Source organism: Neofelis nebulosa, chromosome 1, assembly GCF_028018385.1.
Source record: "Neofelis nebulosa isolate mNeoNeb1 chromosome 1, mNeoNeb1.pri, whole genome shotgun sequence".
Classification (NCBI taxonomy): Eukaryota; Metazoa; Chordata; class Mammalia; order Carnivora; family Felidae; genus Neofelis; species Neofelis nebulosa.
This window is the reverse complement of record NC_080782.1, coordinates 218,781,360-218,925,538: the sequence shown is the minus strand read 5'-3', so window position 1 is coordinate 218,925,538 and position 144,179 is coordinate 218,781,360. Positions and strand designations below refer to the sequence as shown.

Genomic DNA, 144,179 nt, shown 5'->3' with positions numbered 1-144,179 from the left:
CTGATACATGCAGAAAGCTAACACCGGCAGGAACCGCACACTCTCATTCTAGGAGATGAGCAAGTTGTAGTCAAGAGAGGTGAGAGTGCTACATAGCTTTACTGGCTTGTCACTCCTCAGGGCTCAGTCCAAATGTCACCTCAAGGACCCCAACCATCCCCTTCCCCTAATCACTCTCTAGCCTTATTTTCTGCACATTACAGTCTAAAAGGATAGTAGTTCTTTGTGTCTCTGTTTATTCTCTGTCTCCTCCAAATGGATGTGAGGGCAGGTGCAGGGATCCCTTGCTTTTTGAAAGTTTGCATTACACGGTGCTTTAACAAAAATACCTATATTAGTTCCTGCTTTCCACTAATTTAAAGATATCCGAAGAGGATTTTCATTTTCAGGAGAAAAGGCACATAGTGAGAACAGGGTTCAGCACCTGTTTTGCAACAAGCCCTTATAGAGGTGGCACACATCCTGAGCACCAAGACGGTACCGCCAAGCTCCTTCCCCAGGAACCACACTCAACATCTCAGCCTCAAGCCACCACAGCTTTGAATGGTGTCTGTGAGTATGTGTGCTTTATCCCAACTTATTGTGTGAATCCATTGGCAAGATGTGTCCTAAAGGTATCAGGAAAGCCTAAGAGAGATTATTTTTTGGGTCTGGGGACACTCAACGTTTTTTCCCCATGTAAATTAATGATAATTGCTTCTTTACACCATTTTGGCTTACAAAAGGTTTCATAGGAACACTCTGCTTTTGGATAGTGGGGGAATCCAGATAAGATTTTCTGCCTTAATCATGGCATGCCCACAGTATCTACAACTGTGTGTGGCATGTTGTAGGCACCCACGTATTTTCATTGAATGAATGAAATATAAGTATCTTATTAAAATGTATTTACAACTCTGACATTCGCAAGAGATTCTGAGACTTGCACAATTCTCTCAAGTATACACTCTCCCATAAAATACAACCCGTTAAAAAAAAAAAAAAAAAAAAAAGACAAAACCACACTGAGATGCTAAGTGACAGACTCCAGCTCATCAGTTCTTACAATGAGTCTAAAGCTCAAATGTTAATTCCACAGATGCCAGGTCTCTACTCTTTCCACAGGTCTGAGATGAATGGGGAAGGGCTAATATTCCTTTAGGGAGTCAAGGTCTTCGATTGTGATCACACTGATCATTTTCTTTCCATTAAGATGTTAAATCATGTGGCTGTTCTAAGGATGAAAGTAACACTTTTCTAAGTAATGGTCTCTCCCGGTATAAAAACACGGTCGGTAATGGGACAAAAAGACAAAAAAACCAGAGGGGCTTGGCCTCATTCCAGCTAGCTGTGTGTGCGATCGGTGTTGCTGTCCCTGGTCCTGAAGTTTTCTTAAGAACCTTCCATAGAGCACAGCAGAACTTACAGGAATGCTAGATGTGGTTTTACTATTTTTAGTTCTACTGATTGAGAACTGAACAGAGCAAGGTGAGACCTTTTCTTGAACCTGAAGTAGAGCTAATTGGGGTGGTCAAGGAGGCAAGGCCATGAGCCATACAACACAGACTCCGGGGTTCAAGAGTGAAAATTTCTTTTTTTTTCTTTATTGTTTATTTAAAGAGAGAGAGAGAGAGAGAGAGAGAGAGAGAGAGAGAGAGAGAGAGAGACACACCAGGGGAGGGCTAGAGAAAGGGAGATAGAGAGTCCCAAGCAGGCTCTGCGCTGTCTGCACTGAATGTAGAGCCTGCTTAAGATGATTCTTTCTTTCTCTCCCCCCTTTGCCCCTCTCCCCTGTTCATATTCTCTGAAAAACATTTTTTTCCATGAAAGGTTCAACAGCAGACTAGATAAAGTGGAAGAAATGATCAGCAATGGAATTAAAAAACACAAATAATCCAATTAAAAATTGGGCAGAAGACATGAACAGACATTTCTCCAAAGAAGACATACAGATGGCCAACAGACACATGGCAAGATGCTGAACATCACTCAGAGAAATGCAAATCAAAACCTCAGTGAGGTATCACTTTATACCTGTTACAGTGGTTAAAATCAACACCACAAGAAACAACAAGTGTTGGTGAGGATGTGGGGTAACAGGAATCTTTGTGCATTGTTGGTGGGAATGCAAACTGGTACAGCCATTCTGGAAAATAGTTGGGGGCTTCCTTAAAAAGTTAAAAATAGCACTACCCTACAATGCAGTAATCGCCCTATTAGATACATACCTCTGTAATTCAAAAACACTATTTCAAAAGAATACATGCACCCTTATGTTTATAACAACATGATTTACAATAGCTAAGATATGGAAGCAGCCCAAATGTCCACCAATAGATGAATGTATAAAGAAGATGTGATACACACACACACACACACACACACACACACGTACGTACGTTAGATTCAGAAAAATGTATCAACGATTTAGAAGACAGTGAAGTGGAAAGCACACAATTGAACAGCAGAAAATAATAAAAATTAAAAATAAATTATAACAAAATAAGGATACATTGAGATCTCTTGGACAACTTCAAGTGAACAAACCTTCTTATTATAGGGGTCCCAGAAGAAGAGAGAAAGAATGGTGTAAAAAAAAAAAAAAAACTTATTTGAAGAAATAGTAACTGAAAATTTCCCCAACCTAGGGAAGGACTCTTTTGTTTGTTAGAATATGTTTGTACTGAGAGGGAGGTGGGAGATTAGGCAAAATGGGTGGATCGAAGAGGGAGGTACAGGCTTTCAGTTATAGAATTAATAAGTCACGAGAATAAAAGGCACAGCACAGAGAGCACAGTCAATGATACTGTAATAGTGACGTAACAGGACAGACGGGAGCTACACTTGTGGTGAGCATAGCATAATGTATAACCTTGTCAAATCAATAAGTTGTACACCTGAAACTAACGTAACATCATGTGTCAACAATACTGAAACCAACAAAAAACCGGTGTAGATGGTTTAAGAGACTTATGGGAGAATATCAAGAGAAATGTTTGTTTTATGGTGGTCCCAGAAGGAGAAGAGAGCTTATTTGAAGAAGTAATGACTAAAACCTTCCCTCACCCAGAGAGGAAAACAGACATCCAGATCCAGGAGGCCCAGAGTATTCCAAAGAAGATAAATCCAACAGACTCTTAAAGAAGACACATTATAATTAAATTGCCAAAAGTTAAAGATAAGGAGAGAATCTTAAAAACAGCAAGAGAAAAACTATTTGTTGGATATAAAGAAACTACTTTAAGACTAACAGATTTTTTCAGCAGAAACTCTGTAGGCCAGAAGGGAGTGGCTTTATGTATTCAAAGTTTGAAAGTTCAAAAAACAGTCTACCCAGAAAAACTATCCTTCAGAATTGGAGAAAAAAAAGTTTTCCAGAGAAGCAATAACTAAACGAGTTAACACTGGACCAGTCTTACACAAAATGTTAAGGGAACTTGTTTAATCTAAAATAAAAGAGTGCTGATTAGTAATAGGAACACATATAAATGTATAATTATCACTGGTTTTAGGTAAATATATACAGTACTTAAATTCAGAATAGTCTAATGTAATGGTGGTGGACAAATTAAAAATTTAGTATGAAGGTTAAGACAAAAATAGTAAAAATAGGGGTGCCTGGGTGGCTCAGTCGGTTGAGCGCCGACTTCGGCTCAGGTCATGATCCCGCGGTCCGTGAGTTCGAGCCCCGCATCGGGCTCTGTGCTGACAGCTCAGAGCCTGGAACCTGCTTCAGATTCTGTGTCTCCCTCTCTCTGACCCTCCCCCGTTCATGCTCTGTCTCTGTCTCAAAAATAAATAAACGTTAAAAAAAAATTTAAAAAAATAGTAAAAATAACTACCATAATTTGTTAATGGATACCCATGATAAAAAGGTATAAATTGTGACATCAAAGACAAAAATATAAGCGTGTGTTGGGGGTGGGGGAGAATAAAAATGCTGAACTCTAGAATGCATTTAAACTTAAGTTATTATCAACTTAAAATAGACTTTATACCTCTAAGATGTTTTATATAAGCCTCATGGTAACCAGAAAACAAAAACCTACAGTGCATACACAAAGGAGAAATCTAAGCATAGCACTAAAGACAATCATCATATCACAAAGGAAGATAGCCAGAGAAGAAAAGAAACAAAAGGAATTATAAAACAGACAGAAAACCATGAACAAAACGGCAATAGTAAGTCCTTACCTATCAATAATTACTTTAAATGTAAATAGACAAAATTCTCCAAAAGACATCAAGTAGCTGGGTGGATACAGAATAAGACCCAACTACATGCCATCTACAAGAGACTCATCTCAGCTTTAACCATATGCTGTCTACAAGAGACACATATAGACATGAAGTGAAGGAATGGAAAAAGATATTCCAAGCAAATGGAAGCCAAAAGAAAGCTGAGATAGCCATACTTCTATCTGATAAAATAGGCATTAAAACAAAGAAGGTAATTATGTAATGACCAAGTGGTTAATCCAACAAGGGGATAGAACATTTGTAAATATTTATGAAATCAACATAGAAGCACCTAAATAATAACAGACTCAAAGGAAGAAATAGATAGTAATATAATAATAGCAGAGGACTTTAATACCCCACTTTCATCAATGGATAGATCATCCAGATAGAAAAATCAATGAGCAAACACTAGACTTAAACGACATGTTAGAGCAGATGGACATCATGTACATTTATAGAACATTCCATCCAAAAGCAGCACATTCTTCCCAGACACATATGGAACATTCTCCAGGACAGATCATATATTAGGCCACAAAACAAGTCAATACATTTAAGAAGATTGGAAGAGCATCAAGCATCTTTTCCAACCACAATGGTATGAGACTACTGATTAATTACAAGAAAAAACTGGAATATTTGAAAAATATGGAGATTAAAAAACATGCTACTAAACTACTAATGGGTCAAAGACAAAAAGCAAAAAATATCTTGAGACAAATGAAAATAGAAATACGATATACCAACACCTAGGAAACGCAGCGAAAGCAGTTCTAAAAGGGAAGTTCACAGTGATAAAAGCCTACATTAATAAAGAAGAATGATCTCAAATAAAAAACCTAACTTTGTACCTCCGGAAACTAGAAAAACAAAATAAGCCCAAATTTAGAAGGAAGGAAATAGAGATTAGAGTGGAAATAAATGAAATAGAGACAAAAAGGCAATAGGAAAGATCCATAGCTCTCAGACAGAATAGCTTAGATCAAAAGCTCTTAGACTAAGCGCTGTTTTAGAAGATAAACAAAATAGACAAACCTTTAGCTCAACAAGAACAGACAAGAGAGGACTCAAAATTAGAAATGAAAGGGATGTTACAACCAATACCATAGAAATATAAAAAGATCATAAGAGACTACTATGAACAATTATCTCAACAAATGAGATAATCTAGAAGAAATGGATAAATTCCTAGAAACATACAGCCTACCAGGACTGAATCAAGAAGAATAGGCAATCTGAACATATTAGTTACTAGTAAGGAGATTGAAACAGTAATTAAAAACCTCCCAACAAACACAAGTTCAGGACCAGATGGCTTCACTGGTAAATTCTACCAAACATCTGAAGAAGAATTAATACAAACTCTTCTCAAATTCCTTCAAGAAATAGAGGATGGGACACTTCTGAACTCATTTGAGTCCAGCATTAACCTGTTATCAAAACCAGACAAGGACACTACCAAAAAAAAAAAAAAAAAAAAAAAAATTACAGGGCAATCTCCATGATGAACATAGACGCAAAAAAATTCTCAGCAAGGCATTAGCAAACTGAATTCAACAATACATTAAAAAAAATCATATACCATGACTAAGTGGGATTTATTCCAGGGTGTAAGGGTGGTTCAACATCTGTAAATCAGTGTGATACACTACATTAACAAAGCAAAGGATAAAAATCCTATCGTCTTGACAGATGCAGAAAAACCAGCATTTGACAAATTTAACATCCATTTATGATAAAAACTCACAAGAAACTGTGCATAGAGGTAAAGTATGTCAACATAATAAAGCCCCAATATGATAAGCCGGCAAACAACATCATACTCAGTTGTAAAAAAATTGAAAGCTTGTCCGGTACGAATAAGGAGTAAGATAAAGATGCCCATTCTTGCTATGTTTATTCAACATAGTATTGGAAGTCCTAGCCAGAGCAATTAGATAAGAAAAATTTTTAAAGGCATCCAAACTGAAACAGAAGTAAAATTCCCTATTTACAGATGACATATTATATATAGAAAACCTTAAAGGCTCCACCAAAAAACTGTTAGTACTAATAAACAAATGAAGCTGTAGGATACAAAAATCAATATACAAAAATCTGTTGTACTACTTTACACTAGTAATGAATTCTCAGAGATATTATGAAAACAATTCCATTTATAACTGCATCAGAAACAATGAAACACAAAATTTAAAGAGGTGAAAATCTGTGCACTGAAAACTAAGACACTAATGGAAAAAAAAATTGAAGACAATACACATAAAAAGATATTATGTACTCATGAGTTAGAATATTGTTATAATGTCCATATTATCCAAAACTATCTACAGATTCAACACAATCCTTATCAAAATTCCAATAGAATTTTTTTTTACATAGAGTAAAATCCTAGAATTTGTATGGAACCACAAATGACTTAGAATAGCCAAATTAATCTCTTTTTTTTTAACATTTATTTATTTTTGAGACAGAGAGAGCGCATGAACAGGGGAGGGTCAGAGAAAGAGGGAGACACAGAATCTGAAACAGGCTCCAGGTTCTGAGCCATCAGCACAGAGCCAGACATGGGGCTCGAATCCACGGACTGCAAGATCATGACCTGAGCCGAAGTCGGCCGCTTAACCAACTGAGCCACCCAGGTGCCCCAATAGCCAAATTAATCTTGAGAAAAAAGAACAAAGCTGGAGGCATCACACTTGCCGATTTCCAAGTGTATTACAAAGGTATGGTAGTCAAAACAGTATGTGAGTGGCATAAAAACAGACACATAGATCAATGGAACAGAACAGAGAACACAGAAATAAACCCATACATATATGGTCAATTAATTTATTACAAAGGAGCCAAGATTATGCAATGAAGAAAGGATAGTTTTTTCAATAAATGGTCCTGGGAAAACTACACAGCCACATACAAAAAATATATAATTGGACCACTATCCTATACCATGCACAAAAATTAGCTCAGAGTGGATTAAAGGCAAACAAATGTAAGACCTGAAATCATGAAACTCCTACAACAAAACATGGGGGTAGGCTCTTTGACATCAGTCTTGGCAGTAATTTTTCAGATTTCACACCAAAAGTAAAGGCAACAAAAGCAAAAACAAATGAGTAGGGCTATATCAGACTAAGCTTCTATATAGCAAAGGAAACTACCAACAAAATGAAGACAGCCTACGAATGGAAGAAAATATTTGCAAATTATATATCGGATATGGGGTTAATTTGAAAAAAATATATATAAGGAACTCCTATAACTCCATAGCAAAACAAATCAACAAACAACACTGTTTTTAAAATGTGGAGATGATGGGGTGCCTGGGTGGCTCAGTCAGTTAAGCGTCCAACTTCAGCTCAGGTCACGATCTCACAGTCCGTGAGTTCGAGCCCCGCGTTGGGCTCTGGGCTGATGGCTCAGAGCCTGGAGCCTGCTTCTGATTCTGTGTCTCCCTCTCTCTCTGCCCCTCCCCCGTTCATGCTCTGTCTCTCTCTGTCTCAAAAATAAATAAACGTTAAAAAAAATTTTTTTTTAAATAAAATGTGGAGATGAACTGAATAGACGTTTTTCCAAAGACATCCAAATGGCAAATAGGTACATGAAAAGATGTTCAACATCACTCTTATCAGGGAAATGCAAATCAAAAAGGCAATGAGATATCACCTCACACCTGTTAGAAAGGCAATTACCAAAAAGACCAGTATTGGTAAGAATGTGGAGAAAAGAGAACCTTTGTACACTATTGGTGGGAATATCAATTGTAAATTGGAAAACAGTATGGAATTTCCTCAAAAAAAAGTATTAAATAGTACTACCGTATAACTCAGCAATTCCACTTCTGGGTATTTGTCTGAAGGAAGTGAAATCACTATCTTGAAAAGATTTCTGGACTCTCATGTTCATATCAGCGTTATTTACAATAGCTAAGACCTGAAAACAAACTAAGTATCCACTGATGGTTGAATGGATAAAGAAAATGTGGTCTATTTATAGAATGAAATATTGACCCCAGAAAGGAAGGAAATCCTGCCATCTGTGACCACATAGATGGACCTTGAAGGCATTAGGTAAGTGAAATAAGTCAGACAAAGACAAAATAGTTTATGGTTTTACTTATATGTAGAGGTCTTAAAACAACCTGAACTCATAGATGCAGAAAACAGATTGGCAGTTGCCAGAAGCAGGGGTGGGGTTGAAATGAGTGAAGGAGGTCAAAAGGTACAAAGTTTCAGTTACAAGATGAGTAAGTCCAGGGAGTATAACGTACAATATTGTGACTCCTGACTATATTTTTTCTTTTCATTCGAATGGACTTACCACAGGAAGCCCAAAGCACTCCGTCCACCAATCCAAAAGGCTTGGAAAACAGTGTGGAGGTTCCTCAAAAAGTTAAAAATAGATCTACCCTATGACCCAGCAATAGCACTGCTAGGAATTTACCCAAGGGATACAGGAGTGCTGATGCATAGGGGCACACGTACCCCCAATGTTTATAGCAGCACTTTCAACAACAGCCAAATGATGGAAAGAGCCTAAATGTCCATTGACTGATGAATGGATAAAGAAGATGTGGTTTACATATACATTGGAATACTACTTGGCAAGGATAAAGAATGAAATCCGGCCATTTGCAGTAACATGGATGGAACTGGAGGGTATTATGCTAAGTGAAATAAGTCGGGCAGAGAAAGACTGATACCATTTGTTTTCACTCATATGTAGATCCTGAGAAACTTAACACAAGACCATGGGGGAGAGGAATGGGGGGGGAAAGTTACAGAGAGGGAGGGAGGCAAACCATAAGAGACTCTTAAACACAGAGAACAAACTGAGGGTTGATGGGGGTGGGGAAGAGGGGAAAGTGGGTGATGGGCATTGTGGAGGGCACCTGTTGGGATGAGCACTGGGTGTCTTATGGACACCAATTTGACAATAAATTATACTTAAAAAACAGCAAACAGACAAAAGTCTTGTGCCCAAGGTCCTGGGGCTCTCTCTGCCTGCACCCTGCCTTGACCTCCCCACCTGTCCCCTCAAGGCATGCTGTGCACCTCCTGCCAGGACCTGTAATAGACCTATTTCAATTTCCTCTGTGGTCTTTCCTTGAACTTCTGCTCACCATCCCACACCTCAGTGCTCTACTTAACAAATGTTAATTTGATAAGGACACAACACAGCAGCAGCAACCTCTGGGAGCTTGTAGGATCTCATACCCCACCCCAGACCTCTGGAATTAGAATCCCCAGTTTAACAAGATGCTCGGGTGATTGGAAAGGTCACAATGTTTGAGAAGCACTGTAGAAATCTCTAGGATCCAGTTGGTCATGTAGGATGGTCAAGAGATAGAATTTCTGGACAAAAAAACAATCCTAATAAGGTCTACCCTATACAGACATCAAGTCATTTTGTTTTACACTTTACACTTATATAGTGTTATGTCAATTATAGCTCAATAAAGCTAGAGGAAAAAAGGACTACCCTGATGCTATTTACTTCTACAATGTGAATCCCTTACCCCAATGGCCCACATAATCTCCTTACCCTGATCTATCTTTCCCCGTGACACTTATCACCTTCTAACATGTTATATTATACCTTTGTTGTAGATGTTGTTCACATGGTCTCCTGCTAGAATTGAAGTCCATAAAGGAAGGGATCTTGGTCTGCTTTGCTCACTAATATACTCCAAGCGTTACAGATTTGAGCTCTGCAACGGCAGGGATACTTCTGATGTTCCTCTAGCCCCCAGCTCAGCCAGAGGTTAAGTACAGAAAGAATCTTTCTTAACAATTGGAGGAAAAGGAGCGCCTGGGTGGCTCAGTTGGTTGAGCGTCCAACTCCCGATTTCAGCTCAGGTCATGATCCCAGGGTCGTGGGATGGAGATACCCATCAGGTTCCACACTTAGCGGGAGCCTGCTTGAGATGCTTTCTCGCTCTCTCTCACCCCCCCCTTTTGCTCCCCCTCATGTGCTCACTCTCTCCCTAAAATAAAATTAAAATAAATAAAAAATAATTGGAAGAAGAAATAAATGTCTGGTTGCTCCCAGGGCCCAAAGACCCTTCCCTCGTGTAAGACTTCCAGCCTTTTTGTTTCAACTCAGTGAAGAGAAACCTAGAGTCTCCATACCCTATGTGTAGAAGGACAAGGTCATTCAAACTGGAATGCCTTGGAGATTACAGGAGGGTGGCATTAATCTGCAGGTACAACAGGTGTATGTGAGGACTGTCTCAAGAAGCTAGGGTCTTACTTATGGGACCCACTTTGTTCTCTACAATCCAGCTCCAGGAAGATGGATTGGAAAGTTGTCTCCATGTGAGTTCTTCTCAAATACACTCAGATAGTAATAATTTGTGGCAAAATAGTGCCACATTTCCCACTGACATTCCCCTATGAAATAAAGTCGGTCATCTAGATTGTCAACTTGTATCTTTGTTTCTATGGAGTGCAATAATGCTACTTTTTGTTTCAAAGAGGGAAAATGTAAACATGTATTTTTCCCAAACTGGCTTTTCTGCAGAAAACGTTGTATATGCCAATGTGCAAGAAAACAGCCAGTGCAAAAATGCAAAGGGGTGTGTGGTGGGAGGCAGGCCCCGCAGATTTCCCTTTTGCTTCTTACCCAAACACAGCCTGGGCCTCGGTCTCAAAATAAAAATCAAAACAAACAATCTGCCCCCAACATTCCTTTCCTTCCTTCCCTCCCAAGTCCCAAATACATAAACATAATTTTTTTTTTGAAGGAAGCACATTTTTTTTCCATGTGTGTTTAACAAGCTGCCATGAAAGAGATACCTGTATTATGTTCCCTTCAGGAAAATGAAGGCTGACAAAGAATCCTGTCACTGGAACACACCACCTGCCTTAATAAAGATATCACATAATGCTTGGTGTTAACATACATGGTCCTGACCCTTAACTGAGTTCTAAGCTTGCTACAGAGGGGATCAGGTCATAGATTTTTGCCTCCATGTGGAATCATTTGATTGTAAAATAAAAAAACAAACAAACCGATTGAAATGAGGTCAAGTTAAAAAGTGTTTTCTTGAGAGGTTATAGGGACAGCTCACAGAACCAAGTGGAAGAATTCTAGCCAGGCCTGAGTGCCATGGGGAAGGTATGAGGCATGGAGGTACAAGGCTTGCCATCCCTCAGGGCCAGTGGTCCCCTTCATCACTGTTTCTATCTCCTGTCACTGTGCTGGCTTACTAACCATGCCTGTGCCCCCAACACCCTAAGAAATTCTTCCTTAGAGATCATGTCTTTCCAGTGAAAACATCATTGGCAACTTGGATGGGGCAATTCATTGAGCTATGGTCTTGTGCATAGCTGGAGATTCAGCATTCTCTGCCCTTGCCCAATGAATGCTAGTAAGGTCTCCTCACAAATTCATTGTCACAACCTAAAATACCTCCATGCATTTTCCAATGTCCCCAACTATGTGATAACAGAGGTGAGCTTGCAACACCGTGTCTTAACTCACATTCCCAGGAGAGAAATCGATTGATCAGTCTATAGCCATTAAATTGGACCCCAGTCCACTCAGCCGTGACTAGAAGTGTGAATTTCAGTCCATCACAATCACAGGATACACCCAAGTCTGCCAAGACCTGCTTCTTCCATGGGAGCTAAGGGCAGGAATAATCCCAGAGAGGGGACTATGACTAAGAAACTAATAGTCTAAATTGACTAACGCATGGGACCAATGGAAAGAGTTCTCCGAGATAATTACATTTGCTCAGGGGGCCCCACCATAGTGCTCAGAATCTTGCCATGCTTTTGGAATCAATGCCTACAGGTCATCTAATTTCCCTTTCCTTCTCCCTTGAATGCCACTTTACTCCCACTTTTTATTTTCTCTACATCTCCTACAACCATTTAGGTCCACAAACATGTGATCTTAGTGGTTCTGGCTTCTCTTGCATACCAGATAACACAACATTTATTTACTTAGACTTGAATGAACTATTTTGTAGGCCTAAGAACATAATGCCCTAATTTACCCCCCAAATTAACATACTTTTGCTTATGCGTTTGCCTTGCACAGCTGTTCACCATTTGAAGAGGCCACCACAGTGCTCAAAAGATAATCAAACAAGCTACTTAAGAATAACATGCTGCCTTTTTCAAAAACCAATGTCCATGCTGAACTCAGAATGGTAATCAGATCAGGCAAGAACCCAACTGAGACCTCCGTGGCCAACCCACCCAGCTGGGATATTTGCATTTTATACAAACCATTTTATGAGGCTATAAATCTCACATTTTTACAGTTACAGGTCTTAATCATCACGAATACCATTTCTGCACGCATCTTTGGTAGACAGAATTAAAATTTCCACATGATCTGAAGATGCTGAATTGTTAATAGCTTCGCTAGGGCTTTGTGGCTTTTTCTGACCTCTTTGATGATTGCATCATTGTTTATGCATATAAAAATCATGATTTAGGCTCATGAGCCTAATGTAAATCTCCAGGCATTTTTTCCAGTTTTTGCCACTTTTCAATATTCTTCAAGCTAGAGGACTGGTGCTTGAAAAGCAGGGAGTGTATTTGAGACTTACAAATGCCTTTCTCAAACCAAGTTAGGTTACAAGCAAATGGAGTACAAAATAATGGAGACACCAGTTTTTAACCCCAGCATATATTATAAACACAACTGTTATCTACTTTCACACTTTAAAGTATTTGTTCATGCCATGTGATCATATCATTTTTGGTTGTTTCATTCAGTATTTGGCTCTTAAGCCAATCTGCTTTTCCATTTATAATGTTTTTCCTAGAGGGTGCTTTAACTGCATTCATTTGGGGTTTTGAAACTGCTATATCTATATTTACCTACTTTTTAAAGTCACAAAGCTGTTTGAAGCAGACTCAAATTTCTTAGGTCTAAGTAAGCATTTGATTTAAAAATTATCTTTGAGCTGTTTAGTAACTATTTGTGAGCATTGTATGCTATTCTACAGGAACTCAGAAGAGTTTTTCCATTCACTTGTGTTTATCAGTTCTGTATGTGTGGGGATCATAGAGAATGTGTTCAAGACAATAAATTTAACATGCTTTTTTTTTTTTTTAGGTCTACTTATTAATTTTTGAGAGAGAGAACACAAGCAGGGGAGGGGCAAGAGAGAAAGGGAGACACAGAATCCGAAGCAGATTCCAGGCTCGGAGCTGTCAGCACAGAGCCTGACGCAGGGCTCGAACCGTGAAGTCATGACCTGAGCCAAAGTTGGACGCTCAACAGACTGAGCCACATAGGCACCCCAACAAGCTGTTTTTGATTTAACCGTGAAATGAAAGCTTGTGCTTCCTTGAAAACATCTTTTGCATGAAGTAAAGGTGTTGATTCTTTCTATTGTTATCACCTGCCAAACTTGACCAACAAATACTTGGTACATACTAAGCACACTGGCTCAAGATTCAGGTCTTCGTCCACCATGTGATCGTGAGGATGGGGCCTTAAAAAGCCATCATTGTATTATTAACTGAGGCTGACAAACCCCTCTTCACACTGAGTGAGTGTGGTTGACGGAACAACAGGCAATAGAAAGAGCACGAAGTTTCCAGGGGGAATAAATGCAAACTGAAGGATTTGGACACATTTGTAAAGGGTCTGATGAGTCCAGCCTGTGTGTCTGCCAGAGTCATCTCGCCTTCCAGTATCAGGCCTTCAGAGATGCCGGGTCTGTCTTTTAAATTAATCTAAGAATACCCTAGCTAATCCTGCCAGCTTCAACTTCATAACACCGCCCCTCATTTATCCTTCTCAAATGTAAATGTAATCCTATTCCATCCCCTTTGAAACTCTTCAAAGTTTTTCTATGGCTTGCAGGGAAAACATACAAATGAGCTGGCAAGACCTCTAAAGCTAGCATCATTTGGCCTCTGGCCACATCTCCATACACTTGCCATTTGTCCATTTCATTCCAGCCGCGCGGAACTGCATGGAGCCCCAGCCACGAGCCATTTGACCTTTAAGGCGTCCATTTCTGTCTCAAGGAATCTCCCATCCCATCCAGCTTTTACCTGGCCCGGAAACCCCGTAGCCAACTCCTATTCCACCCTTCAAGACCCTGTTCAAGCACTACCTTGCTCAGGCTTTCCCTGACCACCAACCCCCTTCCAACAATTCAGTTCAGAGTTCCCTCCTTGCAGACACAGCTCAGTGCTCAGGCCTCTATTCCAGCACTTAACCACATAGGGTTGTAACTATTTTTCCGGAACAGGCCAGCAATTCCCTCCTTGATTACACAAACGTCAACCGGGAAGAGGATACCTATTGTTATGTTGCATCCTTGAATCCTTAAAGATTCTAATTTAATGGGTGGGGAAAGGCCCAGGAATTTTTTTTTTTTTTTTTTAAGTGCTCCAGGCGATTCTGATGTGCCTGTCTGAGAATCCCCACACCGAACTGTGAGTTCTGGGCAGGCCAGGACTGGATCTTGTTTATCTCTGACCTACAGCAGAATGGCATTTAGACTTTCAGTCAACATGCAATGAGAAAAAGAAAAAAAAAAACAGAGTGGGGGGGGGGGCAGAGGGGCAAAGCACAGGTCTTCTAGGCTTCTTGGGAGAATGGTACCCTGTGGGGGAAAATACTGCAATAGGGGAGTTTTGTGAAAAGAAAGTTGTGATTTAGCTCTAAGGATCAGATCTGCTTCTCAAGAAGATAGGAGCCAGGAGGTCGATACGCTGAGAAAGACGCACTGGTACCTGGGAAGTGTGTGGGCACAGAAAAACCACGGAAGTTATTCCTGGTCTTATAAGCACCAATGTCAACCATCCATAGAAAACACATCAATCAGCCTCTTGAACTTTGCCTGCGGTACCTCAGGTCTCTGGTAGTCTGACATCCACCTTAAAGGATCTTCCACCTCTGTGATACACAGATTACTCCCAAGCCTTGCCGGGTGTTCCTCTGCTCAAGCCAAGTTTTTGGCAATCAGGCTGCCTCATGCTGTTCCGCAGAATGCTGGGATCAGCGTTCTAATCCACTGGCCAACAACCCCTGCCCCTCCACCCGCCCCGTCCCAGCCCCCAGCCCCAGCCTGGCGGACTCATTCTGATGTCAAGAGATCTGCACTTGGATGGCATTTTGTAGAAGAGGATTAGACAGGCAAGAGGACACCCTGGAGTGGAGTTGGAAAGAGATCTTCGCACTTCATGGGGAGTTTTCCAGCTGCAAAGAACACTGCCGCTAGTTTTCTCTATACTGAATACCAGGAAATGGGGTTAAGCACCATGCAAAAATCAGCCACCCACTCCCATCCCAAGGCTGCCAGACTGGGGCAAAAAGAAAAAACCAGATCCTTCTCAACCTCTGGAAGAACGCTTTTAACGTTCTGGTTTTCCTGATCACTGGAAAACAGGCCTCAGGATTTTAGCAGCCAAGAGGCCCGGTATGAGTAGTCTGGTCAGAACGGACTGGAATTGCTAACGGCCGCAGGTTTTTGTTTTTAAATACATGCTGTGGTCAGGGAAGGAAAGCCCATCGTGCAGGGTGCAGCATTTCAAGCACAAAACGTGATGAGGAAGGGTTATGATTGGAGCAAGCATAGCACGACTCCACTTTGGGGCTCTGCCAGAGCTCCCATAAAACCCTCCTTTTTCTTGAGTCTACACCATGCGCTCTGATGTGATCAATTTAAGAGGCTTTTATGAGATGCCAGAGCGCGTTACTTAAAGCACTCCCATTTATTTCTCTTTACTTTATGTTTTTATTACGTAGCATTTGAATTAAATCCATCTGGCAACGTTTTACCATGGAGGGAGGTGGGGCCCATCAGGAAGAGAAAAGAAATTTGTTGACGAGGGAAAAGCTCCTGTGGTCAGGGCTGCTTGGACCTCAGTGGGGTAAGCACCCTCCCCCCAGTTGAACCCCCAGGTTCCATGTGAGGACAGATCTTAGATGACGAATATACAATCTGCCTCCACAATTTGATTTAGGTTTCCACCACCCCCCCCCCCTTTTCTTGCTTCTTCCCCTCCGGCTAACCATGAGCTATTTCCTATTTATGCCTCCTACTAACCAGCCTTCAAGTCCTACTGGACGGTCAGGGCCCAGACATAATGTCATCTCTGCCTCACCATGTCACTTAATCCTTCTGGAAGGAAGTAGCTGGTTTCAGCTCTGAACGCCTATGGCATTTTATCTGGACTTCTGTAGGAAAGTTATCACTTTTTATCTTGACTCCTACAGAGGCGCGTTTTAGTTTTCAAAATCATGAGTCTAGAGCCTGAATGTTTTATCTTCGAATCATGCTCAGCACCCACTGCAATGACTTGAACATCCGAGGGACTCAATAAATATGTTTTGAGTAGTTATGTACATGCCGACTCCAAAAAGCAATTTTAGAACTAGGAAGCAGTTGTCACTTACCTATAAGTGAGCCACAAGGACTTGTTTTAGAGGCAGCTCTTAAAGTCACAGCTACTCAGAGGCCACGCCTGGCAACGGCCTCCAGTCCCACCGGCCAGCCCAGAGCCACGGCCAGGCTGACTCGTTCTGAGATCAGGGAGCTGCGCTCGGACAGCATCTTATGGGAGGGTACCGATGAGCCGGATTGGGATCATCTGTTTGCAATAAAGACCATCCTGCTCAGCCGGCACTATTAAAACAGGATTCATCTTGAGGATCCACGTGGAGCTGTAATCAGGTCAAACCTCTGAGGACGCACCTGGAGCCTGGACCTTCACCTTGGCCCTCCACTCTGGTCAGGGCTGGCCACACGCGCCTCCCATCTGCTCCTTTCTGCTGGGCCGCCAGCGGCCCCTCCATCCCGGCCGGTTGCCCCCACGGCCACCTCCTCTGTGTGACCCTTCAGTGGTAGCAGTTGCAAACAGTGGGTAAATGTGCTGTCTGTAGGTTTTGTTTTGGTTTGGTTTGGTTTGTTTTAGTGTAGATTTCTGAACAAAGGAATTTGATTGGTTCAGCCATCCCTGGAAGCCAGATGACTATAGTTCTTGGGTCAGGCGCCTCCCTCCGGGTCCCAGGGCCAGGGTACAGGGACACGTGTGCACCTGTGGGTGTGTGCTCTGGAAACCATCGGTCAGGGACCACTGCACACCTGCAGAGCATTGCTGCCTGCCCTCCGTGAGGACCCTGCAGCTAGGGACAGGGCTCAGGGGACGCCTCTGCTCCCTATCAGAGCAGCGAGAGAAACGCAGCAACCAGAAGCTGAGGGTGACTAATTCACCCAGGTGTCCAGACTCTGGCGCACTGCAGGAGAGTCGAGTGGGGAAAATGAAGTAATTGCAGGCGATCGCAGATTGGTTGGGAACAAACAGTAAAAACACTACACAAGGGAGAAAGGAGGGGGGAAAGCAAGTATTTTAAACCCCCTGATGAGCAGCTGAAGCCAGAGGACAGTCTTCTGAATGGAGTGATACACTCAACACCTCATTAGAACCTCCGAGTTCATTGGGTCCTCCAGTATTTTAGACTCCTGGTCTGTCCTGGGTCCTCATCTTTAAGGCATTTGAGGTTTGGCTTTGGATGTTTAAAAAAGAAAAAAAAAACATCATAAGCTATTGCCTGATTAATGCCTAAGACACAGCAGTTTCTGATGCTCATTGCAAGCTTTGCCTCTTAGAAGTGGCTAACGCTGGTTCAGTTCTTAACAAGCTCCCCGTTCTCACGTCTCTCACGACTTTATAATCACAGATGGAGAGCCCTGATTAGCTGCTCAATCTGGTGACCAGAAGCGCTAGTCCTTTCTTTTAGCAGATTCAGGCAATCGCCCTCCTGTATCTCTGAGAAAAGAGTCTAAGGTTTGATTACGGGGTGCTAACGATCACAGGGTGGGGCTGGGGGTTGGAGGGTGGCACGGCCCCTCCCCTGTGCTCCAGGAGCTTCTTTCTCTGTCTCCCTTCAGGAATGCTCCAGCTGGGAGGACGAATCCAATCATGATCATAAGAGCCAATGTCTACTGAATGCTTAATATGTCCCAGGCACCCTTGTGAGCCCATCCCATAATTACCTCACTGAATTCTCACGACAGCCTTTTGAGGAGGGCGCCATGCGTATCTTTAATTTACAGATAGGCTCTGTCTTGAGAGGGGGCTTCTGAAACAGAGCAGGCAACCTTTTTTGGGGGGTGGGGGTGGGAGGGACGGGAGGGTGGGTGAGGGGTATTGAGGAGGGCACCTGTTGGGATGAGCACTGGGTGTTGTATGGAAACCAATTTGACAGTAGATTTCATATTAAAAAAAATGATAAACAAATAAATAAAACTCTTAAAAAAAAAAATGAAACAGACTTTAGCCTGCCCAAAGTCACAGCCCAGGCAGGAGGATGCCACCCAGGCAGACCTCCACTTAACTTCTGTGCTCCTCCCAGGCTGGGAGACGTTAACTCACACCTCGAATAAACGAACATTTCCACGAATGGAGGTTTTAAGTATTGCCATCATGTTAGCACTCCCCGCCCCGGGGTTATCTGTGGCCCCTCCCGGAAGGGCCTTGCTTCCTGGGGCGACTACCGTAGCAGGAAGCCATCGAAATGGTTGATTTCCAAAGAGAGGTACAAGAGGGATGCTTTCTAAGGGTGGGATTTCTGGACCTACCACAAGGTGACAAAGCAGGTTGTGGCGCAGAACGCTCGTTTATTTAATTTGCACCACTCCTGAAATAATAGACGCTCTCCTCCTCCTGTAAAAGGTGGGGGAACAGACACAATGAGATTCATCAACTTGCCCAACATCAAAATTGGGTGAATGGAAGAGCCAACATTCCAACCTGGCCCCGCACCAGTAGCTTCCCCATCTCTCAGCAACGAAAGAGCCCTGCCGGACGGGAATGTACCCTACTGGGATCTGCATTTGCTCAAAGGGCCTCCGGTCTTTTGGGTTTGGTTTGGTTTTTCCCATCAGGCAAACCTGCTGCCTCCCGCTCCTGAAACTGCACATCCTGGCATGAAGCCCCGCCCACCTGCTCTGCAGGCGCACCTCCCGCCCGGTGGGCGCTCCATTCCCCCCCACTCCGGCCTCACCCCCACCCCACACACAACACAAAATGACAGGGGAAAGAAAAATATCCCTTGTGTGGCCTGGAAGACTTAGCCTGAGGCATTACTCCTGCTTTAGCACCAAGACAACAGAAATACGCGATGATTCCTGGGTACCTTTGTCAATGGATTTTTAATTTCACCTTATTTGTCATTTACTTTCTTAGGAAGAATTCTACAGTCTCCTTCTCTGTCCCGTGGGTGGATGTCTTGGGATCGCTCTCATGTCCCTCTTATTAATTTTACTTTTATGCTCTCTGAAAAGACATTTTTTTCACTTTGTCATTCCTTGGGGGTGGCGTGCAGCCCAGAGCCTCAGTTTGCAGCCTGGTGGCGTTAAAGGTGACACCTGAGTTCTGAGCCTCACCTGACCTCTGCCATGGCGTTTCTCCTCTCCTCACAGCCAAGCCTGGGAACACCTCCTCTTCCCTCTCTTTCCCCAAATCCGCCCACAAAATCTGCTACTTTTTGGGGAAGACACAAGTGGGGAGACTTAACCTCCGAAGCCCGGTCTCGATCTGAGCGCAGAGGGGCAGCTTGGCTGAGATGAGTTCAACGTTCGTTCATTGCCTTTTTGTCAGACAGCTGTGGTGCTTTTCAAACAAAAACTTCAGCAGTTATTTTCCTGTCCTGAAAAAGAATTCAACTTCGTCAAATTCACATCGTGTTTTGTTCTCTCAATAGATAGGTCTGGGGAGTTTTGCCCCGGGCATTTCAAACTGAAGCCAATGCCATTTCATACATAACTTCCTCAAAGATAGGAGACCCTCAGCCAATCGAATTGGGAGGCTTCACCGGCCTCCTGCCTGAAAGCACTTTCACCCAGGGGCTGGGACAATGGGCGTGCTTTGCACTTCTCCTGTCTTGAGGGAGGAAAAGCAGAGGCCTCCTACCCCAGAATCTTTGAGAAATTCATCGCTCAACATGGAGAGCACCTCCTCTGTGCCAGGCATGTACTAGGCGCAGGGATAGAAAACAGACACTACCGTGGGTCTACAAAAGAAAGATATTATCCTTCTGTTTCCAGTTTCTAAGTTCAAAACCAGTGGATAGACATACTCAAGAGTGAGACAGGTGGAGATGAAAATATCAGCCTTAGCACTGGCAAAAGCCAGACTGGAGGGCACAGCGTAGATACGAAGGTTCCTATTACTTTCCACACCTGTCCAGCCCACCGCTGCAGAGCCGGACCACGGCAGCCTCCCCCAAAGGGTGGAGCGTGCCCCCGGGGGCTCACTGCCAGGCTGAGAGCGGGTAGGCATCCCCAGCTCCCCCACGGAGGCCAGACGGAGAGAAAAAGGAAGGGGAGAGCCCAGAGGACTCTGGGCTGGTTTACCAAGCACCCTGGTTCCCCATGCCCGTTACCCCTCTGCAGAGAAGCAGTGAGTGAGGATGGGAACGGGGCCAGGAAGGGTGTGCTGACCGGAGCCCCTCCACCTGCCAGCACGCGACAGGGGACTAGAGACGCCCCCTAAGGGACACATTCCCTCCCCTCACGGAGAGGGCGGCCCTGCGGTAGGGAGACCAGAGAGGAATTGTAAAAGAATAAGTGCTTTCCAGAGCAGGTGGTCTCTGAGCTGAGGCCAGGACGAGCAGGGCCCTTGCCAGCTGGACGAGTTGCGGAAGGACCAGGATACGCCAGGGCCCGGAGCCTAACAGAAAGAGGGTGACTGCGAGGCCAGGCAGACTTGCAGGAAGCCACCAAGGTGCACTTTGTCCCTCTGGCCCTCAGGACCAGCTTCCTCCATCTCCATCTGGCTTGCAGTCAAGGACTAAGGAACTGAGCACAGGACCCTGAAGGCAGGTGCTCCGCGGGGCAAAGACTGGCGCCTGTCACAGGTGGCTGCTCAGCAAATATTTGTTCTTTGGACCCACATCACATCCCTCTGGCCGCCTGAAACAGGCCACTTTTCCTTCATGCCTCTTGCCGTAACTGCAGAGACCCCACTCCGAGTCACCTTCTCACTTCCCTGAGCCCCTGTGATGATCCTTCCAGAAGTGATGTTTGCACAAGCCCGAATGCTCTCTGAAGCACAGCTCTCTGTAAATACAGAGTTTTATTATTAGAAGATGATGAATTTTTAAAATGCCAATTCTGGCCTTTTCGCCGTGACAGAGTGTGACTCAAGTCTGCATACACTTGGCTTCTTCTTCGCCAGAAATCTCACGGGTCTCCGCTTCATGCCGAGGACGTGACTTTGTGCAGCGGTCGAGGCTATGATGCCCAGGGGGGATCAGGGACATCCTGTGAATGATGGAGCCCACGCAGCCACCCAACTCCTGGGAATGCCCAGGAATATTCGTCCAGCATGGCTTGTCAAGAAAAAGCAGAAAAATCTGTATTTTGTGTAAAAAGTCCTGAATGTTAAATATCGGCCTCCAGTTCAAAAGTTAAAAAGGAACACTGTGAGGCCCTAACATGACACATCAGAGAGGCAGGTTCACTCTCCTCCCACTCCCCCTGCCAGCTGGCTTCTGATCTATGGCAACTTTGCCCTAATGTCCAGTTCAGCACTTGGACTGGATTGCTGGAAGGAGAGCTATGGTCTCGAGGAAGTGAGCCTTGGCCACCCAGGGGAGGGCAAGGTCTGTGCTGTGCATATTTTATTTTATTTTTAATTTTTTTAATGTTTATTTATTTTTGAGAGAAAGAGAGAGAGACAGAGTGTGAATGGGAGAGAGGCAGAGAGAGAGAGAGGGAGACACAGAATCCGAAGCAGGCTCCAGGCTCTGAGCTGTCAGCACAGAGCCCGACGTGGGGCTCGAACCCACGAACCTTGAGATCACGACCTGAGCCGAAGTCGGGTGCTCAACCGACCGAGCCACCCAGGCACCTCTGTGCGTATTTTAAACTACTGCTTCTTAGCATTTTCAGCTTCACATAATTTTTCCTTTAATGTTTTCAGTCGTAGGGCTTGTCCCAATTCAGGCTTATGCTCTATGGCGCGACTCTTCGCCAGACAGGAAGACTGTGGTTGAGACCACACACGGAGGCTGTGCAGTGCCACAGGTCTGGGGTCAAATCCCGACCTGTCACTTCTTGGCCGTGTGATTTGGACAAATCACTGAACCTTTCTGGGCCTCGTGGGCAAATGAGGGATGGCTACCACCCCTATTTCAAAGGGCAACTATGAGAAATACTTGTAGGTAAAGCACCAAGCACCTGTCCGGCAGAGTGAAACCCCGGCTACAGGATCTCCATGTCCTCAGTGCCTCCTGCTCCTAACACACAACCCCAGGGCGTGCGGAAAGCCGGGTGGACGACCCTCGGAGAGCGAAAACTAAAAGACCAGAATCAGCCGGCATTTTGGGCACATCCACAATGCTCAGCGGATTGCTGATCGAACCTAGAAACAATTTGCCACATGCCTTTCTGGCCTCTTTTACCGACGGGATCAAATACGCTTACGAAGACCAAGTTTGGGGCATGGAGCCCCCATAACCATCGGGCCCTGTGTGGGCATCAAGTGATTCCTTCTCTTGGGTGGAGACTGTTTCCTTTCTGCCCGCTGGGCTTGCACCAGAGAGCTTGACGGGACCCTTTCCCATGGCGCATATTGTTCCGCCTCAGCTCACAGTTGTCTGCAGACATTAGAATATACGCTGGTTGGACAGCGGGCAGCCCATCATCTGGCTCATCCTTGGACCTCCTTCCTCCTCATCAGCCTGCCCTGTGGCTGCCAAGTGGTCATGTGAAAACAAACAACAACAACAACAACAAACACCCCTCCAGAAGCAAGAAGCTACTAATTGAAGCCTGGGCCAAGGTGCATTAACACCGTCATACCCACATTCTCTCCCAATCCCACTCTAGCCGTTGTCCACTGATAGTTTTCCTGTCCTTCTCCACTTGGAAGCTCTCAGTGATATCAATGATTGCCTCCAGTGTCAGATTATCATCTGTCTTCCTCATTACATTATAGATTCCTTGGGTGCCCATAAAACTTTCAACATGAAACTTTGGAAATCGGGGACTGTGAGGAATAGGAACTGGGTATTTATTTATTTGACAGAGAGAGAGAGAGAGAGAGAGCATCCACGAACCAGAGAGAGGGGCAGAGGAGAGAGAGAGAGACTCTCAACCAAGCTCCACAGTCAGGATGGAGGGCTCAATCCCACGCCCCCGGGATCATGATCGGAGCCAAAATCCAGAGCCAGATGCTCAACTGGCTGAGCCACCCAGGTGCCCCGAGAGACTGGGCTGCCTGTGTTGTAGATGTTTCTCAGCTCCTATAGAAATCCAGGGAAAAAAACCCAGAAGGTCTAAGACGGGAAAAGACCTTCCCGTTTGCTGCACGCCTGCACCAAGAGCCCAGAGAGCAGGGCCCGAACGTGCTGGGATGCCAGCGCCACTGAGTCAGGTCTGCTGGCGGTGACGGGCATTGGGCTGGCTCTTTCGGGGCGGGGGGAGGGGGCAACAAGCTGACCTGGGGTCAGGGACCAGAAGCTGTGAACAGAACACCTGCCGGCCCTGGAACAAGAGCACCGCCGGGGCCGTCACCGCGGGGAGAAAAGCTGGGCGAGCGCTGGCCTTTTCCGTGGTACCTGAACAAACTGTAACGATTTTCAAGGTGTTTGTGGGACTCTAAAGTATGTTCTGGCTGATGACATCTTTCGAAGTATAACGAATTGCACGGTTCTGTTGCTAGAGTATGACTTTCTGGGTGTGTGCTATGGAGAGCTTCCGAGAACCAGTGATCTCACGTTCATGCATTCATTCATCAACCATGTGGGGCACTGTGCTCCGTAGTACAGGAATACTAAGAGGAGCTTAAAGTCAATGGTTGGGGGGGGGGGAGTGGGGGGGGAGGGACGCAATTTGGTCTTAAAGATTGAATAGGACTTTACCAGATAGACATGAGTTGGGGAGAGGAAGGCACAGGACTGAAAGTCAAACTCTGAAGAGATGGAAAGATATGACAGAAGCACAAGGATCTTCAAAGTTCAGATAATGCAGTTATTAATTTTAAAACATTTCAGATGGAGCACCTCATTCAGGCAGTTAAGCTTCCGACTTCGGCTCAGGTCATGATCTCTCGCTTTATGGGTTCGAGCCCCACGTCGGGCTCTGTGCTGATGGCTCAGGGCCTGGAGCCTGCTTCGGATTCCATGTCTCCTTTGCTCTCGGCCCCTCCCCCATTCGCACTCTGTCTCTCAAAAATAAATACGTTAAAACATTTTTTTAAAACATTTGAGATGATCTATAATTGGGCAGTATTTGAACAGAGTGCTTCTGGAGTAAATATCTTTTTTTTTACTTCTAATTTATAATACAGTAGCTATCGGCCAATGCTCAAAAAGTAACTGGAGTGACTTACAATGCGAAGTCTTTATTCTCAGCGTCAGAGAAGGTGTCATTATCTGATGTAGCAGCAGAAGCTGTTGGCAGTCCAGCCACGGCCCTCCCCATTCCTGCACTTAGCCCTTTCCCACTGTCCCTTCTACGGCTCTGCTGGTGGGCTTTCAGCCAATGAAAGAAAACAGGGGATAAATCCCCTAACTTCCTCGGGTATGACAGCTCAGAGATGCATTTGACACTGTCTCCTGGAGTCCCCCAACAACATTGACCCCCAACTGCCCACAACAGCATCTTGCTCATTAATGCCCTTTGTATTGGCCTCCTTCCCTTCTCCTCCTCACTTGTCCACTTACCTCCTGCGATCCCCTCAAACGTAACCTATCTGCATTCAAATCTTTGTCTCGGGGTCTGTCTCGGGAGGGACTCCCATGTTGCGGATTGAACTGTGTCTCCCCAAATCGCATGCTGAAGTTCTGATCTCTGCTCCCCCATCTCTGCATGCGACCTTTTTTTGGAAATAGGATCTTTGCAAATGAAATCAAGTTACGCTGAGGTCACCCTGGATCAGGGTAGGGCCCTCAAGACTGGCTCCTTACAAGAAGAGAAGAGTCACAGACACACACAGGGAGACGGCCATGTGAAGACAGAGACAGAGACCGGAGTGATGCATGCGTGTGCCCAGGAACACTAAGGATTGTCAGTAGTCATCAGAAACTACAATAAATGCACACACAGGATTCTCTGAGGATTTCCCCCAAGGAACCAGTTCTGCCAACACCCCAAGTTTGGACTTCTGGTCTTGTGAACTATGAGAGAATAAATTCCTGTTCATTTAATACATCCGGTTTGTGGTCTTCTGTTAGAGCTCCCTAGGAAACTAATACACTGACCCATGATAAAAGTGAATGTTTCCTTCTTCTGGATTTTCTACGAGTCTGGGGCTCTTTGGCTATGTGCTTCAGAGTCTCTTACTGCAGGAATCCACGCTGTTCCTGGTCAGGGGGTCAGACTGTGATGTCAGGAGAGATCGGGCAGATAGGAATGGAAGAAAGGGATGAATGGACTCTTCTGAGTCCTCCTGGGTGATTACAGCCACTGAAAATAATAATGTGACCATATTTTACAACCAGAAAGATCTGGAAATGGCTGGTGCTCCTGCAACATTCGTGGATCTCCTCTACCCACTCACATAATCAAGCTTGCACAGCTTTTAAGTGCTAAGGTATGTTGTTCCCCATCTTTAGGCGGATCACAGCACTAAGTAAATACTGGCATAGGAGTCTGTATAACTTTGAACTTGCTTGTCACAAATTATACATTCCAAATCTTCTGGCTGTGTGCATTTCTATTCCATTTCTAGAAAGAAAAAGAAAGAGAGAGAGAGAGAGAGAGAGAGAAGAAAGAAGGAAGGAAGGAAAGAGAAGAACGAAAGAAAGAAAAAGAAAGAAGGAAGGAAAGAAAGAAGAAGGAAGGAAGGAAATAAAGAGAAAGAAAAAAGGAAAGAAAGAAAAAAAGAAAGAAGGAAGGAAGGAAAGAAAGAAGAAAGAAGGAAGGAAGGAAGGAGAAGAAAGAAAGAAAGAAAAAGAGAAAGAAGGAAGGAAAGAAAGAAGAAAGAAGGAAGGAAGGAAATAAAGAGAAAGAAAAAAGGAAAGAAAGAAAAAAAGAACGAAGGAAGGAAGGAAAGAAAGAAGGAAGGAAGGAGAAGAAAGAAAGAAAGAAAAAGAAAGAAAAAAGAAGGAAGAAAGAAGGAAGGAAGGAAAGAAAGAAAAAGAAAAAAGGAAAGAAAGAAAAAGAAAGAAGGAAGGAAGGAAAGAGAAGAAAAAAGGAAAGAAAGAAAGAAAAAAGGAAGGAAAGGAAGAAGGAAGGAAGGAAAAAGAAGGAAGGAAGAAAGAAAGAAGGAAGGAAAGAAAGAGAAGAAAGAAAAAAGAAAAGAAAAGAAAAGAAAAGAAAGAAAGAAAGAAAGAAAGAAAGAAAGAAAGAAAGAAAGAAAGAAAGAAAGAAAGAAAGAAAGAAAAAGAAAGGAAGGGAGGGAAGGAGGAAGGAAGAAAGAAAGAGCAAGTCACTGAGTCTCTTGAAAATTATCTCAATCTTTTATCAAAACCCAATCCCAGTTTTCAAACCTTCAGAGGTTTCTATCTTCTTTTATCCCACTTTATTGAGCCAGCTGCCTCCTCCCTAACTTGCATGTCAGTCTTTTTCTGTAAGAAATAAATCTACCTCTAAGGGTTTGACCTTGAGCCTGGAAGATGGAGGAAGCACAGAGGGAAATAAGTACAGCCTGACAGAGACGATGCAAACCCACTCCTGAGGCTCCGGGAGAAGGAGGGGGGAGCGCCTCGTGTGTTTTGGTACCACTGAGTTTTTCTCCCGGACTTTCACCCCCTAGGCTGGAGTCATCAGCTGGGTACCCAAAGCAAAACCCTGTGTGGGCCTGTGGCTGAAAGTGGCCACACCAATTTGGAAGTCTCTTTTTAGAGATCTGATCCTGCCATGCTGCAGACAAGGGTTGCCATGGTAACTCTCCAGGGGGCATTTTCAACCAGACAGAGACATTCCAACATGCAGAGACAGGTGGTTAAGAAAATCTATCGTGACATCGAGTTGGCGTTTTAATTTGAGGCAGAGTCAGAAACTCTGCCTGCAGCTCGGAGTGACCCTCTGAGCGGGAGAAGGCAAGTGATCAAAGTAATCTGTCATGTCTGTAATCAGACCCCCAAAGCGGGGAGGGCGCTGTCTGGAAGGCCTCTGGGGGAGGTCTCTCCACAAGAGTGAAGCCCAGCCAGCTATAGCCTCTGCAAGTACTGTTAAGAGCCCAAGTCGATGATGTTCTTCCCGGCCAGGGAGGCCAGCATGGGCTTTCTTTTCCTGACTCGCTTACCCTCCCCGTCTCCCTCCCAGAAATCTTCCTGCCTTTCCAGGTTCTTTCTCTCTTGGCTGATCTGCCATATCGGATTTCAGATGCATTTGGCCATGGACTTCAGTCCTAGCCGCGGGACCTTGTTCGCTCACCCCTCTGGGCCACAACTTCTGCGCCCGTGGTGGTGGACACTATTGTAAACAGCGAATAGGGAGACATCTGTAAACGGCTTAACACAAAAGGAGCACAGAGCTACCCAACAAACGGCTGCTTCTCCTCTTACAACTTTTCCTTAGTCTTTGTGTGAAGAAGAGTGACTCTAAATTAGAGAAGAATATGTCCCTCTAGTTCTGTGGGTACTTGGCTAAGATAGACGAGTTCGATGGTAGTACTTTTCAGTTGGAGGAGGGACTCTCTTAGGATAAAGGCACAACATCCCAAGAAAGCTGGAAAGGGACAGGCAGAAATAACACTCAACAGGGGCACCGGGGTGGCCCTGTTGCTTGAGTGTCCGACACTTGATTTTGGCTCAGGTCATGATCTCGTGGTTTGTGAGATTGAGCCCCTCGCCCCCCCCCCCCCCCCACACACACACCTCAGGCTTGCGCTGACCGCATGGAACCTGCTTGGGATTCTCTCTCTCCCTCTCTCTTTGCCCGTCACCTCCTCTCGCATGCAGACACGTGCGTGTGCTTGCTCTCAGAAAGAAATGAACTTAAAAATATATATATATCACTGAACAAAATCTTGCTATGACCCTTTCTAGTGAGTCTGGGGCGCTGGGGGTGGGGGTAGGAGGAAGTGCAAGTGTCCCTGGTAACACAACAACGTGAATGCACCAGAGGCCACTGGACTGTATGCTTAAAAATGATGAAGCTGGCAAATTTCATGTTATGTGTATTTTTAACCATAATTTTAAAAAGATGTGTCACAAGTGATTTCCTGAGCGTTTTATTCCAGACTTGGTTTTTTTTTTTTTAAGTAATGCAATTAACGCATTAAGCTAAGGGGAAAAAAAATCCATTTAGGTTGTTTTGTGTGTGTGTGTGTGTGGTTAATGACAGCAGTGGCATCCTTAATGCAGGTGGATTCACAAAGAAAAAGGCACTGTAAACTTTGAAAAGCCAGTGAAAGAATGAAAAGTTATTAAATCCCCCAAATCAAAACCTCTTTTCTGATCCCTTTGAACTTGGATCTTAGGCTACCTTGAAAACATGGGGTTTGGTTTCCTTTCTGTGTCCATATTTCGCCCCCAAAGGTAAATTTAATCTGCATGAAATTGCAGTCATTACCCAGCCGTGTGTCTGATGGGGTTGGCTTCTGTTGGGGCTGGAAAACATTCGAGGGCTTCTGGCTTCTCCTGCTACCCAGGCATCCACTCCAGGGAACGCAGCCACCTTCCCAAAGAAGGCGGAAAATTTCTGTCATAAAGGTGGCTCGAAGGGTGGCTGTATTAAATTACCCCTTAAAATGGCAGGTGCAGTAAATTATTTAATGAATCTTCCGCTGCAGCGTTTGGGCTTTTGTTTTCTTCAAATTAAAAATGAAGGGGGGGGGGCGGGGTGGAAAAAGCAATTTCAGTGAGACGCTGCTCAATGTTTTTCAAGCCTGTGGAATTTCACTGACACCTCCACCCCCAGAAACAAGCATGTCAGTCACAGACTCAGGAGCTGAGAGGGGAAGAGCTTTCCAGAGCGGCTCTGACCCAAGGTGTGCAGACAGGCGCTGGCAGTCACCAAAGGGGTGTCTGCTGTTCTGGGAGCCAAAGAGGCCAGATGTTTGAGGCCACTCATGGGCGCAGAAAGGGACAGTGAACACTGACCCTGTGAGCAAGGGTGAGGCTATTCCTGCCCCCTGGCTCAGCGGCTCCCTGGAAGGGGGGAGGAAAGAGCACTTCTCCCCGTCCTATGCGTGACGCGTCGTCCTTGTACCTTACCTGTGAGTTTTCACATCAGCCTCGGGCAGAAGGTACCCACAAGTAGAAAATGGCTCAGAGTGAGCGAGCAACTTACCGAAGTGGTGATTCCTCATGGTAGACTTTGGGACCGGGAAGACTCCAGAGCGCTCCCTCCTTCCATCAGACAAGAAGTTCCGTTCTGCAACCTGGGAGGAGGGGGTGTTCAGTTTAGGGAGGACGATACGGGGCAAAAAGCAGCAAGGAGATGCAGTGCTGCTAAAAAAAAAAAAAAAAAAGCAAGAACCCCATGAAGGCCAAGTTTGGGCGGGAGGAGAGGGGGCTTGAGTTTAGGGTGAGGCTTCCTGCTTGTGTTGAGTAATTAATTAATGGGGAGCCACTGAGGATATATGAGAAAGGGAGTGCCCATGCCAGATCTTCAGGAGGTTCCTCCAGCCACAGTCTAGGGGGCAGACTCACATGGAAGGACTTCAGAAGGATGTCAGTGGTTTGGCGGTCAGTTGGCTTCAGGGTGTGGACTTTCTCTGTTTTCTTTTTTTTTTTAATTTTTTTTTAATGTTTATTTATTTTTGACAGGGAGAAAGGCAGAGCATGAGCGGGGGAGGGGCAGAGAGAGAGGGAGACACAGAATCTGAAGCAGGCTCCAGGCTCTGAGCTGTCAGCCCAGAGCCCGACACGGGGCTCGAACTCACGGACCATGAGGTCGTGACCTGAGCCCAAGTCGGACGCTCAACTGACTGAGCCACCCAGGCGCCCCAATGTTTTCTGAGTGGTTACACTTTCTCCCTTCTGCACACATTCCTCCGGAGAAGGAGGCAGCATAGCGAGCTGGTCACAAGCTCGGCCTCTTTTTTGCTGTGTGAGTTGGAGCAAAGTCCTTCCCTTCTCTGGGTTTACTTTCCTCTTCTAGAAAACGGGAAAAATAAGACGTGCTTCACAGGGCTACCGTGAAAGATACAGGAGAATAAAGTTATTTAACACTTGGCAGCATGATATACATTTAATAACTGCCATTATTATCGCTCTTATGCATAGATAGCAGCCCTTTGCACTTTGGCAAGCAGGCCTGATCAGAATGGAAACTGTAAAATAAGTGAAATTAACCTTTGGTCCTTTCCACCCCTTCCCCCCAGACCCCCAAGCTCCCAAAATTCATTTGGTGCCAAAATCGGACCTGAAGTCAAGCGAGCCTAGCGACAGACTTCATCTGAGTGTGAAACTCATCCAATGTTGCTGCTGAAGTTCCATGTGTGTGATGTGGGGGCCTAGGTGCCCAGGTGTTTGGTCAATCATTAGTCTCGAAGTTGCTGTGAGGCCTCTCTCCTTGGCTCGCAGATGGCCTCCCTCTTCCTGAGTCCTCACATGGCCTTTTCTCTGTGCATCCCTCCCTGGTGTTCCTTCCTTTTCCAATAAGGATGCCAGTCCGGTTGGATGAGGGCCCCAACCCTGTGACCTCATCTAATCTGAATTACATCTTGAGAGATCCTATTTCCAAATACAGTTAGACCCTAAACAGAAGCATTCTGGGAGGACACAATTCAGTGCACGTCATTCTCCCCCAGTCAGTTGAAGGCCTTAAGAGGAAATATCAAGGATTCTCGAAGAAGATGGAATTTTGCCTCCAGACTACAACATAGCAATCTTGCCTCAGTTTCCAGCCTTCCATCCTGTGCTGCAAATTTTGGACTTACCAGCCCCTACAATCCCATAAACCGATTCGTTAAATCCAATCTCTTTATGTCTGTCTGTCTCGATCTATCTACCTACCTACCTACCTATCTCACACGTATGTGGTATATAACTCAGGGTAGAATGGACTGGGGCTGAATGTGGGCCAATGTTGACTCTCCAGAGTAGCTCACTGAATAGAAGTCCTTAATCAGTAGGGCCTGTCTTTTGAAAGTGAGCCCCATTTGAGCCAGTGGAAACCCTTCTGTGTAATTTGCCTAGAAAACACATTTTCTCAGTCTTTGGTGATCAGTCCTTCCTGCCACTTTCTCTTGTCCGTGGGACTTCCAAATGATCTCAATTGTAACTCCGAGCTACTAATTAAGTCCGTTAAACACAGTGAGTTTTCTGCCTCCAGCAGTGCTATAGAAATCGAGGGTTTTGCTGGTAAGTGACTAATCTGCCTGAATATATTAATTGTTGCGTGAACTGCTAGAGCTTTGAGAACAGTCTAAAAACATCCTAAGAATACCTTGATAATGAAACATCTCCTCCGTGATTGCCCTTTTCATGGTCAGAAGAACGTGTCATACCCAAAAGAAAGCCTCCACCTGTATCAACACAAGCGTATCAAAAACAGAAAGCATGGGTGTGCTTTCGTATTTGTCTCTGTGAGGACTGGCTGGGGTGTCTTACAGCAGTGACCTCCCCCCAACCCCCAAAAGTGCCCGGTGAATGTCCAGTGAATGAACACACGAACGTCCTTCCTCTCCCCTCCCCTCCATCCTTGATTTTATTTTGAAAGAAGGGGAATAGCTCCTTGGCTACAGGTAGTGCCCTTAGGTCTTGTGAGAAAAGTTTGGGGGAGCCGTTTAAGATAGAGTCTGGAAGAACTCCTGCTGGGGCAGCCACTCAGACACCCCATCTTGCCAACTGAAAACCCCACCCCGTGCCGCCCTGGCAATCTGTGGCCAAGGTCAGAACAGGATTTCTTCCTTGCGAGCATTCAAGTGATGGAGGCTTCACCATTAGGAGCAGTTTGAGGGCGAGCTAAAACTCACCTCCCTGGGTGGGAGCAGACACATGAAAACTTTCAGACAGGAAAGGTCGATCCAGTCCTCCAGCAAGAGGGCACCATCTAGAGACAGAGAGAGACAGTGAGAGACCAAGGAGCCAGTGACTGGCAAGAGCCGTCTAAGCATCGGGCAGAATGGTGAACTGTTCAGGTCCTGGCATCTGGAGGGCAGGTGTGAGCTGGGCAGGGGGCAAAGGACACTCTGTGGAAGATTTGAAGTCCTGGGATGAACTGCGCCTCTCTCACAGTGATTTGGAGGCAATCCTGGGCCAAGGTCATGTGCCAGTGAGGCAGGGAAGTACAACCTGCAGAGGCAGGGGCCTTGGGAAGAGCACCTGAGGTGGGAAAAGTGGTCAGGTGGCTTTGGAGACCGATAGGCCTGGGGTTCAAATTCCAGTTCCAGCATATTTCTTGCCATATGGCTCTGGGTGCGTTCCTTACTTTCTTTGAACCTCTGTTCTACCGAGTGGGATTTAACCACGTCTCACAAGGCTGGTGTGAAGATTTAGGAGAAAATACGTGCAAACTGGTAAAGCGCTGTGCTCGGTGCATGGTGGGTAACAAGTGCTCACAACGTGAGTGTCCTTTCATCCTTTCTCCTGCTCTGATTTCCTCCAGGCTCACCTACACACACACACACACACACACACACACACACACACACACGGCAATAAAAAAATTCTTAGTTTTAAAGAAGTACCATTCTTACCTTAGGAGCCTTCAGACATGTCTTCCAACTTTTTTGGTTACAGACCACAGTCAGAAATACATCTGAACAAAACCACGTGTGGGCTGGTGGTGGAGAATGGGTGCAAACACCGAGCTGCACCCCGTCACGTAGAACATGCAGGAATCACAGATCCAACAGCCCTGTCCTGTGTGCCAGAGAAACCCCTCTGTAGGCATGCCAGGGAAATGAGGGAGAAGGTTCCGGAGCAGCACTGTTTGTAAACACCCAATCTGGAATGACTCTCGTGTCCACCAGCCCCAGGATGGTGCCGGTATCATGGTGCAATCCTACGAAGAAAGCTACACGCCAGTGAAATGCTTGAGCTACAGGTGAACGTGCCGACGAGAGAAAAATCTCAGGAACACAGCCTTGAGGGGAAGAAGCAAATCCCAGGAGAACCCTTAGGAAGAGCTCAAAGGCAGACCAAACTCAGTGTTCTTCCTGATGTAGATGTCGGGGGCAAAACTGTGACCAAAGCCAGGGGACGATTACTGTAAAAGTCAGGAGTGTGGCTGCTTCTGGGGGCCGGGAAGGGGAATGAGGTGAGGAGGGTCAGACAGATGGTTTCTTTTTAAATTTTTTATGTTTTATTTATTTTTGAGAGCAAGAGAGACAGAGCACGAGCGGGGGAGGGGCAGAGAGAGAGAGGGAGACACAATCTGAAACAGGCTCCAAGCTCTGAGCTGTCAGCAGAGTCCGACACGGGGCTTGAACTCACAGACCGCAAGATCACGACGTGAGCCAAGTTGGACGCTTAACCGACTGAGCCGCCCAGGTGCCCCCAGACAGATGGTTTCTAAGGTCTCAGCTCTGTCCTTGTTCTCAGTCATAGTGGGGGAAACTCAGGAGTTGGTCTAATGAGTCTTTAAAATAGAAATTGTATATATGCTGCTGGGGGTTTAATACTACATCACAGTTAAAATAAAGGTTAAAAAATAAACAGAAATACATTCGTGCCCCCACATCAGTACACACGTTTATGTATCTATGTGCGTGTGTTTATACCAAAATGAAAATTTCACAAAGAAACCAACCTTTTTATGGGCTGTGTACTCCTGTACGTCTACTCTATTCTCTTTGGTTCGATTCTATTTTCTAATGCAGTTGTAACCTACTAAACTGATTTCAGAAGCCCCTAATGGATCATGACCACAGTTTAAGAACATTGCCTCAGCCTGATGACACATACCAACATTCCCCCTTGCCCAGATGCGAAAGGCTGTTTGAAATATTTGGCAAAGCCCAAAGTGGCAAAGACAGACCTTGTTCTTGGAAGGGATTTACCGCTTTTGATCAGCCATTTGCATTTCAACGGCACAGCTTTTCCTCTGGGAAGCCTTGGGGGGCGGGGGGGGGGGGGGGGGGGGGGGGGGGGGGTTGCGGGGAAGTGACTGCTGGTTATGGTGCTGCTGAATCAGTCACCCTTGTCATGGGATTCAAACAGCTGAGGAAGGAGAAGGCTGAATGCAACAGTTTGGAGGCTGCGTCCCTGGGGTGCAATAGCAGTGTTTCCAAGAGACAAACCAAAGCACATCATCAGGAAATACACAATGGACGCTACGTACCTAAGCAGCGGGGAGTGAGAATTGCAGCAGCGCATCTAAAGGACAGGAATGCTGAGATAAAAATGGAGTGGAACAGGGCATCCCCTAGAAGAGCATTTTGTTCAGTCGCTGCCCTGTGGTGGCTGGCAAATCATGTGGAGGGAGCAGCTTGCGGGTGAGGGAGCTGCTCGCTGGCCACATAACAGAGCGGCAGTAGGAACAATCGACAGACAACCGGTGAGCACTCCTTTAGTGTCCGAATGACTCGGAATGTTCCTCTCCAGTGCTTCAGCGTCAGCGCTGCTTTTGAGGTTGAGCGTGACCCTGGACAGAACAGGCCAGCGCCCACAGCTCAGATCCACGTGAATCAAGCATTTGCTCTAAGAGACCGAACACCTGCTTCGAAGAGCTCACGCTTTTCGGGACCCCTGAAAGGGTTCCACCTTCTGGCTTTCCTGGAGACTCCGAAGCTCAGCAAATGGTGACGTCCTCGCAGGTTCTAGAACCCAGACTAGAGTGGGAGCTGGGAGCCAACGGGGTGCTGTCCCCGGGGGCCCCAGCCCATCTAGCAAAATCCCATATGGGCTATTTCAGATGGCCTCTGCCGTGGGCGAGTATCAGGCCCCTTCTCCAGAGATTGGCCAGAGTTGGTTAGGCTCTGGGGGCATGTAAGTTCTTTGGGACATTCTGTTTAAGCCTTGAGAAGGTAAGTGGATGGAACATACAGGTGTTACTATGGGAGAGGTCAGAGTTAACTGCTGCCCTGTCCCCACCCTGAACCTCGAGAAGCCAGAGCAGAGATTCTGATAAATACCTGGCTGAGAGATAGGATCAGAACTGCCAGGAGGCAAGGAAATCATGTGGGCTCCAAATGATCTCTGTAGTGCTGTCAGGGTGGTCCGAGTCCCCCCTAATCATAGGGGTGGGTTGCGGTAAGACGAGGGCAGGAATGAGAGAAAATGAGAAAGAAGAAATGACAGAGCTCTCACGTTCCTCTCTTTTCTTGACAATCACTGAAAATTGCTAGCCAGAACAATAAAATGTAGGTTCCCAGATCCTTTTCATCCCAGCACTTCTCCCCCTAAGGAGGAAGGAGAAATGTTCTGCAATATTATTGGTGCTCTATGCACACTGTATCATCTTACGTGCAGAGGACAAGACCATCCCCAGGTGAAGTCAGTCCACATGTACTCAGGGCCTTCCTTTTGCATCAGGGTATATGGCAATGCAGGAACTTCAGAACCTTCTGTCCTCTGCAAGAAACCATGAGGGAGGATCTGCTGAGATGCTTGGAAACGTATCGCCTCCATCCCTAGAAAATTGTTAATGCTTCTTTGTTTGTGTGGTGGATAGAAGGCTGCAATATTGCAGCTGTGTGTGTGTGTGTGTGTGTGTGTGTGTGTGTGTGCATCTGCTTGCATGCACGTGTGTTTGTCCACAAACTGGAGACAGAGAGAGTACGCTTCTGAGAAAGACCAGAAAGGAATGGAAGCATAGTCTGTTAAGCAAATGTTGACATAACCAAGAGCCAGAAATCACCTTGCAGCTTTTAGCTCACGGGGGGGCCCTCTCCCCAATAGCTCGGGCTCTTGGCTCTTCGCCCAGTCTCTTGATCAGTCAAGCCTGCTTCTAACCTACTTCATATAAAAGACACATATATACATTTTAGGTGGCCCCTACAAAGGAAAATTAAGGTTTGAGAAGCTTTATGAAACAAAGACAATGTTTCACAGTAAGTACACATTTCTTGATCATAACAGAAATTAAGCTGCTGTGGGTTTTCCTTATCCTACTTGTAAATGCATCCAGAGGGTAATAAGCCATGAGCACATCCAATAACTCTAATAATTGCATAATAAATAAGCATCGAGTCAGCACAGACTGTGTGAGGGAGCGAGGCCAACAGGCTGGAGCAGCACTTCCTCGTGTGGCACACAGGCAGGTTGATACAGATCAAGGAGGAAGTGTTAGGACAGCCCTCTATAGATTTCCTGACCTTGGCATTTGTCCAGGACGCGCAGCTGCAAACAAACTCCTAAATGCACACGTAGCACACGCCGCCGACCTCCTTGCAGCTCTAAATGAGCCTGCTGAAAATGTGCTTGTTTTCGCGTGGGCTTAAGACAGCCACTGGCAGCTGCAGGGCAATTGCCTGGAGTACTTAGACCATCACAAAATTGGATGGCTTCTGACTTCAGCATCAATCAGCTTCTTCCCTGGATTTAAAAAAAAAAAAAAGTGTGTGTATGGCAGGGGGAAGGGGCGGTGGTGGAATTAAGTTATTGGGTTAGAAGAATTAGCATAATGGAAGGAAATGAGCTACACAAAGTGTATGAATTCACCGCCATATATAACTCACTCCCAGAAATTTTTTTTTTCCTTTATGATTCCTGGCAGATTTGGCCCGATGATTTGGGGCATGTCTGAGGCTCCATTTAAATCTGAGGTAAGGGAGAGTGGAGTTCCTTCACTAAAGAAAGATCTACAGGGAGTCTGTGAGTTGGGAAGGCATAGCTCGTATGTGTGATGGAATGCGTAGCTCACGCTTGTTGGGGGAACCCAAGGAGGGGGTCCTACCTAATCACGGGGCCAGCCTCCCTCTCCCAGGAGCTGCCAGCAGGGAGACCATGGCCCCTTTAATAAAAACACCTAGAACTTACCTGTGCCTGTGCTCCTTGGGAGCCTACAAGAGGGAAAGAGGCATGGGGCCAGCAAATTATTGTACATTCTATTAATGTTGCTAGCATGTCCTTCAAAGGAGGGACAGAGCACCAGGATATCATTAGAAATGGAAGGCGTAGTTTCTGTTTGAGTCCACAATGTAAAACTATACTATGAAAACAGTTCTATGGCTATGCATATATTGATCTAACAGTTCCCTGTATTCACTTTAAAAATTTTTTAATGTTTGTTTATTTTTGAAGGAGAGAGAGAGAGACAGAGAGCGAATGGGGGAGGGGCAGAAAGAGAGGGAGACACGGAATCTGAAGCAGGCTCCAGGCTCTGAGCTGGCAGCACGGAACCTGACACGGGGATTGAACTCACGAAGCTGCAACATCATGACCTGAGCTGAAATCAAGAGTCAGAGGCTTAACCAACTGAGCCACTCACATGCCCCTAGCCTGACTACTTTTGAGATCACAAGATTCTTGATATAATCCACTCCTCTTATTCTCTCTTGTGTTTTTTTTTTCTTTTCTTTTTTTAATCTTTATTTATTTATTTTTGAGAAAGAGACAGAATGTGTACTGGGAAGGGGCAGAGAGAGAGGGAGACACAGAATCCGAAGCAGGCTCCAGGCTCTGAGCTGTCAGCACACAGCCCGACGTGGGGCTTGAACTCATGAGTTGTGAGATCATGACCTGGGCCGAAGTCGGACGCTTAACCGGCTGAGTCACCCAGGCGCCCCTTCCTTGTATTCATTTTACACACTCAGCATAGTACTATGTACACAGGGCCTTTGGCTGATGATTGGAGGAAGAGGAGAAGGAGAAAGGGGAGGAAGAGATGTTGATGATGATGATGCCTTGGAACGGCTTGGTGCAATCTTCTGTAAAAGGGAGGGATTAAATGATCTATGCTAGAGGGGCGCCTGGGTGGCGCAGTCGGTTAAGCGTCCAACTTCAGCCAGGTCACGATCTCGCGGTCCGTGAGTTCGAGCCCCGCGTCAGGCTCTGGGCTGATGGCTCGGAGCCTGGAGCCTGTTTCCGATTCTGTGTCTCCCTCTCTCTCTGCCCCTCCCCCGTTCATGCTCTGTCTCTCTCTGTCCTAAAAATAAATAAAAAATGTTGAAAAAAAAAATTTTTTAAAAAATGATCTATGCTAGATATTGTAATCTATGAAAAAACACTTTACTGTTCAGTCCAAAAACTCTAGGAGTATTGTGCCTTGCAGTGTTGGGAGTGTAATAGTTGAATAACAAATACCTATGGGTTGATCTTATGAATCCATTTAATAGGCTGTAAGTGGAAAGATTAAGTCTACTCCACTGTCAGCTTATTACCAGTGAGGGTCAGAGAGAAACTGACTAGGCAGAGTCCCAGAATAATGGCAGGTCCTTGAATGAGTCCATTGGATTCCTAGCTAAATTCACCTTTTCTACCATGAGGGGAAGAGTAAAGCATCAAAGCAGTAACGTCAAGGATACCAGAGCCAACTCCTTCCTTGAGAAGGGAGAATCACACACATCCATTAAACCATTGGGAGATTGAAAATCAACTTTCTTTTTTGAGAGCTCCAACTTCTTGTTCTCTCTGTCAGTGGAAATGAGTAAATGTGGAATGCCTACTGTTCATTCATCCATTCATGCATGTGTTCATTCAATGATTTTTTTTTTTAATATATACTGAACATCTGCTGGGTACTGTCCATGATCAATGCCAACCCAAATGAGAAACTGTCAGTGCCCTCGGGGAACTCGCAAGCTAGTAAGAGTTTAAGAAGTATTCATATATAACTACAACACGAGGCAAGATAAGGGGACCATCTTGAGAGAGACAATAAAGGCTAGTCGATGCTCTGGGAGGGTAGAGATACGGCAAGAGAACAATCTATGACCTCCATTGTTGTATGAGAGTGGGGACAGGGAAGAGGCCCTTCAGGAAGCTGGAGCCAACCTGACACTGCAGATAAATGGATGGCATGTCATCCTTCCTCCCCACAGCCTCCTTGTCTACCCATCCTGACTCACTAGTTGTTGCGTTTTTGCGAAACAGAGTGGCGTTTGTGATCCTGCTTTGTGTTTCGGGATCTAGAAGCCGGAGGCTACCTCAAGGGGTCTTAACATTTGTGCAGTCAGGAGACAAAAGTCTCTCATTACAGCTCAACAGCCCAAAAGAAGGGCAGGGTAACATGATTACATGCTGATTTTCTGCCACAGTATCCAACCTGCTAAGTGTTTTCTGGGTTACCTACACAGGCACTCAGGGTGAAGTGTCCCCGCGTTATCGAGAAGTAACATCATTTCAAGCCCTGCTATGGCATACACTAAAAATATCAGATCTCATGATCCGCCCAAAGGAAGAAAACTATCAGCCCTCCTTATGGAAGTACATACCCACCTGTCAAGGTTTTTTCAGTGTTACCTTGGGTTCTATTTCTGACTTCAGGTTTTAGCATTAACCCCAGAACCTTCTTGATGAGTTCATGTTAGCAAACATCCAAGAATTACAGTCCTTATGATAATACAGGTGCCAGGGTGCCTTTGGGGGTATCAGTAAATGGCTGCTCTACCTTGCAATGGCTCACAATCTAGATTCTTCAGAAAGAGCTGTCCAGGGTTGGCGTCTGCTAATAGTTTCTTTTTTACAGAAGAGAGAAAATCAATCTGAGGGGATACACTCAGCACTGATGTCAAAATGCCAATGGAAGGTGAAAAATAACAGAAGTAATGTTGAGGACAATTTTCCTCCCCAGATGTCATGATGATCCTCTAGAATTCACAGCACTCCCCCTTCTAATCAAGAACGGGCAAACTGCAGAGCGGTAAATATTATCTAAGGAAGGCATTTCCCCCCTTATTTTTTCAGGTATACAAGTAATCATATGTTCAGTGTAGAAAAATAGAAAACACAGATAAGTAAGAAGAAATAAAACAACCAGCCAAAATTCTACTACCCAGAGAAAATCACTGTAAATATTTTGGTGTATATCCACTGCTATCAATCGAACATTTATGTCCCCCCCACCCCCACTCCAGGTCCAAATTCATATGTTGAAACCCTAACCTCCAGTGTGATTAGGAGGTAGGGCCTTTGGGAAATGATAAGGCCATGAGGGTGGAACCCTCATGAATGAGATTAGCGCCCTTATAGAACAGACCCCAGAGCTCCTTCCTCTCTTCCCCCATGTGAGGACACCGGAAAGACTACCATCTATGAATCAGGAAGTGGGTCCTTGCTAGACAATGAACTTGCTCATGCCTTGATCTTGGACTTCCCAGCCTTTGGAACCATGAGAAAAACATTTCTGTGGTTGATTAAGTCACCTTGTCTATGGTATTCTACCATAGAAGCCCGAATGTACTAAGACATCTCATCAAAACTTTTCCATATGTTTGTGTGTTTATTTTTTAATGGAATTAATGCTATATTTAATACTTACTGATTCACTGGGGCACCTGCGTGGCTCTGTCGGGTTAAGCTTCCAACTTTGGCTCAGGTCATGATCTCATGGTTCACGAGTTTAGAGCCCCATGTTGTGTTCCACGCCGACAGCTCAGAGCCTGGAGCCTGCTTCAGATTCTGTGTCTCCCTCTCTCTCTGCCCCTTTCCTGCTCACACTCTGTCTCTCTCTGTGTGTCTCAAAAATAAATAAAAACATTAAAAAATACTAGTGATCTACTTGTCCTAATATATTATGAATATCTTTATATATTTTTATATGCACACACGTACATCATTTTATTATCTTTAATGGTTAAATAATTCTATTTTCTTTCTTTTTAAAAAAATTTTGTATGTTTATTTTTGAGGGAGAGAGAGAGACAGAGCACAAGCAGAGGGAGGGGCAGAGAGAGAGGGAGACTCAGAATCTGAAGCAGTCTCCAGGCTCTAAGCTGTCAGCATAGAGCCTGACCTGGGGCTCAAACCCATGAGTTGTGAGATCATGACCTGAGCCGAAGTTGGACACTTAGCTGACTAAGCCACCCAGGTGCCCCTAAATAATTCTATTTTCTTTTTCTTTTTCTTTTTTTTTAAATTTTTTAATGTTTCTTTATTTTTGAGGTAGGGGAGGAACACACACACACACACACACACACACACACACACACACAGAATCTGAAGCAGGCTCCAAGCTCCAAGCTGTCAGCACAGAGCCCGACGCGGGGTTTGAACCCAGGAGCTGTGAGATATGACCTGAGCCAAAGTTGGCCCCTTAACCAACTGAGCCACCCGGTGCCCCAAATAATTCTATTTTTAAGATGAACTGTAATTCATTTATTCAATCCTGTATACCTTTGGACATTTAGGTTACTTACAGCCATTCATTGTTAAAAGAGTATCCTTTGTATGTTTCACATAATTATCTGTTACTTTCTTAGGATAAACTTCTTAGACCAGAAATACACACTTTTGAGGCAGTTGCTCTGTATTTCCCAACTGTACTCCAGGACATCATACTGATTTACACTTTTAGCAACAGCGTCTAAGAAATCCTCTTTCCCTAGACCCATGAAAGGCACCTTTTAAAGTCCTGTAGGTCATCTTTGCCCTTGGACTCCCAACACTCCCTGACAGCAGCTTACAGAAAGCTCTGCACCACTCGTGTGCACCAAACAAAGGAAGATGGGCAGGAAGCCATAAACTGGAGGACTAACTGAGAAGCGCTGTCAAAATATAGTGAAATTTTGCTTAAGAGAAAGAAGAAAGAGAAGAACTAGGTGTCAGACTGAGATATGTGGCTTGGTTCCCTCTTGCCTTCCCTTCTGTTTTAAAAGCAGCAATGCTTTCTGTTTATACAGTTCTTCTGAGAAAGTTAGATTACCCCCGGCAAGGTTTCAGCTTTCAACCCTTTTCCAGATTTGAGTAGAGTTGATATCTGTGTGCTTTTACATAGATTATTATAGCAAATCCTCCCTACGGCTACATTTTTTGGTGCAGGTATGAACATCCACTTTGCTAGGGTTTAGAACCTCTGGTCCCCAGTCTAGTGCTCCCTTTATTTTTTATTTTACTTTTCTAAGGTTTTATTATTTATTTTGAGAGACAGAGAGAGAGGGAGAGAGAGAGAGAGAGAGAGAGAGAGAGAGAGAGAGAGAAAGGACCCAAAGCAGGCTCTGCACCACCAGGGCGAGCCCAATACGGGGCTCGAACTCATGAACCGTGAGATCAAGACTTGAGCCTAAGTCAGACATTTAACTGACTGAGCCACCCAGGCGCCCCCAGTGTTCCCTTTAAATATTCCACTCTTTCACTTAAGATTTAAGACATTGGAATAAATACATATTATTAGCCCCAGGATCTATGGCAAAAATTGCCATTTTTACATATTTCCTGCTATCAACTTTGGTCACGCTTTGACTTTTTCCTGAGGAAGGGTACAGCACAGATCATGAAAACAGTGAAATCTGGTCCCAGCTATTCTACAGATGCCATGACATTAACTGCATTAATGGGACCCTCTTCACTGTGTGAGTGACTCTCTAGGGTCACGGTTACTGATTCGTGAGGAGATACCAAAGTTCGGACAGGGCTCGAAGGGGCCCTGCGATGGTTAATTTTTCTGTCAACTTGGCTAGGCCACGGTACTCAGATATTTGGTCAAATGTTATTCTAGATATTTCTGTGAAAGTGATTTTTTCCCCAGTGAGTTAACATTTATATCGGCAGACTCTGAGTGAAGCAAATTACTCTTCACAAGGTGGGCAGGCATCATCTACCCAACCAAAGGGCTTAATAGGAAAAAACCGACCTCCCCGGAGAATGAGGAAATTCTGCCTCCGGACTGCATTTGGACTTGAACTGCATCAAATCTTCCCTGCACCTGCAGGCTGCTGGTCTGCCCTGCAGATTTTGAACTTGCAGCCTCTACAACTATGTGAGCCAATTGCTTAAAATAAGTTCTATTTTCTCAGATAGAGAGATAGATAGATAGATAGATAGATAGATAGATAGATAGGCAGAGAGACGATATAGATACAGTTATAAATATATATATAGATCCTTGCTTCTGTTTCTTTGGAGAACCCTATTTATAGGTCCATTGTCAACTCGTGACAGAGCTTTCTGGTCAGGGTTTCTACCTTATCTAGTGTCACTCCCAAAGTCAAGAAGCAAGCATAGATAAACTAACTCCATTCCATCCTACTTTTCAAAGACAAGTTCAAATGACAATGATGAAACAGTAACGTCCCAGGTGCTGTGCCAAATTCACAACCCAACACTAGGGGGTTGGCCTTGGGCCACATTGACAGAAGAGGAAGCTGAGGCCTGGGGAGGCTGAGTTCCCCGCGGTTAACCTTGTCAGCGTGACTCCAACTAAATAGTATGAGCAGCTCCAGGTGGCGGGCCTGGGGTTCAGATCCAGGTTCGGCTGGCCTGCCTGACTCCCAAGTTCAGGCTTTCGACCTCTATGCCACCCTGCATTGTTGTAAAAGTGGTTTGGCATTTGAAAAAATATTCAGTACCAACTGGGCAGGAGCAGGGCTCTAAATTCTCTTTACTTGAGCGCACGTGAAAACCAACCAAACATTGTCCCAGGTTCTGAGCACACGAAATGACGTTCTGGAGGGAAGAGAGTCTTTCCCTGAGCCGGTGCGTTCAGAGCGTCTCCACCTGGAGAATGACTGAGATGCTCCACATGTCCCACTGATTGTTTCCAAACCTCTGTCTTCATGTCCAACTCTGACCCCTCCCTCATTACCTGCAGAGCTGGGCTCCTGACTCAGCTCCTCCCAGGCTCCCGGTGACCCCAGGGGGCCGCCTTCTGGCCAGGTAGCCTGCTGGCTGCACTACCCGTTGGCTGAAAATATCTCTAGCACATTCCCCGGACCTGCTGTTCTCGCTCTCTTCTCACTGCCACACTCTCCCTCCTTGATCTTCTTCCTCTGCAGCTAAAAAGAACGGAAGCATGGGGCACCTGGGTGGCTCAGTCAGTTGAGCGTCCGACTTCAGCTCAGGTCACGATCTCGCGGTCCGCGAGTTCGAGCCCCACGTCGGGCTCTGGGCTGATGGCTCAGAGCCTGGAGCCTGCTTCCGATTCTGTGTCTCCCTCTCTCTCTGCCCCTGCCCCGTTCATGCTGTGTCTCTCTCTGTCTCAAAAATAAAATAAAACGTTAAAAAAAATTAAAAAATAAATAAATAAATAAATAAAAAGAACGGAAGCAGGAGTGAGGGGGAGGAGAAGAGGAGGGGAAAGACCGAAGTATCCCTTTCCTCTCTTCTTCCCGCTCAAGTCCAGACACAGTGAAAACCTAATAAGCATCTTTCAGCCTTGTGAATAGATGCCGCCGTAACTGTCACAAGAAAACGTCAATGTGTTTTAACACTCAAGGGGACGGAGCTCTAAGAAGGCCCCGTCTACCGCTGTTTGGAGCCATGGAAGGGAAAATGACAGGATGACAACAGGCACCAGACTCCTATTGGGGTCCAGGCAGATTAGAATATGAAACACACCATTTGCCCTTCCTTTTACTGATGACGCTTCATGTGTTATGGTAGTACGTTCACCCAGAGAATATTCAATATTTTATAGCATCCGTCCCTATTTCCCTAGGAAAGATTTACGGAATCATTCTGCTTCTTCATTTCCACTGCTTTTCCCCTCCCCCACCCGCCGCCACAGAAGCAGCTGCTGTTGCCTTGGCAACGTTACAGAATAAACTTGTTGCTTTTGGACCATCTGTACCCAACCTGAGCTACGTTGAGGCTGTTTGTTTCCTCTTCCTGTTCGTCATCCACCAAAAGTCAGACTTCGTCATTCAGACGCTGAATTACAGACCTGTCTCAAAGCTAGAAGGGCCAATTCATTCCTCTGGTTTCGGGTTTTCCCATAGGACCCTTAGTCAAACATATGCGGCTGCTAGGGAGTCAGGACCCCCCCCAGCACATTACAACCCAACGGGGTTAGTCCATGTTATGGCAGAAAACAGAATCTCCATGGATGGAATCACAGGGCTACCGTGTGAAAAAACAAGTACTTTAGATTTATAAGCGTTTTTGCTGACTCTAGACATATGTTGACTAATTTATCTATTTGTCCTATTCCAAAAAGGAGATAATGTACCGATTATAAAAATAATATTTGTATCTTAAAGCAGATTGGGAAAATATAGAACGATATTTAAATACCACCAGCAACCCTGCTGTCCCCAGACACCGTTACGATTTTTTAAATTTTTTTCTTTTGTGCCATATGTTACTTTTAAAACATAAGATGGATTTATTTTATAAATGCAATTTTATATCCTGATTTGCCTAATTCAATATACACCAGGCACCTCTGCATGTTATAAAAACTATTTGAAACATGCACTTCCTCTCTCTCTCTCTCTCTCTCTCTCTCTCTCTGTCTGTCTCCCATCCTTCTCTCTCTCTGTCTCTGCAATGTCTGTGTTATTGGTTAAAGAACCCGGTCATTTATCCAACCTGGAATTTGCTACTCAGGTCCCCATGTTGCCATTTAGCACGTTCCTCTGTCCCCTACATTTCCTAAAAATTGGTAGCTAAACCTGGAAGTGTGATCAATGTGCATTTGTCACTTTGGCAAGAATGCTTTGCAAACAGTGCTGTAGACCTCCCCGATGGCACGCAGTGCCTGCCTGGATATCTTCCTGTGATATCCAGATCCATTAGAATTTCAAAAAAGTAGATTCTCATTTCACCATTATTTCTTCATCTGTGAACTGGAGTCCTTCTACAGACAGAAACAACTTCTCATTGCCTATTTAATTATACTCAGGTACAGTTCATAGAAGAAAGGTAGGATAAAAGCCTAATTTATTCCTTGTATTCACTAGCTATCACGATAATGAACTGAGTGCCAAGTACGATCCAAAGGGAACTAATTAGTTTTTCTAGTATCATTCTGAATTCATTTAAACATATTTGATATGTTTTAATCCATTACAGTTATTATTCTTAATCATGCTTCAATTGTCCCATCTTTGGCCAGTCGGGGCCTCTTTGCATTGCTTTCTGAATCCTTAAGAAGACTCTAGCATTTTTTCTAGTTTTTTGTTTTTTGGGGTTTTTTTTTAATCGCCTCGTTACTTTTTGGTGTGATGAGATGCTCCAGGCTCATCTGAAACATTTTCTGCTCCAGATCTGGAACTAGCCATTTCTTCATAAATATCTAGTTTGGTTTTCCAGGGGGAAAATTTATATAGAAGCTGCAATCTGGGTTTTAAGGTACTCATTTTTCAAGGTCTTTTCTGTGGATAGAATTAACAAACTTTGCTTTTGCTCTCCCTTTCCTCCTCTTCTTCCTCCTTCTCCTCTGGCTGCTCCTTAACATAAAATATCCCATTGCAATTACTGCCATTTGACTTTAAGCCTACAGTATTTTTTAAACCTTATCAATCTTAAGCCTGTGGGTCCTTTCTCTTACCCCAATGACACCAACACAATTATCCATTTGTTTCATCAACAATGCACACACATCAATCTACTCCAAAACTTAATGGCGTGAAGCCACAATAAACACTAGCGATGTCACAGTGTCAAGGAAGCAGCAAATCAGAAGCAGCTTGGCTGCCCAGTTCTGGGTCAGAGTCTCTCATGATATTGCAGAAGAACGTTAGCCAGGGCTGTGGTCATGTGAAGGCACGACTGGGGCTGAGAGAACGGTTTCCAAGGGGACCTACTTACATGGCCACCAAGCTGATGCTGCATGTTGACAGAAGACTTCAGTTGTTCTCAGAGGGCTGGTGGAGGGTCCTCACAGCATGATTTCTGGCTTCCCCTAAAGTGAGTACTCAAGACAGCAAGGTGTAAATGGCAATGACTTTCACAGTCTCGGCTCAAAAATCATACATTGTCATGTCTATCACATTCTACTGTTATAAGTGAATCACCATGTCTGCTCATATTCAAAGGGAGGAAAATGAATCTCCATCCATTGAAAGAGCAATGTCAAAGTATGTGTAGGCATGTTTCTCTCTAGTCTCTGGCTTACTGATTTACACTGCAAATGTTAAAATACACTTGGCTTTCCAAAGACTCCCCAAAACTCATTCTTTTATGGCATCAGCTTGAAGTCTAGGATCTTGTTACCTAAATCAGGTCCAGGTGTGGAGAAAACACCTCAGGATTCCTAGAGCATAGCTCCTCGAGTACAGTTTCTCAAAACATGAAGACCTACGACCCAGAAAGAAAAGTTACATCCTACAATCTAGCAACTGCACCACAAGGCATTCAGCCAAAGGACACAAAAATGCTGATTCAAAGGGACACACGCACCCCAATGTTTATGGCAGCATTAGCAACAACAGCAGATTATGGAAAGAGCCCCAAATGTCCATCCACTGGATGGATAAAGGAGATGGATAAAGAAGATGTGGAATATTACTCAACAATCAAGAAGAACAAAATCGTGCCATTTGCAACAACGTGAATGGAACTAGAGTGTATTATGCTAAGTGAAATAAGTCAGTCAGAGAAAGATAAAAACCATACGATTTCACTCATATGTGGAATTTAAGAAACCAAGTAGATGAACATAGGGAAAGGGAAGGAAAAGTAAGATAAAAACAGAGAGGGAGGCAACCATAAGAGACTCTTAAATACAGAGAACAAACTGAGGGTTTCTGGGGGGGGGGGAGTTGGTTGGGGGCTGGGGCTAAATGGGCAATGGGTACTAAGGAGGACACTTGTTGGCATGAGGACTGGGTGTTATATGTAAGTCATTGTTCACTACATTCTACTCCTGAAACCATTACTGCACTGTATGTTAACCAGCTTCGATTTAAATAAAATTAAAAATAAATAAAGAAGTAAACAAACAAATAAATAAATAGAAGAGAAAATATTTGCCACCTCTTTGCACATACACACACTTAACATACAACAGTGGGACAGGCATAGGGTAACTACTATGGACCCCCCCCATCCCCCCAACACACACACACACACACACACACACACACACACACACACCCCATAGAGGAAAACAGGAGACACGAAGAAGCCTCTGATCCATAGCAAAACCCACAGGGGCAAATGGTGGAAGTTCCTTGACTAGGACTCAATGCCTGAAAGTGAGTCTCCCTAGCTCTCAGCTCCAGCCTCTCTTCTCTTTACTCCACCCTCTAGGTCACCCTCGTCTCATTGAGAAAGGCAGCCCAGGTCTTTTGCAGAAGAGTTTTAGCTTGTTTCCTGCCTGCAGAAGCTTCAGGGTCCTAAGGCCTCTTATCATTTTATACTGTTTCTGCCACCTTTCAATCCAAGCTTGTGGGACTTCTGCAAATTTACTTCTCTTAAAAACCTCTTGGATCTCCTGTGATTCTGGTTGTGGCCCACTCGGACAAGACCACACTCACAAACTCTTCCAAAAATCAGCCCTCCTTGATCATGGGCTTCTACAAACAGTCCTTTCAAGAACCTCTAAGCCTTTTTGGGGGAGCCTGGGTGGCGCAGTCGGTTAAGCGTCCAACTTCAGCCAGGTCACGATCTCGCGGTCCGTGAGTTCGAGCCCCGCGTCAGGCTCTGGGCTGATGGCTCGGAGCCTGGAGCCTGTTTCCGATTCTGTGTCTCCCTCTCTCTCTGCCCCTCCCCCGTTCATGCTCTGTCTCTCTCTGTCCCAAAAATAAATAAAAAACGTTGGAAAAAAAAAAAAAAAAAGAACCTCTAAGCCTTTTTAATACGTTCCACCTCCGTCCACGGCCTAATTCCGAAGCCACTCCTAAACTTGAGGGTTTTGTAACGGCAGCACCCTACTCCTGGAACAAATTCTGTAGTCATCTATTGCTGCATGATCAATTATCCTAAAACTTGGTGGCTTAAGGCAACACTACACAGGGATTATGCCACAGTCTCTGTAGAGTAAGAATTTGAGAGCCACTCTGCTGGCTAGTTCTGGTGGGGATTTTCCCATAAAGCTGCAGGAAGGAATGTGTCCTGGGCTGAGGTTACCTGAAGGTGTGGCCCAGGCTGAGGGATCTGCTTCCAAGGTATCTCGTTTTCACGGTTGGCAAAGTAGTACTGGCTGCTGGCAGGAGACATAAGTGCCTCTCTGTATGGGTCTCTCTGGAAGGCTAATGGAATGTCCTCATGGCATGAAGGCTGGCCCCAGAGCAGGAGATCCACCAGAACCATGGAGAAAACGCCATTCCTTTGATGATCTAGCTTCAGAAGTCACACATCAACATTCCCACACTTTTCACTAGAAGCAAGTCACTAATGAGCGTCTCACGTTCGTGCGGAGGGAGATCAGGGTCTTTCTGTAGGTGGTATTATATTTTTAAACCACTACAAACACTATCGTCAACAATATGATTTCTAAGTGTAGCTGAACGTTTAACTTATTTTTGTCCTTAGGGTGTATTTCACTAAAGAATTACAGTCACATGATCATGTTCCAAAGTCACCTAAAATTGTCCTTTCTGGGTGCCTATCCCATCAACTTGAAAAACTGTTGATTTATCTCATCTCGCTTCTAACTTTTGGGGATTTCTTTTTAGTTTTTGTTTCACAAGTTTACAAAATAACCTCAAGGTTTCAAAGTCAAACCATAGAATAAGTGAATTCAGAGAAGTGTGGCTTCATTTCTGCCTTCTCTCTCTTCCCTTCTCTCCCCTATCACTATCCTTGTTTTTAGTTTATTATTTATTCTTCCACTTTTAAAACATAAATAACAAATACAAATCCCCCATTCGAAGATAAACATCTGCATTTTATGCATAAGACTCTTCACATTAATACCACCTGAATTCATTCCATAACAGTATTTAGAGATAACTGTCATTTCTTTTTAAGGCTAATAGCCACTATTATATAGATGCATATAGTTTATTTCAACCAGTCCCCTATAGAGGGATAATGTGGAGGTTTCGCATTTATACGTTTGTCGTTATTAGTCTTACCGCCACCAACAGATGAGAATGTCAGTCTCATGGAAGATCCATCAGCGCTGGATAGTATTGTTTAAAAATAAAAAAGTGCTAATTTGACGAGTAAAAGATGCTACCTTGTCTTAATTGGCATCTCTTGGAGTTCTAGTTCTATTAAACATTTTCCACTTATTAATGTTTTTTTTTTCTTTTGTGTAATCTGTTTATATTTTGCATCTATTTTTTCTATATGATTTTAGTTCTTTAGAATGTATATACAAGGCTTCTTTATCAGGAATACAAATCTTTTGCTGTTGGGGGATGCAAATATATCCCCCAGCGTGTTGGTTGCTCTGGTTTTTGTTTTCAATTTCAGTTGTTAGACATTATTTCACAGAGTTTAACATTTTACATAATCAAGTATTTCCCTTATTACTTCAACAGGCTTTTTAAATCTTAATGGAGTTCTTTACTATTTCAAAATGCAATTATGTGCTCATCCACATGTTACTTTAGTATTAGTTGGAGCATTTATCTTACATGCAAGAAAGGTGCCTTGATGGTAAGTTCAGGGCCTGAAGAATTTCCACGAAATAGTCGTAATCGTTGTTAGCTAGGATCGTTAGCTAGAAGTTTGACAACGCGGGTGGCTTAAACAACCGAAATCAACTGTGTCACAGTTCTGGAGAAGAGAGATCTGAGATCAAAATGTCAGCAGGATTGGTTCCTTCTGGAGGCTGTGAGGGAGAATCTGTTCCATGCCCTCCCCCAAGCTTCTGGGGGTTTGCTGGTCAGCCTATGTGCTCCTTGTCTTGGAGATACATCGCCCCAGTCTCTGCCGTTGACCTCCTCACGGTATTCTCCCTGTGTGCATGCCTCTGTATCCAAATTCTCCCTTTTTATAAGAACTCTGGTGATAGTGGATTATGGCTCGCACTAATGACCTCATGTTAACTCGATTACCCCTGTAATGACCCTATTTCCACCTAAGGTCACATTCTGAGGTACTGGCCGTCAGGACTTCGGCAAATCTAGGGAAACAATTCAACCCACAACAGTCACAAAACTAGAGCACGGATCAAGAGACAGAGCACACCTAGCTTTCTAAAACCTACCTTGCGTTCTCTTCAGCCACAAGCCCTTGCCAAGGTTACCGCAGCCCTGTCTCCGACGCCGTAGATTACCTTTTCTGTGTTCTTCAACGACACATGAACGGAATCACGCGACATGTACTCTTCTGTATCACATCTGTGCCTCAAAATCGTATCTGTGAGATCCACGTTCCTGCATGGCTGCAGGTAGCAAAGAATTCACGTCTTCGTGTCTAGGTAGTTATTTGCAAAAGGAGGACAAAATGGGGTAATTTACCCAGTTTCTTGTTGATATTTAGGCTGTGCCCAGTGTTCAACCGCTGTGGATATAGCTGCAATGTTGCAGTGAAAATCCTGGCGCAAGTCTTCTGCTCAGCACATGTTCACACGGCTGTTGGGCACGTGGAGCGGGCTTTCTGGGTCGCAGACAGGGTATCGATACGCTTAGCTTTAGTAGATGATCCCCAACAGTTTTCCAAAGTGGTTTCCAGCCATGCACAAAATTTTTTCGTTGTTCCACATCTTCACTAACACTTTGGGGTGACTTGGACAAAAATATTTTTGATGAGAAGAGCAGGAGGAGGAGGAGAATAGCTTCTCGTTGAAGTTATTATGAAAACCAGGCACTGGCCTGGTCATTTTACCTCTATTATCTCATTTAATCTGTACGCTACTTTTTAGGGGGAAATTATTAGCTTCATTTCACAAGACAACAAAACCAAGCATCAGTGAAATAAAGCAATTTGCCCAAAGTAACAGGAAGTAGCAATATAGGGTTTGAATTAAAATTTGTCAGGACTTTCTAGTCCAGATAAAATATAAATCTGGTTGCTGTGGAGGTGAAGGGAAGCCCTGAACATCATGGTGTAACATGAGGCAGGGCGGGGCGGGGGCGGGGGGGGGGGGGGTGGTTGGCGTGGCTATGGCAGAGGACCGGACTTAGTGGTAAACCGTGACATAGCTCTAAATCTCTATTTGAAGGTTGGTTTATGCCACCCTATTTCGGAGACATTAAGCATGAACATCTGCTGTTAGGGTTAACTCCAAACGTTTTCCAACGGATGAGTTTTGTGAGAACTGATTTTGAGGACAGATGATGTGCTTAATACCCTAAACTAGAGTAACGGAAACCAGTTTTCGGGTAGAGAGAGCAAGGGCTCACGTCCGGAACTAAAGAAAAACATCCAGCAGAGCAGGTCTGGGGTGCTGCCCCCATTGCTCATGTCAACATGCATTCCTCAGCCCCTGGGTCCTGACTCCTAGGCCTGGTCTCCAGCCCTCAATGGTGGCCTCCAGCTCATATCGGGAATACCTATCCTTAAGAACACAGCAGGAGCAAAGTCCACTGTTTCCGTGCCCTCTGCTTGTGTGGCCCTCAGTGGTAGGGTGAATCTCCACAGGGAAAAGTATTTCAGGGAGCAGGAAGAAAATACATACCTGCAAATAATCACCCTTCTGCCAGAGCTATGCAGTAGACTCAAGACTTGGGAGGCTGCTTTGAATCGGGCACTGTGCAGGGTACTTACAGATACATCAACTTAGTCTTTACAACGACCCGGAGAAGCAAATAAATTTCTGTTATCCCCACGTTACAAGTGTGGGAACCAAGCCTCAGTGAGATTAAGAAACCTGTCTGAGGTTATACAATCTCTGTTTGTTTGTTTAAGTGAGGCAGTGCAAGAACACTGAATGCTTTCCTGCTGAACTCCCGAAAGCTGCTTCTGGAGAATGAAAACTTCAGAAAGCAAATTCCAGGCTCGTGGTCTAGCAACCCTGATTTATGAACCATATAATGAGAGGGTCTAGGAACTCATGTCCTATAGCACGCATCACGGCGTGTGAGTTTCTAACCGGTTCAAATGTTGTCACCTTCTAGTTTTGTGTGAGTGCAGTCATTTTTAGAAAGTACAAAGTTTCCACTAATGAACATGGAAGCAACAATTCAGTGTTTGGCGTGTTTCTTAAAGCATCGGTGTGGTTTTAAATTCGGGTCAAAACGAATCCCTGCCTTTGTCCTGGTTTCAGTAAACCTGTACCTTCTCCCCCCTATAGTTTAATCTGTTGTTGGCTGAACTGGTCTGACCAGGTCACAGACGTGGGTGTCCCAGGCGTGTGTAGGCTTTTCCTACGTTACAACACAAGCACTGTCGCCCCAGCAGAGTGAGGGCCAATCAGGAAGGAACTTGGGCTCACACTCCGGGTGCAATTCGCATACAAGGCTGATCCAACTCACCCCCAGGTGCTGAAACAACAAAAGACACCTAACTCTGCTGTGTTAGTCACAAAGACTTGACTAAGCCATCGGAACTAGTCCCCAGATACCCTAGGACACTTGGGTGTGCAGTTCATGAGCCTCTTTTCCGGAACCAGGGAGTGGGCTCAGTGCCCCCACCAGCCCACTCTGGAGAGGGAGTGCCGTCAGGAGCCTAGAATGCCCTCTGCCTGCTCCTGCAGAAATGTGCCACTGGCATTCCCGGAGACCAGCAAACAATGTGGTATGTGCACTTCCTAATCCCTATTTTAATGTCTCCAACAATCTAGTGGTTAATTAGCAATTTGCTGCCCACCAATATGCAAATGAATGACAAGCAAAGACCCTCCACATCTGTAATTATTTTGCTGATTTACAAGCCACTTTCCTCTCTGTGTAGGTTTTTCTGTGTGTGTGTGTGTGTGTGTGTGTGTGTGTGTGTGTGTGTGCATTCACGCATCAGGGATTTCATTATTTTTAGAAGCAGATCCCGTGCATCTTTATGCTTTAATATTTTCAGGCTTCAGTAATTACAGTATATATATGTATCCCCCCACCTCCCAACTGCAAATGCTTTTATTTGTTAGGGATTCTTTTCTTTGATAAAGATTGGAAAGTAAGATTTATCAGGGGGCTGAAATCCAAATCGCAGAGCGCACAAGATTGAAAGATGCACGTTTCCATGCTGCCAAATCCTTATCTGGAATCGGAGTCTTGTAATATTTGATTTTCTCCCAAGCAGCTCTGGTGCGTCGAGCCACGATCTGTGTTATCCATCTGCCTACTTTGGAGCAGGGCGCTTTACTATTTGGCGGTTTAAATGCTTTACGTTTTTGCCAGCGCGTTGAGAAAGGCTCTCGTGTTAAATTAAGTCAATTAATAAATGGAGACACATTAAGCAATCAATTTTGTCAGCCTATCTCCCCAGCATTATGTATGGTTGGCTGTAATCACAAGATAAATGCAATGTGCTGATCTATGGTAATGTTCAATAATACATTCTCCGCCAGGCTCAATTCATCAGGGAGTTTCGGTAGGGGAGGCATTTGTTATTGGCTGTCTCTGCACCTCAAGGATAACATTTCTGTCCTTTTGATTGGCCGCCTCACTGCTGCAAGATTCTAACCGTCTTATTTTGATGATGAATATGAAGGCACGCTAAGCCGGGCTGGAGCGGAGTGTCTCAGAGGCTGTGCTCCTTCCAGAGCCCAAGGACTTACCAGCTTCTTCCTGCTGCCTTCCTGTGCCAACAACCCCCCCAAAAGTTGTGATGCTTTTCTTTACCCAGTGCTTTGGGGCTGTGTTAGATCTCATTCACCTCCGCTTTCAGCACTACAAGGCTAAACGGGTTTTCTCCGCCGCTGGGCAACTTGTCTGCGTTGTAAACCCCACGCACAACCTAAAGGTGAGTTGCTGTCATTTTCTATTCCCGCGGCTCGGGTTCCAGTCCTTTCTCCTGGCTGGTCGGTGACCCTCCGCGTGCTCCTGGAGCTCCTGGCAAAGGCTCTCTGGCTAGCGCTAGGACGTGCTTGGTACCCGGAGGGGTTGCCTCGGCTCCTTCTCGCTTTCTAGGTGTCTCTCGTGCTCTCGGTGACAGCATGTTGTTTCCCCGACTGGCAGAACAACTGGAGTGAGAGTCCAGTCTCTTTCCCCGGAGCTGTCAGTCTAAGAGCGGGGTCCGAAGGGAGGGTGGCGGAGGGGGAAGGGGGCGTCTTCCTCTAGCTCCCAAATATTTGTGGGCAAGCGTTCAGGAGACAGGATGTGAAAAGTTACCCAAATTGCACACTGTCCCATGTGTTTGGAAAGGCAGGCAGGCACATGGATTGCGGAAGCCCCCTTCTGCTGGCTGCTGCTGAAGTGGCCACGGGCGGGGGCGCGCAACCCCCAGACCCTGACCTGGGAGCGGATGAGGGGGGCTCTCTCTGCAAAGTGGTTTGCCTTTTGCTCAGACTCGGCGTGTGTGTGCATGTGCGTGCGTGTGCGTGCGTGTGTGTGCATGTGCGTGTGCGTGTGCGTGTGTGTGTGTGTGTGTGTGTGTGTGTGTGTGGAAGAGAGAGATTGAAAGATCAGGAGGAGTTAGTCTTTGCTCCTTGTGAGCTGCTGCGCCCCTTGCGCTGGGGACCGGAGGGGGCGGGATTTGCTTCAGTTGTATAATAATGAAACCGGCTGGGAGCTGCGGGTGTGTGAATCACCACCGGCTGCCCGGGCTGCGTCTGGCGCCACCGCCTCTGCATTTGTGTCTTCGGGCCAAAGCCCTTTACAAGAACAGCCCAAATCTGGGGTCTGGGAAGACCGCTCCACATCACAGCCGCGACCCACAGGGAAATGAACGAAGAACCGTTGGCTAGGGGTGGTGGGGGCGGAGACAAGACAGGGCAGTAGAGAGTGGGAGGGTGGGGGGCTCGGCTGAAGTCCCCGATATGAAACTCCGAGCCACCTTGGCTCTGTTTTAAGATAAACGATGAACTCACTGGGAGTTGCTTTCCTGTCTACCTCACCATGCGCAGGGCTGAGTGACAGGGAGGAGGGCAGGTCTGCAGGGGAGTGCTGGAACAGCCTGGCAGGGTAGATCTCTCATTCTGACCACCGCTCTTGGGTAGGGAAAGTGTTGCTCGTCCCTCATCACTGTATAAACTCCTATAAAGAGTCAGACTCTCCTCGGCCCTGCAGGTCAGGACTGATGGGTGCCTCTCCCCTCCCGCCGCCCCGATTCCTGGAAGTCCCTAGGAGGGACAGCTGCCTGGAGTGCCTGTGGCAGTAGAGGCGGCCAGTCCTGGGCAGAGGGGTGCTGGACTGCTCCAGGATTGCTACGGTGCACAGACCTAGGAACTAGGTCTCGGAAGTACCCAGTCTGTGACTAGCACCAGCTCCATGACCTGCATTTGCTCTCTCCGTCCTATGCTCTCTCTTTCTGGCTCTAGCTCTCCTGCCCCTCGTTCCACTGGCTCCTTTTGCATTCGTGGCTTAGTTTTACAAATGACAGTCCACTGCCAGTCATCCTTGGCAAAGCAAGTGCATGGCGGACATACTAAAACATGATTCTGAATTCCACGTTACCGCCACTTTGGAGACCGCATTCAAACTCCCATTATTTTGTCACTTTACATTAGTTACTTCCCCGTGGCAAGACGTTTTGTTTACTTCTGTTTTGCATTTTAATGCCTTTAAAAATTGTGTCTGAGACCAAAGTTTGCATTTATATGGTTCGCTGGCTGCAGCTGATGACGGGAGGAGACGCTCAGATCTGGGGTGGGGTGGGGTGAGCTGGGGTGAGACGCATCTGTGTGTATTTTTTAGCGAGGTCTGCCTGGACATTGGTTAGTAAGTAGTCCTGCTGCCCGAAACCCAGGAGTTCAGAGTCAGGGTTGGAGGCTCTGGGTCAGCTCTGACCAGCTGTGCGCCCTCAAAAGATTCAACCTCTCTGAGCCTTCCCTTCTCCACCTTCGAAATGGACATATGAATGAGTATATCCATGGCTCTGTGAGGCTAAAAAGAGTTACAAGGGGTGGCCGTGCCTCGTGGCACTCTCCCCCAAAAAGAATTGTTATGGCACATAATGTGGGGGGTTCCGGTAGGAACTTTAAAAGTTGTCACTCAAAGCCTTTAGCCCACTTAGAAACCATATAAGCAGTAACATAAAAATCTCTGACATATGCTTCGGGAGACTATTTTCCATGGCTCGCTTTTTCGTTCTCACTTGGCTTTTTTAATTTCCCATAAAAAAACCACTTAGGGATTTTGCCCAGACAAGCATCCCCGGAGGTAAACAAAGCAAGTTGAGGGCTGTGAATGCCACCAGGGGGGTCCGGCAGAGAAGACAGGAGTCACAGGGGCTGTGCCAGGCAGAAAGACCTCTACAGCCCAGACCACCTTTATGGAGGTCCAGGTGGCCCATCGGGTAAGTTTTACCTGCTTTGCAAACCTGGGGGCTAACAGCCATTTGCAGAGCTTTTGAAGGAACAGTTCGATCCGAGCACTGCCGGCCGCTTCACTTACATTAAAAAGTGAGTGAACAAAACCTCAAAGAAAAGGTGCTCCTACTAAGCATGAATTTCCATAGACCGCAGAGATATGTCTTGGATATAATCAGCTGTGATCTACACGGAGGAAAAAATTCTTTTTTTAAAGGAAAAAAAAGGGGGGGCTGTGGCAACGTTAACCCAGAATAGCTATTGATCTGTGGTGCTTCCGTGCACTTTGTATGACAGGCTGGAACGTGAAATGGTGACCAAGGACAGAGAGACTGCAAGCTCGCTTTCAATTTTCTTCGTTGTGTGTAGCTACAAAGAGGGCTGGGAAGGCTGTGTTTTTCTTTGTGGAAGCATTTTTTGCACTTCGTCCCTTCCCGGGCTTTCCAGAGAATGCTAACAGTATTTTAGGACCTGAGGCAAGTGCTGAGTTATAATCAAAATTCACTTACTGAGCAGAGAAAATCGTGTATTTACCATGCTTCCCTAGGTCACCTTCATCCTCAATCTTATTATGGCGATTACTCAGTAACCTGGGATTCCTTCAAGCAAGCGGATTCCTTTCCTTCTATGTGGGAGGCAGAAGCCTTCCTGGCAATGCAGACACCCTGGATAAAGCCACGACACCCCTTAAGCCCACCCTAATTAAAAGGGGGCATTTAGAGTAGCTGTACTGGAACACAGGAGATCAGAACCCGGGGGACCTCTGCTTTAGGCAAGGGGCAAGCAGAGGAAGAATCCGTTGCAGCGCCCTCTCCATGGGGCGCAAATGACACCCCGTGTGTCCCTGTGTCTGTCTCCTTGCACATATAAGGATTCCAGATGATGCCCCCACATTTCTCCTTCCCACTTTATAAAGGGTCACCAGCAAGAAGCCAGCATTCTTGGCTTGCTGCCCTCTCCGTCTTCATTCACAGAGGTTACAGAAATGTGGTCAGCAGGCTTCGGGCCGGCCCTGGTGAGGGCGCCAGGTCCTGGTCCTGACTCGGCACTCCTTTCGCCCTCGTGCTTTTTGCTTGTTTTCAAACCAAGAAAGCCTTTCTGCTCTGGCTCCTCTCCCATTGGCACTGGCCACTTCTATAATGCCCTGTCCTGGGTAGCCTTCCCCTCTCCCGCCCTGTCTCTGGAGATGCCAGGGCCCCTCTAGGGCCAGTCCTTAGAGCTTTCCAAGCAGACAGTACCTGAGCTGAGGCTGGCTGGACGACTTCCTCCTCTTAACCACAGCCCTTGATAAACTGGTTTCGGAAAGACCAGCAGAGAGCTTTCTGGCAAACTTCTGAAGGCCCTGGCCGGTACCAAAGTCCCTGCTGAATACCCCAGTGCCCTCACCAGCATCTAGAACAGAGGGTGTAACGTCCCCACTTGTCCTGGAAGGCCACTCATACCTCCATCTAGCTGGTCCTAAACCTCTTTATTTTAACCTGTTAACCTTGGGCTTACAGACTGAAATACACACACATACACACACACACACACACACACACGGCTTTAATTTCAGTGCCTGACTAACGCTACATCTAAAATCTGGGCATTTCAGCACCATTACTTGAAGCATCCACATGCCTTTTATTCTAAAACCAACCTGAGCCCGTGTGGATGAATGTGTGTTGAGTGACAGGTGATGAGGGGGTGGGGGGGACTGCAAGGCGGAGGAGGGGGATCACCAAAGGAGGGGACTGAGGAGATATGTGTGGCAAAGCCAGACATCACCTCTCCTGTTTGTGGGTAATCTTTGGAAATCCCGTTCTCACCCCGGGGCTTTCCCTAACTCTGCCTGACGTGGCTCGGCAGGCAGCCGAATGAGAGCTAAAGACCTGAACATTGTTTTTAGGGATTTAGAGGCGGCCTTTGGAGCGTTCATCCTGAATATCTGTTTTAAAGCACTTGAAGGCTTCCGCCAAGACTGGTTAACAGCCAGAGTGTGGGTTACCCGGCTCTGGTTGACATAACCCACCCCTGAGGAACCCCGGGCCCCATCCTCTGGAAGTGTCACCATCTTCCTTTTGCTGGCCTCTCTTGTGCCTCCGCACAGTTCATTAGCACCTTGGAGGGGCCCGGAGAGGATAAGAGAGGAGCTGAAACTGGTGGGGGTCGCTCTCTGGGCCTTATTCTAAAAGCTCCCCGTGCAGACTCTTCCAGCCCTTGGGTTCCCGTGGATATTGTAGGACACTCAACTCCACGGGCACCGAGCGGCTGTGCAGCTTTTCTGGTTAATGGTGATTGCAAACGAGGCTCCCGAGTCCCATAAGTAAAGTCCCGGGGCCCCGAGCAGTCATTTGGCGAGCTGGTGATGGAGTTGCAGGGAGGCCGAAGCTGGCACCGAGGCGAGGTGAGCCGATTACCTCTGTCCCCCACGTATCCAGAGGCGCCAGAGCAGATTTCATGTAACTCTCTTAACCACGGTCCCTCGAGCTGCAGACTCTGTGACAGAAATGAGAAAACCGGTACTGCAAGCTTTCCCTGAAGTCCACAGAGAGGTCAGAGCTATTTGGATGACTTCCCCAGGGTGAGGCAGAGTATTTTTCTAGCAATTAACAATGGGGGGGGGGGGGGAAATAACCGTCTGTGAAGGTATTTTACCCTGAAAGTCATCTTGAATCAAATAGCTCTGTTTCTCAAAGGCAAAAGTTGACCTGTTTAGATGCTAATTGTTACACAGAAGGGGTCAGTCTGGGGAATGGAGACCTGTCTTCCACAGGGGCCTGGGACTCAGGGAATGACAGGGAGTCATTAAATGAAATGGAAGGTCAAACCTTCTTTTTTTTAAAGTTCATTTATTTTGAGAGAGAGAGAGAGAACGAGAGTGCACACATGAGCTGGAGAGGGGCAGAGAGAGAGAGAGAGAGAGAGAGACAGAGAGAAGGAGAGAGAATCCCAAGCAGGCTCCCCACTGTCAGCACAGAGCCAGATGCGGGACTCGAACTCACCAACCATGAGATCGTGACCTGAGCTGAAATCAAGAGTTGGACACTTAACCAACTGAGCCACCCAGGTGCCCCTAAAGCTTCTTATTTTATAGTTGAGGAAACTGAGGCCAGAGAGGGGGAAGTGATGTACATCCATTTCCCAGCATTGCTGTAACACACTGCCACAAACTGGGGGCTTAAACAGAAACGCATTCCCTCGCGGTTCGGGAGGTGAGATGTCCAAAATCAAGGTTTCAGCAGCACCCTGCCCACTCTAAGGCTCGCCAGGGAAGACTCTGCTCCTTGCCTCATCCAGCTTCTGGTGGCTCCATGTGTTCCTTGGCTTGTGGCCACATCCCTCCAATGTCTGCCTCTGTGGTGTCCCACTGTCCCTTTCTCTCCTCCGCCTGTCCTCTCCTCTGTGTGGCTATCTTACAAGGATACGTGGGATTGCATTTAAGGCCTCCCTGGTTCATCCGGGATAAGCTTCTCCTCTCGAGACCCTTAATTCAATCCTACCTTTGGGTCATGTCATATTCACTCTCTTGCCACATAAAGTGATACTCATAGGTTCCAGGGGATGTGAACATGTCATCGTGTGGGCCGCCATTCAACCCACTACACAACTTTTGCAAATGTCAACCCATCCGACGACAGAAATGGAAGCGTTAAGTTACGTCTCCTAATCCCAGACCCATATCCCCTGCGCTGTCCCAGGCTGCCTTGAAGTTAGCCCCCAACGAAATGTCCCTCGTGCAGGTGCGTGCCGTCAGAGCAGAAAATTACAGGGACCCCCGTCCTGTACCCCATCAGCCCTGGGACAGCAGTATGACCCCGCGGGTTGCACCACGCACCTATCATCCCCCTTCACCAAACCTGCATTCTGCGTGCACATTGTGTTTTTTAAATCAAGTAGTAAAGAGACACATAGACAAAAGCATAGCCCTTTACACCCACCAGGTCAATACGGGGAGAAGTAGTGGGTGTCGGGGGGGAGGGGCGGGGAAACACGGGCTTTGGGGGAGCCAGGCCTGAAGTCAAATCCAGAGTGTGCCACGTGTAGACGTGTGACTTTAAACAAATGGTTGAGCCCCCCGGAGGCTCCATTTCCTCATCTTTAAAAGCGAGAAAACAGTGCCCACCTGCTAGGGTGGCCTTGAGGCTGAACTGAGCGCCTACGAGGAAAATGTCTGCCGCGGAGGAGAGTCGGTAAACGGCAGCAGTTACTGTCAACAATGGTCATTACGATGAAAGCAGCTCCTTGGAAGCCCGCGTCCACTCCCTGCAGCCCCACCAGGCTGTCTTTCTCTGCCCTCCCGCCCTCTCTGCAAGCCTCCTGCTTGCTGCTCTTTGGTATTCGTGAATCGCCCTTGGCCTTGAAGGGAATTTTGAGTAGCACAATTTCTCGCCTTATATTAAAGTAAGATTTGTCCTTAAGGCATCGCTTCCATACAACACTGGATGCTGCCTGGGTCCTGAGGCCGTTCATCCAATGGGACAGGGCCCGGGTCTCAGGACACAGGTGCCTGTCACGGGACGGGGGCTGATCAGCCGGGTGCCCTGTCATTCACAGAGCCAGGAGGCGTGCAGATACGTCCCCATCTCCACCCATCCTGAAACTTGCCCCTCATGACTTATGCATGACGTCTTTTCATTAGCAGCAGCTGAGTAAGCACATGGGTAAGTGGCTCTGTGAGGGGCATCGGATCTGGAGGGTGTGGATCCGAGCTGGGTGACACCACTGAGAGATTCAGCGGGGTGGGAAGACGTCCGTGCGCAAACGCTGCACGCTCCCTGGGAGACTGGACGTTTTCTCTCTGCCCTTGGGTTCACTCTGCCTTGAGAAGCAGCCTCCCTCTCAGCAGGGCAAGGATGAAGGGGGGGTGTTGCTGGGTCCAGGCTGCAGGGACCCTGCGGGTCCCTGCCCCGCAAGGGAGGGGGCGGCAAGAGAGATGCTCTGACCTTTCTGAGCCAGGAAAGAATTCCTGGATCCCACTGTTATCAGAGAACTTTCTAAAAGTACTAAGCGAGTCCACAGACCTGGGTTTCCCGCCCTCCAGCCTGAGTTTCTAAACACACACTCACAGGGGCACCTGGGTGGCTCAGTCGGTTAGGCATCCGACTTCAGCTCAGGTCATGATCTCACGGTCCGTGAGTTCGAGCCCCGCGTCGGGCTCTGTACTGACAGCTCAGAGCCTGGAGCCCGTTTCAGATTCTGTGTCTCCCTCTCTCTCTGCCCCTCCCCCGCTCATGCTCTGTCTCTCTCTGTCTCAAAAATATATAAACGTTAAAAAAAAATTTTAAACACACACTCAACTCACGCTCACTCGCACAATCAATGGTAATTCTGAGGATGCCGACCTCTGGGGACCCTGCGTGGTCTCTGAATAGCAGTGCAAGACCACAGGACGCAAAGCCCAGTGGAGGGGGAGAGCCGACCCCCAGGACTGCGGAAGAAAGAATAAGAGGGAGATGGACAAGACACGTCTCTCCTGTCCAATCTGTGACTGACCACTGCAGCCTCAGGAAGGAGGTCAAGGGAGAAAGAAAGTGTTGGGAAAGAAAGGAGCAACATTCTAGTTGAGGCCTTAAAGTACAGACAGATCTGGGTTTGTATCCAGTGCTGTTATTCTGTTGTTCCTTGACTAATTTCTCTGGCCTCCCCGAGCCTGAATTTCCTCACCTGTAAAATGATTGTTGCGAGGATGGAATAATGTCACGTACGTCAAGTGCTTAGCACAGCACCTAGCCCATAGTAAATACTCCATAAATGGGAGCTACCATTACTCTTTAAAAAAAATTTTTTAACATTTATTTATTTTTGAGAGACACAGACAGAGCATGAGCAGGGGAGGGGCAGAGAGAGAGGGAGACACAGAATCCGAAGCAGGCTCCGAGCTGTCAGCACAGAGCCCGACATGGGGCTTGAACCCACGGACCGTGGGATTGTGACCTGAGCCGAAGTGGGACGCTCAACCGAGTGAGCCACCCACGCGCCCCAAGGGAGCCATCATTACTCTTAAGCTGTGTCCCGTAGGGATATTACTCGGGGCACAAGAGGTGAGCAAGCTTCTCTTGCCCAACTTGTGTGGGTGACCGAACTCCTCTTGCTCCGAATGAACGGAGGGAGGGGGCAGCAGTAACATGACCTGTCTGTCCAGTGGCCAAGATTTTGAAGCACAGTCTGTTCAAGATAAGAGAGCCAGAGTGATGCTGTAGTTTCAGGTCCTGGTCTGAGAAACAAGGATGATAAAGGGATGAAGGGACTTGCCCAAGGTCAGAGCTGATGACGGGCACAGCCCACTGCTCTGTGACCCCACACTGCTGGAGGAGGAGAGCGCTGGTTAAGGACACTGCCTCTCTAATAATAGGACCCTGTGGCAATGCTGGATGTCTTCCCAGGGGGTCCTTGTCCTCAGGACAAGGTGCCAGGTGTAAACCAGCCAGGCAACAGCGGGGCATTAAAAAGGTCAATGTTCCTTGGGTCTCTGGTACTGGCTCAAATATACAGCAGACGGAAGATGAGCCTCCAAATGGCTTCACCAAAGCCACGAAGCAATAACCCCAGACTTTCAGACAGTAGACGGATCAAGGTCTGGTACAAAAAGCTACATTTGCATCTTACCCCCGGGGCCCCAGGTGAAAATGCCCTCAGAAAGCGGATCTGAAACCAGCCTAATGTTTTTAGCCATCGAACAGGGTCCTTGGGGCTAAGTGAGAATTGTGATCTAACCGGAAATGTCAGTTTGACTTGCAAGATGCCGTATCTCTTAATAATTTCTCGGTCCTTTAATGTATTTTTAATCACAAATTTGTGATGAGGAGGGAGCTGTGTGCTGCAGGGCTGTCTCCAGCCGAGGCCCCAGGAACTCCAGCTAGGAGAGAGTGGCCTGGGGAAGGAGCAAGGCTGGGCCTCCCAGCACAAGACTGGAGAATGTCTTCTATGGAGGAGCAAGGCCATTACAGACCACATTTGGAAAGGGAAGAGGGGGTTCGCTGGGCATTAGGAAGGCAGAACCGCATGCAGGTCAATAACAGATTTTGTGAGACTGGCCAGTCAGTCTCATCTTCTGCCCAGCTTTGCAGCCAGACACCAGGGCCCCCCAGATCTAACTCCTACGACCTCACCAAAGATGTGCCAGGAAGGCCAACGCAAGTAGCCACCCGGAACCTCGGGTTTCCTTTCTGTAAGTCCAGGGTGTATTATGACTTGCACGAAGCTAAGCCAGCTACACATCCTGCAACCATCAGATAATTGTTTTCCGCTGTCGGGTACGCACACAGTGATAACAATAATGACAATGACAGCCACACGGTGGCTGCCATTTGTGGAAGGCATGCTATGTCCAGGAACTGTGGGAAATGCTGTGCGTTTAGTTCTCGCCGGGAAATGGTACGCGATTCTCCTCCTCTGTGCTACAGAATAACAAAGCAGAAAACACTGGAAGAGCTTGTTCACTGGGGTGGAGCCTTCTTAAACTCAAATCCTGTGCTTTTAAGCACTTCTTGACATGTCGTCCATTAATGCTCTCTTTTCACAACAACCGAGCCAGAGGACGAGGACCGAGTGGACTAGATTTCATTTAAAAACGCCGAGGTGGGATCCTGTCTTATTCACCCTTATGTATACACGTCAAACACACACGTAGCTGCCCCAGCTCTTGGCGGGCAGTCCTGGGAGGCATTCTCCAGGCTTCTCTGTGCCGCCTGGTAGAATCAAGCCCCTGTGGCCTACAGCAGTGACTTTCCTCCTTCCTCCTGCTTCTTGGAACCACCTTCCAAATAAACTCCTGCATCCAAATCTTTCTCTCAGGCTCTATTTTTGGAGAACCCAAGTTAAGACTATGGATACACGCGTGCTTTTTAAAATTATTATTATTGGCTGATGTTTATTGAGCACTTACAAACTGCCAACTGCTGTGCCAAGTGATTTACCTGAATTGCCTGTTTGACCATCCTCAGAACAATGCCATTAGTGTATCCCCAATTCACACAAGAGGAAACTAAGGCACAGAGGGATTAAGTAACCTGTCCAAGGATGCGTTCAATGAGCAGTACAGGTTAGCTGGTGTTTTTAACCTCTATCTAAAGCTGTGTCTCCCTCTTGATAACACAATTGCTTGTCTGGAAACTTCTACAAAGAGCATAGCCCTCCAAATTCAGGCTCAATAAAAACTATGATTTGCATAAGATGCTTCAGGGGAAACTTTGCAACCACTTTACCTACACGCTCAACTCCAAATTACCCTGCATAAAAGGAAATCTGTGCTCCGTGACCACTTTTGTTTAAAAATGGGTACGTAGCAAAGGAAACTGGCAAAAAGAAAAAAAAAGACGAAGAAAAAAGGAAAAAGAAAAGAAAAGGCAACCTCCTGAAGGGGAGAAAATATTTGCAAATCATGCATCTGATGAGACGTTAACATCCAAACATATAAAGAACTTGACTCAGAAAAAATAACAACAAATCCGATTCAAAAATGGGGAGAGGATCTAAACAGACATTGTTCTAAAGAAGACAGGCTCACAAATAAATGTTCCACATCACTCATCGCACAAACCAAAACCACAACGAGATACGATCTCACACCTGTCGGAACAGCTATTATCAAAAAGACAAGGAATAACAAGCGTTGGCAAGGATATGGTGAAAAAGGAACATCTGTGCACTATTGGTGGGAATGTAAATTAGTACAGCCACTATGGAAGATAGTATGGAAGTGTCTCAAAAAATTAAAAGCAGGGGCACCCGGATGGCTCAGTCGGTTAAGCAACAGACTCTGATTTCGACTCAGGTCATGATCTCAGGGTTGTGAGATTGAGCCCCGCATCAGTCTCTGTGCTGAATGCACAGTCTGCTTAAGATTTTCTCCGTCTCTCCCTCTCTCTGCCCTTTGCTCGTGTGCTCTCTCTTTCTCAAATAAATCAATAAGAAAAAAAAATCTTAAAAAAATTAAAAGTACATCTACTACCTGACCCGGCTATTCCACTTCTGGGTATTTATCTGAAGAAAATGAAAACCCTAATTCAAACAGATATATGGGCTCCTCTGTTCACCGCAGCATTATTTACAATAGCCAAGATAAGGAAACAGCCTAAGTACCCATCAACGGAGGAGTAGATAAAGAAAATGTGATATATATCTACATATCTTTAGACAGATATAGAGATAGATATATATCACACAATGGAATATTACCCAGTCATAAAAAAAAGAGGGAAATCTTGTCATCTGTGAAAACATGGATGTGCTCTGAGGGCCTCATGCTAAATGAAATAAATCAGACAGAGAAAGACAGATGTCGTACGATGTTACTTATATGTGGAATCTAAAAAACAAAACAAAACAAAACAAAACTCCCGGATACAAAGAACAGACTGGTGGTTACCAGAAGGGAGGGGGCGGGCGAAAGGGTGATCGGGGTCAATTGTGTGGGGACAGACGTTACTGGGCTCATTGTGGCAATCACCCTGCAGTGTATACAAATACCGAATTACTATGTTGTGCACCTGAAGCCAATATAATGTTATCTGCCAGTTTTACTTCGGTATAAGTAAATAAATAATTGGTTACAGGTGTTGTCAGGCAAAGGGATGTCTGAGTCGGCAGCTACATTGATCGCTAATTTTTTTTTTTTTCTAAAATCAACAAGAAATGAAATATCAATGACCATTTTCTACCTAATCTAACTCAGCGTCCACCTGGATCTCTGGTAAACCTTCCCCCTAATTCCTTTCAAACGTTTTCTCTTTCCCAAACGGCTGTGGAAAGAACTGAGGGAGGGAGGGAGGCATCCAACTGCGAGGTGAGCTTGTCAGAGGAAAAGTGGAACGACGTGGACGAGCTTTGTGTCCAGTGTGCAAGCTGGAGAAATGCAGAGGAGTGTTTACACTGACTTTGGAGGGCGGGAGCAAAACGCTCAGCCGGGAGCTGCCGAGGGCAGATCACCAAAGTAAATCCCAGGCGCCTCCTCCAGCAGCCCTGACATCTGGGGACAGTCCCGGAGAGCCACACAGGGCTCACGGGGGACCCTGACGTGGAAAGGATGATGGCGCGTCTGTGAGGAAAGTGCCCCTGGCACCAGTGCCATGACCATCCAGCCCCCGTGACACCTGCTCGTCCCAGCGCCCCTCGGGGTGGGGGTGGGGGGTGGCTGGCGCCCCGGGCCCCCTGTGCCACCCCCGTGCCCGCCCGGCCTCCCCGTAAGCAGGAGGGCTGATGAGCACATCAAGAACCAACCTCACTGAAGCCAAAGTGATACATCTGTTTATGGTAATTAAATAAATGCCAGCTGGACCCTTCTCGGCGTGCTTACTGAAGCACGTGCCAGATTCACGAGGCTCTCCAAGAATCCGAGAGAAATCAGAGGCGGGAAAGCCAGCTCTCAGCCACTTACCACCCACTTCTTGAGAATCCTTGGCTGAGGAGGTTTTCTCAGAACCGAGAGCCTGGCTTCGGTCCCACCGGGTCTTGAGCAAGTCATTTCACCTTGGCTTCTCCATCTGTCAGGTGAGACGGTGACACTTGCTCTGTGCCTCCCTTCAAAGTGACCTTGGCTAGAGGTTGGCCCTTCCTCATTGTCCCCATCTACCTGCTGCCTCTTTTCAAAGGAGGTTTGAGGCAGTTTAGAACCACATGGTGCGGTGACAGGGGAAATAAACTGGAAGGAAGACGGTGAATGCACGCGGGTTCGTTGTATGATTTGTACCCATTGTACCCGTTCAGAGTGAGTGGCAGAAATTATAAGGATCGTGGCCTTTGGACTCAGATGTGGCTTCAGCTCCAATGTTCCTGGGTGACCCTTGGCAAGGGACTTAACCACTCTGAGCTTCGTTTTCCTTGTCTAAAATAAGGCAGGCAGTGTAAGGCCAATGGAGGATTAAATGTGGCAAATATACAGAAAAGCACTTTGACCAGTGCCAAGCACATAGTGGTGCCCTTATAAACACTGGTTTCTTTTCCTTGCCTGCCGTCTCTCCTTCCTTCCTCTACTCCTTCTTTCCTTCCTTCCTTTCTCCTTCCTTGCTTGTTTCTCTTCATTTGTCTTTCCACGTTAAATAAGAAAGTCTCCAGGAAATGCTTCTGTCATAATTGGACTAATGGGTGAGAAGAGACTCTGTGGGGATGGGAAAGAATTTGGAATTATGAAGGAAAGAAATCCCTGACGTGCAAGGAAGGGAAAATTTTAAAGATGGGGTATGATTCACTGAACTTATCCAAAGTCACCAGGTGACTTATTTTTGCATCTAATTTTTGTTATCTGGGTGACGAATTAGTAAGAGGGGTCCCCTCAGGTGCCCCAGATCTCTCCAAGGGATCTAGAGTAGGAGGTATGCTGGGAGGACATTCATTCCACATGGAGTCGGAAAGACCAGGGACGGATGGGGCTGCCATTATGGAGGGCACGACTCCAGACAGACATCAAGCCTCACAACAGCAGGATGGCCAGGTGGTCCAGGGGGCGCTAGAACCTACCATCCCCCTGCCTGGAGCAGGTGCTGGGACAGCAGATGTCTGCACATTTTCCTCCAACCAATTAGAAAATAGAGGTGACAAATGCAATTCTTTCTTACCCTCTGAGGTCACATGGGTATGTCCAGGCAGGCGGGATGAAGAGACAGCCTGCAAAGAGACAGGCAGCGAGAATTCTAGGCAACGGGCTGGCATCAGCGGGGTGTGGCAGCAGGAAGGAGCCCCTGCTACCTGTTCTGTGAAGCCTTTCCTGGTAACCGCTTTCCCCATCTATCTCACAGATGCTGCGCTGGTTTTAATCACAGCCCTCAGACTTGTACGCTCCATGCAGCTGTCTGCATGTCTGTGTCCCTATCAGATGGTGAGCCCCATGTCCTCAGCCTTAGCATAAATGAATGAATGGCACATAGTAGGTGCTTAGTAAATGTAGGTCTAATTAATAAGTAGAAGGCTCACGATGGTAAGAACAAGGCAAGGAAGCAGGAGAACTGAGAGTGTTACCAAGACAGAGATTCAAGATGGGCGCCTGGGTGGCTCAGTCGGTTGAGCGTCCAACTTCGGCTCAGGTCATGATCTCGTGGTTCGTGAGTTCGAGCCCCGTGTCGGGCTCTCTGCTGTCAGCGCGGAGCCTGCTGCGGATCCTCTGTCCCTTTCTCTCTCTGCGCCTCCCCCACTCACACTCTCTCTCAAAAATAAAATATTCTTGGGGCGCCTGGGTGGCTCAGTCGGTTAAGTGTCCGACTTCGGCTCAGGTCACGATCTCGCGGTCCGTGAGTTCAAGCCCCGCGTCGGGCTCTGGGCTGATGGCTCAGAGCCTGGAGCCTGCTTCTGATTCAGTGTCTCCCACTCTCTCTGACCCTCCCCCATTCATGCTCTGTCTCTCTCTGTCTCAAAAATAAATAAACTTAAAAAAAAAAATTTAAAAAAATAAATAAAATATTCTTAAAAAAAGATAGAGCCTGTATCCTGAAGCCTGCTCTATGCTATGAACTCAGTATGAAGAAGGCAGTCATAAGGCCAGAGCTAGACAAACAGTGAGACCTGGTCCAACCTCCCAGATCCTACCTGCCTAAGGATAGGATTGGGTTTCTGAGCCTGGGCTGGATCTAGGCTCATGGTTGAGGTCGATGATACAGGAAAATGTAGTATGATGCTAAGTGATGCACTCCGGAGCCACACTACCTGGGTTCAATGACTATCTCCACAGCTATCAGCCCTGTGACTTTGGACTTCTAACTTAGTTTATCTTATACCTCAGTTTTCCCACCTGTAAAATGGGAATAACAGTAGTACCTGCATTGTAGGGTTGCTGTAAGGACTAAATGAGTTAATATGATGAAGTGCTTGGCACAGAGTGAATGTTACACAGGTGCCAGCTACTATTATTGCCATTGGTGATGGTGTCGTCATTACCAGACGTTGAGGGGGTTGGGGCGGGGGGCGTGCACGGTCCATAGGTCCCGACGGTGATACAGTAAAAGGAGAGAGGATTCTCATGGGTTCTGGCTTCCATCTACTGTATTACAACTGCCCCAACTTTACCTGGTTAGGGGTTGATCATCTGAAGATTAGTTCTCTATGTGCTGCTGGGAAATGTTTCAGGTTCCGCTTTTTGAGACCTGGGACAGTCCCTACCACCGCGGTGCCACAGGTTGACTTTGAAAAGAACACGGGTGTGAGGTCTGTTTGCCGGTATACTCAAGTGAATCAGGGGTTTTTGTGGCTTGAGGGATGGGGGACCAAGCTTTCTCTTTCTGTCTTTATGCTGTCTTGTGGGCTCTCAGGCCTAAAGGGGACGAAAGAACACTAAAACCCGTTCAATTCTTAAGGGAAGTTCTTGCTTATTTGTTTTTAAACACCTACTTGTAAAGCACTTACTATGTGCCAGGCACACTATTCTAATTACAAATACTAACACAATCTCCAACATAACCCTGTAAAATAGAGCAATCTTTGTCACTACTTTACAGGTGAGGAAGGAGGCACAGAGAGGGTAAGCAATGTGCTCACAAGCTCACAGCAGGGACCAATGAGGCCAGGCTCATGAACACAGGCGCCCAGTCCCAGAGCTGGTCGTGTGTCTCCTATTATGCCACCTCGCCGGAAGGCCTAAGTTTGGGTAAATGCATGAGAAGGTAAGCTGGCCTTTCCCAGCCCAGGGTGAGTTCAACTGCCAGCTACCCCAGAGTCTCCCACTCAGAGCAGCCTTGCCTTCCCCGATGGAAGGAAAGAGAAATCCCATAGACTCCACCAGAGTCCCAGATTCCTGCTGACTCTGGGAGCCCAGCTTTGGAAGGAAGGTTTTGTGCCCCAAAGACTCCTCCCATATGGCCGAGGACACTGTCTAGCCTGAGACCCCTCCACCGCCTCTTCCCCTTGGTTTTCTATTACTTCTCAGACACCCCCCGGTCTGAGAACAGGTAGGGCCTGGGGCCTGGGGGACTTCTTCCCTCTTTTCCAAGCAAAGGGAAGAAGCCCCAGGGAGCCTGTGGATGTCAGTAAACAGGTCTGTGTGATCGCTGGGCCTTCACAATTGGACAGCCTTTTCTTTCCCCTGATAGAGATAAATGTTGATAACTCAATGATGATGAAAACATTGTAAAGTGCCACGCACAGCATGTTTAGTTACAAAAGCCAGGAATAATTGCTTCAGCTTTCCTGCTAAGAAAACCAGTTGTTGAGTCCAGGATAATTCTAGTAAGAAATTGGCATTCGGGGATTAATTGTTTAGAATGTAATGACTGCTACAACCCAAACTAATGAGAACAGAAGGCGGCTTCCAATTTGAATTTCAGGAATGAAATCGGCTTTGCCAGGCTGGCTGGTGCAGAAAAAGAGAATGGAAGGGCTTTTTTTTTTTTTTTTTTTTTTGACCTCAGTTCTGATTGGGCGAAAAAATAAGAAAGCATTTTGCAAGAACAGCTTCTGAGAAGACTAGCCAAAAGTCTGTGCAGACGCCTCAGGAAAATTCTTGATTGATTATTAAAAGCCTGGCTGAGCTTTTCCTTGGGGCCCTGAGCAGGTGCAGGGGCAGCAAGGCAGGGGTGAGTCACCGACTGCGCTGGGCGGGGGTGGGGGGAGCGGGCACTGGGCATGGAGTCCCACCCGTCCCTGCCACTTCCGCTCTGACCTTCAGCAGGTCACCTGTCCTTTCCGAATCTGTCCTCCTGCAAACAGCACTCACCCTGCCAACTTCAGTGGCTTATGGTGAGGCTCGGGTGAGAAAATAGCTAGCAAAGTGCACTGCGATCTTTATATCACAATGTGGGTGGAGAGTGTTATTTGGATAAGTTACCCCTTCCTCCTTCTTTTATTTGTTTGCTTAGCCCTAAAAGGGACTCAAGGCAACCTGCCTATTCTTCTCTAATTTCTAGCATCGCTGTGAGCAGCGTGTTGAATAACTATCAAGGCAGGCAGTGGTTCAGTGCCAAAAAAGACCAGAAAAGACCCAGGAAGGTTGGTAGGGTCCACTGGACAGGAGCCTGAGGGCCCCTGAGGGAGTAGAACCCTTGCTGGCTCTTCAAAAGGCACTACAGATAAGAGGTGAGGGAGAAAAGGAAATGGGAGCGGCCCACTCATTCAAGTGTCTATTTGTTGGGTTCTGGCTATGAAGATGTATTTATTTACTGAGGGACTGTTAGGGGAGTGGCATCATGATAAAGAGATTAAAAGGACCCTCACAAGACCTACTTGACTCATGGGAGAGGCGGCAAAGTCTCCACCAGTGTCCAACTCTTACCCAGTTTTCTTTCCCAGTTTCCTCCCATCTCCATCCCTGCCTTCTAGCTGACGTTGGTAACAGAGATGCTGAGCAGTATTCCCTGGAATTCTTTCAACTGGAAAGCACCCTCATCAAAGTCCTACCATAAGTGAGGACTCCTCAGACTGCCTGCCCAACGTGAGGTCAGAGAAGGTTCCCAGAGAGGATTTAGATGTGATGCTCTTAGGGTAAAGGCAAAGGCATTGGAAAGTCGCAAGTGTTGGCCAAGGATGTGGAGAAACCAGAAACCTTGCACACTGTTGGTGAGAGTGTGAAATGGTGCAGCTCCTGTAAAAAACAAAAAACAAAAAACAAAAAACAAAAAAACAGGAGTTTTTTGTATGGAGGTCCCTTACGACATTTAATACAGAATTACCGCGTGGCCCCACAATTCCATGTCAAAGAGTTGAAAATGGGCTCAAACAGGTATTTGTACCCCAATGTTCACAGCAGCATTACTTGCAATAGCCAAAAGGTGGAAACAACCCACGAATCCATCAACGGATGAATGGATAAGCAAAATACGGTCTGTACCTACAATGGAATATCACTCGGCTACAAAAATCAATAAAATTCTGACACATGCTACAACACGGATGAACCTTGAAAACACGGTGCTAAGTGCAATAAGCCAGGCACAAAAGGACAAAGATCGCATGATTCCACTCATACGAACTATCTCACATAGGCAAGTTGACAGAGACAAAAGGTAGGTTCAAGATTACCAGGGGCTGAGGGGAAGTGGAGAGTTATTGCTTAAGGGTCACGCTTTTCTGTCTGGAATGGCAAAAAAAGTTCTGGAAATAAGATAGTGGTGGTGGTCATACAACATTATGACTGTAATTAATGCCACTGGATTGTACACTCAAAATAGCAAAAATGGCAAATCTTGCGTTTTAAGATTTTTATCATAGTAAAAATATATAATTCGCTTAAAAATGAAGGCAAAGTTCCTGGACAAAGTTGGGCAGGGCAGAGCTCTTGCTTGCCTAGGGCGGGGTTCCCCCCCCCCCCAAGCCTGTCTTCCCTGCCTCTCTAGCCCCTTGGCACCAGTTCAGCCATAGCACTCACCTTGCCCCCCCCCCCCCCCCCCGGCAAGCCTTCAGGTTCCTTGGTTACACTCTCAGAGACCCATGCTCCTTCTTCAAAGTACAAGCTCCAATGATGGAATATTCGAATCTTGTCTGGCTCTCCCATGAGACATAAATGCCGTGGTAACAGGGACCGTGTCTGTTTACTCTCTCCGTGTTAGTGCTACTGCCCCTCGGAGGTCCTCGGTAAATGAATACATTCTAGGGGCGCCTGGGTGGCTCAGTAGGTTAAGTGTCGGACTTTGGCTCAGGTCACGATCTCATAGTTCATGAGTTCAAGCCCTGCACTGGGCTCCGTGCTGACGATGCGGAGCCTGCTTGGGATGCTCTCCTTCCCTCTCTCTCTGCCCCTCCCTAGCTTGCACGCATGTGCACGCTCTCTCTCTCTCTCAAATAAATAAGCTTTAATACATACATCCATACATCCACACATCCATTCTGGATGAACAAACACATGTACAAATGAGCTACTCCATCTTCCCCCCACCCCCGCCGTCTCCCCTCTATTATCTCTATCCCAATATTCATTAACCATAGCACTTGTATCTGTAGAAATAATTTGAAGTATTTATTTCTTTATGTATCCACAGTGTCCTTGCCTTCTCATTATACTGTAAACCCCTTGAGAACAGGGACTTTTTCTGCCTTGCCCCCTGTGGTACCCCCAGGATACAACAATGCCTGGCATATTATAGGGCTCAGTAGGTATCTATCGAATCAATGAATAAGCGGACCTCATTAACTCCTGCCCGGATTATCTTCTACTCAATTTCACTGTCTCCATAGGCGCGCCAGTCATGTCACTACACGGACAAATTGTCAATTTGTCCTTGTCCCGTTGCTGCTCTAAGCCTCCACCGCTCCCCCAGGGCCTGGAGGAATAGTCCATGTTCCTGGTAGAGCCTACGCTGGCCTCTCCTGACACTCCCCATGCCACCCCTCAAACCCTTCCACACTCACTAGATAGACCATTCTTAACTCATGCTGTTCTCCCTCCCCAGAATACCCTCCCCCACTTCCTTGTCTGGTTAGTACTTCCTCACCCTTCAAGACTGCTCAGATGTCATCCCCTTCCAGAAGCCCTTCCCTGAAAGTGTGTGTTCCTATTGTGATGCAAAACTGTTAACTGTCGGGCTCTCCCACTAGACTTGCCGCCCCAGAGAGCTGGGAGCAAGTTCCATCCATCTCGGTGCGTGGCTCATTGCCTGACATATGGCAAGCGCTCACTGAAGAGGGGTTTAACCAAACTGAGCTCTTCAGAGTGAATCTGAGAATAAAGAGGATGGTCTCTTGATGGAGACACAGGATCTCAGTTCTGTGGAGTCACCACCCTGACACCTGACAAGATGGCTCCCTAAACCCTGTGCTCTGCAAGTCTCTCCTGGCCCTCCTCAGGCCGAGTCCCACCTGTGGGCTGAGGAATCTGCAGCCACAAGTGAATGTTCCCGCCTGGAGCTTGCACCTTCCCTTCCAGGCCTCTCCCTGGGTATCCAGAGCTTATCTTCTACAGCTCTACCCTCCCAAGGGCACACCGTGCCACCAGTATGCATGCCCCTAGGCCCGGCTTCCTTTTTGTGGAGACCGTGGACAGAACCAAGATGTACAGGCCAGGGTGGCCACGGACGTACATCAGGTATGGGACAGGGATGGAGATGGGAAGAAAAGAGAGGCGGGCTGCCCGTGGCCAACTCTCTCTCTCCACCACCACGTTCTGGGACTCTGAGGAGTCTGGGCCCTCTAAATTTAAGGCTGGCCTTCTGATGTGTTGTGAAGGTGTTTATCTATTAAGATAGGAAGAAAACACGTATTTTATTTTATTTATTTATTTTTTTAATTTATTTTTTTAATTTTTTTTAACATGTATTTATTTTTGAGACAGAGAGAGAGCATGAATCGGGGAGGGTCAGAGAGAGAGGGAGACACAGAATCTGAAACAGGCTCCAGGCTCTGAGCTGTCAGCACAGAGCCCGACGCGGGGCTCGAACGCACAGACCGCGAGATCGTGACCTGAGCCGAAGTCGGATGCCTAACCGACTGAGCCACCCAGGTGCCCCGAAAACACGTATTTTATTTAACAGTCTCTGGCTTAGTATGTAACTCTGAAACATCTATCTAAACGGCTTGTGAGCCTCTATCTGACCCTTGCCCTGGGTCTTGCTAATGCTGAGGGTGGGCCTGGACCTCAGCCGGAAAGAAGGGCATCCCTATCACAAGGAGAGGGGATCGTGAGATATGGTTCTCATGTCCTGAACAAAAAAATACAAGGAAATTGCTACACTAAATAGGTCTTTTTCAATAAGCGAGTTTGTGCTCTCGTTTCCCTTCGGTTACATTGTAGTGTCTGATGGTGAAGGGAAAACCTTAAAGACGTGTGTGTGTGTGTGTGTGTGTGTGTGTGTGTGTGTGTGATTTATTCACAGACCTGAGAGAGAGGAGGAAGGGACAAGCAAGATTGTTTTGTCTCGAACTATCTGCCAGATGTCAGGAAAAGGGTTACCTGGAGGCGGGTACAGGCAGGGGGACTGACTGAGAAGGGGCTTGAAAGACGTTCCCAGGACGCAGGAAGCGTCCACTGTCTTGATCGGAGTGGTGGTTACTGGGTCACGCAGACTGAAAATTCACCAAGCTGCACACCTGAGATCAATGCACTTTACACACAAGTCAGCTTGGGCTTGCCAGCTCAATGCCCTTGAGCGAGTTACTTGTCCTCTTAAACCTCAATTTACTTAATACATAGTGGGTAAGATCAACACGTCTACCTCGCGGCGCTGCGGGAAAGGCAGAAGCAGTGAGAACTCAGTCAGCCATGGTTCTTTATTATATTAGCTGCATTAACTACTATTGCATTAGCTATGTAAGCTGTTGCTTCTTTAAAGGCTTGAAACTTTGAGACGTATGGGTTTTTTAAGGTAGTTTTTCTTAGAAAAACAACAACAAAAATGAGTTGGCTCTATCCAAAACTCTTCTCTCTTCTAACTAGTTTGTCGATACCACTCATTTTCACTGCCTGATTTCTTGTAAACCACACTCGGTCTAGGTGTCGACTTTACTGCATGGTAAGCAGGTTTCCCTTCATCATCAGGCATTACAATGCGACAGAATTCAATCCGAAGGGAAACGAGAGCAGGCTGCTGAGACTGGCTTATTGAAAAAGACCTTTACTGGGGCGCCTGGGTGGCTCAGTCGGTTAAGCGTCCGACTTCGGCTCAGGTCACCATCTCGCGGTATGTGAGTTCGAGCCCCGCATCGGGCTCTGTGCTGACTGCTCAGAGCCTGGAGCCCGTTTCAGATTCTGTGTCTCCCTCTCTCTCTGACCCTCCCCCGTTCATGCTCTGTCTCTCTCTATCTCAAAAATAAATAAATGTTAAAAAAAAAATTAAAAAAAAAAAAAAAAAAAGAAAGAAAAAGACCTTTACTGCTGTCACGGGGGACTTCACCTTGGCCCCGGGAGAGCCCTCATCCTGGCTCCAGCTGAGTCCCCCTGTGTAATGCCCTCGCTCTTGTCTCATTCCACACTGGAAGCTCAGCGTGGGTGGCGGGGAGATTTTGGTTGTTCTTAGATTAGGTAAGCTGGGATGGCCATTTTTGAGTCTCCAAAATGTTGAACACGCCCTCCTTATTATACCACTATTAAAGTATGCTGTTCCCTAAATTCACACTCACGAGGAGAAGTGGGCTTTGAGAGAGTTCTAGGAGCTTCAAGAGTAGTATTTGTACATTCACCAAACCTTTCCCAGTGCCCACCAAGGACAAGGGGCCATCCCAGGCACCTGGGAGAAATAAAGAGGGTCTTGGGCCCCAGAGAGCTTAACTGGCCCTCCTCTAGATGAGGCTCTGAGAACATGAACTTCAGCCATGCAGATGCTAATCTCATTATGAATCGGGCAGAAATACGTACTCAAGGGAAGGCGGCTGAACAGAGTGCGCACAGTGGGGCTGCTTTGCTCATGACCCCTCATGTAGCCCTCCCGACAACCCCGCCGAGCAATTTTCATTATTCTCATTTTACAGATGAGGACACTGAGGCTCAGAGAAGCCAAGACATGGCCTGAAGTCACAAAGTTCATAAATGGAGGCAGGACTGGCTACATCATTTGTGGGCAACAGTGCAAAGTGAAAATAAGGGGACTTGGTTGAAAAAATCAAGAATTTAATGGTGGTGTCAGTAATCCATTAAATCAAGCCTGGGACCCTTCTAAGCTCAGGGCCCTGTGCAGCTGCACAGGTTGGTTGCTACTCTGGTTTCCTATAGATGGACACAAGGCTACCCTAGTGACCTTTCTAACCAGAGCCAGATGCAGCCAGGAGCCCAGGTATCTCCTGAAACCTATGGGACCGAGGAGTCTGTCCCGGGCACAAGCCGCCTGTACCGAAGGTGGGAAGGAATCCAGTCCTTAGCTTCATTCTTTGCTGTCTGGAACTTTCTCAGTCCCTCTATGAACTCTGTGGCCTCTGGTCCAGCTCCAGGCCTGGGACTGGCCATGTCAGCATAATTCCCCATCAATTAAGAATAAGAGGGGCGCCTGGGTGGCTCAGTCAGTTAAGCGTCCGACTTCAGCTCACGTCATGATCTCACGGTCCGTGAGTTTGAGCCCCATGTCGGGCTCTGGGCTGATGGCTCAGAGCCTGGAGCCTGCTTCGGATTCTGTGTCTCCCTCTCTCTCTGCCCCTCCCCCATTCATGCTCTGTCTCAAAAAGAAATAAACGTTAAAAAAAATAATAATAAGATTGGTTGCAAAGAACAGAGTGATGAAGCATCAGTGGCTTGAACAAATAGAGGTTTCTTTGTCTCACAGAACAAAGACCAGGAATAGAGAGTTTCTAGCGTTAGTTCAGGTGCTCAAAATGTCAAGATTGGCCACTCTGTGACTTTCCTGCTCTTTCCTTCAGGGTATCAATGTTGTAGTTGCAAGATGCTCACTGTGGCTCTAGCCATCTTGACTGCGTTCAAGAGTAACAGAAGGCGAAGGGTGACCCTGGTCTCAAAAAGGAAAGCAAAAGCTTCCTCAGGGTCCCTACCTCCAAAGGATACCCCTGAAGTTTCACTGCCCCAAACTGGGTCACACGGCCCCCCAGAACTGCTAAGAAGGGCTGGGAAAACAAAGAACAGTGACTCAGTGGCTCAGACCAGGAAGTGGTCACTAAGCTGCCATGAACAAAACTGAAATACTGGTAACCATGGCGGGGGAGAAAAGAGCTGGTACTGAGTAAGAGCTTAAGACTGCTGGTTACTCTATGGACACCTCTTGTGCCCTGAGTTCGTCCCAGTCCACTCGTATGCCTCCCAGTAACAGTCCTGGGGGATACTGAGATCACACGGGTGCCTGGGGGTGCCTGGGGGTACCTGTCACCCCAGGAATGTGGGAAGCTGGCAGCCCATGTCGCTTCCTCTCTTCCCTTACAACTCACACAGAGAGTTAAGGTCTTTCCAAGCATGCCCTCCCTCTCCTGTGGGATCATAGGCTCCTGGGGGGCAAGCCCATGTTCAGTGTGAAGAAAGGTACTTAATGATGTCAACTGTGTGAGGCACCGCGATGTTGCTACAACCCATTAACATCCAATAAAGCCTACAACACAGACCTGAGGGAAGTAAGAGGAGAAGGCACAGAGTGTCTTTAATAGCATAGCTTGGAGAGTCAAGGAGGGCTTGCAGGGAAGGCTACTGATCCACCCATCTATTCATTCATTCAATCATTCAATCATTCAATCATTCGGGGCGCCTGGGTGGCTCAGTCGGTGAAGCAGCCGACTTTGGCTCAGGTCATGATCTCGCGGTCCGTGAGTTCGAGCCCCACGTCGGGCCCTGTGCTGACAGCTCAGAACCTGGAGCCTGTTTCAGAGTCTGTGTCTCCTTCTCTCTGACCCTCCCCCGTTCATGCTCTGTCTCTCTCTGTCTCAAAAATAAACGTTAAAAAAAAAATCATTCAAATATTTATTTAGCACGTACTCTATGCCAAACACTGTCCTAGGCACTGGGGATGCATTAGTGAATGAGGTAAACAGGTCCCTGGCCTCACGGGCTTGATCTCCATCTAGTCCAGACAGGAAGTAAAAAAAAAAAAAAACCCCAAGTAAATATGTCAGGTAATGTTAAATGCTCTACAGAGAATTAAAACAAGCTTCTATGGACTGGGTCATCTAGGAAAGCCTTCTCTTAAAAAAAAGTGACACGTGACCTAGAATCTGAAGGAAAAGAACATTCCTAGGCCGAGCCCTTCAAGGCTCAGGGGAAAACATCTGCTGGGCAGGGGCTAAGGAGAAAGCAAGAAACAAAGCTGCAGGGCTGGGGCACTGAGGGCCAGAGAGAGGAAGTCAGAGCCTCATGAATGCTGAGGGTCCTGGGCTTCCTCTGTGTGTGTTGCGGGCATAGGGGGGTGTCTAGAAGCAAGGTGGGGACTTCCAGGATGAATCCAGGGAGCGAGAAGAGAGCAGGAAGAAGGGCCATCCTGCAGCCAAAGCAGGATAATGACAAAGGTCCAGAGAGTGTGTGTCACTGGAGCAGGTGTGACATCGGAGAAGGAGAAGGGTCCCTGTGCTCGACCCTTGGGAACTCCTCGGTGGGGGATTAAGAGGGAGAGGTGTGTTCAGCGTGTTAGTAGCTATGATCGCCTTGGGGAAGGATGGATGGGAGGCCCATTAGAGGTGTCACGACATCCAGAAATGACCAGGATCCACGCTGCGGAGGGGGCTGGGCGGTGGGAAACACAGAGGTGATGGGGGAGACAGGCAGAATGGAGAAGCTTCTATCTAGAAGCTTCTAGCCTGGATAGAACCAGGCTTCTATCTCTGGTTGCTCCGCAGGGTCCACCTGGCGCCTTGCCACTGACGGGTGCCAGGTGAGTACCCATGTTTGCGGAACAAACGAACACACGAGACAGCTCGGAAGCCTGGGAAAGCAGCACGCGGGCAGACAGGTGCAGCCGCAGAAAGCACTGCCTCCCGTGTCACCTCTCGGTCACCAAGATGTGTCCTAAGAGACATGGGCTTTCTTACTTTCCCCAACTGGTACCTTCGGCAGAAAAGCGAGCTGGGAGAAGTGGGTCATCTGGAGCACTAATTTACAAAGAAGTGAAAAGGTCAGTTCAGATCTAAGCCCCTCCCTGGTGATGAGGCGATGCTGAGCACCTCCCTTCCCGGTCGGGAGCGGGGGGGCCCCCCCCCCCGGCTTTGGTTTGGGGCCATCAGTTGCCCTCCCGGTGATTTGTGGTGGGGAGTGTGGCAGGAGGGAGGCTCCGGGCGTGGAGGCCGCTGTGCCTTCCCTGCGTTTTCTCCTGCATCTTCACTCCCGTTTATTAGTGTGATGCTCCCGGCGTCGAGATAATGATTTAAAAGCTCTAATTTTGTTACATCCTGAAGCCTGCCTGCCATCAAGCCTGATTGTAATGAGATTTGGGAAGGAGCTGGGCTCTTAGCTGGGGTCAATTCATCTCTGGGAGAAAGTGCTACCATCAAAACGCCCAGGAATTATTAGCACTTAGAGGATGGCTGAAGAGGCTCTATTAATGTGAGATGCCCGGGGAGTCCTGAAGTGTGAGGTGCAATTATATTTCTTCTTTATTTCCCCCGGCTTCATATTTAAGGGTGAAGAAAAGATGGGTAAGTAAGAGCTTGTGAAAAATCAATAAATATTTATTAAGCGCCTAGAACACGGTCCTACCACCTTACCTGTCTGCACAACGTTCCAGCCTCACGAACGTGAGCACAGGAGCCCACACGGTAACTCTCTTACTCGCCTCTCAGCCCTCCCCTGAGACAGCACAGCATGGCCTGCTTTCCTATTTTTGTTTCCTAATAAATGAGGAATCCGAGGCACAGAGAGAATACATCCCTGTCTCTCAGGATCTAAGTCTGGATTGGCCAATTCCAGTCCACTGTGTCCACAAACCACGGAGCACCTCTTTGTGTGCCAGGCTCCGTGGCGTGGGTGGGGTGGGCAGGGGCTGCAGAGAAAGCCAGCACCTGCTCTGACAGTGGTTCTCAGCTCGGCCCACACATTGGGCCCATCTAAGAAGCTTTAAAAAAAAAAAAAAAAAAAAAAAAAAAGTAAAAAATGCCAAACCTGGGTCCCTCCCCCAGAGACTCTGCTCTAGTCACATGAGAGCAGGCTTAGACCTTTGGAGCTTCTCGAGTGTGGGAGAGTGCGGTGTGCCAATCTCAGCCTATCAATAACCAAGGTTGTGATCGGACTGGCCTTTGTGGTCCTACTAGGACTGCAAGATGCCCGTAGCTATAACCATCAGGAAACTGAAAAACCAAAGGTTTATCACCTATAGGACCTGGAAATTACATAGCACTCTGGGACTACACAGCGGGTCATGTAGAGGGAGAGAGGGAGGGGGAGGGAGACCTTAGCCCAAGGTCTGCTTGGGTCCTGCTTTTACTGAGGTTGTTCAAGTGGGGTCTAGGGTTTCAGGACTCACTCTTAATTACTGATTTTAAAACACAAAAGCAGGAACTTAAAGCATGGGAAGACAAAAAACAAGTGGTCCAAATGGTCAGTCATCAAAATCAACAACTTTTAATGATAGAGAACAAACTGAGGGTTTGACGGAGAAAGGTGGGTGGGGGATGGGCTAGATGGGGGATGGGTACTAAGGAGGGCACTTGTGATGAGCACTGGGTGTTGTGTGTATGTGACTAGAATCACTGAATTCTACTCGCGAAACCAGTATTGCCCTGTATGTTAACTAACTAAAATTTAAAAAAAAAAAAAAAAAAATCAAGATTTCTAAAACAAAGGGGCCTCCGAGGGGCAGGTGGCCTGGCCGGTTATCTGGTTGTTTGGCTGGCAATGTGTTTATCTGAAATAGTCATCTTTGAAGCGGATGCTTAGGCAATGAAAGCTACAGTCAGGTGCTCGCATTACAAAATACAAAACAAAAACCAACACTCAAGATTTACAGAGGGAAGGAAGAATATGGTAAGAGACAGGTGAGTGGCAGGAGGCCTGTCCTTACTCTATTTTTATTAATAGCAACACTTTATTGACAAAACGACAGGCAGGTCCCCTGCCTGCTGCCTGGCCTTATCACATTCAATCCTACTAACAACGCTGTAGGGCTGGGGACATTATTGACACTTTTAGGGAACTTAACATGGCGTAGTGAAACAAATAAAGGGTTTGGAACTAATAGGAATTGACTTCAAAACCAAGGTCTGTCGCTTGCTATTTGTGTGATTTTGAACGAGTCACTTAAATGTCCTTAAGTCAAATTTGCCTAGTTGGTGAAATGGGATGCAAAAATTTGCCCCGACTTAGGTTGTGTGACGACCGCAGGGATGAAAGTATATCTTTGAACTCTGTAGAGTTTACTCTGTGAGCCATACAACATCATCCCCGTGTTACGACGGAGGAGAAAACTGAAGCTCAACACCAGTAAGCAATTTGCCCAAGGTCACAGGTCGGGACCCAGGCCTCAGGTGAGACAGGCCCACTCCTTCTGTTACAATTCAGCCCCACTCACTATACTGTCCGTAGGATGTCTCTAGGATGAAGCCACCAGACGGTCACTTTCACAGTCCCTGCCTCCCCAGAACGCATTCACGTCTTTTGGCCTCTGCCTAAAAGGGACGGTAGGACAATTCTGGGTGGCCAGAAGCTGGAAAGGCTTCCCGTTGTCTTTGGATAGCGAAGATTTTGAGACCAAAATGTTTCCAGGGCTTTGGGAATCACAGAAGAGACCAAGCTCTCTAGAGTCAAGAGTTTACATCCAGATAATTGAAGAATTTTAAAGCTGGAAGGCATATCAATCATAGCTTCCGCGGAAAAGAAAAAAAAAAAAAAAGAAAGAAAGAAAATTGGAAAAACTCCAGAGGTAGAATGAGATTTAAGGTTTCTCCAGGAGTGCCTATAAAAAGACTTGCCAGGGAACCTAGAGCGGACTCGCCTTGCCGACAGCGGCCCCAAGAAGCAGCTGAAACGGTGGACAAGTGATTTAAAAACTCGGAAGCAGTGATTCTCAGCAGTGGCTGCGTATCAGAGTCGCTGGGGAGCTTTTGCACGATTCCAAAAGCGGCGCCCACCCCAGACCAATTAAGTCGGTACTCTGGGGTTAGGGCTGGGCTGGCAAAGCTCCTCAGAGCAATTCAATTGTGCAGTTTGAGTTGAGAAACCGCCACTCTGAAGCATCATGCAAATATGAGTTGTCATTCTATTATGCAAGTAGACCCAGGGCTACTATGGAATAAGGTACCCGCAGTCTACTGAGGTTCAAATAAGGACTGACCACTGTAATTTTTTTTTTAATGCTTATTTATTTTTGAGAGAGACAGAGACGGAGTGTGAGCAGGGGAGAGGCAGAGAGAGAGGGAGACACAGAATCCAAAGCAGGCTCCAGGCTCTGAGCTGTCAGCACAGAGCCCCATGTGGGGCTCGAACTCAGGAACCCTAAGATCATGACCTGAGCTGAAGTCAGAGGCTTAACCGGCTGAGCCACCCAGGCGCCCCAGGACTAACCACTTTAATCTATAGCAGAAGGGACCAGTTGAACCAAAGGAGCTGACTGTCCAGAGGGGGATTAAGAGAGTCCCCAGTGTTTGCCTCTCTCCAGGGTGACCCAAGTGTAGACTGCCATGGAGGACCCATGACCTCCAGTCTTCATCTGTACTTTAACAAAGGAAATAAATAGGGGCACCTGGGTGACTCAGTTGAGCGTCCGACTTTGACTCAGGTCATGATCTCACAGATCATGAGTTCAAGTCCTGCATCGGACTCTGTGCTGACAGCTCAGAGCCTGGAGCCTGCTTTAGATTCTGTGTCTTCCTCTCTCTCTGCCTCTCCACCACCTTTTCTCTCTCTTGCAAAAATAAATAAACATTAAAAAAAATTTTTAAAAACCATGTTAATTTTCAAAATTTGGAAAATAAAAATATAAAAAAATTTGTATCACCCATAATCTCATGGTCCAGGGGTAATCATTATTGATTGCCTTTTAAAATTTATCATTATTTTAATTTATTATTTACCATTTATTATTTTATTATTTATTTATTATTTTTGCCTTTTTTCCTAGTTATCATACGTATATTTGGCAATGAAAACTGAAGCTCGCTTTCTCAAGGCACTGATCACTGTTGAGTAGTAATTCAGAGCTGCAGCTTAGCTCAGAAAAGATTCAAATTCAAATGCAGCTTATTTAATGACAAGATAATTCCTTTTAGCACAGTGTGTTTTTACATGACCCAGTATGCTGCCTACTATACTTAAAAAAATAATGAATTACTGGAGAAATATATTCACCTCTCAGGTCTCAGGACTAGCTCTGGGAGTTTGGACCGGGAGCCCCTGGAGCCGGACTCCTCTGAGACGCCCTGGGTTCCGCTTGTCGCTTGCGGTGGGGAACACGTGCCCCCAGAGCAAAGGCGTGTAGTCTGAGCCAGGAACACACGGCTATGATGCATTCCCTGGAACCGCCGCCGAGGGCCCCATAAATCACTCCTGGCTCTTCCCCAGGCCCTCAGCCCCGCTTCGTGGCGGGTGGTGCTGCGAGATAAGCACCCGAAATCGATTCAGTGCGTGGAAAAGAACGTCCAGGTGTATCACAGTGAACGAGGGTCCGGGCTCTCTCTTCCCACCCAGCTTGCAGAATGGAATTCCTCCCCCCACCCCCGCCTCACTGCTTTTCTGCCTCACACTCGTTGATCAGCAAAGCAAAACTCAGGAACAGGTATTTCCCAGGGGCCGTAACTAGGTGATGAGACCATTAAGAGGGCCACAGAGTCATTGAAAGAACACTCGCTTCTAATTTGCATCTGTTGTGGTTAATCAGGATGACGGTTAAAGTTCTCTCCAGTACTTTTGCACTTTGAAGTCGAATTGTTCTTATGGCACCAATGTATTTTTGACTGCCTATTATATGCCAGGCACTGTGCTAGGTCCTGGGACACTGTGGTTTGGGCCCTTAGGAAGCTGACAGTTTAGACGGGGAGACAAGAAATCAAATCGATGTCACATGCTGTGTTTGGGCGACTAGTCCCTGCATTCGTTTCCTGGGGTCACCAGAACAAAGTACGACAAATCGGGTGGCTTTGGCAGCAGAAATGTGTGGTCTCACAGTTCTGGAGGCTGGGAGTCCCAGATCAAGAGGTCCCCAGGGCTGGTTTTTCCCGAGGGCTGTGAGGGAGAATCTGTCCTATGCCTCTCTCCTAGTTTCTGGTGGCCTCAGGAGTTCCTTGGCCTGTAAATGGTGCTTTCCCTGTGTCTTCACATCATCTTTCCTCTGTAGAGGTCTGTCTCTGTGTCCAAAAATTCCCCTTTTTATAAGGACCCCAAGTCATATTGGATTAGGACCCATCTTAATGACCACGTTTTAACTCGATCACCTTCCAAAACCCTATTTCCAATAAGGTCACACTCACAGGCACCTGGGGTTAGAACTTCAACATCTTTTTCAGGAACACAATTCAACCCATAATTGCACGCATATATATTTACGAAACAGAGAGGGGACCACAGGGGAGGGACCACAGATCGTGGTGGGAGAGTCCCAGGAGGAGAGAGAGAAGGCCCGGAGGGAGGGGTTAGTCTCCTAGAAAACTAGATCAACAGTCACACGACAGGAATAAGCCCCACAGCTGAGCTGTTCCCTCCTAAGTCTACTCCAAGGGCCCCAGCATCAGGGCAAGAAGCCCCAGGAAACCCAGAGACTCCCAGGCGGAGTCTGCTCTCTGCAGCAGGGTAATTTTGATATTGGCAGAGGGGATGGAGGAGGTAGTGGGGGCAGGGCACTGTTGCCGCTCAGAAGTACTCTGGAATCGTTCACGCTGTCATCCTGAGCAGGCCAGCCCCCGATATTTGTGAGGCCCGGGGCATAGGGAAGCCCTCATATCATATGTCTCCACACTTTGAAGTCGTAAATCAAACTATCACGCTGTTAGACAAAATATGTTCTATTTTCCCACCTTTCCACACATGACCTTGTGACAACCTGGAAGCCCAAGCTCAAGTTCACGATTCCTGGACTCCGAGGAGCTCCTCACCAGAATGTAGTTACGGGAGGGCGGGGAGCCAGCCCCTGGCCCAAAGCCCACACCCCTTCTCAACCTACCCCCGGCTTCATCCCATACCGCAGGGGCCACTCCTGCGTAGGTGTGGACGCCCAGCCCACACATGGAAGCTTCATCCACTCCTCCCCTCTGCCCCCACAAACAGAGCCTCCTGACCACCCCCTTTGGCTTAAGGTTTGTACTGGTGGCATGATATGTTCTTGAGTGGGGGCCCTGCAGGGTGCAGGCCCTGTGGACTCTGCCCTGTGGGTGGGTGCAGCCCGGGGCGGGCCTCTGAAATGCAGGCCCAGGCAGGGGCTCTGCTGACTGGATATAAGGCCTATTTCACCCTTGAACACACAGCGGCCAACTGTGTGGCCACCTGAGAAATAACTTTCTCCTGAATACCAACTTCTGGGAAATTCTCTCTTATCTAATTTTCCTCAGTTCCCCCCCTCCAAAGTTCCCTTTTGCTACTTTTTTTCTTAAATTTGGAATTATGGATTTCCTGTAGAGGCCCTCGGTCGCCCGACTCTTCCCCGACGGCCACCTCTCCCCACACACGCCCCCATCCCAGCCATGCCCCCCAGACACGCCCACTTCCTCCTGCCTCTGTGAACTGGTGCCCACTGTCCTTCCTTTCTTCCTGACATGCTCTTCCCACCTTGGGTCTGTTAGAAATCAAGTGCAAACAGCAAACGGTAACAACAACAAAACAGCGGCTCACGTACGACTGGTCGTGCTGCTATGTTAAAGCAGGCTGGAGGTAGGCAGGCAGGCCCACGATAGCATGGTGACCACACAGGCCCTCGGGGGCCGGCCTTCTAAGCCTTCCTACGCCGGCCTCTCACTTCCTTTCTCAGTGTTGCAGAAGATCAACAGCTGGCCCTGGCAGCCTGAGCCATCACATGCACACAGCAGTAAGAAGGAAGGACAAGGGTTAAGGGCACATGCACTGAGGTTGCTTTCCCTTAAAGAGCTTTCCAGAAAGTCCAACCATCAGCCTCCACTTACATCTCGATGGCCACCCCCATCTATATGGTAGGCAGGAAATATGTACTATTTGGCCAAGCACTTGACGGCCCCCGACAAAACTCAGGCGCACTTCTGAAGGAAGACAGGGAGATTGGGTGCTGAATGGTCACTGGCAGTTTCTGTTCTGCGGGTGCCTATCCTCAGGGTTTGGCTCAAGGGGCACCTCCTCCAAGAACCCCTCCATGCCTTGCAACAGGCTCAGTCATGTGCCCTTCTCTTTGATCTCTCCGTGCCCTTTTCACGGCTCTGGTTTAGCATTTACCTAGTGCCCTGGAAAGGTGGGGTTTCTTGTCCATCTCTCCTTAGAATATGAGCACCCAGGGGGAAAGGCTTGCTTTATTCACCTCTGCATCCGTAGTACCTGCACCTGACAGGGACTAAGAGTAAAACTCTTTTGCATGAATTACTATTTTATTGTCGTGGGCTGATAATGGACCCCAGAGGTGTCTGCGTCCTAATCCCTGGATCCTGTGAATGCTACCTTCTATGGCAAAGTCTTTCCGGTGTGATTAGGTTAAGGCTCCTGAGATGGGGAGATTGTGTGGCGTTACTGGGTAGGCCCTAGATGCAATCACATGTATCTTTAGAAGACAGAGGCCAGGAGAGATTCGGCACAGACACACAGAGGAGAAGATGATACAAAGGCAAAGCGAGGAGAGAGTCGAACACACTGGCTTTGGAGACTGGACTGACCCAGCCCCAAGCCAAGGGACGCCAGCAGCCACCAGAAGCTGGAAGAAGCAGGGACAGATTGTCCCCCAGAACCTCCGGAGGGACACGGCCCTGCTGACAGCTCGGCCTAGTGTCACTAACTCCAGATTTCTGATCTCCAGGACTGTGAGAGAATAAGCTTCTGCTGTTTTAAACCACCGAGTCTGTGGTAGTTTAAATTTGTTACACCAGCCTTGGGAAAATAATACACTTATTTGCCGCTTTAAAAAAGCATCATTATTGGGGCGCCTGGGTGGCTCAGTCGGTTAAGCATCCGACTTCGGCTCAGGTCATGATCCCGCGGTCCGTGGGTTCGAGCCCCGCGTCAGGCTCTGTGCTGACAGCTCAGAGCCTGGAGCCTGTTTCAGATTCTGTGTCTCCCTCTCTCTCTGACCCTCCCCTGTTCATGCTCTGTCTCTCTCTGTCTCAAAAATAAATAAAGGTTAAAAAAAATATATTTAAAAAAAATAAATAAAATAAAAAAGCATCATTATTTCATGTAACTACAGACATAAACATAACAAATACATCTACGTGTGCATATGTGTCTTAGTTGAGGATCCCCAGAAACAAACCCTGAGACAAGGACACGAACACAGGTAGTTTATCTGGGAGGTAAACTGAGGGAAGTGAGACCATGAGCCACAAACGGAAGGCAGCCACATAAGGTGCACAGATGAGCGAGTTACCGCCGTCGGCACCTGGGGCGCAGTCGCCCTGGGGACCCACTGGGAGACGTGGGACACGCCTCAGAGTTACCCGTTAAGAAGGAGGAATCTGGGTATTTCCCCCTAATTTCTGGTCATCACGTGTCAACAGCTGCCCCTGGGGCAGGGTCGCAGACACTCGCCGGGTAAGGCACCAGCGTGTGTGGGAAGGGTGCGTGGCCAGGGAACGCGGGCCGGGCACCTGCAGCAGGTGAGTAGCACACATGCTGTGTTCCCTACACACACGCAGGAGACGCCCATGGGGCACAGCGCGTGAGAGCGGGGGCTCGGGGCTCTGACCGCCCCCACATCGTGTTCTCATCTCTAACATGGGAATAGCGATGCTGCCTGACTCATGCCACAGGAGGAGTAAAAAATACATATAAACACAAAGCCACATATAAAATATTAATATACGTTATATATATATTTATATTTATATATATATATAAAAGGGCTAACCGTGATCCAGACGCTATTTTAAGTGTCTTCTGTAAATGACTCATTTAATCCTCAGTAATACTAAGAGGCTGGTGGGATTATTATTCCTATTTGCCTATGAGGAAACTAAGGCACTAGCTAGGAAGTAGCCGGGAAGGGGATTTGGTCGTCTAGTGCAAATTCAGTGCCAATCCTCATCATCAGGGAGTACTGCCTTCTTTCAATGGATTTATATTACCTGATCCAATGCAATGATTACCTGGTCGGTAATAAGCTCTCACAACGTTGTTGTTGTTGTGATCCCCAGTGCCTACTGCTGCTACCTAAAGGCACAGGTGGTTCCCACAGACACTCGGCGATCTTCTCCAGCCACATTGGGTTGGCTGTCCCAGGGCAGGTGAGAAGCAGTTCCACACAGCCCGAAGTGAAAAGAGCCCCCTGCGGAACTAACTCACGTGATGTCAGAGAGCAGTCCCCTGACCCTCCACCTTCCTGGAGGCCAGGCGGGCGAAAGTGAGCAGTGCACTTTGTTGGTGCTCTACCCTGGAGCACGCGACCAAAGGAGCAGAGTAGTTCCGGGGTGTGGCCACGAGTGGGGCTGCTTGCCTAGGGCTGTGCTGATATTTACATTCAGATGCATGCTAAATCCTCAAGGGTTTTGTGACTCAACGTTCTAATTTATAATGAGACTTGCAAAGACAGGTGCATATGCATAGTTTTCCAGGCCACGTGTTAGTGGAAGTAAGCGGCTGTAAACACCTCTCTTCTTTAGCTGGGATATGAACAGGTGTCCCTGGTTGAACCTCACTTCGCTGTCTTTATTCCAGTCTCGGCATCAGGATCCTAAAGTGAGGAGGCCAGCAGAAACAGGGCCACCAGTTTGCCAGACCGCAGGGCACCAGTCCCTGCAGTCTGTGTGAAAGCAGAGGGCCCCCTGGAGTTGTGCAATGGCATGGCATGGAAGAGAAACAAATTAGATGGAGCTTCTGGCCTCAGTCCAGGCCCCGCACACTGGGAGAGCAGGAGAGCCCAGCCTGGCTGCCTCAGCTTCATGAGAACCTGGGCAATGCAGCTAAGCTTCTCCGTGCCTCAGTTTTCTCATCTCTAGAGTGGGGCTGCTGATAATTCCTCACATACGACTGTGCTGTGAGGATTCAATGAGACAGCGCGTGTAATGCGAGTCCTGGTTTTTGAAAATGTTACATAAATAGTATCTCTTATCCTTTTACTACAAGCATCCCCCCCCTCCCCCCACTGCCATGTCACCTTAACAGCCTCTGTCAGTTGTGTGACAGATGAAGAAATGACTCCTAGGAAGTTAATCAGCTTGTCTGGGCTCTGGAGTCTCACTCCAAACTGGGGCAAGAATGGAATTCAGGGGTGTTTTTCCTACCCGGCCCTTTGAGATCATAGTATGAATACCTGTAATCAGTCGGAAAAGCCAGAAAGTTTGGTCTTTCCTGGTGGATAAGATGTAATGCTTTCAAATGAATCAGGCAACCTAAGATGCCAGGGCTTACCCAGTGTATTAGTCAGGGTTCTTTGAGGACAGAACCAATAGGATCTATTTTCCAAAAGAGAGAGAGAGAGAGAGAGAGAGATTTATTTTAAGCAACTGGCTCATGCAATTGTGGGAGCTGTCAAGTCCAAAGTCTGCAAGGCAGGTGGCAGGCTGGAAACCCAGGAAAGAATTGATGTTGTGGCTTGAATCTAAAGACAATTTGCAGGCAGAATTCCCTCCTCCTCATGGGAGGTCAGTCTGTTTTCATTTAAGACCTTCAACTGATTGGATGAGGCCCACTCACATTATGAAGAGTAATCTGCCCTTCTCAAAGTCTATTGATTTAAATTTTAATCTTATCCAAAAAGAAAGAAAAGAAAAGAAGAAGCTCCTGGGTGGCTCAGTCGGTTGAGCATCCGACTTCAACTCAGATCATGATTTCACAGTCCGTGAGTTCGAGCCCCGCATCAGGCTCTGTGCTGACAGCTCAGAGCCTGGAGCCTGCTTTGGATTCTGTGTCTCCCTCCCTCTCTGCCCTCTCCCACTCAGGCTCTGTATCTCTCTCTCTCTCTCTCTCTCTCTCTCTCTCTCTCAAAAATAAACATTAAAAAACTAAAAACAAACAAACAAAAAAAACCCCCAAATACTTTCCCAGCAATATCTGCACTGGTATTTGACCAAACATCTGAGTACTCTGGCCTAGCCAAGTTGACACCTGAAATCAACCATTACAACCATTACATCCAAAAAGATGAAATACATCAGTACAACCCCTCCCCGGCAAGCACCCACAGTGACAGATTTTTATTTCTGCTAGATCTTTGTGAGCAAATACACTTGGAACTTCCTCCAGCAGCCTGGAACACTCTGAGCAGCATGGTGCTGTGGGGAGAAGCTGAGATCTGGGGAGGTGAGAGAGAATGAAGGCTACAGGTTGCAACCCTACCTTTGCACGTGCTATTCCCCATGCCGGCAAGTCTGCTCCCCTGTTTCTCCTTGCTTTCCCAGTTCTTGCTCATTCTCAGGGAGGTCACTTCTTCTGGGAAGCCTTCCCTACCACCCCAAGATGATGTTGGTTTCCCTGTCAAATATCCTCTGGCACCCAGCGCCTCCCCCATGCCATGGCACCTCCCCCGTGTAACGTACTTGCTTAACAACTTGTCGGTTTCTCCCACTGAACTCTCAGTTCACTTCTGCACGGATGGATGAGTGTTAGGGAATGCACGGTTGTACCTCCACCCCAAACTTGCACATTGAAACCCTAACCTCCAATGGGGTGACATCGGGAGGCGGGGCCTTTGGGGTGGAGCCCCCACGATGGGATTAGAGTCCTCACAGGGGAGAGTGTAGCGCCCCCACTGCCATATGAGGATACAACAAGACGGCCACCCGCAAACCAGCAAGAGGGCTCTCACCAGACACCAGTCCTGCCACACCTGGATCGCGGACGTCTCAGGCTCCAGGACTGTTGAGAAACAGATTGCTGCTTAAGCCACCCGGTTTATGGCATCCTGTGACGGCAGCCTGAGTGAACCACAATAAGCAAATGAGAGGAGTGGCTCTGTAAGGCTGAGGAGAAGCACTTGTCATCAGGAAGCTGGCGGAAGGGGCCTCTGATGCAAGACCCAGGAACACTGTGCTCCAGTGTCTTAGTCTATTCGGGCTCCTATAACAGAGTACGACAGACAGGGCATCTGAGCAACAGCAGCAACTTATTACAGTTCTAGAGGCTGGAAGCCAAGGTCGGGGTGCCGGCGTGATCAGATGAGGGCCCTCTTCTGGGTCATGGGTCCTCACATGGCATAGGGGGCACGGGAGCTCTTCAGAGCCTCCTTCATAAGACAGTAATCCCACACATGATGGTTCCACTCGCGACTTAAACACCTCCCAAAGGCCCCGCCTCCTAACACCGTCACACTGAGCATTAGGATTTCAACATATGAATTTGGAGGGGACAAAAACATTCAGACCATAACATTCGGGTTCCCTGGCACCAGGTCTGGGGCTTTGTCTCTTGCTCCCAAACAGCCTCCTTCCCACACTCCACCTCTGCCCTTCTCACCTGCATGACAGCGTCACCAAGTAAAGAGCTGAGGCCAGCAGTGTGCCAGGACCTGGTCCTGGGGGGCGGGGGGGGGGGGTGGGGGCGGGGGGAGGGGGGGGCAGGCTCACATGCTCCGTCTGGGTCTAGCCAATCTGCTTCTGAGAGCGGAAGGTACCGACAGCAAGGCCCGGGGGCTCTCTCACTTCCCAGCCGCCCCTACAGGAGCCTGGAAGGCATGGGTGGGCCTCCGTACACAGTTTTCCTTCTCCTCCCCAGAACAGTCTGTGGCCTTACATTTCCCGCCTGGGAGGGGCGCAGCACGTTTATTTGCTACCTGCAGTCGAGCCTGTGACAACCCCCAAAACTTTCTCCGATTGTGTCCACGCCCTGTGTTGTGTCATCTGCAAAGGCTTTTGTATCACTGGAGCATCAGAAAAATCCCAGGGCATTCCTGCTTCCGAGTCCTGGGGCCTCAGGCCTCGTTCTTAGCACTTAGCTGTCTCACCAGGTTGCTCTTTAGCGTAGGGGTGTATGTGTGGTGGTGAGGGGGGGTGTGGGTGCATGCGGGTATATATGTATGTATGTGTATGTACGTACACATGCGTGTCACAGAGAAGCGTGGCATTAAGGAAGTCATACCCCGGTCCTAGTGATCCCGTATCATGATAACGATCGGTATAATCATTATAATGTTAGCAACCCGCTGCTCCAGAATGCCTGTAAGGATTAATGGCAGGCTGTGAACAAAGTGCCACGGGTTCTTGGGGAAAGCTCTTTAGCAACTACTGGTTTGAACCTCTTTCGGGGGCGGGGGGAGGGGAGAGGAAAGTATAAACTAGGAACGGAGCCACAACTTGGCCACCACCCTGCCCTGTCTTAGCTGTGGGGCCTTAGGCCAGTCTTGCCACCTCTCCGATTCTGTTTTGTCGCCCGTCACATAGCCTCGCAGGGCTTAGACCTCTCTCCGGGGGCTGGGGGAGAACGAAAACGAGATCACGCGAGTGAACACCCTATGGAAACCAGCAAGTGGCACAGATTCCGAGGCTTGGTCCTGCCTTGTGAGCGATCAGGCCAAGTTTCTACCTCAGCCAGCTTGGGGATCTGCCAGCAGCTCCGTCTCACAAGTGCCTATGTTGGTTCACACATGACTCACTTCTGTCTCCGTCTGCACGGGTGACGGGAGGTGTCCTCTGGAGGAGAGGCTTTGGGCTAAAAGGAGCACATGGGGAGAGTGTGGCCCTGTTCTCTGAATGTGTCCTCGGCGTCCACGCCCGGGTGACGTGTCCCTCCCCCGTTGATAGCTAAGAACTCTCCTGAAAGTCCAGATGGTACCTTCCCACAGGGCTCTAGCGTGGAGGCGCCCTCGGGCCCCGAAGCCTCTCGCAGCGGGACAGGCTGAACGCCCTCTGGTTCCCCAGAGACAGAATCGGCTGCCCTTTGGAAGACTTTCTCCAAGATGACTTCTGAGCCCTTCTGAGGTCAGTAGGGGTTGATGCACACAAGGAGCAGGAGTAAAGCCCCAAAGCAGCCAGCTCCCGGAGAGGAAGGGCGTGGGAGCCCTTGGGAAGAGAAACCTGCGCGACAACAGAAGCAGTCATCTCCTGTCCCACGCGGTGGCTTCACAGCCCTGAGATCCCCAAGCCGTTTCCCGAGGCACAAAGAAAATGTCCCCCACAAGGTTTCACTTAAAGGACATTAGAAGTACCTTTCCGGAACACGTCTGTCTGTGCTATCAACAGAGCCTAGTTACAGTTTTCAAGATCTAGTTAGGCTGAAAACGTTCAGTTCCCTTAAGAAATGGACACTGCCCCCCCCCCGCCCCCGCCATGGTCAGATTACGTGTACACAGTACAGTTCTACCTCCATCCCTTCCAACTATGCTGCTCCACTAAATTCAGAGAATCGGCATCATCGTCACTAGCACTACCACTGATTAGCAACGACTCTATACCAGGCAAGGTGCTAAGGTACCTGAATCTCTCTTTTAATTATTAAAATTTCCCTATGACAGAAGTTTTATTATTGGCCTAATTTCACAGGTGAAGCTCAGAGAGGTTAAGTCGCTTGCCCAAGGTGGCACGGCATATGAGCAGCCCCACTGGGATTCGAACCCCCATGCTCTCAACTTCTTCCCTATCTTACTTCTCTTGGGCATAACCAGAATAGTTCTTTACCCACATTCTCGCGGAAGCCAGCCAGAAGGATATGAGCACGCCAGTCGTGCACTCCCTTTCTTTCTGACTCCGTGCCTGATTTCTGGAAAGTCTTTCCCAGGCCCTTTCAGGTGCTGTACGTGCAGACCCTCGTTTTAACTAAAAGTTCCATGGAGACCATGAACCGGAGGGCCCAGGGGAAATTTGTGGCCTCTTATCTCCAGAGCTGCCTGCAACTGAATCAGCAGTGACAATGATGGCCAAATTTCAGCAGTAGAACTTGTTCAAAGCAACCATTCTCGCCGATTATCAATTCTAGACTCCCAGCAGTCACAGAGTATAGCAGCATATTATTTCTCTAAGGGGCTGCCTCTGACTTCAAGCTTAGAAATGGAGAAATCAACTAGCTCCAGGCAAATGCTGGGCTCAAATTCCAGTCCTTCATTGGCCCATGTCACAGCATTTTTCTATTTCCAGAGGGTGATTTGCTCTGATTCCAGGGCACATCAAAACCCCACGTCTAAGCCACTAAACACCAGCTGCTGGTAGCAGAGTTTGAAAAATGCCTCCCAGATTTTAAGTATCCAGAGTGGTTTGTGGCAGCACTATATCAGCTCGGTAACACACACGAGAGTCGAGACAGATGTGAGCTCCTGGTGCAAACCATTCCTCACCCAGGCGCGCTGTGTGAAAGCCGACTCCGGAGCGAAGCAGAAGTTCATCCATCCATTCGGCTGACTGGCCGTTATGGAGCAACCCCGCGCACCCTAGACAGGGCTGGGCCTGCCCGTCTCTCACCTCCCCTGGAAGGTGGACATGGGGCTAGCAAGTGGGGGACCCCGGCGTCTCCCGGGAGGACGCACAGCTCAGTCTCCTGGGAAGGTCCAGAACACTAGCCATCACGAGCTAAGCTGAAGGCTTCTCAGCCGCCCCTGCTGAATTATGCCTTCAGCCGCTGCCCCAGGATTCCGCGCTGGCTTGAGAACTTTGGGTGCTGTGGGTCAGGACCAGCTCAGGTAGGGAGCCCTGGGCTTGGCTGCCGACAGAAGCTGTAAATGGAAGTGCTTTTGGTTTTGTTCTTGCTGTACTTCCCCTCTATCCCTCCCTCCTTCTCTCTCTCTCTCTCTCTCACACACACACACACACACATTATTTTTAAAATAACATTTTTCTAATTACAAACCCAGTACATATAGAAAACCACTAAGAAAAAGGTTACCCATAATTGAACCCAGAGACAGACACAATTAATATTCTGGTATCTGTACTTCTAGTATATTTTCAATGCAATATATGTGACTCTATTTTTCTATAAGAAGAGCATTAAATAGTGATATGCAGATACAGTCTTACCTGTTTTTTGTTTGGTTTTTTTTTTTCCACAGACAGAATGCATGAATCAGGGAGAAGGACAGAGGGGGAGAGAGACAGAGACAGAGAGAGACAGAGAGAGTGAGTCTCAATCAGGCTCTACACTCAGCGCAAAGCCAACACAGGGCTGGATCCCACCACCCTGGGATCCTGACCCACGCTGAAATCAAGAGTCAGATGCTCAACCAACTGAACCACCCAGGCATCCCTGATTTTTTTTAGTAACATAAACAGTTTACAAGATCGGTCCACAGGTACGACCTTCCTGCGTAAGCAGTTTGGGCACCTTTCAGCCCCTGTATTCCCCGATTCAAGTCTCAGCCAGGCTACAAGAAGATGGGCCAAATTACTGATACTCTCCTAACAATCACGAAGCCGCTGATTCTGCCCTTGGTCAGGACTCACGCCTGGAAATTTCTCCATGAGGCACAGCTCTCAATCTTCAGCAGGCATATACTATTTATCTGGGGTGTTTGTTACAATGTCAAGAGATACTCATTTCCTAGATCTACAGGCACAAAAAAACATGTCTAGGGCCTGCAAAGATTCCCAGACCATAGTCTATAAATTTCCAGTGTAGCCTTAAGTGTGGAATGAGAATTATGGGGTCCATTTAAAGGTCTCGGTTCTGCGGAGCCCCCAACATGCCCATTCCCCCACCCTAATGCCCGGCAGCTCAGCCGATTATTTTAAGGCAACAGCCACTAAAAAGGTCAGAGGTTATACAGGGTAGTCTCAGGATTTATGTCCACTTCAGGACTCACTGACCCTCATCGACTTCTCTTATGAGTCAGGAGCAGGAAGGGACCATCAATATTGTCACAAGTGGGTTGGAAGCCCCCTCATTCACCATGTGGGACATACCACTGGAGGTGTAGACAGAGGACACTCTGGCTTCAGAGGACCCTTACTCAACTAGGCTCTTTCAGATGAGAAACGGTTAGAAATCTTAAACATATTCATAATTTGAGGTGTGTAATAACTGTAACTGAACTGAATACATATTTTAGGTTCCCATTCCATCAAGAGTGGAAAGTTAACGTTAGCCAACCTAAAGATTCCCTGCTTTTGCCCACAATTGTGTCCAAGTTTTGAGGGGCCAACGAAGTGATATTCTGGTAGATATTTAACAAGCAGCTCTTGTGGGGGGGGGGGGAGAAGCCTGCATACACATATGTATACAGGTTTAGTAACATAAAGGATGCGTGACACAATTTTAATACAATAATACAATATGCAATAGTTTTAGTTGTAAATTCCACACAGCCACGCAGAATGCCTTCGCAGGGTTTGCTGAATTCTTGTACCCCTAGGCAACCTATGGGTGCAATTCAGCCACTACTTAATAAAATCAGATTACAATGAGAAGCCACCACACCACTGATGAATACGTGTGATTTCCATATGACTGTTGGTTGACAGTTGCTTTTATGTTAATGAGACGCAAGTGAAACCACAAAGGTAAATGTCAGAATATCACTCACTCATCAGTGACTCGAACAACCTCCTGGCTGAACTGAATAACGATTTTAGAATACTAAACTTCCCAACACTGTGTACTATCCCACACAAACAGGCACACACACAACACACTTTTAAGTTTACTGTGCCTTATTAACATTTTCTCCATCGCTTTCTTTAGTCTAGACAATCAAAAACCCAGAAAATTGAGCCCTGGTTTCCAGCATTTGCCAATTTCCATGGTATAAATGCCCCCACTGTAGTTAATTTCAAGCTAGCAAGGTGTCATTTTTCATGAAGCTGGGAGAAGATGCTTACCATTATTTCGTATTTCCACCATACAGATAAAGATACAAATACAGATTTATTGATATGTGAATGACCTCAAGAATACATGTAAGCAAAATAATCAGGAAGTGATGAGTTTGGAGGATTTATTACCTTTGTTCTTTTTTTTTTCTTAAGTTTTATTTATTTTGAGAGAGAGCGTGGGGGGGAGGAGCAGAGAGAGAGAGAGAGAAAGAGAGAGAGGGAGAGAACCCCAACCAGGTTCCACACCGCCAGCGCAGAACCCAATGCAGGGTTGATCTCAGGAACCGCGAGATCACGACCTGAGCCAAAATCAGAGGCGGATGATTAACCAACTGAGCCACCCAACTGTCCCATATTACCATTGTCCTTAATATAGTTTATCTAATTATTTTACATAATTTAATTTTAACAATGGGTGCACTTCATAATCAGCTCGCAAGATTCTTGAAATTTTAATAATCAGCCTTTGTGAGCTGATACACAGAGAGCCTGTGTACCGTCGATGGTTGGATCTGGCGGGCATCCTTTCTAGCTGTTTTCATCTATCCATAATGACACAACTATTAAGAATTCTTGCTGCCGGGGCGCCTGGGTGGCTCAGTCGGTGAAGCGTCCGACTTCGGCTCAGGTCACGATCTCGCGGTCCGTGAGTTCGAGCCCCGCGTCGGGCTCTGGGCTGACGGCTCGGAGCCTGGAGCCTGCTTCCGACTCTGTGTCTCCCTCTCTCTCTGCCCCTCCCCCGTTCATGCTCTGTCTCTCTCTGTCTCAAAAGTAAATAAACATTAAAAAAAAAATTTAAGGAAAAAAAAAAAAAAAAAGAATTCTTGCTGTCATGTGGCGTCTGGCCAACGGCCTAAGCAGGTCACTGCTGTGTCCTGACTTTTCTACACACACTATCTTCCCCGGGTCCATACGCTCTCTCTCAGCTCACTTCTGTGGATCAACGGAGATGCAGATTTTAAAACTCATTAGGAGAGCTGGAGAGTCTTTTCTCTAATGATATGCAGTGGTGACTTTCTGCTCTACTAAGCGTACTAAATAGACCCATATCTATTTGAGTGTATTTTTGAACTCTGTGCTGTTCCACTGGCCTGTTTGTTTTGTCACACAGCAGAACCACATTGCTTTCATTACTGTAACTCATTCTTGGTTTTAAAACAAGTCAGTCAGCTAGTCTCGTTCACTGCCACTCACTTTTCCGTAATGTCCTGACTATAGTCGCATGCTTTTTTTTTTTATATATATAAACTTTTTAAATCAACTTGTTTGGTTGTGTTTAGCCTATTTTAACCCAATCACGCATTTGTGATGGTCTTCTTAGATTTATGGAATGTCAACATGTTTATCATAGTGAACCATCCTATTGAATAGATCATATTTTTTATTTATTCAATTCTTTGCGTTCTTCAGTAGCATTTTAAACTTTTTTTTCCCTTATAGCTTGTGAATGTTTCTCATAAACTGTATTCCTAGGTATTGTTTTTAATGTGTATAACTAGTTTGTGTTTGAACATATGAAAACTATTAATTTATATTTATTAAACCTGTGCTTTACTGAGTTCTTTACTGTTTATGGAAATTTTCCAGTTAGTCCTTTCCTTTCTGAATCTTTATACTTCTCATTTTTTCTCCTGTCAAACTGCTTTGGCTACTTGCTGTGGAATCTTAAAGAATAAGAGTACAGTGAGCATTCTTGATCTGCTCCAGGTTTCAGTGATGTTTCCCGAGGTTGCCCATTATAAATGATACCGGCCTACTTGTTAAGGAAGTTTCTGTCTGGTTCTATTGCTTATAAGTCTTATTAAGATAGACTTCATACACCTTCGAAAGTGTATAATTCAGTTGGTTTTCATATCTTCAGAGAGTTGCACAACCATTACCACAAGCTAATTTTAGAACATTCTCATCACCCTCAAAAGAAACCCCATACCCATTAGAGAGCCCTGAATTCCCTTCTCCCCCCAGCCCCCGGAAGCCACTAAACGATTTTGTAGGATTTGCCTACTCTGGACATTTCATACAAATGGAATCATACAAGTTGTGTCTTTGGTGACTGGCATCTTTCAGTTAGGATAATGTTTTCAAGATTCATCTATGTTGGAACGTGTTAATACTCCATTCCTTTTGTTGTCAAATAATATTCCTTGAGTGGATATATACGACATTTCGTGTATTTATTTGTCAGTTGATGGGCATTTGTTTTTTTCCAGCCTTCAGCTATTATGAATGATACTGCTATAAACATTTTTGTAAAAGTCTTTGTGTGAACATAAGTTTTCACTTCTCTTGGGTATGTACTTAGTGGGTTATAGGGTAACTCCGTGTTTAACCTTCTGTCAGAATGTCATCCAAAGCAATTGCACCATTTTATATTTCCACCAGCAGTATATGAGGGTTCCAATTTCCCCGTATCCTCACCAATGCTTATCATCTTTTTTACTGTACCCATCCTAGGGGGTGTGGTTTCTTATTGTGGTTTTGAATTGCATCTCCCTAAGAGCTAGTGATGCTGAGCATCTTTTTACGTGCCTGTTGGCCATTTATATATCTTCTCTTGAGAAATGCACCTTCCAATCCTTTACCCATTTTTTTAAGTTTCTATGTAAATTCTGCTTGATTAGCATACAGCGTAATATTAGTTTCAGCCGTACCATATAGTGATTCAACACTTCTCCTTTGCCCATTTTTAAATTGGGTTAGCTGTCTTTTTGTTGACGAGTTGTAAGAGTTCTTTACGTATTCTGGATGCGAGTCCCTTAACCAGATAAATGATTTGGATACTTTTCTCTCATTTTTCACTTTATCAAATGTCTCTTCAACATCAAGGAAGATCTTTTTGACCTATTTAAATGGTGAATCATTTCATAGCTTTCTAAATATTGAAACATCCTTACATTCCTGATATGAACCCTTTCTGGCCTAGGGATATAATTCTTTCCACATGCTGCTGCTATAGACGACCTGCTACCATTTTATTCAGATTTTTACAATGATACTCATGAGATTAGCCTAGGGTTTTCTTTTTGTGTTATCTTCATTAAATTTTATTATTTTATTTAAGCAGGATGAAGGTCATTTGTTTGGTAAAGATCTTGGTAAAGAATCCCTCTGAAACCATCTGGCCCAGTGGTTGCATCAGAGCTCTGGGAGAGGAGGGAGTGACCACGATGTCTGTTGCTTCTTAGCAACTCATGTGTTCAGATTTTCTACTTTTCTGAGATTCCTTTTGTTCATTCATCGTTTTTAGAGAAAGCAGACACGTATTCATACGGGCTGAAGCAAAGTACTGTTTATAATTTCTACCAATTTCCCCTCTGTCCGAGCTGATTCTCTTTTCACATTTTCACACTGTCCTTTAATAATGGCTCCAGTCGGTCTGTGGGATGGCAACGTGCTGAATACAGAACAGGAAGAACCCGGAGGGTTTCGCGAGGCTCACCAAGGCTTCTGATCTCCGTTTTAGAATACTGCATTATCCCACAGCATCCCCTCTCCCCTGCCTATTTCAAGACATGAACTGTGGCTCCTCGTAACAGCAAAAGTGGCCTCCCTGGCTAGTGTACGAATGCCTTTGTTGAGAATTATCCTAACAGTCCGGAAGCTTTCGCTACTCTTCTTTCTGCCCAAGGACTGTACTCAACAATCCAAAAGATCTAGCCCTATAAACCTTACTGTCATCAGGTCAGGGCCCAGTGGCTAGAAGAAACTAGGCTCCTATAACCCTGCCACTTTATTGAATTTTCTTACTCTTTGTACTAATTCTCTGGTTGATTCTCCTGCATGATATCCCAATCTCTAGGAAAAGCATTTTCCCTTCCTGCTACCTGTATCTTCCAGAGTCAGCATGGACAGGCACAATTTCCACTGAAACTCAGCCTTGCTGTCCTTTAACATTTTCATCTGCTGGCCTAGACCAATGCCTGGAACATAGGGAATACCGGCCAGCAAATGTCATCAACTGGGCGACTGGGTGACCTTACCTATGCTCAGGATTACCTGAAACACTAGGTATGAGAACACTTTTAAAAATGCTAGTGATGGGGCGCCTGGGTGGCTCAGTCGGTTGAGCGTCCGACTTCGGCTCAGGTCATGATCTCGCGGTCCGTGAGTTCAAGCCCCGCGTCGGGCTCTGTGCTGACTGCTCAGAGCCTGGAGCCTGCTTCAGATTCTGTGTCTCCCTCTCTCTCTGACCCTCCCCTGTTCATGCTGTGTCTCTCTCTGTCTCAAAAATAAATAAACATTAAAAAAATTTTAAAAAAATGCTAGTGATGGTTCAAGGCCATAGCTCTTGACTGGAAAGAGGGCATAAGGATGACTAGTTTAACATGTTACTAAAATACCTGTTGAGCCCCTGTTGTGTGCATCTGCTCTATACACACACATATGACAATTATGACAATTTGTCATCATTTTAGATACTCATATTAAAAGGCATTCAATAGAGCCTTGGTATCATGGTCATATATCCAGGATATGGAACAGATTGAAAGTGTTGTGAAACCCTCTGCCACCATGTCTGCCCCCACCCCGGTCTTGCTTTCAGAGCTCTCAGTAATCAGATTGTACGGTTCCTGCCCGGCCTTATTTCTCGTTCCTCTGCTGAGGCCTCATCAGTTGGCGAAGACTAGCTCCTGTCCGTGGTCAAGCTCTTCTCCATCCTCCAGGAGCACTTTCCTCTCATCTGTCCACCACCCAGTCCTCATCTATTGTTTCTGGCCCATTTCAAGAGTCACCCCCTGCACAAGCCTTTTCCTACAACTCAAGCCATTTGATACTGAAGAGAGCACAGCCTGCTTCTCTCCATGAACTCTTCTATTGCAGAAACATATGGCTTCACATATGGCAGGTTCTGGTGAGCTCCCTGATGGCCAAAACAGCAAAGTCAATGGCCATGTCCCCTCAACACGTCACACAGAATCCAGCCTATTCTAATTGCTTTACAGGCATATGCTAATTATTAAGGACCCTGGGCTAAAATGGCTCTGAACCTACAATCAAAAGTGGACACAGGCAGAATCTGCCCTTCTCAGGGGATAGGGGGACAGTCATGGTGGGTGAGGCTCCATCCCCCTCCCCGCCAGGAACATGGCACTAGGAGAGGTCACCCCCAAAGACGATGTTCTCATTACCAATTCAGTCCCCGTGGAAAGCCTCACCAGGGCCCTTAATTTCATGTGTTAAAACAACAAACGAGGTGACCCCAGCACCGTCTCTAATAGGTAGCGCGGGTCAACAATTATTCATTTGTTCTAGTGCTTTTCGCATGACGGGCTGAGATGAAAATTTGTCCTCTTCCTGGCAAGAGCTATAAATTAGTTTTATGCTACTGTTAAACCCAGAGGCCAAAAAGAAAAAAAATAAAGGGAAGGGACTGGAAGTGGGGGAGGGTTAGCAAATAAGACCTGACCACTTCCAGTGACAAAGCTACTTCTTAGCCTGTGTAGGCAAGGAAGGAGGGGACCGCAGAAGACAATGAAATTGGGCCAGACAAAAACATCGATGCAGAGTCTCTGATACGAGACCGTGGACTCTTCAGGGATCCGAACTGAATCTCATTTTTCTTTTTTATCCCAACATCTGGCAGGTTTGCTGAATGAATGAGCTAGGAAATGACGGGACGTAGGTGGCAATCGTGACTCTCGTAGCCAGATCTGAATGAAACCAATTACGCCACATCCCTATGACTTCTCCTTGAGTTCTCGAAGGCCAAATGGAGCCAATTAAAACGATGGTGTTCATCAACGTTTCTGACACGTATTTTTCCATATGATATGAAGTGGAAAAAAGCAGCTTATAAGAATTCACATATGGTATTTAGGTATTTGTGTTTAAAAGGCACTGAAAAAAGTACCCACCGAAATGGTTAAGAGTGTTCTTTGTTAGCATGCTGGCGTTGTGAGTTTTCTCTTCTTCATAGTACGCACAATTTCCTAAAAGTTGTGCGATGAGAACACATTCCCTTCTAATTAGAAAAAAAAAGTTTTGTTTTTTTTTTTAAATCTATCATCATCCCATAGTTATCTGCTAGAAAAGGAGAACAGTGGTGTAGATCATCTAGGAGATGGGAAAAATTACCCATGCTTGACTTTGGAGTCTGTTACATACATTTTCCCCCCCAGAAGATTTATCTTCCTAATTATGCTTTGCTCTTTACTTAATATTAGGATTAGTTCTAAGTCCCCGAGCCCCCTGCCAACTAATGAGCTGGACTGCATGGCAGGAAAAGTCAGCTTGGAATGGAACGAAATAGCTACAGATAATCCACAGGCAGATAATTGAGCTTTGGCTGCGCGCACAGAGAGGGGGTGGGAAGCCCAAGGGGGGTGGGAAGGGCTCGGTTCCCATGCTCAAAAGCCAGACTCCTGAGGGTCAAACCCCAGTTCCGCTATCGCTAACCCCAAGGTCTTGGGAAAGACCCTTATCCTTTTCTGTGCTCTCATTTCTTCGTTTGCAAACTGCTGGTGACCGTGGCATCCACCTCCGGGAGCCCAGAGGAGGATTAAATGACACGATGTGTGTGATGTGGTTAGCACAGGCCCTCAGCAGGTGTGAGTCAGGACAGCTGTGTGTTTGGGGGTATGCCTTTCCATGATTTGCATCCATATAATACCTCCCTCCAAATGCACTTCACTCTTTACAGCACATTTTAACACATTCCTCAGTCTCCCGTAGGAGGGGAGGCAAGTATTCGTGTTCTCATTTTACAGTTATGAACACAAAGTCCTGGAAAGGTGAAAAGAGCTCCTCTTGGTTTCATAAGAAGTGGAAGGACAGAGACCACATCTCCTTTCTCCATGAGCCTCCTTTCCATGTGCCCCTGCCCTGTCCCCGTCACACACACTCCCTGCCTCCACTCCCTTTCTTAGCCAACACGAGGAAATGTAGGTTGTATCCTGAGGTCTGTTCATCAAGCCTTGCGACGATGAGCCAGGGAATGACTGTTAAGCGCTTGGCCAAGATCAAGTGCTGTGCAAATACTGAATTCTAGTAATGCGGAGAAATTGAGGAAAATTCCTCTCATGTTGGCTTCTTGTCATGAGGTTGGTACATTAGCAGGGCGAGGATTGAGGACTTGTCACTCCTGTGTTTTATGGAGGAACGCTTTCGTGCCATTAGCAATTTATCTTCCTTCTGAAATATTCTCCACTATTGGATTCATGGAAGAATCTTTTGACAGTGGTGGCATAGGGGAAGGGATGGGGAGGAAGATAAAGTTCCTTCCAAACTCCGCCCCCCTTACAGGTAATTTACACAGAGCTCAGTCACTTTCTTGACTCTAAAGTAGATCCTAGCTCCTTCCTCACCTCCCATCCAAGGCTTCCTTCTTTTCCCTCTGCCCTTCCCTCTCCTCCCGCTGGGTTCGACATTAAGAGAAGAGAAAGCGAGGGGCACCTGGGTGGCTCAGTCGGTTAAGTGTCCAACTCTGATTTCAGTTCAGGTCATGACCTCAGGGTTGTGAGATCAAGCCCCCTGTGAGGCTCGGCACTGACAGTGAAGAGTCTGCGTGGGATTTTCTCTCCCTGTCTCTCTCTCAAAATAAATAAACATTTTTTAAGAAATAGAAGAGAAAGCAAAAAAGGACAGGGCAATTTGCACTCAATCCTCTGCCAGAAACTGGAGAGGAAGCCACCCTGACCATTCTCTACAAAGGCCTTCCTGACCTCTGAAAGCATCTGCTGTCCTTACTAGAAAAACCTGCTTTGTGACAACAGGGACCCTGTTTGCTTTGTTCACCATTTTATCCCCACCCCCCCCCCCCCCGCCCCAACAGCACATAGTTGCTGCTCAATACATATTTGTGAAATAAACGAATGAGCGAATGAACGAATGAATTCACCATGTAACAGCAGAACAGTGTGGGACTCGATGGATGCCGCTGAAGAGAGTGATGTTTGTTTATGTATTACTCCTTAAAACGAAGAGGAGGAAGCTGCTTTGAACTTCTGAACATGAAAACCCAATTTAACTAAATAGTAGGAAACTGCAGGCAGCCGTAAAAGTAAAGGACTTATTAATTAAAGCTAAGCTCTCTGAAAGAATGACTTTAAATACAGTGAAAAGAAAGAAGATAAACCACCTTCCCATTCTGTGCTTAAAAATTCCCTCGGAGTTTTGCTTCCTTCCTTTCCCTCCTGTGAAGTCAGTCCGTGCTCCAAGCTCTGGGCACGGGGACCCTGAGGACTGACAAACGAAACAGTGTCTTGTGTGGAATCGGGCAGCCGATTCCGGGAAGGTACTCTGGAACCTGCGAGGGTTGGAGGTTGTTAAAGTGTCAGAGTTAAGAGGAATGTCTGCGGTCATTAAGAATCCTCCATCTGATTCCAAAAGGGATGCCCGGCAGGCCGTAAGTGGGCAGAGAAGAGCCGGTCTGGCTCCCCCTCCTCCAAGTGGAGTCTGTGCCCCAGCAGCGCTGACACGCAGGCTGGTTAGAAATGCAGCACGTCAGCCCCAGCCCAGACCTGCTGAATCAGAGTCTGCGCTTGCACAGCTTGCACGGCCCAGGGGGGTCGTGTGCACACTGCAGTGTTTCAGGCGCGCCGGTCTAGCCCGCTGTGAAAGGAGCTTTGCAGTTTGTGAAACTACGAGAGATGCTCTGGGATTTATACACGTGCAGGGCACAAAAGCAGGTGCTTTGGATCGCTCAGAGCTCCACAAATGCCTTCCCTTCTACAACATTCCCCTAGAGCATGGGGAAAAGCAGACTGATGATAGGAGGCAAGCCCAGCCCCTGGGGTGATCCTAGATGTAACCCAAGCTGCAGGCGTTGTGCAGGTTGCAAGAATCCCAGGCCACAGGTGGATTCTCAGTCTCCTTCCCCTTGGGCCGGCTGGAGAGTCTGGGACAACAGTAGAAAGTGAGCACCCTCCACTGGGGACTATGGGAGAAATACGAACACAACAGGCCCAACGTGGAAAGGCAGCCATGGAGAAATCTGGAAAGAAATGCACTTACGGGAACAATGTCAGTTGCCTTGAAGTATGTCGGGCTAATTATCTTAGTGGACACTAATAAACGTGTTCCTTAGAGACACATGGTGACTGTAATAACTTAAAAGATGAATATTGGATGAATGAGTTATTAGGGACTGGCCAGACTGCTAACCTCCCAAGCCCAGAGGGCAACTGTTCTCCCTTCTGCCTTCCCATGTCTTCCCCCGAAGCCTAAGATTTTTATTAAATATGTACCCAGCTACTGAGAAAGCTTAAGAGTCAATAAAACACCTGCCCCCTCGCTTACGGGGATTTACTCAGAGCTGTCAGCCGCTTCTCAACGGGGCGGGGCGGTGGTGCTGGTCCTCAACTGGGGTGAGGAGAACCACACTGCAGAGAGGGAGGGAGCCTGTATTCAGCCCACAGGTAGCCTCCGCTAACCCACTGACATGCTGTGGTACAAGTTTCAGTCCTCAGCCCCTTAATCTAGGCTCAGAGAGGGGGCTTCTGCTCCTAGAACCAAAGGGCTGGGCCTGCACCACTCCAGGCATGACTGTGAATACCTTCAACTGCTTTTCCTCCGGGTTCGGGGCCCTGCGTCGCCCTAGGAATGGCAGCCGCAAGCCCACCTGCTGAGTCCAGGGCCCGTCCCTGCTGTGACTCCCATCCCCAGCTTCCAATCCCCTAGCTATTAGCATCACGGGCAACCAGACCAATCCATGGGTCAAATGAGCACCTGGAGAAATGAAAGAAAAGGTTTCTAGAGCTCTTCCTTAAACTTTGTTCAACGTGCCCGTTTAACAGTGACCTAGAGACAATGGCCACATGCACCACTCCCTTCTTTCCTTTGTTCGTTTGTCCACGTAGAGTATACAGTGAAGTGCACAGACCTTTAGCAATATCTCGGTGGATTTATACGTGCGTGTGTGTGTGTGCATCCATAGAACCACCGCCTAGATCGAGAGTTAAAATGTGCACAGCCCAAGAGAGTGTCCCGCACGTCTGTTCCCAGTCAATAGGCCCCCACACAAAGCTAACCGCTGTTCAAGCCTCTGTCACCATAGTTTTGCACGCTTTTGAACTTCACACAAATAGAATTATTACGTGTGTCCTCTTCTGTGTCTAGTTTTTCTTTATCCAACTTATTTTTGAAGTTTATTCCTATTGTTGTGTGCTGCGGGAATCATTGTCTTGCTATAGCTGTGTAGCATTCCATTGTGTGAATGTACCATAATGTAGCCATTTAAAGGGCATTTAGGTGGTTTTTATTTTATTTTTAATTTTCATTTAATTGGTTTTTTAAACTTACATCCAAGTTAGCATAGAGTGCAACAATGATTTCAGGAGTAGATTCCTTAATGCCCCTTACCCATTCAGCCCATCCCCCCTCCCCTCCAGTAACCCTCAGTTTGTTCTCCATATTTATGAGTCTCTTCTGTTTTGTCCCCCTCCCTGTGTTTATATTATTTTTGCTTCCCTTCCCTTATGTCATCTGTTTTGTCTCTGAAAGTCCTCATATGAGTGAAGTCATATGATTTTTGTCTTTCTCTGACTAACTTCACTTAGCATAATACACTCCAGTTCCATCCACGTAGTTGCAAATGGCAAGATTTCACTCTTTTTGATTGCCAAGTAATACTCCATTGTGTGTGTGTGTGCATATATATATATATATATATATATATATATATATACCACATCTTCTTTATCCATTCATCCATCGATGGACATTTGGGCTCTTTCCATTCTTTGGCTGTTGTTGATAGTGCTGCTATAAACATAGGGGTGCATGTGTCCCTTCGAAACAGCACACCTGTATCCCATGGATAAATGCCTAGTAGTGCAATTGCTGGGTCGTAGGGTAGTTCTATTTTTAGTTTTTTGAGGAACCTCCATACTGTTTTCCAGAGTGGCTACACCAGCTTGCATTCCCACCAGCAGTGCAAAAGAGATCCTCTTTCTCGGCATCCTCGCCAACATCTGTTGTTGCCTGACTTGTTAATGTTAGTCATTCTGACAGGTGTAAGGTGGTATCTCATTGTGGTTTTGATTTGTATTCCCTGATGATGAGTGATGTTGAGCATTTTTTTCATGTGTCGGTTGGCCATCTGGATGTCTACTTTGGCGAAGTGTCTATTCATGTCTTTTGCCCATTTCTTCACTGGATTATTTGTTTTTTGGGAGTTGAGTTTGAGAAGTTCTTTATAGATTTTGGATACTAACCCTTTATCTGATATGTCGTTTGCAAATATCTTCTCCCGTTCTGTCGGTTGCCTTTTAGTTTTGCTGACTGTTTCCTTCGCTGTGCAGAAGCTTTTTATTTTGATGAGGTCCCAGTCGTTCATTTTTACTTTTATTTCCCTTGCCTCCGGAGACATGCTGAGTAGGAAGTTGCTGCGGGCAAGATCAAAGAGGTTTTTGCCTGCTTTCTTCTCGAGGATTTTGATGGGTTCCTGTCTTACGTTGAGATCTTTCATCCATTTTGAGTTTACTTTTGTGTATGGTGTATGAAAGTGGTTCAGGTTCATTCTTCCGCATGTCGCTGTCCAGTTTTCCCAGCACCACTTGCTGAAAAGACTGTCTTAAGGCATTCACATTTTTGCACCAGTGCCTTGAAACTCAATTCCCACAGGGTTATGCAGAGAGGGCCAGATGAGGTCTGCACACACAGTATATTGCATTATTACAAAAGCTTAGGGAACCCAAATCTCTTAAAATGTACAGCAAGCACACCTGCCCTCAATCCCTAAAGCAGATATGGTATCTGTGTCCCAAGGCTACAAGTAAACTGGCCCTTTGCTCCAAAGAATCACTAACTCTATATTTCAAGGCTGTTCACTATAAAAACATCCTTGAAAACATAGTCTGGAATAAAGGACATTCAGTGCTATGCTTGCAAGATATGCAAAAAAAATGGAAGAGATCAATGAAGAATTGTTTCCCCACACGTATATGCCCAGGGGTGGGATTGCTGAGTCAAAGGAGCTGGCATAGATTTAGCTTCAATGGATACTGAAAAAAAAAAAAATTCCCCAAGTGATTGTATCATTTTACACGCCCATGAGCAGGTGTATGAGAGTTTCAATTGCTCCGCACCCTTGTCAACACTTGGTACTGTTGGTCTGTTTCATTTGAGCCACTGTGGTGTGGCCATACCTTTGTCCCTTTCAGGGACTCTTCCACATATCAGGCCTGCTTAGGTGTTATAATGATGGTACAAACCATCATGAATATCACTGCCATGGGCAGCGTGGATCGGAGGCTCTGGGGAAACAGAAAGACACACAGGGCAAACTTCCCTCAGGAAACATGCTTTAAAGATATAGAAAGTATGGTATGAGATCGCTCCTAGGCAGGGAGCTGGTCTCAAGGGAAGGCACAACCTACCCAGTGCCATTCAGGCCATGCCAGCACAGTGACGGGCCTCAAAAAGAGACCTTCAGTGGAGCAAAGAGGGATGAGCAAGTGGGAAAGGTGGGAGGACCAAGGGCCAGTCCTGCTTGTAGGATTAAACTTTGTAGCAGCATTGCATTGACCAAAATGCTAGCGGGTGACGACGATGATGAAGGTGACAGTAATCATTTACTGAGGTCCACCGATGTTCCAAGCACTAAGCTGGGCTCTTTACATACATTAAACCTCTCTCTACGTTGCAACCAGCATCCATTGGCCAGTGATGAGATGGAAATAGTAAAAGGCTTTTGCTAGTGAAAACACCGGTCTCGGGTGAGAATTTTCAGGGAGCTTTACAGGAGATTTGGAAGGGCTTTGGTGTTTTTATGACTTCATCTAACTCAGCTATGGACCTAGGAATTACGCAGGGTGAATTTCCTTAGCTCACATCTCCATCCACTAGCCAGATAAAGGTAATAGTAGTGAACACAATGATAACTTAGGTAAGGATATCTCCTTACTTGGGGCCAGATACTATACAATGTACTTTGCATCTCATTCAGTCCTCACTTCAACCCTATGGCATCATAATCCCCACCTTATAAAGAAACTGAAGGACAGGGAGGTTAATTAACGAGTCCACAGTCTCACGGGTTTTAGTAGCAAAGCCAGGATTCATTTCCAAGTTTGTCAGACTTCAAATATGTTTTCTTTCCACTCTGTAGCACCAACTTGCCATCTACTCTTGATCAAATGACACAGTTCCTAGTTTAAGGACAAGCTTATAGGGAGGCCTAATCTGCTAAAGATCATTATTTGGGAATTTAGCCTGCTGTCAAAAGATGGTCTTTTGTGTGAAACGACCTGGTCCTCTGCTCTAGATCTGTGCATTTCTGGTATTAGCGTATGGCTTGTGAGTTGACGATCATCCCGGAAGGACTAGAGGCCATATCCATGCCTGTGTGTAGACAGTGTTCCCTGACAGTGAAGCAGTTCCCAGTCTTAATCATCCAGGAAAGAGGCGAGTTCTCAGGGAGGAAACCAGAATTCCTAGTTCTGGGGGTCCTAGGCATGCAGAGAACCTCTGCTTCTCTCACAGCCTGGACATGATGGGCCTAGAAGCCTTTGAGGAGGACAGTGTGCAGGCGTGAATTCATCAGTGGTGGGAAATCTGGAGGCTGGGAGCCAGGATGGACGGGCCAGAAAGTCCTGGAGGACAGGCCTAACATTATGCACAGTAAGCTAGGCCTGACCCTAAGCATGAGCCCACTTTGAAAGTTAGAGTGAGCTCAGGAATGCTTCTGGTACATCTTACTCTGAATCTGCAAATTAGTAGTTCAGAGATACTACTGATGCAGGGATCAAGGACACACACGAACGAATGCCTCTCTCCATTGCCTTCCTAGTTCCCTGCAGACACGAGAAGTTCCATGGTTTCAGCAGTCACAGGTTGGGAGAAACCCAGCAAGTCACAGCTGCCCAAAACTCTGATGGGGAGACCGGGGAAGGGTGTCAGGAATGAGGATAGTCACATCGACATTCCAGTGACAGGGACACTTCACTCGGGTCGTCTAAGATGGAAGAGCTTAAGACCAAGAGGAAATTATTCATTCATTTGAAAAAAAAAAAAAATGCTGTTCTCTTTTAGGTACCAGATAATGTTCTAGAGATACAGTAGTTAACCAAGATAGCCAAGCTCCTAGTCCCAAGAAACTTACATTACAGTAGAGAAGACAGTACAGTGCGCACGCGTAGATATATGACCTATACTATATGTACACTATAGTTCCATAGTGTTGATAAATGCCATGGAGCAAAATAAATTAGAGTAAGAGGATGGAGAGAGGTTTTTTGTAAGTGAAGGGGAGGGAAGGCAGCCTCAGATTGAAGGTATTTGCGGAGCAGCGCTGCAAATGAAGTGGGAGAGAGACCCAGCATGGGTATCTGATAGTGTTCTAAGCAAAGAGATCATGCAAAGGCCCTGTGACAGGTGTAGACAGCACGTTTAACGCACAAAAAGTGGTAAATTGTTTAGAGCAAAGGGAGCAAGGAGGATATGGGTGGGAAAAAGGCGAGGCCAGGGAGTTAGCTGGGAGCCAGAGTGTGTCAGCTCTTGGTGGCCATGATAGGGATCTTTGGCTTTATTCGGAATGGGATGGAAACCCATTAAGATACTTGGTGAGACAAATTACAGTCCGTATGAGGCAAGAACGGACACAGGGAGACTCATGTATTAGTTTCCCAGGGCTACCATACAATTATCACCGGCTTGATGGCTCAAAATAACAGAAAATTTCTCACACCGTTCTGGAGGCCAAAATTCTGAAGGAAGGTGTTTTGGTCTTTTGGGTGAAATGACCTGGTCACTTCCCCTCTGAAGGGCCACATCCTCTCTGAAGGCTCTAAGAGAAAATCCTTCACTGCTTCTTCTGGTTCTGGTGGCTCCAGGCATTCTTCCTTGTCTTGCGGCCACATCATTCCAACTTCTTCCCTGATCTTTACATGGTCTTCTCCTCTGCGGCTTTCTCTTCCGCCTACGTCTCCTCTTCCATCGCTTCTAAGAAAGCTTGCCGTTAGATTGAGGGCCTATCTGGATAATCCAGGATGATTTCATCTCAAGATCTTGAACTTATTTACATCAGCAAAGCCCCCTTTTGCTCAGATAAAGTCACATTCACAGGTTCCAGAAGTTAGGAGGTTGACCTATTTTGGGGGTCCACCTTTCAGCCCCACGACAACTAGTCAGGAGGCTCTGGTAAAGCCCAGAGAGGTGATGAGGGAGATTTGCCCTAGGGGAGTAGCAGCCAGACGGTGAAAAGTGGTCAGATTATGCTAGTTTAACAGGTCAATGGGGAGGGGTCGCTCATTCGTCTTCTCCAAAAATGTTTCTGGGGAACCTACCACATTCCTACGCTACTGTCACTGGGGATACAGCGGGGTTAACACAGATATAATGCTCGCCCGCCTGGAGCTTACCTCATGGTCTATCAGGAAACCTGGACCTTGAATAAGCGTGTTGTGTGTTACAAAGGAAATATACCAGCAACAGACCAACCTATTGAGAGTTTGGAACGCGCCGAGGAGGAATAGAACTTAGCCAGGACAAAGGGTGCTCCAGGCGAAAAGCATGAGGAAGTTACGGAGCCGTGGCAGAGCAGGCTGAATCTGTGGGGTCCCTGGAGACCAGGGGAGCAGCCTGGCCACCAGAAGGTCCCAGAACACCGAGGACACACCTCTGCCCCTCACAACTTGTGACGTCGGCCTGTGGGCACGTAGCCATTTTCAGCAAGAGGCCCCCCTCCCAGGTTCCGGCACCGGCTCCTACCGTACCCATAACCCTGAGCGGCACCGATGCCCGCAGCCTGAGCTTGTGCAGACTGGGCGAAGTGGTTCTCCCAGCAGGCTGGGCACACCCCCCTTGCGTCACTCCCTCCTTCCTCCTAAGGAGATGCTCACGTTCACGGGGCTTCGATTCATTTATTTTTAACCTTTATTTTTTTATTATTATTATTTTTTTAATGTTTATTTATTTTTGAGACAGAGGCGGAGCATGAACAGGGGAGGGGCAGAGAGAGAGGGAGACACAGAATCGGAAGCAGGCTCCAGGCTCTGAGCTGTCAGCACAGAGCCCGATGCGGGGCTCGAACCCACAAACCGCGAGATCATGACCTGAGCGGAAGTCGGCCGCTTAACCGACTGAGCCACCCAGGCGCCCCTATTTTTAACCTTTAAACGGCTCACCCAGGCACCGGGTTTCGCTTGCCAAATGCAGATATAAAAATGTCAGTACACGAAAAGTTGCTTTTAAGAAAAAGCCCTTTCATCTGCAAGATTCAAAATACTCATTAGCAGGCTCAAAATCTCGCAGATGAAAGGCAGAGCCAGAGAGTAAATGAAGACGGACAGGCACTCCTCTGACTACGTGGTGGGACTGCAGGCCCACCCCTGACGTTTGCAGGGCTCAAGGCCAAAGTGCAGATGGAGGTCCACACGCTTCCAAGTTCAGATACTTATGAGTACAAATCAAGGTAAGAGACTCTTAAAATATGTTCTATCCTCCCCCTTTAGGAATTCCCCCTTCAGAGTGATCTGCATGGCCACGACCCCCAGCCAGTGGCCTGTGTCGCTTTCTTCGTCATGAGGCTTAGTCTGGCACTGTGACAGGTCCCAGGCAAAGGCAAATGAACCTCCACAGGCCATACATCCCAACTCTGTGCATATCCCCCGAAATAGTCATCCATGGGCCATATCTCATGTCTAACGGTCCACCTTCTGGATGTTGGGTCCCAGAAATAGCACAGCTACAGGACGTTGACTTAGAGCCATTGGGTAGGGAATACAGGATCTCCGTTATCTGGAGTGTGGTCTCCACGGGTCGGTTCAAGGGCTCCGAGCAGGCACAACCCATTAGTGCCTCACCTCAAGAGGAGGGGTATAGCCGGAAGAGTATATGGGTGCATTCAGCCTTTTGCTATGTCAGCAGTCTTGCCGAGGTATGGGAGGGGAAAGTGGGTCTAGATCAGTCTAGCAAGTGGACAGATTTCCTGGGTTGATCAAGCAGCCTGTCCTTCTCAAACAACTTGTAAAGAGCAATCTGCTATTAATAAAAGGAATGTCTGAGGCTTAGAGTAATCTCTGTAAAAAAAGTAAAAGCAAATAAAGTACCCCTCTGACATGAAAAGTTTGTTCCTCAAGGCTTTTATTTTATAGCCTACGACAGCAGCTGAGCACTGTCCTCAGTGTCCTCCTCCTGGCCAGAGCCCTGCGCCTACTCTGCGTCCCATCACCGCTGGGTTCTGGGTAAGGGGCTGCCAGGAGACCTTCCCGATAAGCCCACAGCCGTGGACTCACAAGGACACACACACACCCCTACGCACTCCTGAGAAGGTAGCAGCCGAAAATAAAAGGCACAGGACAGGGCCTCCACCTGAAAACAAACAGCCTTTCCAAGGATACGGTCCAGAACAGGGTTCCATTCATACATCATTCACGCATTCGTTTACTCCAGCAACAAAAGCTGATGGAGAGTTTACCTGATGCCAGATACTTCCAAGTGCTGGATTTGCCCATCACTGGGCTAGGCACTGGGCAAACTAAATACGGCCCCTGCCCTCAATGGCGTCCACCCTAGCTGAGGAGAGAAGGCCGCGAGCTAGTAATTTCAGCGTGAGCTGGACAGGTCTTAACTGCCACTTGACTCCACAGGGCAGAGAGAGAGAGGCGGCATCCACCTTACAGAGGCTTATTGGTCTCAGACAACATCAGTCGGGACTGTGGCTGAGCCGCCTAAATGCTACAAAGGACAAGAGCCAACATGATCCTCATACGTGAGGGTGTCACTAATAGCCCGATGGATGGCACAAATACGTATCAAGCATCTATCACGTGTCAGGCACCATGTGAGCAGTGAGGACGTGTGAGCAACAAGTCCCCATCCTGAAGGCTCTCAAAAGGCAGGAAACTATGTATAAATCAACCAGCCCGGGCAGCCAAGAGCCAGGGCCTAGGAACTAAAGGAGGGCCCTGAGAGCTCAAGATCTGAGTCCTAGGTTTTGTTCTCAAAATGTCACCCACATATTCCTTCCCCGCTCCTCACAGAGTGAGACTGTCCTGGATGTATACCTGACCAGGCGGGTCAAGAGGCTTTCGAAATCATAGGACTGGTGTGTGTATAGACACGGGTATGGACCCCTCTCACTGCTCTTTGCCCATGGACCTTGGTTCTTAAAAAGTTTGGTTCAGGGGCGCCTGGGTGGCTCAGTCGGTTGAGCGTCTGACTTCGGCTCAGGTCATGATCTCATGGTCCGTGGGTTCCAGCCCCGCGTCGGGCTCTGTGCTGATGGCTCATAGCCTGGAGCCTGTTTCAGATTCTGTGTCTCCCTCTCTCTCTGACCCTCCCCCGTTCATGCTCTGTCTCTCTCTGTCTCAAAAATAAATAAATGTTAAAAAAAAAAAAATTAAAAAAAAAAAAGTTTGGTTCAGCAAAATTTTCGTTTTCATTGTCCTCTTTTCCAATTAGTTAACGGCATACATATATCCCAAGGCCCAAGCCTTCTGTGTGTCTGCTAACCCATGTCTCCCTGCTGAATTTACATAATTTTGATCATCGGTAAAAGAAACTGTGTGTGCAGTGATGTAACGGAGGCAAGAATCAGGTATTCTTAGAGATGGGCCTTGACTCGGTGGCCAGATACAGCAATGTTTAGGGAATAAGCTTCCAGGCCCACCCCTACAGTGAAGGATCTCTCTGCAATACTTAAACCGATCTTCATGGCTTGAAAACCATGAATTTCATACAGGCAAATCCATTTCTAGCCTTTGTTATTCTGACTAACCAACCACCAATTTCACCAACGAAAGCCTCTGCGAAATGTTAATTAGCAGCATCTGGTGTGGATCAGAAATATGGAGACTGAGGCAATGGCAGTTGTCATCTCTGGAGTGTGGCCTTCCTGCTAAAGTGTCGGACGATCACCTCAAAGAGTGACTTCCTGATTAGGGAACTGATAGCCTCTACAGTCTGGTTAAAAAGGTACATGTTTATACCACATCCCTCCCACTAAAATATTTCAAAGAAAATCATGGACATTACCATGCTGTCCACAGGAAGATCTCATCCATCTGTGTCCCAAGTATAACTAAGTCTGGGGGAAATGGAGCATGGGACACATTCTCTAATGAAGATGTTCTATCCCAGGTGACAAGAGTCCCACTGTTGTTTTCTGCTCTCAGCTTATTTTTTGACTGCTTGGAAGGCATTCCAGAGTCCTCCTGGGTTTTGTGGGCACGTCTACAGTCACGGTAGGTTTTGACGAAAAGAGGGGAAGGGCCAAAGTGTCCAGGGAAAATAGAACAGGCAACGCTCGGCCTTCAGCCTTGACTGTCCCTCCTGGAAAGAGCGAGAATTTTTAGGCACTGCAGAGTGGGACCTAGGGGTAGCTAACAATTATTCCCTCTTCTTAGCAGCCCTGATTACAAACTTGGTGCAGGCCTTGACGTTATCCCCAAACTCTGATACCTACCCTGAAATTTTACCCCCTCTCCCACCTGCTTTTCGGCCCTGGGTGTGAAATGCACTGATAAGCATGTTGCTCTCCCCTCCTCCACACCCCCCCCCCCCCCCCCCCCCCCCCCCCCCCGCCTTAAGTCGCTCTCACAAAAGAGACTTTGCATGAGCAAAGTCTAAGCAAATGCCTGTCATTTGAAATTGGGTGCAAACCCTCCCCCAGCTGAAATACAGTAGCAAGCAGGGCTTGCTGGCCACAGAGAGCAGAAAGGGTCATGAGATTTTCCAGGGGCAGTTGTCCTCTTTGGAGGCCAGGATTTGGAGAGAGAGCCATTACCAACCATAGGAGTGTGGCTGATCAAATTAAGGAAGGTGTTTTTTAAATTCAATTACACCCTCAGTGGAAATGGTCTCACTAATGCTTGGGGAAAGAATTATACCCAGTCCATAAAGCCTAACACTTCTAAACCCAATTTTGCACATTATTCTAAAGGTTAATTCAAGATCTCTCTTCCAAATGGGAAGTTAAATACAGCCAATGAGAGGAAGGCATCTGCTGACTGACTGAGGAGTTTATCAGCCTGTAAGAGTTCATTAGTTTTAATTAGCGTAATCACTAATGTTGCATTAACAGTTTAGTGAAGGAAAGTAATTACTCACACATCCACTGTATTAGATGGGAAGATTAGAATTCATTTTCCAAAACGATTAGCATTTTGCCAATTAAAAGAATCCTTTCTCCCTGCCAGAAACCCTGTGACCTCACTCACCCGAAGATCGTTTAAACGAAACATATTTTGCATCAGAAAATGGAGCAGGAAGAAGGGGAAGAATTGAGGCTGGGTTTATTCCTAGAGCCTTCTTGGCGCACAGCGATTGCAGGGGCTCCCTGAGTTGATAGCGTCCTACTCTATTTGCATAGTCATTCACTTCAGTGGCTTCAGATTGTGCCCTGGGCTTTGTCACCCAGCAGCAATTAAAAAATGAAAAGGCTAGTGGAAGATGAGGCCGAAGGAAGCAAGGTGGAAGGGCCGTTGCTAAGGTCCTCTGGTTGGACAAGAGTGGGACTTACCACCGGCCCCATCCTGAGCGCGCAGGAGCGCTCTATTGCAGGAAGCTGTGTCTCTTGGGCCCCTTAATGACTTCCCCTGAGCACCGGTGATATCTTGCTGCCTCTGGCTGCTCTCCGGCACCACGGCCACCTCTTCTCCATCTCTGCCAGGACCCCCAGAGACCCATTTCTGCGATGGGAATTTCAGGATGTTCTGCCATCATGAGTCTGTGGTGGGACAGGAGGCCCCAGGCCAAGTGCAATGTTGGGGTTTCCAGGCCCTTATGTTGGCCTGTGTTCAGTCCAGAGTGCTGCCCAAGTGCAAAGATCATCTGGCCAGGACAGACACAGGCAGGCATGGACTGAGGCAGAAGGCCACCGGAAGTAATGGCCCAAATCCACATCTAAAGGGAAATGCCATCTTGATGTAATACTTAATAACAAGTATTGCAATACTTGTAATAATTTGATGTAGTTATTAAAGCTGTCTCACAAGCATTATTTCCTTCGATCCCCAAACAACCCTCTGAGATAAATATTTTGTTGATAGGGAAACTGACTTAATCAGGGCTACGGGACAAATAAACAGTGAAACAGAATAGAGTCTGCGGACATCCAGCCTGTGATCATCACAGACTCTGATCTCTGTCACCTTTGACTGATCTGGGCTCTGTTCCCAGCGGCACCCCTTATGAGCCACGTCACCTTGGGCAAGGGACTCAACATCTCTAGGTTTCTTCATCTGCAAGACAAATATAATATGCTTCTCTAGTGATTGCTGTAAAGACAAAGTGAGAGAGAGGAGCTTCTCAGAGGCTGGGAGAGGGGACCGCGTCTGGGGCTTTCCGTGAGAGGCCGAGACCGGTCCTCTTGAGCCCAGCAGACGAACCCCACTGCCAGGCCTGAGTCTGTTGGAAAGACCTGGGGGGACCCTGGCATGTGGCCGACAGTGTGCGAGCCCTGGGCTTTTGTACGTTCCCAAGGGATACGAGAAACTCCCCCTCTCCCACTGACTGAATGGTACATGCCACCAGCAGGCAGGTAGGAGCTAAGCCAGATTTAAGTTTTTCATTTGCTTTTTAAAGAGGAATTGATCGGGGCGCCTGGGTGGCTCGGTCGGTTAAGTGTCCGACATCGGCTCAGGTCACGATCTCACGGTCCGTGAGTTCGAGCCCCACATCGGGCTCTGTGCTGACAGCTCAGAGCCTGGAGCCTGTTTCGGATTCTGTGTCTCCCTCTCTCTCTGACCCTCCCCTGTTCATGCTCTATCTCTCTCTGTCTCAAAAATAAATAAACGTTAAAAAAAAATTAAAAAAATAAAGAGGAATTGATCTTTCCTGTGAAAAATTAAATGAAGTAATTATGCAAAAAAATACCAACTTTCCAAGTGCCTAATTCTTAGCAGAGGTTACCTACTAGTCAGTCCCCTTTCCTATATTTAACACGAAAGAGGAAGTCAGACCCATCACTAGCAGGATTCTGGAACACAGCCTCCCTCATGGGCCTGGCAGGGGTGCAGGATGGGTGACGGCACGCTGCCCCTCCGCTTCCGCCCAGGAACACCGCAGGAACCACGGAAAGGCCCCTGTGGCTCACGCCCCAGGTCGGCTGCCGTCCCCGGGCAGGGCGCAGAAACTGGCAGCTGGAGCTAACAACCCCAGGGCAGAGCTGGTGCGACGCCCGCCTGCTTCTAGGTCACCCGGGCCACAGGGCGACCCGCACACCATGTGGGGGTGTGTACGCAGTGGAGGGGGAGTGGGGCCCCGGATACCCTAAAGAAAGGGAATCCAGCCAGGCCTCCACCATTAGCCATCCTCGAGCCCAGGGAGAAGGGCACCCTGGCAGCCACAGTGGCACGAGTCAGAAGGCAGACCTTCACCCTCAAACTCTCCACGTTGGGGACGAAAGGAACCGAGAGGAGGAGGCAAGGGTCCAAAGGCACCTGCAGTCCTGATAGGGCTTGGAGACCCGGGGCACAAGGGACACGGTGCCTGAGTTCCGCCCAGAGGCCGGCTGCCCCGGGATGGCCTCGTGCCCCGAGCGCCCCGCGAGGTGCCACCTCACTGCACGGCCCCGGTCCCGCAGGCTAATTCAAGGAACCCGAGCTGGAACTCCAGGAATGGAGGAGGAGCTGGAGGCAGGGAGAGCTTCAGGGAGGGAGAAGGGGGGGAGCAGGGCTGCCGTGTTCAGAGTCAGGGGGGTGTCAAAACGGCCAAGCTTTGTAACCTTGGGCACGCTACCACGGAAGCCGGTTTCTTCAACTGAAAAATAGGAACCGTAGTCCTCGGGTCACAGGGAGGACCCTTGCGAAAATCACAATTAATGAGGCGCACGCTGATGTCTGTGCCACCCACAGCCAGAAACACAGTTCATCCTGCTCACAGCTGATCCCCCTAAGCACCCTCACGGTCCGCCAGAGAAGGTATTCAATCAGTGTTTACTGATACCTGATCAGAAAGAGCCATCACAGCTCCTGGGGCGGGGGGGGTGGTGGTGTTTGTGGACACACTGCCACGAGGAACAAAGGATCGGGAGAGTCTCGGGGTGGAGGCTTCCTCGCATTGAGCCCCTGGGAAGCTGCTCTGGAGCAGTGAGCCTGGAACAGGGCAGAAATGTGCTCGCTGGGGGGGGGGGGGGGGGGGGGGCGGGGATCGGGGGTAAGGGCGAAGTCCCGGGAGTCACAGATGAGGCTCCCTCCCTGGGAACTGTGGCCCAAGTTGCACATCATCAGCTCTGCATCCCTCCTGAGGACCCAGGGGTGGGCACCCAACACAGCACAACCCCTGGCAGCACTGGAAGGACAAACAGGCACTTACCGCAGCATTGTTCTAATAAGAATAGCAATGGGGGCGCCTGGGTGGCTCAGTCGGTTAGGCGGCCGGCTCTTGATTTCAGCTCTGGTCATGATCTCACAGTTCGTGAGTTCGAGCCCCACGTCGGGCTCTGTGCCGACAGTGCGGAGCCGCCTGGGATTGTCTCTCTCCCTCTCTCTCTCTCTCTCTCTCTCTCAAAATAAATAATTAAACGTAAAAAAATATAATAATATCAATGATAAGAAAGGGAGGGGAGGAATTCCATTGGCTTCTAATGCCTGCACAAAAATATTAGCGGTATTAAAAAAGCAAAAAAAAAAAATTGCTTTTTGTCTTTACGACTAATGGCCATCATAATGCACGTTGAAGGGGGAAATTGCCTATTTGTTTCAGTATTTTGTTAAGGAATCAGAAAGACATAAATATTGTCTTTTCTTGGACTGAAGTTTCAGAATCTCAACCACCCAAGGCATCTACCTCATTTTTTTTAGGGGTTTGTGTTTGTTTTTTTTTTTTTTAACATGCTGTTAGCTTTGGAAAATATCTTCTTCGCGAAAGGAATTTTTTGCGGGAGCTTCCGTTTTTAATTGGCACAATTTAGATCCTATACCAAAATGACACGACGTGGAGAAGATTTAACAATGTCTTAGCACCTAGATCTGGCAAGACCTTCAGAACAATTTAATTGTGTCTCATGAAAGCATCTGTCAAATCGGATAATCACAAGTGTTGGCGAGGACGGGGAGACACTGGAATCCTCTTACCCGGCCGACGGGAATATAAAACGGTGCTGCCACTTTGGAGAACAGGCTGGCAGTTTCCCCTCGTTTCTGGTGGGGTGGTGGTTTTAATATTTATTTATTTTGAGAAAGAGAGAAAGAGAGAGAACGCATGGTGTGCTCAGGGGAGCAGCGAAGGCATGCAGAGAGGGAGACAGGGAATCCCCAGCAGGCGCTGCACGGCCAGCCCAACGTGGGGCTCGAACTCACGAACTGTGAGATGGTGACCGGAGCCGAAATCAAGAGTCGGATGTTCAACCGACCGAGCCACCCGGGTAGCCCCCGCCCCTTGGTTTTTTGTTTTTTGTTTTTTTTTTTTTTTTAAGAAACAAAGCTTTCGCCGCCTGCTTTCCACTCTTGGCAGAACCTGGGGAGTCTCAGCCAGGCTGAGGGACTGGCCTCAGCCACTAACACTCTCCTCTCTCCCGCAGTATGTGTCCAGCCGACGCGCCGTCACTCAGAGCGCACCAGAGCAAGGCGGCTTCCCCCCTCACCACCTCACCCACCACCACCGCCCCCACCGCCCCCACCACCACCTCCGCCACCACGCCCGCCCCCACCACCTCCGCCACCAGGAGGCGGGGCTGCACGCCGCCCAGGTGACACCCTGCATGTGCCCCTTGTTCTCCTGCCAGTGGGAAGGCCACCTGGAGGTGGTGGTGCCCCACCTGCGGCAGATGCACAGGGTTGACATCCTTCAGGGAGCGGAGATAGTCTTCCTGGCCACGGACATGCACCTCCCCGCCCCAGCCGACTGGATCATCATGCACTCCTGCCTCGGCCACCACTTTCTGCTGGTGCTCAGGAAACAGGAGAGGCACGAAGGGCACCCCCAGTTCTTTGCCACCATGATGCTGATCGGGACCCCCACCCAGGCCGACTGCTTCACCTACCGCCTGGAGCTCAACAGAAACCACCGGCGTCTCAAGTGGGAGGCCACCCCCCGGTCCGTGCTCGAGTGCGTGGACTCGGTGATCACCGATGGGGACTGCCTCGTCCTCAACACCTCCCTGGCCCAGCTCTTCTCCGACAACGGCAGCCTCGCCATCGGCATCGCCATCACCACCGCCGAGGTCTGCTCTGCAGAAGTCGAGGTGTGAAGCCAGAGGCCAACGGACGTTCCCGCACGGCCCCCCCTCCGCCAAGACACTCTGCCTGTGGCCCTGGGATCCCCGGTTGCCGGGACTCCAGGCTCCTTTTTATTCTTCTCCCTCCTTCCCTCCCTTCTTTTTTTTTGTCTCAGGTACTTTGTGGTACTTAGTCTTTGTCTGCCATGGGCATTTTAGTAGGTAAACATCCTGTGATTCAAGACCTTGGTGTGATGTTTGTCCTGATTTGTCGGTAGAGTTTCCTAGAGCATTTCTAATCCACTTTGATCAGGAGGGTTATTTCCTGCCACCCCCAGGTCCCTCCTCCGCTGCTCCCCCAATGAGCGAAAGCCACCAAGACCGCAAAGCGGACCATTGGGGTTGAAAGGAGATTTGGTGTCCCAATCATTTCTTCCTTCTCTTTTCAGTCTATTTTGGACCAAGCCAACCCTGAACTGTGTGAGGACAGCAGGTTGGGGAAGGGGACCTGGCCAGCTCTGAGGTGTATTCCAGACCAACCAGACGCAACTCTGACAGCTTCCCAGGAACCTTAGGGTCAGGGCTAAGCTGCCTGGACACGAGGACGTGGCATCACCTCTGAAGGCCAGGGAACCGGGCTGGAGGTACCACGACGCCATGAGCCCTCCGGTTTGATCCTGGGGCTCGAGGGGGTGCACAGATGCTGAACCCTCTGTTGGGCGGGCTGCTGTGGGCTTCCTGTCGGCCTGGGCCATGGTTTCTTGCTCTGGAATCAAAGTCCTCTTGGTTTTTGTGATTTCGTGAAAACCTCTTTGCCCTCTGTGGAGCGAGTAGGAAAGAAGAATAGGCAAGATGCAAGGGAAGGGAAGCAGCTGAGAAAACAAAAGATAAAATTAATCTCCCAGCTCGGGGAGGGCGTTCTCTCTGTAGAGAGTTTTATTATCAAATTGTAAAATCCATCGATCTTTTCACTAGGGTAGAACACTTTGGTATCGTGCAAAGGACCCACTTGACTCTTGATAGTCAGTAAGGCGGAACCACGACTTAGCATCAAACATAAGGAATTTGGAGGGTGTGCAGGGGACCTCTGACTTCCGGGGGTCAGAGGTCACTCGTACGCCTAGGGCAGGGGAAAAGGGGTCCTCTTTCCTTACTTTCAAAGTGCTCCAAGGGCCCCGTTCAGCACACAAACGTTGTCACTGGTCAACTATTATTCAGCGCCCTGTTGCAGCGTGAATGAAAAAGTGACAAAATCCATCTTGCTTGTAGACTGCTTTCTCTTATTTGGCTGTCGCAACAATTCAGCACCTTCTTGTGGAAGTCTCTCTCGTGTAGTTGAAGAAAGTACGCGTGTTTAATCGACTTTGTCTCTTCTGTCCAAAGGTGAATACCTTTCAGCCTTCCCAGTGGGCCTCTTCTCCCCGCTGTTTGCTGTTTTGTTCTCTCCTTGGCTACTCTCCAGTCGCTGAAAAGCATGGCGCCCAAACCCCACACAACGCTCATTAGAACTGAGCGGGCCTTCGGCCGCCCAGAGGTTGCTCTTTGCCCTATTCCCTCGGCGTCTTGGCTGCATCCGAGCAGGCCTCCAAACGAGTCCTTAGTTTCAGACGGCTTGGCCTGGCATCAGCAAGTCTTTCCCTCACCAAAAGTGTTGGATCCTGAGACACAACACCCTTCTCCCCCCAAGTCGGTATTCCTCCAGTCACCTATTCTGCCAACCCACACCGCGAGCACCGGTCAGTAGATTTCATAATGCAACCCCCTCTAGTCACACAGCAATCACTCAGACCCTGGGGCCAAATTTTTGTTAGGTTAGACCCTAAGGGGGCCCGGAAACATCATGTCGCTGACTGAGGCAAACATCAGGTCACAGTCTCAAGGAAAAAGTTGTAACCTGTTTGCTCTATCAGAAGATCCTTCCAGGACACCAGCTCTCCCCTCGTGCCACACAGCCCAGGAATCAAGCTGAGGCTGGTTGGCCGGTGCTGGGAGAGACTAGCCCGCTTGGCTCCTTCCTTTATTCCCAGGACCTTCCTCCAAACCTCAGATCCCCTTGCCTGTAAGTTTGACACCTCGGGAAGCCACAGTCCCTCCCCGGGTTTCCAATACTCAACTACTCTGAAACATTTATTGTAGCCTCACAGGTGCCCCAGGTACACAAACAAACAAAACCTCAACAAGAATATAATTTCAGTTCACAGAGGCCTTAGGATTCCTGCAAACATCACCTCTGCCTTCTTGTCGTGCTGTTACCTGAGCCAGACTAGGAATAACTTCAGGTGATTATTACTGCACACAAGACTGTATTATGAATAAGTGACCCCAGATAGGAACTGGTATCTGGGTTCCTAGGAATGTTTAGAATTAAGGGTAGAAATGTTTTATTTGCATCCATCTATGGTGCTCCCAAGAAGGCCTGCCTCTCCATATCCAGATGTTGAGGAATTGAAGAAAAGAGAGCAAACAAAAAGATAATAGAGAATTGAAAACGATACGAACAAAGTGTGTGGTGTGGAGCTTTATAACCACAAAGGGCCCCCTCGTTTGAATCTCGGGTTAATCCTTATTGGCATCCTCGATAGACTAGAAAAAATGAGAGATTCTGAGACACGAAATGACCTTCCCAAGGTCACACGTCAAGTGGGTGGGACCATGACCAGAACCTAGCCAACTGCCTACAGATTTGGTATTCTTGAAAAAGGAAGACCGACCCCAAATATTCAGCAGTATTCCCGCCTCATCGGTGGACTGTGGGCCTGAGGGTCAACTGGGTCTTTGTTCTGGGATACCCGAGGGATCAGGGAGAGAGAGACTGGAGTGGATTTGCTTTTAGATGGCAGCTCAACTTGAAGAAGCGGTCAACCTGGAAGCAGGGGATGGGGTGGCGGGAGTGAGAACTAGCTGTGGAGTCTTCGGGATCATTACCTACTCCAGGGTCCTCTTTCTTAGATTTCCAGGAATCTGTCCAGTGAATAGCCCAGGGATCCCATTGCCTCATTGACACACAGGTGTTGACTTAATGACTCAACCTGCTAAGGAATGTCTGTATTTTAAAAGCCTAGGGAGAAAGCCACACTTACAGCTAGAAATGAGTTACCGGTATTTAAATTTCAGGCATTTGTGAGAATGATTTTTTCAGGAGATGTGGACATTCCTCCCCTTGAGGGAGGCCTACATAAATGGTGGATGCTGAAATGGAGGTCAGGCCATACAAAGCAGATTGTCTTTTACAGTCTTTGCCTGAATCTGCATCTGAGATAGATCCCATCACTACCCACGGCTACCTGGGACATTTTAAATGTTTTTATTTATTTTTGAAGGAGAGAGAGAGACAGAGACGGAGCATGAACGGGGGAGGAACAGAGAGAGAGGGAGACACAGAATCAGAAGCAGGCTCCAGGCTCCAAGCCGTCAGCACAGAGCCCGAGGCGGGGCTCGAACCCACAGACCGTGAGATCATGACCTGAGCCGAAGCCGGACACTCAGCGGACTGAGCCACCCAGGCGCCTACCTGGGACAGTTTAGAAAGGGGCCAGGTTAATAACAATAACAGTGCCCATGGCTACCATTTATTGGGGGTTTGTGACCCAGTAGGTTGACTATGTTGAATATAGTATCTCATTTCATCCCATAACAGCCTTACGAAATAGGTACCCTTATTGCGCCCATGAGAAATTTAAAGCTGAGAGAGTTAGGACCTTGTTTAAGGCCACACGGCTAGGAAATGGTAGAGCTGGGTCTGGAGCCCACGGGTCTTGCTCCCAAGTCCAGGCTGCTTCTGATCAATAACAACTTGTGTGATTTCTAGGAATTCTCGGACCCAAGGGTCAGAGACTCTGAATGGCAGAGAGGCCTTTTAGTACTAATTGTGCCCTTTGATTTCTCCTTTTCCCCCTGCTTTTCCCAGCCCAAGACAGGCTGGCGTGCTAGAGCTGCTTTGGATACCAGTCGTCACACGTTTTAGGAATTCTGCGAGCTGATTAAGCACGGCCATTACTAAAAATTAAATCGTCAATGTATAATCGGTTATATTAAAAACAGAAGTTAACAAATACTAAAGACTCAGCACTTCCTAATTATTTCAGGACTCCATTATTTTCTGTGCTCTTTAGATATGTAGATGTATAGATTCTTGACATCTGTCGTAATTGTATGGTGAACATAGTACACACTGACGTGCTACCAACCAACCCCCCCCCCAACCAAGTGACGTCACAGCCATAGCTTGAAGTTGGCCGTGGTGGTAGTGTTGACACCACTGGCAACTGTCAAGAGCTATAAGCCAGGACCTTTCCCCCTAGGAGAACTAGGTGTTAAACATTTACCAGCCCACCATTGCCAAGACATCTCGGATGCACACGGCATTGTGGAGGAGAAGGGACTTTGCAAGGAGAAGCAAAATCCTATTGGCCACACCGACAGAGACCCAGGTTACGGTCAAGCTAGCCGAACAGCCAATTATTGGGAAAACACAAAGTATTCTGCAGAAGGGAGTCTGGGGCTCCTAAGCAACTTCAAGCACATTCCCTGCCCTACCTACTCCAGACCTTGCACTATTGCTCTTGGTGCAGGAAGTCCTACCTGATGAATTTCATGGAAAAGTCATGGCTCCTCAGAACTACCTATTGGCCTCCCCAATCTACAAAATGAAATCAAGCTCTAAGAGACTGGAATGTCCTGTTGCTTGTTCTTACGGGTCATGTTTCTTATCTCTACCTGTGGACTAAAACCTCATCGAAAGCAATAGTTTGCTTTGAAACACACACACACCCACACACACACACACACACACACACACACACACACACACACACACATATATTGAAATTAGTGATTGGAAATATCCCACATCTGAGATGGGCACCGTGAGCAGTGGTTTCAAACGTCACATAAAGTCTGTTACCGTCAAAATAGGACCCTTGCACAGCATAGCACAAAGCTGAGAGACAGAAAAGGTAACGAGTCAAGGGATACCACGTGAAGAACAGAGAGCCCCCAGCACCTTACTTTCCTGCTCTGTTTCTCTCCACTGCATCCCAACAAAGGATCCTGTTCACAATCTACAGCTTACTCTAACCAATACTCTTTCCAAATTAAAGGCATGGTTCCCGCTAGGATAAAAGTCACAGGGAACTCCAGGCTGAGTGTCTGGAAGCAGGCAGAATGTCAAGGTCAACAGGGAGTCAGTTACACTGATTCCAGTGATTTCGGCGTGAGGGATGGAAGAAATGAGGGTTGCTGAAGCTTCCACCTGGATCCAACTTCTGGTGGAAAGGGAAGGGACTATGGACCAAACATCACAAAACTATGCTTCGATTAAAAGGTCAGCTACAAATAGCATCGAAAGTAGAGTCTCCCAATAGATTGCTAGGCTTTCAGATTATTTGTTCTGAAGATCTGCTCCAAGAACTAGTGAGTTCTCTGTTGTGCTCACCTGGAGAATGGCCAGCTAAAAAAAAAAACCTCACTGAAAAGAGATCCAAGAGATCTGTTGTAGATAAGCATTGATTTTCTATTCCTTCCCACATCAGGTTATCACATGGGTGGGTTATCTATATAGGTTAGAGTTTGTCTTTTCCAATACTGTATGAGAATATTTTACCTTGAGTACTATACAATACACACTCCCCTCTCTTTTTTTTTTTTAACCTTTTTTTACGGCATTGAGATAAGAAAGAGAAATTGAGAATCATTTTACTTACCCTGAATTGATGTATACATATACTTTTCTAGGCTTTCTTACGGTGTTAAAGACAGCAAGAAGCAAACGTAGAATGAACGTTACTTTATCTCTACCCTGTCTCCCATGAAACGTGTCATTAAATTGCATTTGATACTGTTTCCTTGATCCTTTGGAGTTGTTTTTTGTTGGTGGTGGTGGGTTTTTTGTTTTTTGGTTTTTTTTCTCCCCACAGGCTACTGTGCAACATGCGGGGACAGAAACGAAATGTTACAAGGGAAAGTAATTATCAGAAATTCACCAGCTGCCATATTTGACTTATGTTTCATTATCTCCCCCCCCCCCCTTTTCATTTTTGCCTCGATTTTAAAGTCATAATTGGATGTAAGGAAGACAGCGTTCCTAGAGGTGAATAAAAGCCCTGGCAACAAAGTTGCCCCCAACGCTATTTCAATGTATCGGGCAGCCCTGAGGGGACCAAAGCCTCCCTCACTGGACTCCAAAGAAAGAGACAGGCTTTCACTCCCCTTCCCTTCCACCCAGGGCCCCTTCTCTTAGCCCTTCCCTCCTTCTGCCTGACAACAGCGTTCCTGAAATTTACTTCTGGGCCTATCAGATCAGTTGTCAAGGGAGCCTTCATGGTTTGATTCTTTAATTTCAGGCCACTGTTAGTTACTGGCAAGATCAGGACTGAGCAAGAGTACTAATCCTATTGCCTGTCAATTCATGTTAACTTCTATCTTCTTCCCTACCTCCTTATTCCCAGAACCTGTTTCCTGCTCCCACATGGGCTTACAGACACCGCCTTGACTGATCTAAGTGATCAAACTGACCCCATGGCCAGCATGAATATTCACAAGGCAGGCCCTCATTCATCTCAGGCCACATCCCCTCTTGGGACATTCCCGCATCCCACAGTGTCCCAGATGTTTGCCCCTTCCCTCCAAATACCCTCAAAGCCATGCAGTAAGTTTTCTTAGTGCTAGGGCAAGACTCCACCAAAAGGAAGGAGAAACTCAGCCACCTGGCCTTTGCTCTCACCCCACAGACAAGGCTTCCATGCATCTTAGCTCTGAGCTGCCACAGAAAGCATCCTGATAATCCACATTCCCCAGGGAGGACCCTGAAATGGTGACCCTGCTCTGGCATTGTGGGGAGATTCGACAGGCCCAACCTTGGCCCCACTCTGGGATCTGGAGTTTTAATTCCCAAACTTCAGCGTCCTCAGGAAATAATCTGGAGAACTTAATTTCTGGGCCCCAGAACCAGAGATTCTGATTAGAAAGGTCCAGAGTGAAGCCGAGGATTCTGATTTTTAAGTTTATTTATTTTGATAGAGTGTGTAGGGGAGGGGTAGAGAGAGAGGGACAGAGGGAGGGAGAGAGAATCCCAAGCAGGGTCTCCATGTCAGTATGGAGCCCGATGTGGAGCCCGAACCCATGAACTCGGAGACAATTACCCAAACTGGAATCAAGAGTTGGACGCTTAGGGGCGCCTGGGTGGCGCAGTCGGTTAAGCGTCCGACTTCAACCAGGTCACGATCTCGCGGTCCGTGAGTTCGAGCCCCGCGTCAGGCTCTGGGCTGATGGCTCGGAGCCTGGAGCCTGTTTCCGATTCTGTGTCTCCCTCTCTCTCTGCCCCTCCCCCGTTCATGCTCTGTCTCTCTCTGTCCCAAAAATAAATTAAAAACGTTGAAAAAAAAAAAAAAAGAGTTGGACGCTTAACTGACTGAGCCACCCAGGTGCCCCAGGATTCTGTTTTTTAACACTCTCTTCCATGGGATTCTGTGAAGGGAATGGCTGATCATTCAATTCTCAAATCCAGAGCAGAGCTCACTGGTGAGAAAGAGAGCCACAGAAAACAAAGGAGCAGATGAAGTGACCTGAAGAAGCTGGTCCTTCTGTAAGAAGGGAGGAAGGCAGCGGGCACCTGGGTGGCTCAGTCAGTCAAGCGTCCGCCTTCAGCTCAGGGCATGATCTCCCTGTTCATGGGTTCAAGCCCCGCATCCGGCTCTGTGCTGACAGCTCAGAGCCTGGAGCCTGCCTTGGATTCTGTGTCTCCCTCTCCTCTCTCTGGCCCTTCCCCACTTGTGCTCTTTCTCTCAAAAGTAAACAAACACTAAAAAAAAATTTTTTATTGGGGAAACAAAAAGGAGGAAGGCAGGAAAAGAGGTGCTGGGGAAGTGGCCACAGTTCCATTTGGATGGAGAAGCAAGGAAACACAAAATGGAGATCAAAAAGGATATGAGAAGAGAATTAGGTAGGAGTTCCCTGTAAGCAAGTAATAGAGGGAAGTACTCTTCTATCACTCTGGGATGGAAACAGGGGGTGCGGGGACAGAGGAGGGAGAGAAGCCATCCCCCATGGCCAGGGCCGCTGCTGGAAGCCAGGGCAGAACGATCCCTAGCGCTGAGGGTCACCCAGCGACAGCCCCCGCAGCCTGGCGCCTGGTGAAAGGACTGTGCGAATCTTCCCATGAACACAGAAGGGGCTCGTCTGTGAATCCCTGCCAGGCTGGAATGGTAACTCATTTTTAAATCTCTGCCCCCAGCGCTGACAGGGAGTTACCTAGCAAATCCCCAGGGAGGCGTTTATTTATCCTGCAAATCTCCCCAAGATGCCAGAGAAGGGTCACCATTTCAGGGTCCTCCCGGGGGAATGTGGATTATCGGGACGCTTTCTGCGGCAGCTCAGAGCTAAGCCCCATGTAAGCCTTGCCTGTGGGGTGAGAGAAAAGGAAATCACTGATCTGGTTTCTTATTAGCCTAGAGCAAGACAAGGTATACTCTGCACGCCCTCTGCAAGGGAGTCGATGGGAAAAGGCTCTATTAAGGATCAAAGTTGGGGGTGTGGATTACCACCTGTCTGGGGGGTGAGTGTATCTCCCACTCTCTCTGCCCCCTCCAGGGCCCCAGTTCAGCTTTCATTAAGACACAGGAGAGGGACACATTGTGATTTTTTTCACACTGGACCCGACAGACAATTCTGGGGATGACAGAGGTTAAAAATAAAACAATCAAACAGGAAATCAAGCACCCCCAAAATATCGAAATGCTTCCAGATCATTCGAAAGGCAAGGCCACCTGCCACCCCGTGGTCCTGCTTTCTGCAAACAGTGACAGGAGGACCAGGCTGCCGGGCAAAACCCAAAGGCTGGTTCTTTCCCTAACCATCCAGCTCTGCGTATTCACCAACCCAGGAAAGTCGCTCTGTAGATAAGGAGACTCAGAAAAACTCTGATCACTGGGGCTGGTTTAGAGAAGGGGCCACACCCTGAGGAAGAGGCTGGGTTGCAGAATAGGCTCCAGTGGGGAGACAGCAGAGAGTAGGGCTGTTTAATAAAATACAGACCACCCAGTTACATTTGAATTCCAGATAAACAACAGCGACAAAACAATTTAGTATCTCTTTTAGAATCCTCTCAATATATGATGTACACACTTATACTAAAAAAGTCCTTGTTGTTTATCTGAAAATCAAATATAACTGGGTGGCCTGGATTTTTATTTGCTAAGTCCGGCCAGCCTAGGAGGGAAAGAGCCCTCCTGAATCAACTGCATGCATTTTATTGTGGGGGGAGGATGATATCTACAGCAAGCACTCGGGAGGGAGGGTTCCCTTTGGTAACTTTGCCCCTGATCTGGGGAGTCACGTCTGTGACCAATTCTCTCTGGCCACAGGGCTGGGTTTGGACAGTTTATTATTCACAGCAATAGCAACCTTTGGTCCAGGTTCCCTAACCAAATTCCAAAAAGACGGTGCAATGAGGGCCAGGTGTTGCCTGCACACAGAGTGGTGGGGTACATCATAGGAGGGAAACCCTGAGATTAGGAGACCATCCTCCCCTCTGGAGAGAGAGATTATTTGCATTACCCTGGAATGGAAGCAAACCTCTCTTAGAAGGGAATACCTCTTTCTTTACTATCCAGGAATGTAAACAAATTTGCTCTAGAAGGAGTTCCTCTCTCCATGCTTTACTGAAATTCCTGAAAAGATGGTTCTGGAGCAAATTGGTTGTTCACACCTAGACTTGTAAAAACACGAGAGATTCATAGACAGTTTACCGATAGCAACACGCAGCTTTATATAATGAAGAGTCAATGAAATGATTAAGGTTTAAACTGGTGTGGTGTGAGGAAGAGCTTGATGGCAGCTAAAATGATTAAAGAATGCTTCGTGGAAAAAGAACTTGAAGTTGTCCCTGAAGAACTTATAGATAATATCCAAGACCACCAGCCCATTTTATCTAGCAGAAAAAAGGGTTGGCAAACTCTTTCTAGAAAGGGCCAGATAACAGATATTTCAGGTTTTGCACACCATATACCCTCTACTGCAACTATTCAATTCTGCCATTGTAATATGAAAGCAGCCACAGACAATACCTAAATAACTGAGTGTGGCTGTGTTCTAATAAAACTTTATTTACAAAAACAGGCAGCAGAATGACTTTGTCCCAGGGGCTATAGTCTGTTGATTTCTACACGAGAACACACGACAATTAACATTCAGACAGATGCGGTGGGATGATCAATTGTTGGAAATGCTAGAAGGGATTCATTCAAAGGGAAAAGAGTTGGATGAAGTACTGAATGAGGAAAAGAATAGTAGAGGAAATAAGCACATAAAGTAACTCGTAGGGTTCTTTATCACTCAGCAATTCCCTGTTTGGGGATTTGGTACAATAACTAGAAACTACACAGGCATTTTGAGCTTTCTTCCAAATGTAAGGATGAAGTTAGAGAGCTGTTAGAATCTGTATATATATATTCATCTCTAAGATTCTAGAAGACCTAGAAGATTCTAGAAAGCCACAGGCAGCCTTGCTCATATGATATGATAGCTGCTGGGTTCCCTGAAATAAGTGACAAAGGGGACTTTGAATATGATGGTCAGTAATCTGTCCCTAACACTGGGATTCGGCTTCATTCTAACAATGAGGGGGACTGCATGGACGGATACTTCTGCAAGGAACTTCCCCGAAGCAGAAATCAGTCAAAATACAAAGGTTCTGTCTTGGGAAATCCAGTTCATCATAAAAGAAAAGATTATGAAATATTGTAGTATGTAGTACTGCTCAAATATCCTCTTTCCCAGTTTTTAAAGATGTACCAGGATTTTTTGTTAATTGGGTGTGGTAAAAGAACAGCATGGGAACAAATTCCTTTGAAAGAAAAAATTATTACTCACAACTCCCAAGAGAAGGGGGCACACCGGGCCATGCAGGGCCACACAAGGTGGCACCAGGGTTGACCAGGAGGCAGAAGGATTAGGGAAAGCATGGGCAAAAGCTTTTAATGTGGTTTTAAGGGAAATGAATGGGTGTGGCCGAGTAAACATTTCAGCAGGTATAGAACTGGATAGTTTGAATCATTTCAGCGGACTCTGTGCTCCCAAGGTGGTCTTGAATTTATCTGGTACTTGGCCCTGGGGCGATTTAGGGCAGGGAGACAGTGCTAGACTGGAAGTGCCAGATAAAAGAAACAGCATAGGGGTGTGGATTCGGGACTGGCAGGTTTGCATGCCGAAGGCATGTTCCTAGGCAGGTTGTTTGCTATCTCTAGGAATTAGCTAACGTGGGGAGGAACAGTCCCTCACCACGTGGTCAAGGCCTCAAGGCATCATAAATTGCAAAAAAAAACAGAACATGATTAATATGTCCAGCCTAAGAGAGTTTTAATCTCTTGGAGAAGGTCCTGTGGGCTGAAAGAGTTGTAATCTCTATAGAGAATTCTCCCTTCACGCTGGGGAGGCAGCTAATGCACAAGTGGTGGAGTGAGATCCAAACTAAGGCAGCGGGAACTGCAGAGTTCAGGGATAGGCAACAGGCTTTCAAGAAGACAGCAATTCATAACGCAAAGTTGTTCAGCCTATGTGAATGGTGCCCTCTGGAGTTGTGCAGTGCACAATCTGAACAGCTGTACACAGTAGCCTTGAGTGTGAACCACCCAGGGCACACAGGGAAGGGAGGGTACATCAGCCAAGTTGTAGACTATAAAATCTACTCGAGCTAGTTTAAACAGAAGTGTATTAGGAAATTCACAGGAGATCGAAAGAATCATACAGTCAGAAACAGAGCCAGCCAGAGAAAACTCTCGGCTAAGTACAGCATTCTTCTGGCAGAAATACCACTGCTGTTGCCTTCTGCTGCTTGACCACCTTGATGCTAGAGACCAAACACTAGGCTCGGAAACTATCACAGCTGCCCCAGAAGAAGGAAGGGTAGCAAAAAATGCCTGTGGGAGTTCAGGAGAAGCACCCCCCCCCCCAAAATATGCCACTTTGATATACTGACATTTTGAGCTGTAGGTGCTCAAAAAAGAGCAAACGCAGGGAGAGGCTTTCTCTGAACTCCCTCTATCTGTCTAAAGATACGTCCTCCAACAGGAACTCGGTTGTCATAAATGCCCCCCCCCCAGAATGTCATCAATGGGGGCAGACTGACTTTGACCATGGAGAGGAGACTTCAAGGCAACATCACACTCAGACAAACTTTGTCACAAACTATACCTCCCTCCTGTTTTTCTAATGGCTCCTTCACCTTTCTGAAAAATCAGTTACTCTCCCGAGAGGCCTAAATCCCTCCTTTCCCCCCCTCCCATTAAGATGGTATTTAATCCTGAATTCTCAAGTCCCTTCTTCAGCTTACTCATTTCTCCTGAGTGTCCCAGGTACCCAGGAGGTGTATCTATTAATAAATTTTTTCTCTTGTTCATCTCTTATTCTATGGGTCTCAGATAAGAACTCCTAAGGGTAGAGGGAAAATGATTTCTCTTCCCCTACAAAAGCCAGATGTCCCACCCACCACGCTTGCCTAAAGATCAAGTCCCTAAATTATATGAAGAGCCCGAAACGCCAGGGAAACTGCAAAGTATAGGTGTTACTTAGCGTTTCAGTCTTAGATTTGGTCAAGAGGGCAAACTGAAAGGGGATCGCCATCTGCCCTAAGCAAGTCCAGTTAAGCTTTCGTGGAGTTGTGGTAAAGCACAACAGAGCTCCAGGAACAAAACTGGTGATGAGAAGCGGCTACCCCTGGAAATGCCACCTGAGCTCTAGATTGTTCCCAATGCCGGTGGAGTCTGGGGAACAGAGGGTTAATAATCCGAAGTAAAAAGCACCAAAATCCTTTAAGTAGGCTGCATTTTGCCAATAGACCTCTTCCTGAAACAATGAACGAAATCACATTCTAAGTGCTGCATATAATATTTATTACTGAAAGAATCCCATTGTGAATCCTTTTGCAAAGTGAATAACTGTGCTTCTATATTTCTTTCGCGTGAAGCTAGATTTAATATATTGAGCTTTCTTAAATCAAGGTATACCATCCCCTTGGAGCCTTTAAAAGAACGGAACATCACAAATCTCATGAAAGGAGGCCATAAAAAGTCACGGTTTTGACATAACAGGCATGACATAATGGCAGCTGGAAACTGGCAACTGTCAATGCCATCGTAAGCTCCCTGTCTTCCAAATTAAGAGCTGGAACTCATCAGCTTGGACACGGAGGGAGAGCTCGGCACGACCTTAATACCTGGCCGTGTCCACTTAGTAGCTAAAATGCTCCGAGTACCAACTCGAATGTAGATCTCGGGCCCCACATCCGCATGTGTGCTATAAATACCAGCGTGTTGGAGAGGAGGCATAGGTGCTTAATGCTCTCGTAAAAAGCAGCTTGCAGATGGTAATTAATGCCTCACACCGTCCCCAATGTGCAAAGCATTTCTACAGTGGCAGCGGCTCTGATTTCTGATTTCTTTTTAAAAAGTTTTGCCCATGAAGCTGGAGGCCAAAAGCTGCACATTATGAAAGATTTTGCTGCCGGCTCACCCAGACCTCAGCTCATAATGGAGATCGGTGCTCGTTAATAGATTCGTGCACTCCTTCCCCTTTGCCTTGTCAAATAATAGCGCAAAGCAGTAAGAGAGGAGTCCACACTCGCACGCAACTCACAAGTCCAACAGTGGGGAGGGGGCTTGTTTATTATCCTGTCTGGAGCAGAATGAAATTATTTATGGACCATTTAGATGCAAATGTATCATTCATTTAGCAAACACCCTGCATATGCAGACAATTTAGCCAAACAATAGATCTATAAGGACATCCCCACTAATCTTGGAACATCAACGGTGCCTTTTCAAAGGGGATTTGGATTTTCTCTGAATTGATCAAACTTGACAAGTAATTTCTACCTAATGTTCAGGCTAGCCTCTTCTCTCTTCACCATCTGTAGGTGAGAAATCCTATTTTCTGCTATTGACTAGGTAATGCAAAAGGCTACAGACGCAGGTTAAAGAAGAGGAGGAGATTTTTGTGCCCACGACTATGTCGCCACAGAAAATAAAACCATTCTGAAGGACCTATTTTGTTTGGTTGCTTTGAAATTACAAAACGTTTCCATTCGACACACGGCCCATCCCCCAACCCATTTATGCTTCCTGAGCTGTTGCAGGAGAGGAAGCTGGGAAGAAATCTAAGCCATCTTGGTACAAAGAGAGTGTTCCCCACCACTACCCCCCCACCGCCCCCCTCCCACCCCCAACCCACACACACACACCTGCTCACCAAGAAGAACGTCTCAGTCCGTGCGTGGGAATTGTGAAAGAGTAACTCTCGGAATCAATGAAAACCATGTTAGGGGAAAAGACACCAAATTTGAGACTCACCCCATCTCGGAGTTTCCTATCAAAATGTCAGCTTGATTCAGTTGTACGAGACAATTGGGTGAATGGAGGAAAGGTGATGTAATAAGCCCTGCAGGTCAGAGATGTAAAATGGAATTAGGTGAATTTCTCCACAGTGGGCCCAAGGGAGGGACTGAGGGGCTACGCTGCCCTTGACTGAGCTCAGAATGGGAGCCTGTAAGTATTTGAATCTTAGGGCTCACCCCCACATGGGTCTCCATGCTGGTACCCTGTGATGGACCTTTTTTAAAAAAACAAAAAAAAACAACATTTTTCTTTGCCCATATCCAAATGGAGAGACAATATTTGCAATCTGCCCACTGCCTCCTCTAGGAGCCTTAGCCCAAGAGAGGCCTCCTCTGCCACCAGATCCTTTGGCCTGGTTGTTAGAAAACAAGAATTAAATTGCCACTGAATCCTTTAATGAGCCATTTTACTGGAAGGCCAACCAACTCCTAGATTTGACTGACAATATTAAAGTGGCCACGATGCGTACCAGGAACACTGGGCTAGATGCCTTGTAAATTTCTTTAAAAAAACAAAACCAAACAAAACCTGGATAGTGTTTTTATTAATTCAACCAGTTTTGTTGCTATAATTCTTAAGTTCTAGGTAGAACTCAAGCCAAATGCATCGTACCTCACTCTCCTCTATCCCTGGCTCTCTCTCCCCATCCATTTCTCTGTGCGTGTGCCCGTGCGTGCACGCACACACACAGCCTGCGTGCACACGCATCTCCCACTCCCCCTCCTTCCAACAGTCCGGACTCTTCAAGTCTGCTGCTTCTACTTCATTCACTTCCAGTGTCTTCCTTTCCGTGTTTCAGCTTCATCCCTCACAACTACCGCCTCAGCTTTCTCAAGTCACAAGCTACCTATCGCCTTATTGCCAGATACAGTAGCCGCTTTCCAGACTTCGTCGTCCCCCAAACTCTCCGCCACGTTTGATGCCGTGGACTTCCAGGAAATTCCTAAACACTACACAGAGAGCTCCGCTAGGCACCTGAAACTCAGTTTACCCAGGTCGACACGGACCTGAAGCCTCTGCCTGCCAGGGGGCACCCCTAACAAACCTTGCCTCCTCCTTCAGTTCCTTGTCTTGGAAGAGGCCACACTCTCCTCTCAGTTACCTGGACTAGAAGCCCCAGGGGCATCTTAAACCCTTCCCTTTTCCTCAGCTGGCTTTTCCAGTCCACCCCGGCATCCCCTTGATCCTTCCCCTATACCACTGGCTCCCCACGTCTCATCCCACCTTTCAGAAAATTACATCACAAATGGCGGCATCGCTCAAGGTACTCAGACTGCCACGTAAGATGTTCCACACACTACGTCATGTTCTATTTTCAGGTGGCGCCTTCACAGAGGTCTTAGTACGGGTGAAAATATCTGACCAGTTCATATTGAAATGCACGTTCTTTGACTGTAAAGAACTTTCTTGCTGTTTCTCCTTTATATTGTACTTAGTGTCTGATAATTTCTGAAGTTACGAGAGTAGGTTGGTTATATTATTTATGAACTTCATTTCAGACGGGGTTGAAAAATACCGCTCCCTTAGAGCTTGTGCTTAAGGTTTCCTTTCCAGGCCCACCACTTCTTTCCAAGTTCTTACCTGGATACTAAAAGTGTCGTCCTTTCCCTACTCCACTCCCTGTGTGTCCGACTGCTTGTCTCTCCAATCTGTCCTTTGCACCGCCAGAAAGATGATCTTTATACAGCACACATCAGGCCATGTCCCTCTCCTCCTTCAGGGTCTTTAATGGCTCCCCACCGTTGTGAGAGGCAATTCTCACGCTTGAGTGTGGCACGTAAAGCCATCGCAAGTGGGTTCCTGCTATCTTTCAAGCTTGTCTTCCACGTGTCCGTCACACATCCTACACATCAGTACATGGGATGAGTTTACTCCTCTAGCCCTTTGCTCTATGCTGTTTCCTACCCTTGAACTCCCTTTCTCTCCTATGAAGCCTGCAAGCTTCAGTCAGCCCTCAGTGACTCCTCCCTACCCCCAGATCCCCTACTCCTTGAATGCTTTATTCAAGCGCCATTCAAGGGCCCAGTTCATCCCTCCTTGCACCATAGTTTAGCTGTTTATGTACCTCTCCCCTAATGTGTATGTGCTCTGAGCCAGGACTGTTCCATTTACCTCTGGATCCCCCTCAATGCCGAGCACTTTGACACAGTGCCTGCTCAAGAAATGCTTGCTGATTTGAGTTGAAACAGCAAATCCTGCTAAGCTCAAAATAGTTCTGGGAAAAGACCAGTTGGGTGAGCCCAAGGGAAGAGAAGTCTTGATAGCCTTATTAATGGAGCTAAATTCAGGGCTTAGAGTTCCCCCAGGAGAGGCTGCAGACATTTCCATTCTGTTATTTTAACAGAAATTAAAAGCGCACATCAGTAAAACAAGGAAGAATAAACGTATCACCTTCCTAAGAGGCCATGTTGTAATGCCAAGTCGATTTCCAGAGCTCTGCTCCATAGCCACCCCACCCCCACCTCCATTTCTGCCCTCGTGGTCCCTCCCAGGGGTCCTGTCAGAGTCGGGGTGACTCTACTGCCAATGTTCGTCGGGCTAAGAGTGGGATCCACAGAACTCAGTCAGCAGGGGGGTTAGGGACCTGGATGTCCCTGGGGAAAATGCTCGCCACAGTCAGCTGTCACCAGGAAGGACGCAGGCGCATCGGCAGTGCCCCGCGCACACACCGCCATTCCCCCCTTTGTGGGCCTCCACGGCCCCCCAACCCCAGTCTGAATCCTGGCCTGGGCGCTCCCCCAGCCTACTGTCCTACTGTCGCTTCTGTCTGTCAGCTCTGTCCTGCTCGGATCCCGCTTTCTCATCAGCCTCATTCGCCCACCTCCCTGCACTCTGTTCTCCCGGGACGTGTGCGGCACCCTCGCTCTTCAGGGTCCTCGTGCTACTGCCTCTGCCCGGAATGCTCTCCCTCCCGCTCACCACCCACCTCTATCTGGGTAACTCTCCTTCCCGGGCCTCGGGGTGGGGGCGTTCTTTCTTGACACCCCCGCTTTAACGCAAGGCCCGCCCTGCTTTAAATCCCTCTGATGCATGATACTCATCACGCTCGCAGTACCTTGTTTTGTGTCTCCTCCCAGATCTGTGTCTGTTCATAGCGTCCCTGGGGCCCAACACAGCGTCTGGCACAGGAGAGAAAAGTCAATCACTATTTGTTGAATCTGAAAGGAGCTGCCTGCCTGGGTGGGTCTGTATATTTCATGTCAATGCCTACCACTGCCTGACCCTGTTCCCCAAGTGCTGGAAGAGAGCCCTGAACAAGGAGGCAGAATCTCTGTTGTCAAGGGCCTCACGTTATTACAGTGGAAGGAGACACATTTTAAGAAGACATAAACGCGTATCAGAGGGATGTGATCACTTCCAACGATGATGTTTTTGAAAAAGATAAAATCCTCCCGCTCTTCGTTAATCTGTGTCGGTTGTCAAAGTTACGTAAGACCCAATTCCCTTGAAGCCCATGGTCCCCCAACAAGGGGGGTCACGAAGTTAGGGTGACTGTAGCTGGGAGGAAGTAAGACCGATGGCCTTTGGCTCGACAGTCAGGGTGTCTGCCCCTCCCCCATGCCGGACTCCTCTCCTGTCAGCTCTGCGTCTGTATCATAGCTCCAGCCAGCTGCTCTTGGATTCCAGTTATTCACAAATGTCTCCGTCTCCATGTCTTAACAGCAAGGCAAGGACCACCACTTCCTCAACCCTTGCACGAGGCCCAACGTATAGTAGGAGCTCAATAAGTGTCCTTTTGCTACTTTTGACAAAGCTGAATGTGAAGGCTAGCTTGCCAAAAGGCAAGTCCAGAGAAATACAGAGAGCAAAGAGCCACGCAACTTTTGCAAACCCGGAAAAGCTAATTCCCCGTGAGGCACCGCCTGGCCTTTCTGACACTGGGTCCCAGTCAGCAGATTGGAGTATTGGCGGGGGTGACACCAGTGCAATTGTGTTGTCACTCAACTATCCTAGCTCTTTGGTTCACTGTGCTCCCTGTCCGTGCTTACCCCCAGACACACCACCCATGCTGACAATAACTCCCTCCAGGGCCTATCAGGGGCATGCTCCCTACTCACGCAGGTTTGGGAATGCTGCGGTCACCACAGAATCTGGTGACGGTGGCTCTACACACGCTGTCACCATGCCTCTATAAGTCACAGTCAAGCCTGACAGACTGGGGACATCCAGAACGTGAGGCAAAGCAGGAGCATCTGGAGAGCCTAGAGTAGAAGGAGAGTGACTTTGCAAGCATGCGCGGAATCAAGTTGTCCTATTTCTCTGCCCCATGGCGGGAGGGGGGTGCCAGAGAGAAAGGAGAGGGAGGAACGGTCCCCACTATTAACACTCCGAGCCGGCAGGGGCACGACAGGCTAGATGGAGGAGGTGGAGACCTGAGGAAGGAGAGGCAGAGTTGAGAATTAGACCAGATCAGCGCTCTCAAACCTTAGGGTACCTGGGAATCACCTGCGGAGTCTTGGAAAAATTCAGGCTCGACTCCACAGGGCTGGGTGGAGTCTCAGATTCTGTGCTCCTGACAAGGCCTCAGGGACAGCCATGCTGCTGGACATCAGGCCACACACTGTGTAATAAAGGAGGGGATGATCTCTAAGACCCCCTTCAATACAGGCTCAGCCTATGATCCTCTGTAGGGCTGGGCCTCGGTGAGCTCATTGCCTCGTGCAGGCTGGGAAGAAGAGTCAATACTCCGTATGACCCTAAGCCCAGAGAGCCCGGGAGCTTCTAGTGCCGTAGAAGCAGCAGAGAACAGCTTCTGGGCCTCCGCCACGCTAACGCTGGAGCATCACTGACTGCGTGCTGAGCACTGGGCTTTCCACTTTACCCGTACAAAGCCCGGGGTAGCAATGCATTACCTACAAAACGGCCACCCGTTAGTCCCACATCACAGCTGAAGAAACTGAGGCTTACGTAGGGAGGCTTAAGGATTTTGCCCAGTCGCCCAGTTTGAAAATGGCCAAACTAGACTTTGAAAACAGTAGGGCTGGATGCTGAGCCACAGCTCATAAGCACGTTGCCTTGGCCGGGTGACGGGAGCTTACATGAGGATTCCATCTCCTCCCGGCTGCGTTCTCTTGGGCAAACAGTAAGGACATGATAACCGAGTCTATTATTATGACCATTAAATTGTTAAGACCGTGAGGCAGGAAACGCTTGGGATGTAGAAAGTGGGAGGAGGAAGGGAGGATTACAGGGCGGCTGCAGAACCTCCTGGCCAGAATTAAACCTCTGCTCCTGGAAAGCCCTGGACGGGGAAGCACTGCCCCGCCCCCGCCCCCGCCTCTGCCCTGTTCTCTGGCCCTGAATCTGTTATTCCTCCTCTTCGAGCCTCAGCCGCCCCCAGGGAAACAACACGTGGGGCAAAGGGTGACCTCAACCTCAGAGCCATCATTTCGATCGCCTGCATCAACAAGGGATGGGACACGGGCCACACGGGCCAGGCCCCTCACAGGCCGCAGTGGGTTAGAGAAGCTGGCACAGGGCCAGGGGTAGGGTGAGGACAGCGAGGCATTCACTTCAGGTGTAAGACTGAAGAAGGGGCCCCCAAGTCAAGGATGAAAATAAATGTTTTCTGGCAATATTTTTTAAAAGATGGGTGCCAACAAATCCAGAATTGTAAATAAAGACCAGATCTGACCCTGTACTCGGCACAACCCTGAGGGTGAGCTTCTCACCTGATCCAGCCTTGGTGAGCTGGCCATGGATAAGAGACTTCATCCCCCGTGTTTGGTATAGGGACAAAGTGAGGAGATGTGCTTCCCACCCTTCAGGAACTTACATGTTTATGGCCGCCGCCCCCCCCCCCCCCCCCCCCCCCCCCCGGTCAAACAAGGAAGCAGTCGTTAACAATACACTTGCTTGCTGGGCCAAAAGAAGTTGGAACGATATTTATGGCGAATAAAATGTCAGTATTGGTCAAACCCTTCAAGCTGGCGTATACGCTTTAATTCGGCAATCTCACTTCTAGGAACATATCTTAAGGCAATAATAACAGATGTGCACAGACACATTCATCATGGCACAGTTTACATGAGAGAAATTTAGAAACCACTTAAATGGCCAAAAATATAGGAGTTGTTTTTGAACACAAGATACCTCTTTAAATAAACTACTATTCTGTCATTTAAAATGACACTGTTAGAAAAATTGTCACTGGCATGAGAAAACGCTCACGACACACTGTCAAGTGACAAAAGTAACAGAGTGTGCAACCATGAAAATCATCGCTAAGAAGCTAAAAATGATTACCTTACGGGGCAGTGGGATTAGATGTTACTTTACGTTATATTCTTTATTATCAACAGTTTCTAAAACGAGCTGCTCTTAGAATTAGATTTTTGGTATGTACTTTAAAAAAATTTTTTTTTAATATTTATTTATTTCTGAGACAGAGAGAGCATGAGTGGGGGAGGGGCAGAAAGAGAGGGAGACACAGAATCCGAAGCAGGCTCCAGGCTCTGAGCGGTCAGCACAGAGCCCGATGCGGGGCTTGAACTCACATACCGTGAGATCATGACCTGAGCCGAAGTCGGTCACTCAACCGACTGAGCCACCCAGGTGCCCCTGCATAGTATATATTTTTAAGGAGGAAGGGCCTATTTACAGACTAGTAGAGCCTTAAGAGGAGGGACATGTATGCAGAATGCTGTCCTCAGGGGTGTGCTGGCCCGCGAGAAGGGAGGAGAGCATTCCAGGAAAGGCC

At 47.2% G+C, this 144,179-nt stretch overlaps 1 protein-coding gene and 1 long non-coding RNA gene across 4 annotated transcripts; one reads left to right on the top strand and one right to left on the bottom strand.

Annotated features, from left to right (window-relative positions):
* Positions 1-35,297: 35,297 nt before the first annotated feature.
* Positions 35,298-51,429, bottom strand: LOC131485510 (uncharacterized). 2 transcript variants are annotated; one of them, XR_009248878.1, is made up of 4 exons: positions 50,984-51,429; positions 46,621-47,109; positions 35,852-35,949; positions 35,298-35,565 (listed from the first exon to the last, which is right to left on the bottom strand). It is a non-coding gene; the product is annotated as an uncharacterized LOC131485510 (long non-coding RNA). The 2 variants fall into 2 exon arrangements; XR_009248876.1 differs by lacking the exons at positions 46,621-47,109; positions 50,984-51,429 and adding an exon at positions 40,415-40,591.
* A 1,753-nt stretch (positions 51,430-53,182) lies between these two features.
* On the top strand, positions 53,183-128,936 carry SIAH3 (siah E3 ubiquitin protein ligase family member 3). 2 transcript variants are annotated; one of them, XM_058685078.1, is made up of 2 exons: positions 53,183-53,385; positions 122,460-128,936. In XM_058685078.1, the coding sequence occupies exons 1-2, from the start codon at positions 53,347-53,349 to the stop codon at positions 123,126-123,128; spliced, it is 708 nt and encodes a 235-aa protein (XP_058541061.1). In that variant the 5' UTR covers positions 53,183-53,346; the 3' UTR covers positions 123,129-128,936. The 2 variants fall into 2 exon arrangements, with proteins under 2 accessions (XP_058541061.1, XP_058541051.1); XM_058685068.1 differs by lacking the exon at positions 53,183-53,385 and adding an exon at positions 54,066-54,546.
* The last annotated feature ends 15,243 nt before the right edge of the window (positions 128,937-144,179 follow it).

Bases quoted from the DNA above. Each gene is read 5' to 3' on its own strand.
- SIAH3 (XM_058685068.1), top strand. From the start codon at position 54,412: ATGCTTTTCTTTACCCAGTGCTTTGGGGCTGTGTTAGATCTCATTCAC. The intron at 54,547-122,459 runs GTGAGTTGCTGT...TCTCTCCCGCAG, and splicing joins ACCCCACGCACAACCTAAAG to TATGTGTCCAGCCGACGCGC.